Genomic DNA, 108,017 nt, shown 5'->3' on the forward strand with positions numbered 1-108,017 from the left:
ATGTTGCCATCTTCCGCAGAATGGAGTCTTGTAATGGAGAAGAAAACTCAAAAGAGTTGTCAAGAAATTATAAGTTGACTAGTTTTCTAATGAAAATTGAAGTATGGCAGGAAGTCTGTATTCTTTACGGAAATTTATTACCTTTTTATCCCGATGAGTTGAGTTGATGAGTGATTTAGACTATGATCATTTCGGAAATTAATCCATCTTCAGGTCTTCTTGAAACACTATGAAGATTTTATCGCGGCGCGACACGTCACATGGTAAAAAAGAAAAATATATATATATAAATAAATAAATGAATTACGTATAAAAGATTAAAACTATCGAGGCGAGGGATATAAAGGTAATAAATTTCCGTAAACAATGAAACCCGATAAAGATACTACTATCTACTTTAAGTCTGTATTCTGTAACGCCGCAAACAAGGATACGTCAAACGTGGTTTTGCAGTTTGGCCATCGAAGTATTTCTGGAAACTCACAAAATTTTGACGATAAATATGTTTTAAATTGCAGATAAAATCAAAAATCGCCGGTGATATCTTTATAAATAAAACTGTATGGGTCTAAACCTTGTGAATCTTAATTCTGAGGAATCGCCGTGCCGATTTCCTTCATTTTTGTTGCAAACGAAAGCTGTTGATATCCAAATCGCGCAAAAAATCTGAAACTTTCAATATCCGCTCTTAAAAGATCGCCTGTACCTCGCGAAGCGAGTAATCGGGGCCCCTCTGGCTAGGTGCGGAGGGAAGCGAAGCGAGCTGAGGCAGTCATACCTACTGCAAAAATTCCTACCTCGGTTTTCGACGCTGAAGAATTTCTGCCATAAATTATTTTTAAAAGGGAAAATATCCATCGTCAATTCTGGAAAACTTATTCTGATTTTCCTGCTCTGTATGGAGAATATTCTGTGGAAATTTCTAGCAATAGTTGGTCCGTTCTCGAGGGTCGATCCTCCGATTAAATCATATGAAATCGGAGATAATGTAACAACGCAAACGAGATATGTAGTTTCACCATCGATATTTAGACCAGTCCGCCAATGAAGAGGCCTTGGTCCAAAAAGCAAACTTTTCAGACGTACATTTTTAGTCGGCATGATTCGAAAAAATAGATATTGAGATCTCGAGGAAAAATAAACTCTCCCTTTACAGATTCTTTAAAATTTGAAATTTTGAGCGTCATTGGAGACAAAAAGGCGTAGAGTTTTTTGATTTAAGCATCTAACAATATCCCGATTCCCCTTTTTATGATTAGTAATTCGTGAAAAAAATGATATTCTGATTTGACAATTTTACCTTGGAGACTTAAACGCAGAAGAAGAAGATGTAGATCACAGATTACGAGTTACCATGACATAAATGAAATTTTTTTTATCGTTTTCAGAGATTCTGAAGAGAATGAATGCGCACACAGGTTGTCTCGAAAGTAGATACCAGTATCTTGAATACATATTGTCTCAAAGGCAAAATAAGACTTACTGTTTTAAAACATCTTATTGATGGGACGTTAGATTTATATTGGTTAAAAACGTAATTTCCTCAAGAGCGTAAAAATACAACACTTGAACTTCCATTTAGTTGATAATTTTATCGCTACAATTTGAAAGATTTTCAGCAGTCTATAATTGACGTAATAATATGAGGTCATACCAACATTTTTATTCGAAATTTCAGCGTCGGTATACACCAGCTAAAATTTCGTGTCATTTGAGGTGGTGTGTCAACTGCACCACATTAAGGAAGGCAATAATTACGCAATCTAGAAATGTTCAAAATTTTTTTCTCCTCGAATCTTACTTACTTCGCATTGAGAAAAGAATGGGCTTATTGTGTGATGTGCAAGATGTGTAGAAATTATAGGTACTCGCAAGGAGTGCATTTCATTAGGAGGTTTTCATTTTTTTAAAACTAACATCAAAGTTTAAAGTTAAACGCTACTTAATAGATAAAATTAGGTATGCTTCAGTGACCAATTTCAACATTCACTCACATGAGTGCACGTAGCCACAATCAGCTGCATATGATTCGAAAGTTTACGATTTTATCAGGAGTGACGCTCTGAACTATTTGACTTTCTCGTAACTTAGACTTTTCGTATGATGTCCATGATGTATATATTGTTAAGCTTGTGACAACTACTGTAAAATAACTGTGATATATTTATGTTCCGATGAATATGTACTCCGAAGATGGCGTAAACCGAAAGGTGCCTCAGTAATTAATAAATATTCATTACAACACCTTGGTTTTCATTCAAATTTACAAATTATTATTTTTAGCTAATCTACAAAAATAAGCGTCAAAACACGATTCTGTGATCAGCGCAACTGACCCATCACTGAAACACAACACTGAAACTTTTAGTGACATTAGTACAGTTAATTTTTAGACGTATGAGCCCTTTTGATCTCTTGAGAGACCTCTAACATTTTTTTTTCTTTTCAAAGTGATAATTGATTAGGGCACATCCTATTTTCGGCTGTGTTGCTCAAGTAGCCCTTGAAGCACCCCTACAAATGAGACAAACGAAACTAACACAATATGGAAGTAGAGCGAATGGAAAGACGGCGCAGAGATACAACTATTAGTGCTTGATGGGTGTCTGTGTTGCATCTGCAAATTTGAAGGCACGATGCCGCCAGCTGTGAATTCGGAATGTTCCGCAGCTCCGCTTTATGCTGCCAGTGCAGTGTCGTGAGGAAAGTTATGAAACGAGATCCACGATTATTACGGCTCTCCTATTTTTTGGGTGTGTTGCTCATACAGGCAAATACCGCTGAAAATAAAAACAAGACGAACCGAAACAAACACAGTATGGAAAAAGAGCAAAGTAAGGAGGCGCTTTGATAACGGCGCAGAGATACAACTATTCGTACATAATGGATGTCCGTGTTGCATCTGCAAAATTGAAGGCGCGATGGCGTATGCGTGAACTCGCAATGCTCCTCTCTAGGCTGCCAGTGAAATGTCGCTCAGATTCGAGAAAAAAATTTAAAATGCCCGATTACGTCTCGACTCTGTTTTTCCTCAATTTTTTCTTCTTTTTTCAATTTGAGGTTTGATTCTTTTTTGAATGCACGAATATTTACAGGCCTACATCTACGGCTCGTACCTACCGCGGTCCCTCATAACTCGCGTGGCCAGTTTTTTAAACAAGTCTCCCGTCACTTTGACCGGGCTTCAGCATCTAAGGATTAATGAAAATATCATTAAAATATGAGCATTAAGGAGCATTGCGAGTTCACGCATACCGCCATCGCGCCTTCAGTTTTGCAGATGCAACACGGACATCCAGTATGTACGAATAGTTGTATCTCTGCACCTTGTTTGCCAAAAACTCTGGATTCGCGAGGGAAGCCAAGAGAAGCCATTCACAAGCAGTCCGTGAACTTTAATAAAATAGTAATGTTTAATCTTACAAAATTAGACTTCAAATATTCAGTGACGTCCCAAATGACGTCTGGTTCTCTGGATAGAAAACGTATCATCCTTCATCCCCAATAAGCGTCGTTGTAACGCTCTCAATTCGAATGTTGCCATGTGGAGTTTATGCTCCCGGTCCTCCGGCCAACTAAGTAAATTTTTCATTCCTGGAAAATATGATCCAATCAACTTACACATTCCATGATGATTTTTCCTTGAAATTTTCAATCGTCCAAGAAGCCCAACCCCCCGAAGATGCCCCACCCCAAAACATCCCACAACATCCCAAAACATTTTGTGAGTATACCTCTCATAATCTAAGGTATATTCACTGAAAGTTTGCATGCGTTAAGTCGTTAAGTTCTTTGTTGAAAAAATAAAAGATAAGGAAAATTAGGCAACGTGAAATGCACTTACACTGAAAAAAAATTCTCGGCGTTTTTACCAAGGTCCGTTGGTACCTTTACCATCTCACTTTTTTACCAATTATTGATAATTTTACCAAGACAGACGGGTAAGCTTACCTAAAAACCGGTATTTTTACTGTTTTTCTCAGGTAAGAATACCACTTTTATTGGTAATCAATTCCCGGTAATTTTGCCATTTTAGCTCGGTAATTCTACCACAGTCGATAAAAAATATTGGCGTTTTTATCAAGGTCCAGGAAAATTACCGAGAAAGTTCAATAATTTTACCGAGATTTCTCGGTAAAATTACCAATTCCATAAATGGTAATTTTACCAAGAAAAAACTGGGATCAAATAGAACCCTGGATTCTTGGTAGCTTTACCCTTTTCTTAGTAAATACACCGAGATTTTTTTTTCAGTGTAGGTTGATTACGGCTAAATCTATCCATCCCAAGTAGCAGTGGTCGTGACAAATAGCGATTTTATCGGTGGTAATTTATCACAATATTATCGAATAAAAAATTGCGATTTATGACGATTAAATCGCTATGCATCGCAATTTTTTGTTCGATAAAATCGCGATCAATTTTCGTCGATAAAATCGCTATATATCGCAATTTTTGTTTCGATAATATCGCGATAAATTGCCGGGCAATAAAATCGCGATTTCGTTGCAACAAGATCGCGAGGATTGCTCAGATGTTTATCATTGGCGGATCCAGCAAATTGGCAACACTGTTTTTCTCCATTTAAACCTATAGCAATGTATCGATTCTTGGAGGGGCCAGGTGCCTCGAGAAGAATTGATTATTTAACATAGATTTAAATAGAGGGAATCTGTTGTTGCTAGACTGCTGGATCCGTCCCTGATGTTGACGATCCTAGCGATTTTATCGCCGATAAATTGTCATATATTTCGCGATTTTTCCCTTGAAAAATGCCACTTGGGATATAGGATGTGGTAGTATTAGTATATATCGATGGTAAAACTGCGAAAATGCGTATACCTTGGTTGCGGTGTCTCGATTCTCTGCTATTATTTTACTTTTATAAAAGGGGAGTCGAACCAGCACCATGAAGTTTCCACAGAATATTCTTTATATTGAGAAGAAAAATCACGCTCAGTAGTTTTCCATGTAGAAAATAAAGTATGAAAACGCTGCAAACCGAGGTACGCAAATCTGCAGTTTCACCATCGATATAGTTTTTTTTAACTTCGCGCCTTAGTAACTTCGCGGCCATTCACAACTCTGCAAAAAGAAGTACGAAAGAAGTAACCCCGAGAAAGAGACCCCTGTAGAAACGTGAATCTCTAGCCTGTTCTAAAAATTATTATTGAGAAACGACTGCCACTGCATGGCATATGCAGAAGGCGGAATCAGGGCTTGGAGAGGTGGTAGCTGGCTGATGACGACAACGATCATTCGTCCTTTTCAATTACAAAGCCGTGCATACGTCACCGACACCAACCAATCAACGGGCAGTATTCCACGTTAAAGGAAGGTGGAGGGGAGAGAGTAGAGCAAAAGAAAAATGGAGTCATGCAAGGTTTGGCGCGTAATGAGCAGATTGTGCTGTAAGATGAGCATTTTATTCCGTATGACTCGATGCAAAATATGCACATTTATTACACCACCTGGCAACCTAATCTGGTGGAGAATTTGCGAGTCAACCTGTCTGCTAAGCTCTTATTGTTCCTCAGGTTGCAAAATCTATCAGGTTTAATTTTTTAAACGAATAGTAACCCTTAAAATTAGCATGAAAAACTAGTTACGCAGAGGCTGCTTCAGATAACTTGTCATTTTCCGCTGCATGTGCGCGGAATGGGGAACTCATCCTTATGCAAAAGGAAAGATTGGTTATGAATTAGAATATTTTGGATTGGGCCACCCGTCAATAATTCACCTAATGTGACATTTAGGCTAATTTTTTCTCTTCAGCGATCTCTCTGGTGGTTATTTTACGATCCGTTTTCCCGATTAGTGTACATTGCACCAACCCTGGGAGCGGCTCGGGTGAGAATCTCTCTCCTGAAAAAAAATCAAATGCATGGCATCTAGGCATATACGGTCACGCGCACGTACGATTTTAGAACCCGCCATGACATTTACACATGCAAAGACAAGCGCACTCAATAGATTTTACATGAATAATGTATCTAAAGTAGAGGTAGTTTAAATTGTATAATTGAAAACTGTAAATTTGCGAACCTCGGATGTTCCGCTTACGTAAGTGCAAGGCATGCGCATGACGGCTGAGGACTGAACAATTAAAACAGTGCTCATTCGATCGTGATATAAGTTTTGTTTGAAGCAGAGTAAGAAAAAAACGCGTGTCGATGGGTGTGCTGACTGTGCTGTGGACATTCTGAGTGGGACGACTTGCATTCGGCAGGGATCGTACGGGTAATGGAGCAGAGCCCTGGACAGTACCTCCGAAGGCGCGTCCCTTCGACCAAACCACCCTTCACTCTCGGAGAACTCAAGTCTCGTGTGCCGAAACATTGCTTTGAAAGCTCCCTCCTACGGTTGGTCTATCTTTCGCTCGTCTCATTATCTTACCACTCGATTCAATCAAATCCGACGCGTATACTGCCGTGCTAAGGAAGAACGCCGTATGAGCATCCAGATGTCGCCAAGTTTCCTTCGATACAGACTGAATTTACTGGAAAAATTGGGAATATTTGTTTCCAAAAATGTCAGACAGTTTAGTGCGCAATTTAATCTAAAACATCTGAAAATTTCAAAGAAAATTGTGCATGAATGTCGTCAAAAATACATGTTTTATCAAGGGAAATTTGGCAACTCTCGAATGCTCATACGGCGTTCTTCCCTAGCACGGCAGTGACCGTATTCGATAATGGTTCGATGTATCGTTTGGTTCAAAACAATAGAACTTAACCTTAAACCAAACTGTCAGGATTTAAGTTGGAAAAGCTGAAAATGAGAGATTTCCTGACAATTTCACTTTCCATTGGCATTTGGTACTCAAGGGAATAAAAAATCTGTTACAAAAGACCCATTCTCTCAGAATTCTGAATTTACTTTTGAGGCTATGCTTATGTTTTGAACCAATCGATATCGATACAATCTCACCCGTTTGATGTATCGAATACGATCTATATACGCCTCGGATTCGATCGGATCGAGTGGGCCATGTGAATCCGACCCAGTGAATATTAAATTTTATGGTTCACCCAATCCTTCGTTTTCGGAACATGTACGTTTCAAAAACGACAAGGGGGGAGGGGGAGGGAGTCGAAAAATCCAAAACTAAGCCTAACGTATTTTATGACTGGTCCCTAATATGACAAATTACTTGTCTTACTTTTCTAGCCTTGCGTTTAAGTCTCCAGAGAAGAGTTGGCAATGGGTCAAATACGCTGGCCACAGAGTCGTGTTGTGATACTTGATTCTTGAAGATTAGCTGAAAATATGCGTCCAAAAATATGGAGCGTCCAAACTGCAACTTTCTACTTTCAATATTAGCCGAGATATCGCCCTTTGACGTCATCCACCGCGGTAGTGTCACACTGGAAAAAAAAACAAAAAAAAAAACACATGGATCTAGAGTCCAGACTCTTGAAAACATTGACAAGAAAAAGGACTCCTGATTCAATCAGATTTAAGCTTAAATCAAAAGGAAATCCGCTCAAATTAAGAGGCTTGGTTCTTAATTTAAGCTTAAATCTGATTGAATCAAGAGTATTTTTTCTTGTCGATGTTTTAAGAGTCTGGACTCTAGATCCAATGTGTTTTTTTTTCCAGTGCACCCTTGGTTTCTTCCACTTTGCTTTCATCCGGGTTTCACGTTGGAAATCTTGCGCACCCTCACCCCCTCCGGAAAATTCGTAATCGTGTATTGCCACCCTCGTAGTAAATACTCGTGAAGGGTAATTGGGCCCTGGTCCCCCCCCCCCCACATTATGTTTCTAGCTACGCTTATTTTTAAGACTTTTTACTTACTTTTTTTTACTTTTAAGACTTAAATAATAGAATGGAGATGTTGCATGTGCGAGGGATTTGCGATTTGACCATTGTTTCTTATGTGAAAGTTTGCGAAAAACACGATGGTGCCATTGGTTTTCCCCGAAATCAACTCTCAAGCTCAAAAAAAGCTCTCAAGTTGAGGCCAAAATGGAGGGGATATCCCACGCTATCCTGAGAGTCCACCTCTGCATCAAGACAAACTCTCCATGCAAAGATAGGGAGCAAATACATTAGCAGTGAGGCCGTGTTTTCAGTTTTAGAGTCCCCAAATAAAGTGGCAGCCCTGCTACTGTATTTGCTCCCTATCTTTGCATGGAGAGTTTGTTTTGATGTAGAGGTGGACTCTCAGGGTAGGGTGGGATATCCCCTCCATTTTAGCATCACTTTGAGAGCTTCTTTTCAGCTTGGGAGATGATTGCAGAGAAAACCAGTGGAACCATCGTGTTTCTCGCGAACTTTTACATAGGAATCAATGGTCAAATCGCAAATCCCTCTCACATGCAACATCTCTATTGATACCTAGTCATATTTCCTGGTAAAATCTTTGATTTTTCTTCCCAAGATCGAAATCAAAGTCCAACTTCTACGAGGCATTTCTCTGATTCTTGCTGATTGCAATTTGTCAATCCCTGTCCCGCAGGTCTTGCTACTACCTGGCGCGCGACGTGGCCTTATTGTGCGCCCTCTTCCTCTCGGCTGACACGTACATTCCCTCCCTCGCGTGGCCGCTTCAATGGGTGGCGTGGCCTATCTACTGGGCCGCGGCGGGGACCGTGGCCTTCGGACTGTGGTTTCACGGCCACGAGTGCATCCACGACGCCTTCAGCAACCACAAGTGGATCAACGATGCGGTCGGATTCGTCGTTTTCACAGGTCTCCTCGTGCCGTATTTCCCGTGGAAGTGCTCGCACATCAAGCACCACGCCAACACGGGCACTCTCGAGAAAGATGAGGCTGTCGTCCCGAAACAGAGGCCCTCGAAAGCTCGGAGGTAAGAGAATACGTGGGTGGACAACACAGCAGTTAGAAAAAGTAACTGGAATGGAGCTGTTGCATGTGTGAGGAATTTGCGATTTGACCATTGATTCTGATGTAAACGTTCGCGAGAAACACGACGGTGCCACTGGTTTTCTCTGAAATCATCTCCCAAGCTCAAAAAAAGCTCTCAAGTTGGGGCCAAAATGGAGGGGATATCCCACGCTCTCCTGAGAGTCCACCTCTACATCCAGACAAGCTCTCTATGCAAAGATAGGGAGCAAATACATTAGCAGGGCGGTTGCCGTGTTCTCAGTTTTGGAGTCCCCAAATAAAGTGGCAGCCCTGTCAATGTATTTGCTTCCTATCTTTGCATGGAGAGTTTGTCTTGATGTAGAGGTGGACTCTCAGGATAGCTTCTAATATCCCCTTCATTTTGGCTTCAACCTAAGAGCGCTTATTGAGTTTGGGAGTTGATTTCAGAGAAAACCAGTGGCACCATCGTACTTCTCGCGAACTTTTACATTCGAATCAACAGTTAAATCGCAAATTCCTCACAGATGCAACATCTTCATTCTGTGTTAGGGTGTTTCGACGAACGCCATTTTTTGTGCCAGAGCGACGTGCGATACCGCATCGATCCGTTCCATTTTGTCAGCTACTTGTCATTTCCCATGAATTTTGAGATCGCAATTCTGTTGTCAGGAGACCAAAGAATTCACTTCCCAATTTTGACAAACAAAGTCAACGTAATGAAGGCGTGGCTCTTTTTAGAGGAAAAATATCGTACCTGATACTGATATTGAAACTCCACTCGAATGCGACATTTTTCCTTTAAAAAAAACCACGCCTTTATTATACGTTGAATTTGTTTGTGAAAGTTGGTAAGTGAGTTCTTTAGTCTCCTGACAACAGAATTGCGATCTCAAAATTTGAGAAAAATGACGCGTAGCTAAAAAAATTGAACTAATTGATGCGATATATCGCATACCGTTGTGACACAAAATTTGGCGCCCATCGAATTATCTTAATATGGGAAGTAGAACAAAAGGGGGTTGGGTCGCGTAGCGGCCATGGGGCATGGTCCCCACGTACAGACGTACCGACCGTTCGTGACTTAAAGGCCGGAAGTCTCGAGTGCTGGACTGCCGCGGCCGTGCTATAAAGAAGAACGCCGTATGAACATTCGAGAGTTGCCAAATTTCTTTTGATAAGACATGTTTTTTTACACAATTTAAGCATACTTTTCCTTAAAATTTTCAGATATATATTTTAGATCAAGTTGCATACATAATTTTATGAAAGTTTTGGAAAATAATATTCACAAATTTCCCAGTAAATTCGGTTTTTAATATCGGAGGAAACTTGGCAACGTCTGAAGGCTCATACGGCATTTTTCTTTAGCACGGCAGTGGAACCATAAATTCGACTGCTCGGAGTACTACACCTGGAACTTTCGACGTCTGAGTCCCGCACGACGACGATCCCAAATGGTATTTTTCAACGGAAAAATCGCAATATTTTGAAATTAAATTGGGATTTTTTTTTACACTTTTTGGCGATAAAATCGCTAGCACCATCAACATCTGAGAGATGATCCTCGATCTTGTCAAAATTTTATTTTTATAAAATCGCGTTCTAGAAAATCGGAATTTTATCTCAATTTATCACGATTTTTTGTTCGATAATATTTCGATAAATCACCGTCGATTCAATTGGGAGTTTATCACAAATGTATGCGATGAAATCACAATTTATCGCAATTTTTTTATGATGATATTGCAATAATAGACGTCTGTAAAATCGTGATGCATTTTCCGATCAAATCGCAACTTACTGCAACCACCGCTTCTTGGAGTATGCCTCTATACTGCCGTGCTAAGGAAAAATGCCGCATGAGCATTCAAGAGTTGCCAAATTTTCTCCGATAAAATGTCTATTTTCAAGAAAAGTTATGATCTCTTATCTTTGAAATTTTCAGAAGCGTTAGAGGGAATTGCGAACTAAATCATCTGAACAATTGGAAGGAAAAGATTCTTAAGTTCATAAAGAAAATCTTGTTTTAATGAAGGAAATTTGACTACATCTGAAGGTTCATACGGAGTTCTTCCTTACCTTGGTAAAAATTGGCGATAAGACCTACGTTTCAAAATACCATAGGAATTCTTATACGGTCGGGCTATACGAAGCGATAAAAAATTATGCAGGTGGGCTATAGTTCCTATAGTCGGGCTTTATATACTTTCTCGCCTGGCTGTTGCTTTTTCGCCATCGATTATAAAAGGCTATAAGAAATTGTGTAGAAATTCGTGTGCTTTGGAAATCATTAAGTTTGATACGGAACCACCTTAATATATACAAAACACACGTTATATTTTCCTTTATTACATATTTTTTTTCATCAATTAAAACGAGAATAATCCATACAGGATGTGCAAACATTTCAAAATCATGAGTTGAATAACGCTGACTCCGCCAGATTAAATATTAGAGCCTAACACGAAGCGGAGCGGCGACGCACTGGCGCCTACAAACCTAACAGGGATACTTCACGCATTGCGCAACGCGTGAAGTATCCCTGTTAGGTTTGTAGGCGCCAATGCGCGTTTCGCGCTGGCTGCCCGCCTGCCGCACCGCAGCGTGCCACGGCGCTTGAAGCAACTATTTCACATCAGAGGTATTGCACAGTATCATACGAAACGCATCCATCAAAAGTGCGGAGCTTTCCTCGCAAAATAAATCAAGATACTACGGCCCAAAAAGAGAGCAGTGGTCCAAAAACTCACAAAGTCCTAGCATCCGTAATTAGTGACGTTTAGCATACACTTTATCGCCTGGCTGTGAGTTGCTTAATCGCCATCGGCTATAAAAGGCTAAAAGAAATTGTGTAGCCGGCTATAGAAGCTATTGGAAATGTTACAGCCGGCCGTGGGTCTATGGTATTTTGGAACACAGATTCTACTGCCGATTTTTACCAGGGTAGCACGGCAGCATAGTCCGTAAGCACGACTCCCACGGCCGGATTTTTTTTTGTTCGCGTCCAAAATATTGAAAAGCCCCCTTTTTATTTTCAAGGTTCCTGAACAACCGCTTGGGCCGGATTCTCATCATAGGGCTGATGTTGACGATAGGGTACCCGGCATACCTACTGTTCCACATCACAGGACGCCGCTACCCTCAACGGAACAACCACTTCTGGCCGTTCAGCCCTATGATCCCGCGACGCATGCGCCTCTGGGTACTCTTGTCCGACACCGGAGTGCTCGCCGTGCTAGTTGCACTCGCCTGGCTAGTGAACGTGCACGGCGTCGCTTGGTTGGCCATTCGCTATTGGGCCCCGTACATGGTCGTCAACGCTTGGCTAGTTGCCTCCACGCTCAATCATGCTCACCCGGCACTGGCGCACTATGACGAGGTCAGTCTTTATCTAATTAGAAATCCCTCCTCTTCGGCTGCTTTGAGGCCCAACCCCTGACAGTTTCGTCCTCAGATTCGGGAAAAAATTAAAAAAGAGGCCAGATTATGCCCTCCTATCTTTGGCTGTGTTGTTCACGTAGCCTTTGAAGCACTTATATAAATAAGGCAAACGAAAACAAATACAACATGGAGCAAAGAAAATGACGCGCGTTGATGACGGCGCAGAGATACAACTATTCGTGCTTGATGGGTGTCCGTGTTGCATCTGCAAAATTGAAGGCGCGATGGCGTGAGGCGTGAACTCGCGATCGCAATGATACACTCTACATTGCCAGTGAGGTGTCAGTCAGATTCGGGAGATAAGTTAAAAAAGAGGCCAAAATATGTCCCTCCTATCTTCGGTTGCGTTGTTCACGTAGCCTTTGAAGCACTTATATAAATAAGGCAAACGAAAACAAATACAACATGGAGCAAAGAAAATGACGCGCGTTGATGACGGCGCAGAGATACAACTATTCGTGCTTGATGGGTGTCCGTGTTGCATCTGCAAAATTGAAGGCGCGATGGCGTGAGGCGTGAATTCGCAATACTCCGCTCTACGCTGCCAATTCGTCGCTCAGATTCGGGAGAAAAGTTAAAAACGAGGCGCGAGTACGAACCTCCTATCTCCGATTGTGTTGGCACTCGATTTTTCTCTGCTTTTCAATTTGGTGTCTGGTTCTTTTTGACCCAGATCCTAAGCATGCATTTACCGGCCCCATAAAACTCGCGAGACACGTGTTCGTCCTTCTGCCGTGCTAAGGAAAAACGCCGTATAAACATTCGAGAGTTGCCAAGTTACCTTCGGTAAAATGTTTATTTTGGAGGAAAGTTATGAATATTTTTCCTTGAAATTTGCAGGAGCTTCAGGTGAAATTGAAAGCAACATTATTTGAAAAATTGGAAGAAAAATATTGATAACTTTACCAGGAAACTCGTGTTTTATAAATGGAAATTTGGCAACGCCTGAAGATTTATCGGCGTTTTTTCTTGGTACGGCAGAGTTAGCGGCGTATTCCAATTAAGAGGTGCAGGGTTTTTTGCCACTTTTGGATTGTAGGCAAAATCATAATTAGTCGCATTACTTTATTTTTTTCCAAAATTTTGATGGTTTTGACCTAAATTCCAGGACACGTGGGACTGGCTCCTGGGAACGCTGACCTGCACGATGGACCGTGACTTCGGGCCGCTTCTCAACTGGGTGTTTCACGATGGCCTCAATTTCCACATGGTACACCACGTCTTCCCGCGGATCCCGCACTACCACTTGCGCGAGGCGACGGAGGCGCTGAAACCCGTGCTCGGCGAGTACTACCACAGCGACGCCACGCCCCCGCATCGAGCCCTCTACCAGGTCGTCAAGGAGTGCGTCTTCGTCCGCGAGGACGTCGACCAGAGAGGGGTCTACTGGTACGAGGGACTCTTCGACATGTAGTGAGAATTAGAGTGCCTTTATAGTGAGGGTCAAGACAATGTGAATACATTTATGATTGGTTCCCGTATTTTAGGCCTTCACAGTGTCACGAACGGCAATAAAGAATACATTTTCACCGATTGCAAAGATTATAATCTGGAACGGACCAGGGAATGGAGATGTTGCATGTGTGAGGAATTTGCGATTTGACTGTTGATTCTTCTGTACAAGATCGCGAGAAACACGATGGTGCCACTGGTTTTCTCTGAAATCAACTCTAAAGCTCAAAAAAAGCTCTCAAGTTGAGGCCAAAATGGAGGGGATATCCCAAGCTATCCTGAGAGTCCTCCTCTGCATCAAGACAAACTCTCCATGCAAAGACAGGGAGCAAATACATTGACAGGGCTGTTGATTTCAGAGAAAACCAGTGGCACCACCGTGTGTCTCGCGAACTTTTCCATTCAAATCGCAAATTCCTCACTCATGCAACATCTCCATTGCGGGTTTGGCAAGGAGCAAACGGGATGAGAGAAGGAACGGAGAAAGGAATTTGAGAATGTGCCGATCAAAGATTACGAAAAACGTTCAATTTCTGTAATCTTTATTCCCGTTTGTGACTCCATGAGGGGGTGTTGTCTTGACTCTCAGTATACAGGGACTCTAGTGAGAATGTGGCTATAGAGATCATGACCAATCCGACGGAGAGTGGAATAGCCTGTGTCACACTATCAAAGTTAGCCATCAAAATATCAAGGCCGGGTGTTGTGATTGGCTAATTCGATGACTTGGACCAATCACAGCACTTGACCCTGAAATTTTGATGGAGTATTTAGATAGTGTGACACAGGCTGATAAGAATGGTTTTGGAGATTACAAACTAACGTGAGTCAGTGGCGTGGCGTGAATGATCGACTATCGATATCTCTCCGTTTGAAGCTATGGTAAAGAATCGATTATTAAGGTGTTCGTTGCGAACACCCTGTCTATCGATCCTTTTCCATTGGTTTGATCAATTGATACATCGCAAAATACGCCACGCCACTGACGTGAGTTAGGAGGGTGGAGGAAAAACTGCAGCGCAAAACTTTAAAAATGTGCTATCTTTGGACAGTTTTCTCCGTTTTAACCCATTCACCCAAAAAGCAGTGATCGCGATAAGTTGTGATTTAATTGGAGAATGTAACGTGATTTTGGCAACGTCGATTTATTGCTATGATATCGGATAATTGCGATTTCATCGCATAAATTTGCAAAAAAAAACTCGATTTTATCGACGGCGATTTATCGCAATATTGTCGAACAAGAAATTTTGATAAATTCTGATTTCGATTTTATCGAACGCAATTTCTTAGAGATAAAATTGCGACGAGACTGAGGATAATCGCTTGGATGTTGATGATCTTAGCGATTTTTTCGCCAAAAAAAATCGTAAAAAAATCTCAACTTAATTTCCAAATATTGCGATTTTTTCGTTGAAGAATGCTACGTACTTAGGCAACTTTTATGAATTTTACGCCTGTTTTTCATTTCAAATTTATTGTTAAACTATAGTTTACTGTGACGAAATTAGGGAAATAAGGATTTCTGGGAGCAGCAAAAAATGAGAAAAACCAGCGACCATCATCGAGCGGTTTTAGAAAAGAGGGGCGCAAAATGAAATTAAATCTTCCCTCATCTCGATGGATATCGACGGTGAAACTACCAAACCACGTATCTCGGTTTGCGACGTCGCAGACTTCCTGTCATACTTTATTTTTTTAATGAAAAACTACTCAATGTTAAGTCTTGAAAATTTCTGTAATTTTCCCTCTTCGTGCGGAGAAAATTCTGTGAGAATTTCAAGGAACGATATTGATTTGGTTTACTTCAAAAAAAATAAAATGCTTGCGTAGATTTTTAAACACCGCAAACGAGATACGTGGTTTGGTAGTTTCACCGTCGATATGCAGTTTAAGCTACATTATAGTTGAAACATTCGCATCATTCTTTCTGATAGCATTTCATACATATAGAATGTTTGACATTGGAAATTGAGTGCTGCGAAATGCATTAATGTATTTCCTTCCATGATCAAAGGAGTAAGTTAAGGTGTTGATATTATGTCGCTTAAAAATCTGAAAACTAGGTCATTATTGTGTACGCGCCTTACATTTTCTAAAAATTGTTATCAAGTTTCGAATGAAAGAGTAAGAAGGTTATTTGAACAAAATAAAATTGTTAATCCTCCCAATGTTTCGATGTCCTTTTTTTTTCTCAGTCACAGAATATCCTTACCCGCTCATCCTGTATATGGCCGTGGAAATCAATTCTAAACTGTCATTTTTGAAGGAAAGCATAACAATTTCGTTTTCCGAGGATGATTGCCAATAATTCATTCTCACATTACACTTGGAGGACAATTTTACGTTAGAAATAAAGTGAATTTCTAGGTCACTTCAACGAAGCCATGCTTAAATTATTCTGAATTATCTATTAACATCACATAATTTCTCCTGGTCTATTCCACATTACGTTAAAAAAAACCTCTGAACTCCTCGGACACTAAACTCACTAAAAACTAAAGGTTTTTTATTTTACTTTTTAAAAAATTTTTCACCAATCATCTACTTATCAGCGCTATAAAATTATCGGCTTTTTTCAAGTTTTCATAAATATTTCATGAGGATCAAAGCTACTGACTCATCTTTTGAGTTTCTAAAGGGGTATAATCGTAATTCCTCAAAGGATAAAATATCCTTAATATATTAACGTCGAAAAACGGAAAAAGAAAGGAAAAGAAGGAAAGAGAACCAGGAGAGAAATTTAAAATACTTATGCAAAGCTTTGTTGCCAATTTAAGAGGAATTTTCCGAATTTGATATGATAGCTGGTGTAAGACAGAAAAATCGCTCCACACATAATTCCGCGAAATTCTTAAAGCTGTGTTTATGAAAAATACGGAACATTCATTTCAAGGGTCGGGTGATTGCAAGTATGCAGCTCACGCTAATAACATCAAAAATGCTACAATGTTGATTTTCTTTACATTATATTTTCAATTTTACTTTTTATTCTTGTGTGAAACTTACAAGAAAGTACAAGGACGCGAGAAAAAAGGACTGGAGCAAAATGACGTTTCCGAACAAAATTGACAGAATTTCAAACACTCTGTATCGTCGGGCTGATATAATGTGCAATCCGGTTTTCATACTTGTACATTTGAACATCTTTTAGAATGAACCACTATACATGGTACGAATTTAAGCATTCTGATAAATGTTCCCCGCTCAAAATTTCACGTAGAGCACGATTCGCACAACGAAAATTACTCAAACCAATCATAACGGAGATATTAACTTTTTCATTTCACATTGGTTACGAGGAATTTGAACTGCCCGCTCACAAGAAACTCAAAGCTCTACGTGAGTCAAATCGCGCACTACAACGGTTTCAGTAAGTTTCTCAGTCGAGCAATGTTCATGTCTCACCATGTGTTGTTCAAACTATAAGCAATTTGCTATAGCTGAGCCAAAGCGTCAAGGTTGAGGTTGCCAGATTTGTATATCGCAGAGACTGTCATGATAACGTTTAGCGCGCGATGTGAATCACGCGGAATCGCGTTGAGTTTTCATGAGCGTGTGGTTTGAATTCACACATTAAGAATCATTAGATATCTTCGTAAGAAGTAAATTCCGTTATGTGCATCGTGTTCTACGTGAAATTTCGGTTAAGGAACATGTATCAGAGCTGAAATTCGTCCCTTATCTAGTGGCCCATTCTGTACGTGAGATCGCTCGATTTCAAAATTTAATGAGATGTTTTCACCCTAGAGCGCACCCCCTCGATTGCTGACTCCAGGGCCGGATTAAGGGGAGTGGCCACATGGGCCGCGGCCCATGGCGGGAAATCTAAGGGGCGGCAAAAATTTGCAATTTTTTAAGTGTAGGTATAAAAAAAATCGGATTTATAAAAACAAAATTACAAACGAGAAAAGGGGACAAAATCTCTTATTTCCTGAGAGTATAGTAATTTCTACTTTTGTCGTCTCTTAGTGATACAAGAGACGGCACCCTCAATAAGCCGAGTTACGAGAGAAACCAATTTGGCCTGGAACGGCGTGACTTAGAGAGAAATGATACCGAGGACTTGAGATGAAAAGGAGAAGCCCTCGGCGCGGCGATCGGCATGTAACATATATTAGCGCCTACAAGACTGCACGAATACTTCACGCATTGCGTCCAACACAGTGCGGTCAGCGTGAAAGGGATAGCGCCTACAAGAATGTATGAATACTTCACGCATTGCGCCAAACACAGTGTGGTCAGCGTGAAGAGGCATAGCGCCTACAAGACTGCGTGAATACTTCACGCATTGCGTCAAACACAGTGCGGTCTGCGAGGCGCGGCGGCGGAAGTTAAAATCATCAATCCACATTTATGTTTGTTCTTTCATAATTTTTTTTGTTCATTTTTTATGAATGGAAGGCCTTTACGGAACTTAACTTTCGCGCAAAGTTAAGAACTTTTGCTAGTAGTGTTGACAGGGCTTTCCCAAAAAATGTGTTCAACACGAGAAAACGCGTCTTATGCACCCCTCCTCCGCTGGCACGTTCATTTAATGGTTTTTATCGAGTTTCAAAATGAATGAGAAGGGGACGGCAAAATATAGGCGGCCCATGGGCGGCAAGTAGGTGAATCCGGCCCTGGCCGACTCCGCGAAATTTTACACGCGTTAGAAGAATTGGCGACTGAGAAACGACTCCTCAGCTTCATTTTTTCATCAGAATATCTCCAGATACTTCCTTGCGAAATGTTTAGAGAATGTTCTTAAAACGGTAACAAAGAGGCCGTTTATAAATTGCGTAATGCTCTTAAGGGGAGGGGGAGGGGGAGGGGGAGGTAATCGAGGAGAGCACATCCAATCCGAACTCGAAATCGTCCATTTATTAATCACCCGAACAATTTTTGAGCGTCTTTCGGATGATTATTGATGATTTCACGAAAAACGGAGGATTAGTTGACGGAATATTTTAATATTCCGCTCAGGCGCTTGGGTCTATCATTTCCTCAAGACTTCTTTTTTGCATTCGCGGCTCTCCTCTCGCTCTCGGTGAGACAGCATCACGGCATCATTGCGTGAGCTAGCGAAGAGGCCTTGACCGACACCTGTCTAATTTCGAACGGGCGATCTTATTGCTTATTGATTAATGTAAAATAGATTCAAAACCATTTTCACATCGCTCGGATTGAGTTTAACCTGAAGAACAGGCAAAACGACCTATTCGGCGTAGGTTTCCCAGTGTAGGTAAGCGAGTTTACAATTTTGTGCCCGGGCTCCGTTCCTCTCTACTGAACTCGAGCCATGAATGCATCGCAAGTGAAAAACTGGCCACGATTTGATTTATGGAAATGACTGAGTATTCTGCTGTACTGAGGAAGAACGCCGTATAAACATTCGAGAATCGCTAAATTGCCTTATATAAAATTTTCATTTTTTAGGCAAGATATAAATATTTTTCCTTGAAATTTTCAAGAATTATAGGTGAAATTGCCAACAAAATTATATGAAAAATTGGGAGGAAAATATTCATATGTTTACCAGGAAATTCGTGTTTTATGAAAGGATATTTGGCAACGCCTGAAGGTTCATACGGCGTTTTTCCTCAGCACGGCAGCATAGCGCTTAATTTTCGGGCGGTAGAAAAACCCCGGCGAGTCCTATCGCAATTTCTCCCTGATTTATGCGAATTTCGGCCACCGCGCGGTGTGCTAAAAAGTCCCGAAACAGGTCCTTTCTGGTTCCTAATCCAGCGCGCAAAGCCTGAAAAATCCGCAGCTCCACGGGACTCCCCCGGAAAACGTCGAAGAAAATCCGAAATGCTAAAAAAAAAAAAAAAAAAAGGACTTCGAATGAATGTTTCATGTTTTATACCGAAATGTTTTAATGGGTCATTCATCGCGTGCACGTTAGGGAATGGTCCCATGAAATTTCAACGAGAGCCGTTCTCATTTACATGATCGTCAAAAGCGAGGCGAAAAATTGGCGGGAAAAAAAGCGGGGCGGGGCCCGTGGGACCGTTTGATTTCCTCCTGCGGGAATCTATGATTTGTAAACCCCCTCTCTTCCCTCTCATGCTAAGTGAGTGCAAGACACATTTTTCATCTTGGAAATTGAAATTGGATGAATGTTTCATAGGAAAATTTACAACGCTATAGTCAAAAGTATATAAACGTACGGATGTGAAGTTTGGCAGCTGAAGAAACGGACACAGGCTATATGCCAAGAGCAACGGAGATGGATTTCTGGAGGAGGTCAGCAGAAATTTCTAGTAGAGATCGGGTCCGTAATGATAGAGTGCGCCAGATAATGGAAGTCGAGAATGACATCGTGTTCGACGTCATGACCAAACAGCTTGTCTGGTACGGTCATGTCAACAGGATGACTGAAGAAAGGCTGCCAAAAAAGATGGTTGATTGGGTTCCTCCTGGGCGGAGACGAAGGGGAGGGACGCCCGGTGAAAGGTTGGCGATAAGGGGTTATGGATGAGATGAGGGAATGCCAACTCCCTGGTGACTTGTGGGAGGATCGAGTTTTGTGGCGGCTTGGCGTCGTAGAGCGCCGGAGAGCGCTGTGAGAGCGACTCTTATTTGTATCAATAATTCAGTGAGAACAGCTCAAAGCTGCTCCTGAGACAACTCAACTTTTCAAAATTTTCTCCGGACCCCCTTTTAAAACTAGGAGAATTCGTCGAACTCTCCTTTAGAGCCAGGAGAATCCCGCATACTCAGGCAGATCTCCGTTCCTTGGTAAAAATTGGCGATAGGAGCTGCGTTTCAAAATACCATAGGAGTTCTTATAGCCGACAAAAGAAGGCTATTGAAAATCATATAGCTAGCTGTAGAAAGCGGAGCAAATCATATAGCTGGGCTATACGAAGCTATAAAAAAGTATACAGTCGGGCTATAAGTTTGATACGGAACTACCTTAATATTTACAAAACACACATTATATTTTCCTTTAAAACATATTTTTTTTTTTTCATCAATTAAAATGAGAATAATCTATACAGGATGTGCAAACATTTCAAAATCATGAGTTGAATAACGCTGACTCCGCCAGATTAAATATTAGAGCCCCGCACAAAGCGGAGCGGCGACGCACTGGCGCCTACAATCCTAACAGGGATACTTCACGCATTGCGCAATGCGTGAAGTATCCCTGTTAGGTTTGTAGGCGCCAATGCGCGTTTTGCGCTCTCTGCCTGCCCGCCGCGCCGCAGCGTGCCACGGCATCTTGCACAGTATCATAAGAAATTGAAGGTGCTCCAACTGCTCCAACATATTAAGAATGACAGGCATCCCTCAAAAGTACGGTGCTTTCCTCGCAAAATAAATCAAGAAAAACTAACTAAGTCCTAGTATCTGTATTTAGTAACCTTTAGAATAAACTTTATCGTCTGGCTGTTGCATAATCGCCATCGACTATAAAAGACTATAAGAAATTGTACAGCCAGATACAGAAGCTATTGGAAATCTTACAGCCGGCTTTCGGTCCATAGTATTTTGGAACACACATTCTACTGCCAATTTTTACCAGGGTTCGTTGAGTGTCTTTTGTGCCCTCCACACCTACCTTGATGAGGTACACCCCCCCTTCACGAAATGTTCCTATTTTCACCCATTAAGGTGATTCGATGGACGCCATATTTTGTGTCAGAACGACGTGCGATATATCGCATCGATTGGCTCTATTTTTTCAGCAACTAATAATTTTTCTCGAATTTTGAGATCGCAATTCTGTTGTCAGGAGACTAAAGCACTCACTTACCGTAATTTTCACAAACAAATTCAACGTAATAAAGGCGTGGTTTTTTTAGAGAGAAAATATCGCATTCGAGTGCAGTTTCGATATCAGTATCGAATGGGATGTTTTCTCTCTAAAAAAAAACCACGCCTTTATTACGTTGAATTTCTTTGTTAAAATTGGTAAGTGAGTGCTGCTAGTCTCCTGACAACAGAATTGCGATCTCAAAATTTGAGGAAAATGATGAGTAACTGAAAAAAATTGAACCAATTGATGCGATATATCGCATGCCGTTCTGACACAAAATATGGCGTCCATCGAATCACCTTAAAAGCGGGCTCCTTTTGAAACTGATCCCTCGATAGCAGCAAAAACAATGGAAATCGGCCCCGTGGAATGGCAGAACGAACTATGAAAAAAAAAAACAATAATAATAAAATTCAGGGGATCAGAAAATTTACGGTAGGCATTGATGGAGACCCTCCATTGATTTTGTAATCTACTGATGTGAAATTTGCATTCCTCAGTTTTTTCTTTTACCCGAACATACTTTCCATTGAGAGATCACGATACTTACTCTGATAATTTCGAATTTTCCTCGGTAATACGTCAAACCTCTCCAAAATGAACTTTATCATCCACGGAAAGATCTTGGGAATTCAGCTTTTCCGCAAACGCAAGGCGCAAGAACTTCTAGAATTCAACTCTAATCGCCACAATGAGCCGACAGTATTATACTTTCAAATTCAATACTTAATCTGGAGCGACCGTCTTCGAAGCCGCGAACCTGCCTATAAGACGCACGTATTGCTCTGAAAATGAGCACGGGATGTGTAAAAACCTATCGTAACGAGTAGAATATTCTAATAGGGTCGGAAAAAGTAGTTCGGAGAGACAAAGCTTGTATTTTATGCCGCAATACTGAAAATGGTGGCACAGTTTAAATCACGACGGGGATATGAATAATTAAACAAATTGACATTTAGCAATTGTAACGTCATAGCTTTCGAGTTGCCTCTGATTAAAGCTATACTTTCAAGCAGTGCAAATTTTCGCCATTAATTCAAGACGGCAAAGCCACTGTCGTTTCGGATGAGTCAAGCGGATCTACACTGGTTTGGGAATTTATTAAAAATTATCTTAAAATCTTACGGTCAGGTCCCATACCGAACTCTACGGTTGATAATGATTAGTAACAAAAGATATTACCTACTTATGCGGCGCCAACTGCACGCATGTGGATGCAGAGGTGTGTTTATCCTCCCCTCAACCCCCGACACTTGAAAGTTTAGCTAAAATAATATGTGACCCTTCACGGAAAAATCTTCCTTCCGAGTAGATGAGGGCAGAGCCCCCGAAACGTGTTTAAAGGAATGATAATTTATGCAAGTGAGGGTGCGGTTATTTACGCATTACATAATTTTATTTCTTTATCATTTTTTGTTTTGTAAAAAAAATTCGGCTACGGTATTTTTTAATCCCAATGTGTATACATGTAGGTATACACATATCGACGGTGAAACTACCAAACCACGTATCTCGTTTGCGGTGTTTAAAAATCTACGCTCGCATTTTATTTTTTTGAGGTAGACCAAATCAATATCATTCCTTGAAATTTTCACAGAATTTTCTCCGCACGAAGAGGAAAAATCACAGAAATTTTCAAGACTGGACGTTAAGTAGTTTTTCATTTAAAAAATAAAGTATGACAGGAAGTCTGCGACGTCGCAAACCGAGATACGTGGTTTGGTAGTTTCACCGTCGATATGTATACAGGTAGTTTAAGACAGCCACAACCTTTGCTTTGGTCGATTAAAATGCACCCTTTCCCTTTACAGAGCTCTTGAGAAACCCTTAAATATGTTTCTTCCTTTTCAAAATGACTATTTACTTAGACATACCATAGCATATTTCGAGCAACCAAGGATGTCCCTATTGCATTTGAAAAATTTAAGGAGCGATGGCGTGAGTCGTGAACTCTCAATGCTCTGCTCTATGCTGCTAGTTCGATTCGTAAGAAAAGTTAAAAAACGAGGCTCGAATGCACGTTCCTTTTCTTCGGCTGTGTTACTCACGTAGTGCTTCAAGCACCACTACAAATAAGGCAAACGAAAACGAAATCGATATGGAAACGGAGCGAGGGAAAGGATGCGCGTTTACGACGGCGCAGAGATACAACTATTCGTACTTGATGGACGTCCGTGCTGCATCTGAAAAATTGAAGGCGCCATGACGCGATGCGTGAACTCTCAGTGCTCTGCTATATGCTGTCAACGAGGTGTTGCTCAAATTCGGGAGAATAGTTAAAAAGAGGCTTGAATACGTCCCTCCCGCCTTCACCTGTGTTGATACTCAATTCTTTCTTCTTTTTTCTGGTTCACGTCTAATTCTTTTTCAGGATGGATTTACAGACCCACGTCTTCTCAGCTCTTGTAAATCGCAGCACTAGCTCGGTTCTTTTGGAAATAATGGTGCTTGGATGCGTCTAGTGGCTTTAATATTTTATTTTTTCTTTAATTTCAGAAGTCTATCGCTTTCTTCAATACGTTCAATTTTGAAATTTTTACTCTGTACGATTAATAAACTTTGAACCTGAAAATAGCGTGAACTTGTGCTGTTTTGCCAAAATTGTCGGAGCCCCCCTCCTCGTAGGGGATGGCCAACCGGGAAATATCACATTGCACCAGCCAAGGGTCTACGCGAGCCAGTCCGACTCTGGAAGTTTGCGACGTCGGAATCCGAGATACTTGGTTGCCGACTTACACGGTCGAAGTTTCTTGAGGGCCCCTAAGAGTTCAAATTGTAGATTTGTAAAGCTTTAAGACAGGATTTCTAGGGTAATGAGGCCCCTGAAACCTTAAGACCATTCCAACTGATTCGTCAACTACGCACAAGTTTTTTTTTCTTTTTTAAATATTTAAAAATCGACTCCTAACATTCATGTCAGAAGACCCTCTTAAATTCGTTCTTCTTAATCTGTCATTCAAGAGGGACTGCCTACCCGGCGTGAAAAGTGATCGATTTGGGTTGTTGTTGTTTTTTCGGAAGGATTCGAGAGGCTTCTGTTTTTTTCAGATATGTAGTTAATTGTCATGTCATTTAATGACCTTATGAATAACATGGTTAATTCAAGAGTTATTTTAATACTTTTGCTGCCTTCGAATAAAATGATGGGGGTGAGGGGGGGGGGGGGTCAGAGCCGTAAATGAATCCTTCAGTTTTTGGGAACCGTGAACCGCCTTCAATTTAGAGAGTATGCGACCATTGCGACTTGCTAGCATCCCGGGCCTCTGAGTGCTAATCCAGTCCTGAGCCTATCTAAAAATTCAGAAAAAACTTACCTCTTTGATGAAGAACAAAGCTTTAACGCTGCTGAATTGAGTGATACTTTAGTGGAGGGCTGAAGTTGAGCTCGGATATCTTCAAAGAAAATGAATCACCCAGATCCTTTAGGTCCGATATATTTGTCACACGAAATACCGTAATGAAGTATACTCCAACTTTTTTAATGTCATTGCACGAAAACACGAAAGAGTCCGTAGTGCGTATATGTGTAAGCAAATGAGGATTTAAAATTTTTCCATGAGAAACCGCGCGATTTCTGAGCAACACGAGGCCACCATTGAACATTTGTTTTTAAACCTATTTCCTCAAGAAGAATCTCCGCAAAATTATCTCCATCAACACAATTCTTTGCGAGTCCTACGAGTTATTAGGAATGATTGTACCAAACGTAATTTGAAGGTGCAACTAGGAGCTCTGCTATTCAAAGGGGTAATGTAAAATCGAGCTGAGACGAATGAATATCTCCCAGTGTTCTTTCCACGCACTTGTTGATATATAACGCATTCAAACGTATTGATGTCGCAAATTAAATTTAAATCTTTCGATGACAATAGTTTTTCTCGGGGAAGTGGTTCGGAAATTTGTAGTATTTTTACTGGAAAAATCTATTACATCGCAGATTGTTCCTGTAAAAATCTAAAAAGTAACTTAAACTTCTGCGCCTATTTAATGTGAATCACTCCGAAATTCACCGATCATTCGATTGTTCGCAACTGCCTTTCAGAAAGGAACGAGTAACTTTTTAAAAAACGCAATTTCAAAGTAAAATTCATTCTTTCCGTTTTTATGATTCAGGGCTCACATTTATAATAATTTCGAGTTGTTCCATCAGAATATTTTCTACGAAGAACAGAAGCTGCAAGACGCCTTTCATTTCATATTAACATTTTTTCTTTCTTTAAATTAGTCAGTTTTTTGCTGAAAAATCGGTGTGAGATCTGGCGACCTCGCACTGCATATTCAAAAACTGGCATAGCCTCTTCCATGACAACGATTCGGATTTTCAGTGGCTCGCAAGGTCCATCCATCTCTCCAAAGTTGCCGAATTGTTTGATAAAATGCGCATATTTTACTTGGAGTTATACGAGGTGAAATAGGTGCCTTCATCGTGGGTTAATGGTCATTGCGGACTGATAATTGAAATTGATAGACAACGCTATAGACAAAGATGACATAGGGAGTATGGAGCGATCCTATTGATTGAAACAGGTGGTTTTCATAGACTTAGGGGGATACTGATGGACTAACTGTCGGGTCTCTTGTCGGTTGCCGTTAGTAGTCTATTACTTACCTCCTTTGTCCATTGCAACCACCCGCTTCTACCAATAGGATCCCACGATATCTTTTTTGTCTTCATTGTCTATAGCTTTGTCTATCAATTTCAATAACAGGCCCGCAAAGTTGGCTCCACCATCTTAAGATCCATAGAGCTCCTAGGAACCAGAGAAGTGGCGGACGCCGCATGAAGATAATTCAAAATGATAGAAATGGGCCTAATTGATGAATTAAATGGATATGCGTATTAATTCAGTTCTAGAGCCAAATTCGCACATTATTCACGTTTGAAAAACTCGTTCCAACTTAGACCCCTACCATAACAAGATGGGCTACGAGCATGGGAGGTTCTACGGGGGTGCCAGTGGGTGCCGGGCACCCCCAAGCAAAAATTAAGTACGGTTACCGGAACTGTGAAAGAGGCTTTCGGGCAAGTAAAAACGTCGAGAATAAAATCGTATTATGAAATCGAAAATTGAAGTGCACAGATAAATATAATTACCTTCACTTCTATCGTACATTTTCATCTTCTACCTTCACCTCTATTTATTGCTTTTTAACCAGTACAGAATTTAATATAAAAAAGACCTTCTGCTTCTAAAGATTCTGCATTCGCTCACACTGAGAAAAAATCCCAGACATTGATTGAAAATGTTTTAAACAGAATTAATATTGATAGCCGTGTTTTACAAAGATTCTACTGTTTTTTATGGTAAGATTGTAGTTTTGATGGACAGTTTTTCTAAAAATTTTCTACATTGAATTTATAGGTATTTAAGTAGAAATGAAGGAGAGAAAAAGAGAAAGGAGGGTAGGAAAGGGATAAAACTTGAGGGCCGAAACTTAGGCCTCCCCTAAGCGCCCGTCCCCTTCGGGGCCGGTCTCCGACATTTTCCACCTCTGCGCACCCCCAAGCATGAAGGTCTAGAACCGCCTATGGCTACGAGTGCAGCAAGTGATAACAGTGGCGTGGCGTGCTTTGCGATAAATCGATTGTTGTGACATTTATACCTATGGCAAATAATCGATTACAAAGGTGTTCGCTGCAAACTCCCTGTTCATCGATCATTTTCCATAGGTTTAAATGGCGTAACAATCGATATATCGCAAAGCACGCCACGCCACTGAGTGATAACGCCACGGGTTGGCAACAACCCCCTCCAATCAAGAGTCATCACCATTTTTTGGGGTCCTTGAGGGTCTCCATGAGACCAATTCTGCCGTGCTAAGGAAGAACGCCGCATGAGCCCTCAGGCGTTGTCAAATTTTCTTTGATATAACTCGAATTTCCTAGTGAACTTATGCATATTTTTCTTCCGATTTCTCGGATAATATTTTTCACAATTTCACCTAAAGTTCCTGAAAGTTACAAGGAAAAACACGGATGCCTTTTCTCAAAAATAATAATTTAACCAGAGGAAATTTGGCAACTCTCAAATGTTCATACGGCGTTTTTCCTTAGCACGGCAGAATCGTCCATACTCTCCCTGGAAAAATGGATCTCCTCGTGGGAAAATGGATGATTTTCTGCAAAGCTCGGCAACCGCCCATCTCTCTCCTCACCCGAGCCTGTTCGTTAGAGATGGACAAAATCCAGGGCAGGAAAATGATGGATATTCAAATGAGATAGGCCGCGTATCTCGCCTAACGATCATAATTTTACATTACTATTAATTTCTCTATCGATTTGAATACTCAGCTCCGAAAAGGCTCGGGCCACCGGGAGGAGGGGGGGGGGGGGGTGCTGGAAATCCGCCAAGGGGGTGAAACTCGCAAAGTCGCAGTTCAAATATAAGGCCTCAAATTGGAGGACGATCACTCTTGCAACCAACTTCGGTAGTGTGGGTTCGGGCGCAAGGTTCGGGTTTCCGGGTGGATCGAAGGAGTGCCAACGCGACGTTAGGATCGGAAAAGCCAGCCGTGCTTACAGCCGTGATTACAAGGTAAGAGACAAAATTCGGGGTTAATATTGCCCCCTTTAAAATAAATCCACATAGCGATCAGTGCTCTCATTCCCCGGAACTAGTCCCGAATTCCGGAGCTTTTGAGATTTCCCTGAATTTTTAGCGGAACTTTTGAAATGGAAATGTTGCATGCGGGAGGGATTTGCGATTTGACCATTGATTCTCATGTAAAAGTTCGCAAGAAACACGATGGTGCCACTGGGTTTCTCTGAAATCATCTCTCAAGCTCAAAAAAGCTCTCAAAGTGAGGCCAAAATGGAGGAGATATCCCACCCTACCCTGAGAGTCCACCTCTACATCAAGACAAACTCACCATGCAAAGATAGGGAGCAAATACATTGGCAGGGTTGCCACTTTATTTGGGGACTCCAAAACTGAAAACACGGCATCACTGCTAATGTATTTGCTCCCTATCTTTGCATGGAGAGTTTGTTTTGATGTAGAGGTGGACTCTCAGGGTAGGGTGGGATATCCCCTCCATTTTGGCCCCAACTTGAGAGCTTTTTTTGAGCTTGGGAGATGATTTCAGAGAAAACCAGTGGCACCATCGTGTTTCTTGCGAACTTTTACATAAGAATCAATGGTCAGATCGCAAATCCCTCACTTATGCAACATCTCCATTCCCGAAATGTTCCGGATCTTTTGCATTTTCCGGAACTTTTTTGGAACTTGTGAAAAAATCTAAAAGAAATCCCGGAACTGTTGACGGTCATGAAGTGGGAGTCATTGCAACAAAAAGTTCCGAATCCCGGATATATGATAGCGATGGTGAAACTGCAAAAATGAGGTGCTAAAAAAACTGCATCTCGGTTGCGGTGTTTCAAAATCACCGCCCTTATTTTATTTTTTAAAAGGAGTATGAACTAACATCATGGCTCAAAATTTTCATAGAATATTCTTCACAAAGAAGAAAAATAAATCACCGAAAGTTTTCAAGAAATGACATTTAGTGGTTTTCCGTGTAAAAAATAAAGCATGCCGGGAAATCTGTATCGCCGCATACTGATGTACACATTTCTGCAGTTTCACCATCGATTGCAGCCTTGTCCCACGGGACGTTTTATGGGATTTGTCCCAAGTTCGAATCGCTGGAATGAAACTTCTGCGGACTTTTACCCCGTTAAAAAAACGATAAAATTTCTTCGTCCTCTTCTCTCCGAGTCGCTCTTGGGACTCCATGAAGACTCTGCTTGGTACTGAGTTCATCATTGATTAACTTAATATTTTTTCCAACTTTGCAAGTGAGATTTTTCCTTGGAACAAATCCAATGAAACGTTTCGTAGAGACGAGGCAATAGTTAGTGAGCCAACATCGAAATATCGAACACATTTTGCTGAAATACGGGTTTAAAATTTGCCGTAGTGACTGAAAGCATTCACTATACCAAAGAAAAAGAGGTTGAATCCACATTTCTTCAAATAAATACCCTGATAGCACACCTTATAAAAATCTCGAGGAAAAGTGTAAAACCGGTCATTTTTACGAGCTCGGAAGTTGTACGTAAAGAAACATGGAAAGAGGTCGTAAATGTTGGAACTCAAGAATTTTACGTAAAAAATTTGTGATCAATGAGGTAAAGTACGGTAATTCGTACCATTTACGTATTTTTCTCGTAAAAATTAGTACATCGACATTTCGTTTTTGGCGTATTTGATTACTCTTTCCATGTGCTTTTTAATACCTATTTCCTTTCGTAAATTTTAAGTTATGTGCAACTGGAGTGTACTTAAGTTAACTTTGGATCGGAGGAAAACCACACAGTAAATTTTAAAAGATAAAAGAATTGAAAGTTTTCTAAAACGTTTTCAAACTTCAAGAGAACGACAATAGCTTATTTTCTGAAAAAATTGTAATTTTATTTTTCGTAAATTGTACGTTATGGGCAACTAGGGTGTAACTAAGTTAACTTTGGAACGGAGGAAAACTTCACGGTAAATGGAAAAAAAAACAATCGAAAGTTTTCCAAAACGTTTTCAAACTTTAAGAGAACAACGATAGCCAGGCCCACCATAAGGGGGGGGGGGATACTGGGTCCCTGGTACCGGGGCCCGGGCCCCGGAGGGGGCCCGCGTTACCCGTTAAAAACCACTACGAATCCACATGCAACCCTTGTTTCGTAAGAAAAAGTGAAAAATTTACCTTAAAAATTTCGTTAAAGGTGAATAGATTTTCAGAAACACGCTGGGGCACTGTAGAATTCTTCTTAAATTTTCAAAGAGGTATACTTCTTAAAAAATGTCTATCTATTTTCAAGATTTTCAGTATAGAGGGATATTTTTAGTAACTGCGTTTCATTTTCCTCCGTCGTCAGATGCTAAGAGTCTCCAGACTGGGCATCCTCGACTTCAATGGCTCATGGCTCAACTCCCTTGCCATAGACAAACAAAGGGGGAGTCCAGGGGGGCCTGGCCCTCCTAGAACTGAAAAAGGTATCATATGCCCCCTCCAAAAAAAAAATAAAAATTTTCCAGATGTTTTGAATGCAACAATTCGCAAGTATTTTGTGCTGAAAGTAGAAAAAAAAAAAAAAAAAAAAAAAAAAAAAAAAAAAAAAAAAAAAAAAAAAAAAACATAATTATTCCGCAGAAATTGATGGAAAAGTTCTTTATGGAAGCTTCAAAATGCGTCCGATTAGTCGTATAAATTCTAAAATTTCTTGGTGGATGCCCCTCGGACTCCCTCCCCCCTCCGTGCTTGGGGCCCGGACCTTAAAACTGGTACCTCGGCCCGAGATGGGATGTGGCGGGCCTGACGATAGCTTATTGTCTGGAAACATTGTAATTTCATTTTTCGTAAATTTTACGTTATGTTTAACTAGGGTGTAATTACGTTAAATTTGGAACGGAGGAAAACCTCACAGTAAATGGGGGGGGGGGGGGAAAGTTTTCAAAAACGTTTTCAAACTTTAAGAGACCGACGATAGCTTATTGTCTGTAAACATTGTAATTTTATTTTTCGTAAATTTTACGTTATATGCAACTATAGGGTGTAACTAAGTTAACTTTGGAACGGAGGAAAACCTCACAGTAAATTTTAAAAAATAAAAAAATTGAAAGTTTTCCAAAACGTTTTCAAACTTCAAGAGAACAACGATAGCTTATTTTCTGTAAAAAGTATAATTTTATTCTTTCAGATGGGCGTTCAGTCAGACTGCAACGGGAACCACCTGCCGGAGGCGCCGAGACGACGGGCGCCGACCGCGCGGCCTCCGTTCACGCTGGCCGACCTGAAGCGGGCCGTCCCGGCGCACTGCTTCGAGCGCTCCCTCCCGCGCTCGGCCGCCCACGTGCTCGCCGACGTGGGCGCCTACGTCTTGCTGGGCGTCGCCGGGAGCGCCCTCATCCCGGCGCTGCCGTGGTGGGGCGCCCTCCTGGCCTGGCCGCTCCACTGGTTCCTGCAAGGCACCCTCATGATCGGCCTCTGGGTCTTGGCCCACGAGTGCGGGCACCACGCCTTCAGCCGCTACAAGCGCGTCAACGACGCCGTCGGCTTCGCCATCCACACCTCGCTCCTCGTCCCCTACTTCTCGCTCCAGGTCTCGCATGCCCGCCATCACGCCAACACCGGATCCGCTGAACACGATGAGGTTCGTACTTAAGTGTGCATGTACGGGAAGAGCACGGACAAGCCGATAATTTGGAGGTTAGGTTATGGAACCCAAAGGTATGCTCTTCCCATAGAGTGCATAGAGTCGTAATAAATGGGAGAGCTGGCGCCATGTTCTGCTCGACGAGTTCCGAGCCCGGTGTGCGCCAGGTTCGGGTCACTTTTTCGATACATGTTCGATCCAAAATGGCGGTGTGGAATACGTGGTAATTCCTATCTCATTTTTTGTTGTTGTTGTTGTTGTTGTTGTTGTTGTTGTTGTCATCGGATGGCCGGGTACCCGTGTATCGCAAACAATCGATTATGCATCGAAAAAGTGACCCGACGTCACACAGGAGTCTCGGAATTCGGGACATGGAAAATGCTTAAAAGTGGCGCCAGCTCTCCCACTTACATTACGACTCTATGTACTCTATGGCTCTCCCGACCCTTCCGGCTCCCGCCGCTAGAGTTGTGGCGCGAAGTTTAAATTTCAACAGTTTTGCAGTTTTGGCCGAAAACAAACATGACCGCCTGCTGTTGATAAAAATCAGCCAGTTGATAAAAATGCAGCCAAGACTGCAAAATTATTGAAATTCAAACTTCGCGCCACAGCTCTAGCGGCGGGAGCCGAAAGCCGAGTTCTGGCCGGAAGGGTCGGACGGCGGGGTTCGTTTCACTTACCTTGCCGAAAGGGCAGCCAAACTATGAATTGCAACTATCCAAAATGATTCATCATTTCAATTAAGGGGCTTGAAAGACAAGTGGGATAGGTGCAGATTTTGAACTGATTGAGATATTAATAATTTCAACTAAAACTATAGTATAAATTTATAATCTGTGATAAATTCACCTCGAAAATCCAATTTTTAAGCATCAAAAAGTGAGTTCGAACTTTCTTGCCGCCATAAGGCTCCATGCAATTTTGCAATTTTAAACGCGTATTTATTGAAGGGGCAAAAACTTCACTCATGCGCCCTGTCCGCCAAGCCCCTCACTTCTGCCGTGCTAAGGAAGAACGCCGTATGAGCCTTCAGACGTTGCAAAATTTCCTTCGATAAAATATAAATTTTCAGGAAATTCTGTGAACATTTTTCTTTGAATTTTTTAGAGATTTTCATTCACGACCAGATTTAAATCATCTGAAAACTTCAAGAGAAAATATTCATAACTATCCTAAAAAAATTAACATTTTTGAGGAGGAAATGTGGCAACTCTCTAATTTTCATACGGCGTTTTTCCTTAGCACGGCAGAATTGTTACGACCCCTCGTTTGTAAAGCACGGATTTGACCTACTTTTGGCAAACATTTACTAATTTTTACGGGAGAACTCTCATTTACTAGCATTTTTATCCGTCTTGGGTTGATATTGGAATCTGAAGATTGACAGTGGCATTTTTCTAGTCTGTTTAACGTGTTAGCCAGTTGGCTGCCATTTTGGTCCCTAAGAGCTCCATATTTCGACCTGCCCTTACTATTCCCATACAGGTACTCCAGTTCGTAACATAAACTATCATGAAAGCTCCAAAAATTCCAAAATCCATGGTCTCTCTCTCTGCCGAGCTGAGGAAAAATGTCGTATGAACATTCAGGGAGGTGTCAAATTTCCTCCGATCAAATGTTTATTTTTGAAGAAAATTATGAAGATTTTCTCCCAAGAGTCTCAAATCATTTACACCTGATCTAGAATAAAACTATCTGAAAATTTCGAAGAGTAATATTCACAGACTATAGCAATTAATCTCTGCTAAAATCAAAATACTGCTGCTTGCCGCGTGGAGCGCAATCGCAGGCGCTGATATAAGCGCGCTTTAATCCGATGGCAAAACAGTTAGAGCCACCCAGGGGCTGAAAACTTTTTACCATACATATGAATCTATCACTTCACGTTTTGAGCCTGGACAAATTGATTTAAGAACGAGAAATACGTTTCATCATAGAAGTGCTACAAATTGTTTGTGCTCCTCTGGAGACCTAAACGCAAGGCTAGAAAAGTTAGATAAGTGATTTTTGCCATAAGGGACCAATCGTGAAATACGTAACGTTTTTCGAATTTTTCGACCAAAAACACGCATGTTTATGCATGCACGTGCAATACACATTATTAGCACTTCTTCGGAGACTTAAACGCAAAGCCAGAAAAGTTAGGGAAGTAATTTTTGATGTCAGGGGCCGTTCATTAAATACGTAACGCTAAATTTTGGATTTTTCAATCCCCCCTCATCCATCGACGCTTTTATGGCGTAAGTCTTAATCATCCAACACGTAACATCGAAATGGCGTAACGTTATTTTCGACTATCCCTAGAGTGTCACGTATTTCATGAGCGACCCCCAATCTGCCGTGCTAAGGAAAAACGCCGTATGAACCTTCAGGCGCTGCCAAATTTCTGTTGGCAAATCACGAATTAAATATTTTTCCGCCAATTTTTCAGATAATTTTGTTCGCAATTTCACCTGAAGTTCTTGAAAATTTCCCAGAAAAATATTCATAACTTTCCTCATAAATTAACTTTTTATCGAAGGAAATTCGGCAACTCCCGAATGTTCATGGGGCGTTTCACCTTAGCACGGCAGTAATGACGGCACGATTTATGGTATAATATTGGCGTTTCTTATCAATCTCTCCGTGTATTTTCAATTTCACCGTATACTCCTTCTGCACAAGGGACCAATCAAGCTACTGCGCTTAGTTCTCAACTCCTCAAGAAGCGCTCATCCAATATCTTTTCGAGCCAACTTGTATTCTCATTGTCCCAATAGAACTCTTTGTTACGACAACCGTCATACCTACACGGACGTGCTGGGAAAGTTTTCCTCATGCCTTTTCGAACACTGATAATTTAACTCTCCATGCAGTGACACAATGGCTAAATCCTCTTGTTGCCTTCCATCGTATCAGGGTCAGATTAGCGCTCCGATGCCGCGGAGTGCATGTCATCAGGGACCCCGAATTATAAAATTTAAAAGCCGCATTATACCCAAAATTTCAATCTTAGGACCTCTTCAAATCCGTATTTTAAACTTCAGAGACCCTTATCGAGGATCTAGAATAATAATAAAAATCGCTCAGGGGGTCCGTGGGGCAGGGGGCCTGGGGTGCTACAGGACCCCTGCCAGTCCGGCCCTGCATCGCACTGAAAAAAAATTCTCGGCGTTTTTACCACGGTCCGTTGGTACCTTTACCATCTCACTTTTTTACCAACTATTGGTAATTTTACCAAGACAGACTGGTAAGCTTACCTAAAAACCGGTATTTTTACTGTTTTTTTCATGCAAGAATACCACTTTTATTGGTAATCAATTCCCGGTAACTTTGCCATTTTATCTCGGTTCTACCACAGTCGATAAAAAATATTGGCGTTTTTACCAAGATCCAGTAAAATTACCGAGAAAGTTCAATAATTTTACGGAGATTTCTCGGTAAAATTACCGATTCCATAAATGGTAATTTTACCGAGAAAAAACTGGGATCAAATAGAACCCTGAATTCTTGGTAATTTTACCCTTTTCTTAGTAAATACACCGAGATTTTTTTTTCAGTGCGCACATAATACTTCTCTCTGAGTTTGCCGATTATATCAATAACTCTGAGACACCTTCAAATTCTAATCATTTGTATTTTCATTTCCAGTTATTCTGCCCGAAGCAAAGGTCCGGTCTGGGGACGCTGCACAGGCTGACGGAAAACCCTGCCGGTCGGATCCTCAAGTCTGTGCTCTCTATGGCCGCCGGGTGGCCCCTTTACTTGGCCATCAACATCACCGGCCGCAGCTACGAGGGCCTCGCCTCCCACTTCGATCCCTTCAGCCCAATTTTCCGCGACTCCCACCGCCTCAAGGTCCTTCTTTCCGATTTAGGTAAGTACCCGTCTCCACCTCTCCTCCAGAAACAAAGAGACATTGCACTGGCCTTTCGGAGACAGGTGGGATGGAAATCAGGGCCGGATTAAGGGGGTGGCCACATGGGCCGCGGCCCATGGCGGCAAAAGGGGGTGGCAAATTTTGCAATTTTTTTAAATGTAGGTATAAAAAAAGTCGGATTCAGAAAAAAAATTATCAATGAGAAAAGAGGACAAAATCTCTCTTTCCTGAGAGCATAGTAATGTCTAATTTTATCGTTTTTCGGTGATAAAAGAGACAGCATCTTTAATTAGTCGAGTTAAGAGAGGAACTAAACACGCAATTTGGCTTAGTCGGATTAGTCCTCTGATAACCTGCGGAAATCAACAAAATTTTTCACGAGGATGCGGAGTCATACTGCCGTGCTAAGGAAAAACGCCATATGAACATTCGAGAGTTGCCAAATTTCCACCGATAAAATGTTTAATTTGTAAGTAAGTTATACATATAGTGGTACTTGGAATTTTCAGGTATTTTAGAATAAACTGCGAACAATATTGTGTGAAAATCTGCGAGAAAAATATCCATAACTTTCCCGATAAATTCGTATTTTATCAAAGGAAATTTGGCAAAGCCTGAAGGCTCATACGGCGTTCTTCCTTAGTACGGCAGCATATTTCTTTACAAAATTGAATTATTTGAGTAACTTATGCAACCTCGGAATAGGGTTACGTTCCTTCGTCTAGGGAGCGACGACTTATGACGCATGCACCAGGGATTTTCGATCTGAAGCGTCCAATAATTCGTTCAATTTGTTGTGTTTCATTACACATTTGTTCGTTTCAATGCCCAGCGCGCAACATATAATGTAGGTATAAGCATAATATGCTTCGTATAATCCAGTAAAGCGAGCTTTTTTGAGCATTGGAATTGATTATAACAAAAACCCGGTATAGCATCATTGTGGTGTTTGCAGAATTTTTAAAAAAACTTACATCGTTATATCGAGAATTCTTATTGCAGGCAAAATCTACCTTGTATAGCGGAAAATAATCAAACTTCTTCTCGAGCAATAGAATAAAAATTGATTGGAGCATAATAGCTAATTTAATTTAAGATCTGGATACAGCTTTTCTTATGGATTCTGGGTAGAATTCGTGGAGGATTTTCGGTGGTACCAACTTATGAATGAGTATTTGGAGCCATCAACTATACTTTTTTCGGGTCAACCCTGATCGGGACAGGGCTTAAACAAAACACAGCGTCATAAAAGTCGAGACAGAATTTAGATGTTCATTTGTGTTTCATCTTTGAAAACATCCTATGCCTCGTTGTTCGAGGACACGAACGTGCAACGTACTCTGTTCCGCGAAGGGCACTGCCAAAAGCGGCGTACGCAATTATTCGAACTTTGAAGTGTGTTTCTTGCCTACTCTCCATGATTGAAGGCGTTTTGATTGGCTGTTGGAGCCATGCGCACTTTTGAGCACTTTGAGCACATTTTAAACATCATTATATAAAACATTTAGGGAATAAAATGCTTTACAAACTAAGAGGGTGTTTAAACCCTTGAAAAAAGCGTTAACTTCCCGCAGTCTTCCAATAGTTCTCTTAATTTCAGTGGAAGATTATTGAAGAACCTGATGGCAGAATGTGCGACACTGACTGTTCAGTGACATTCAGATGAACAATTTCAATATTTATGAAGGGATTTCTAGTGTATATTTATCTATCTGTGTGTATGTGTATTTATCTATCTGTCAGTGGCGTGGCGTGAATTGCGATGTATCGATTGTTATGCCATTTAAACCTATGGTGAAGAATCGATTATTAAGGTGTTCGCTGCGAACACGCTGTTTATCGATCCTTTTCCATAGGTTTAAATGGCGTAACAATCGATATTTCACAAAGCACGCCACGCCACTGCTATCTGTGTGTATATAATAAATCGACGGTGAAACTACCAAACCACGTATCTCGTTTGCGGTGTTTAAAAATCTACGCTCACATTTTATTTTTTTGAAGTAGACCAAATCAATATCATTCCTTGAAATTTTCACGGAAAATTTCTCCGCACAAAGAGGAAAAATCACAGAAATTTTCAAAACTGGATGTTAAGTAGTTTTTCATTTAAAAAATAAAGTATGACAGGAAGTCTGCGACGTCGCAAACCGAGATACGTGGTTTGGTAGTTTCACCGTCGATATCTATCATTTGAGGGGCTTGGAGGACAAGGCGCATAAGTGCAATTTTTACCATTTCAAGAAATACGTGTTAGAAGCTTCGAAAACAGATAGATCCTTATGGCGGAAAGAAAGTTCAAAATGACTTTTCAATACTTAAAAATTCGAATTCGGGAGCGAATTTTTCACAGAATATGCATTAAGACTAATTTAACTTGAAATCAATAACATTTCAATTTTTTCAAAAACTGCACTCAAAAAAAAAGTATATATGACTCTGAGACCCATAATAAATGGCTCGGAGATCCATAATTTCTAACCAAAGTGACTCACCGTGTACAGTATGGCTTTCTGAACCATACTTTATTGGTCGTGAACCTATAAGCATGGCTCCACGAACTATATCTTATGGCTCCATGATCCATAACTCGGCCGGTAAGTCACTCTTCCCATACTTGTTTTTTGAGTGTGCACCTAGGCCTTGTCTCCACGAGCCGTTTCACGAGATTTGTCCCAGGGAAAAATCCCACTTACGAAGTTGGGAAAAATATCGAGTTAATCAATATTTTTCCCAGTACCAAGTATGGTACTTGTACCCCTAGGACCCACTGAGAGAAGAAGAAGAAGTGAAAACGAATTGAGCGATATTTCATTCATTACTACATTGTTAATGTTTGTTTAGTTAAAATAATGTGTCTAATTGTCAATTGAGTGCAATTATTATTTTAATCCCGGTTAAATACTCGACTTTAACCAATTTATCTTCCCGCGAAAACTAGTCGCAGGACTGCATGAGCCCCGTCCCGTGGAGACGGTGACTGGGAAAAATCCCAGAAGTTTCATTTCTGCGATTCGAACTTGGGACAAATCCCATGAAAACGTCCCGTGGAGACAAGGCCTTATGCGCCTTGTCCTCCAAGCCCCTCATTTATTCATCTTTAAAATTCCATGAAATTTGAATTTCAGGTATCGTGACCATGATCGGGACCCTGTACTACCTGGGCGCGACTTTCGGTCTGTGGTGGTTGACCTGCCACTACCTGATGCCGTTCGTGTTCCTCAACGGGTGGCTGGTGGTGGTGGCCTACCTGAACCACACGCACCCGGCCCTCCCGCGCTACGCCTCCCAGGAGTGGGACTGGCTCCGCGGCGCCCTCTCCACCGTCGACCGCGACTACTGGGTCTTCAACCACCTCCTCCATCACATCACCGACACACACGTCATGCACCACCTCCTCCCCACCATCCCCCACTACCACGCCGTCGAGGCTTCCGAGGCCATCAAACCTATCCTAGGTAAGCTAAATTCGCATGCTGAGATACAATTTAGACTTTGCGCGCAAATTTTTTTATTGCTTCACCTGAAAGTGCTTGAAGAGCTGATTTCCCAGTATTTTTTATAATTTTTTTCTGATATGGGAAACGGTATAAAAATATATTTAAAAGTGAGAAAATGCACCGCCCAGTGACGTCAATTTTTTATTGCTTCGCCTGAAAGTGCTTGAAGAGCTGATTTCCCAGTATTTTTTATAATTTTTTTCTGATATGGGAAACGGTATAAAAATATATTTAAAAGTGAGAAAATGCACCGCCCAGTGACGTCAATTTTTTATTGCTTCACCTGAAAGTGCTTGAAGAGCTGATTTCCCAGTATTTTTTATAGGTTTTTTCTGATATGGGAAACGGTATAAAAATATATTTAAAAGTGAGAAAATGCACCGCCCAGTGACGTCAATTTTTTATTGCTTCACCTGAAAGTGCTTGAAGAGCTGATTTCCCAGTATTTTTTATAGTTTTTTTCTGATATGGGAAACGGTATAAAAATATATTTAAAAGTGAGAAAATGCACCGCCCAGTGACGTCAACTTTTTATTGCTTCACCTGAAAGTGCTTGAAGAGCTGATTTCCCAGTATTTTTTATAATTTTTTCCTGATATGGGAAACGGTATAAAAATATATTTAAAAGTGAAAAAATGCACCGCCCAGTGACGTCATCTGGCGCCATTTCCCATTTAAACGCATGTATTTTAATAGATTAGGTCATTTAGTCATATCTTCTCCAATAATTGTTCAATTCATGAACCAAGGGTATCCTCGTGTTCAGTTCACTCAGTAGTTTCCACTCAAACACGAAATTCATCAAATTTCAGACACCTGCAACTTCTCTATTTTCACCCTCCACGCATGCATTAGGGGTAGCGACTTTCAATCGATTTTGTGCGCGATTAAAACGAATCGATTTTTCGAGGTGATTCAAAATCGGAATCGATTTTGCGAGCCGAAATCGAATTATTATCGGACAAAAATCGAAATTTCCGACGTTGATGTGTCATATAAGGCCTAGGTATAGCTTCACTTCGATTCATTATTTCTGGGCACCAATCCTGTCTAAAGATCTACGTACGTAGAACCCCCTATCAATGCTGTTTTGGAACTCGATTAAGGATTCAATTTTAAATTTTTGTGGATACTTCGATTCCTATTTCTGGGAAGTGTGAAAGCTCGCAAATCCTTAGACTTGGGAATGTTACCCTTTCGTAGCAGTTTTGGATGATTTGATTGACTTTTTGAATACCTACTTTGAATAGCTATCCTTCTATAAGCAAATGTTACTTCCTAAAAGGCTAAGCGACAGAGGCACTGGGCATTGGTAAAAAAGCTTATTTTTATAAATTGAATTTATCATAAATAATCGATTCTGTAACTGCTGAGGCAGTCTACTTTGCCAAGTAAATCGATTTTATTACAAACTTACTTTGAAATAAACGTAAGATAGTATCGTCAATACATCCAGGTATTATACCGAGTATCCCAAGTAGCAGTGATCGTGACAAATAGAGATTTTATCGATGAAAATGGATCGCAATATTATCGAATAAAAAATTGCAATTCATGGCGATTAAATCGCTATGCATCGCAATTTTTTGTTCGGTAAAATCGCGATCAATTTTCATCGATAAAATCTAGATTAAATCGCCATATATCGCAATTTTTGTTACGATAAAATCGCGATTTTATTGCAACAAGATCGAGGATAATCGCTCAGATGTTGATAATCCTACCGATTTTATCGCCGATAAAATCGCAATATATCGCGATTCTTCCGTCGAAAAATTCTACTTGGGATAGGTTTCTTCCCGCGCGTTCAAGTCTCCAAGATAGTGTTAATCAACCGTTGTATGGTTAGGTAGATTTTTCCCCCTTTCGTCCAAAAAAAGAAACGAAGTTAATGAAATACCTAATTAACCTAGTTTAGGTTTCTTACCGCGCGTTTAAGTCCCCACGAGAGTCATTCGTGGGGATCCTAAGGGATGCGAGTAACTCGCCACGTATTGGACTCGACCACCAAAGCACGATCACTTGACGTGCAACTTTAATCCGTTAGGTATCTCATTTTAGGAAACCATCAAGTTTGACCCGAAATCATTCTGATTCCAGGCGCCTACTACAACTACGACTCGACGCCGATCCTGAAGGCCTTCCTCCGGGAGTCCATCGAGTGTCTCTTCATCGAACCCCAGTCGGAAGGCGACGGGGTCCTCTGGTTCAGCGGCCGCTTCCACCACGATGGCTTCTTCACCGAGTTCAAGAACTTCCTCGTCAACCTCACCCGGCCCAGCTTTTACGGCCCTCTAGTTTCACTTCTCGCTACCATCAGCGCCACCGTCGCTCGCGCCCTCGCCAACCTCGTCATCGTCCTCCTCAGCCCCAGCTACTACTTGGAGACCGTCCCGCGCGCCCTTCTCAGCCTAGGAAAAGCCATCGCAGAACTCCTCACTCCCATCGTGGAAAGCATCGCACCCCTAGCTAGTTCCAAATTCTACCGCGAAACGCTCCCCAGCGCTGCCGTCGCACCTTTCACCGCCAGTTTCTACCGCGAGGTCTGGCACATCCTGGCGGCGGTCTGGGACTACTCCTTCATGGCAGCTGAGAACTTCTTATCTATTATGAGCGCGTTTGCGCAAGTTTACCTGCTCGTCGGAGAGACAGTTAAGAATCTCGTTCTAGGGCTTTTGAATACGAGAATCTCGATCAATGTCAGCTATTCCCACGATACCGTTAGGAATTTGCTGGCCAGCCCGTTGAAAGGAAAAGTTATGCCCAATTTCGCCCCGCAGGAAAAACTGACCACGATGCTCTCCAAGGTAGATGCTTTTAGGAGCACGATCGGACCACGAGGTTTTCTCAATCTAAGAGAGAAACTATGCTAGCCTCAGGGGAAAATTAATCAACATTACTGGGGAAAGTTTCTCCTAGAATAGATACTTTGAACTCTGCGAAATGTTGCCTTGGCAAGGTAGCTCCTTGGCTCAAGCTGAGAACTCCTTGGAGGGACGGTAACGCCTCCTTTCTATATGGATTGCAGTGGCGTGGCGTGAATTGCGATGTATCGATTGCTATGCTATTTAAACCTATGGTAAAGAATCGATTATTAAGGTGTTCGCTGCGAACACCCTGTTTTTCGATCTTTTTCCATAGGTTTAAATAGCATAACAATCGATACATCGGAAAGCACGCCACGCCACTGATGGATTCTATATCGTTCCAGGGAGATTTCACATCGCAGCGATTTAGCGGAATTCTTGTAGTTGTTCTTGCACACTCAGTAGGAAGATCGAGTCAAAAGATCCAAGACTCGAGATGCAAAAAAAATCTCCCTCAGAAAATCCTAGGTAAAAATTGACCGTAGGTTTTTGCTCCGAATACCTTAGGAGCCGTCTCTAAATTACGTGACTTTAAATTTGCGGTTTTTCGACCCCCCCCCCCCCACCCCCCACCCCTCCTTTAAGCAAAATGATAATTTGGCTCGCTCAGAAAAGCTTTTATCTACATAGGGAAACCAATGATACATACGTTGTTTCCAAAATATGTCCGATTCATTGCCGTGATACCTACGGTAAAGAGCCATTCCCTGGTAAAAATTGGCAGTAGAATCTGTGTTCCAAAATACCATAGACCTAAAGCCGGCTGTAAGATTTTCAAGAGCTTCTATAGCCGGCTGCATAATTTCTTATAGCCTTTTATAGCCGATAGCGATTGAGCAACAGCCAGGCGATAAAGCGTATGCTACATGTTACTAATTACGGATGCTAGGACTTAGTGAGTTTTTGGACTACCGCTTTACTTTTGGGCCGTAGTATCTTGATTTATTTTGCGAGGAAGGCTCCGTTCTTTTGAAGGATGCCTGCCATTCCTGATATGTTGGAGCGCCTTCAATTTCGTATGATACTGTGCAATACCTCTGGTGTGAAATAGTTGCTTCAAGCGCCGCGGCACGCTGCGGCGCGGCGGGCGGGCAGCCAGCGCGAAAAGCGCCTTAGCGCCTACAAACCTAACAGGGATACTTCACGCATTGCACCATGCGTGAAGTATCCCAGTTAGGTTTGTAGGCGCTGGTGCGCGCTTATCGCTGGCAGCACGCCGCTCCGCTCTGTGTTATGCTCCAATATAATCTTGCGGAGTCAGCGTTTTTCAACTCATGATTTTGAAATGTTTGCACATCCTGTATGGATTATTCTCATTTTAATTGATGAAAAAAAGTATGTATTAAAGGAAAATATAATGTTATTGTTTTGTGAATATTATGTTGGCTCCGTATCAAACTTAATGATTTCCAAAGCACACGAATTTCTACACAATTTCTTATAGTCTTTTATAACCGATGGCGATAAAGTGTAAAGCCCGGCGACAGGAACTATTATAGCCCTTCTGCATAATTTTTTATCGCTTCGTATAGTCCGGCCGTATGATTTTCTCCGCATGCTACAGCCAGCTATATGATTTTCTGTAGCCTCCTTTAGCCGGCTATACGAATTCCTATGGTATTTTGAAATGCAGCTCTTATCGCTAATTTTTACCGGGGTTATTGCCTTCTGGTATGAGCCTTGAGGCAAAGGAGCATGTGCTAACCGTTGCTCATACAGAAATGCTTTTACTGCTCTATTTCACAACCCGGTAGTGCAGTGACTCCTTTTTGGATATCGATGGCTAGAGTGCGAAACCACCTATCTCCGTTTACGACGTCGCAGACTTCCAGTCAAGAAACATAATTTCAGGTCAAGATAAAAAGCGCGCTTTTTCTCTCTTCTTTCCTTGAAAAGAATTGAGCAAAAATCAGATATTTTAAGGTAAGTTCATCTGAATGTGGCAGACATCTAATCGAGAGAATTGGACCGCGTTTAACAGAAAAGGAACCAAGTCACATCAGCTATTGCCAAATTTAACAGGGCAATATAATTTCGTACGTGAGAACGTTTGTGCGGATTCCGTTGAAAGGAATTTGCTTCGCACTGCGGAAAAAATTCACTGAAATTTGCACAAAAATCCGTACAACCGTTTTCACGTATAAATTCAAATTGCCGAATTAAATTTAACAATAGCTGATGTGGCTTGGTTCCTTTCTGTTAAACGCGGTCCAAATCGCGCAGAGGTCGGAACTACCAGCTGAGTCGGCTCACAAAAGTACCAATATCCACACCGGTAGGGATGGTCGAATATTTAGATATTCGAATATTCGATATTCGAATCATCGGCACCGAGATAATCGCATCACATTCGAATATTCGCTTCCGAACACCGAAAAAAATAAATTGCTGTTTTAGCATTTAGGATGTCAAAAATGTGTCTGGTGATCCCAAGATGCTGCCTTTACTGCCCCCGCAGTTGAATTTGCATTCACAGGATGTAAAATTAACTGCGGAGGCAGTAAAGGCAGCATCTTGGGATCACCAGACACATTTTTGACATCCTAGATGCTAAAACAGCATATTATTTTTTTCGGTGAAGTATTCGCATTCGCAAATTCGAATAATTCGTATATTCAAATAATCGCATTCGCATATTCGAATAATCGCATTCAAAAGTGTCATTTTATCTCTCACGGTTCATAAACAATCAAAAATCGAAGCAATAATCGAAAATATTCGAATATTCGCATCCGAACTATTCGCAATCGCAAGATTCGAATTCTCAAATATTCGCAATAATCGCACTCGAAAAGTTTCGAATATTGGCATTCGAATTCGATATTCGTCCATCCCTACACACTGGATACTTATCTCCCATGGCAATTCCGCTTCTTGCACGACACCTGCACAAATATCAGCCCTAAAATCCTAAGTGAGACACTATTACAAATAAATTGTATATTGTTCCAATTTTAAGGCACAATTTTTTTGTATTTTTCATATTTCACTGACTTCAATTTTTATTCTTTTTACTACAACCTAAAAAAAAGGGATAAAAAAGTTATAAATACATACGTGTTGTATAGCTGTGTAGGTACCCAAAAATACATGCTTTGTATGTTACACACTGCTACCGGTTTCATAGGAGGATTGCTTCTGCATAGTGGCCTCAACCAGCCGTTGACCTGAAGAACCGATGGGTTTTAGTAGATGTTTAATTTCAATTTACCTAGTTTAAGCACTTTTTTTCTTTTCTTTTTATTTCTCGTTCCTTTAATGTTTTATGCGCTGTTGCGAAAAATTTTACAGAATGTATAAATTGACCCACCAATAAAATTTTGGATCGACTTGATTTCGTCCTATTCTCCAATTTATTTACAGCCCCCTATCAAAAACTATCGTCTGACCATGAAAATTTCCCAGATTTTTTTTCTCTCGTAGGAGAAATATTCTGCAATAATTCCAGGTCATGATGTCGATTCGTTCTTCTTAAAAAAATAAAATTGGAACGTAGATTATTATTATTAGGCACCGCAAACGGGAACGATACACGCATTTATTGCATGAGAGATTTCAGTCCATATTTTTTCCTCTCTCCTATTTTTATCATTGTCAATAAGAGATTTGTTAGAGCCACAAATTAAGAACGATTAGTGCGCTTAGGTTACCTAATTACTCTCGATTTGTTTGTTAAGACGGAGTGCGTATTAGAGCAGTGGTTTCAGCTTTGACATCCCCCTCCCGCCTTACGTCTTAGTTCCCGCCAAAATTTATATGAGCGCTATCTCTACTGCAATCCTGTGAATTACTTATTCCCGCTTAAATATTGACGAATGAGAGCATAACAAATAAAAAAAAAACAGGGTTCTGATTGGCCAGCGCTCCTTGTTTCCGGCGTTCCATGTTTATTTACACTTTTTTGAGGAATTCTAGCTTCGATAGATAATCACATGCTGCATTGCTACTTTCATGTTTGTTTCCAAGGCTAAAATTAATCAATTTCAAGAAACTCAATCCATTCTTAATACATTTGATCCATTTTAATTTCTGGAAAAATGAATTGTGTTCACTATCTATGCAATTCAGAAAATTTAAATTGGGTTTACTGAGCACCAGACCTCTTGAGCCAATAAGGAATATGAAATTCCGAGGTTTAAGGAGACTGGATAATTTTGTTTATTTCACTCTGCAATCGATGGAACAGGAAATATTTGCATGATGATTGGGTGAAAGAGAACAACTTGAGGCAATAATCTTCATACAGTAGACTGTAGAGAATAGGTGAATTTTTTTTCTTTGCATATTCGTGCACACCCTCAAAAAATTAAACTAAATTGACATTTTATAATACTTACATATTAGGTGCTCAGTATTTATTCAGATTATGATATCACTAATTCGGTTCTCTATAAAATGAAACGCTGGGTGCAGAAAGGACAATTCTCAGTTGCAGTGTCTCAGAATCTTTGCTACCTTTTTATCAATTATGATCAAGGCAAATGTATGTAATTCGTTTCTCAAATATTCTCAATGACTTTAAAATGCTCTTAATTGCTGGGTGAATTTCAGGAAATTTACCTAGTAAATTCCTCTCTGAAATGTAAATTAGCAGTGGTGATTCTGAAACACCTGAACCAAAGAGCCTTTTCTGTGCCCAACGTCTTGATAAACCGATAGCAACATTTGCTAAGATTTTGCCATGTGGAATAGGAGGATTATTGAATGAGAAAATAATGGGGAACAGGTTTTTGATTTATGTAGGTTTTAATTTTTTCAAATTTCGAAAATATTTATTTTCGGTAAATAAGTTCCTTGACATCAAGATGAAAGGTCATTTGAGTTCACGATTACAAACGTTTGGTGAAGGAAACTATTTTTCGAGGTTGAAAACTAACCATCCAAAGGTACTGCTCCGACTTCAGCTTAGAAACTGAAAGTTTCCAAAGCTTCCAAAGATCTATTTCAATGAGATTTTTCTGTTGCTGGATCTCTTTAAATGATGAGCAAATTCCAGGGGTCCCTTACAATGTCATTCACGTTTCATGACTTCCATTTTTTTGTTAGACATGCTGATGCTGATAGTTGAATCCTGAAAGCGGAGGATCGTGCTAAATTTCAGGAGGAAAAAGGTAGTGACAGGTGTTAGTGCACAATGAAATAGAAAAACTTGGGTGTAGGTTAGTTATTTTTTGGACCCAGGTCTTTTTTCAAAACTCTCAAGGTGAATGAGACAGGTTTGCATAACGCTAACCAAGTAACCTTTGGGATGTTAAAAAAATTTAGGATAAAAAGTGTTAGTCGAATGGGTTAAGTCTGACATTTACTCTAGGTCTAAGACCTAAAGGAAAGCACATGTCCCTTGCACAAACTGGGGCTCTGGAACTGACACTGATTCTTCTAGTTCTCAGCTATTTCTGCATAAAATTCCTTGAAAATCTCAAGATCTGATCTATGATGTGTCCTGAAATGATCCATTAACTACAAATATCATCAGGCAGACATTCTATGAAGGGCAACAATCAACTATTCCTACGATGAGTCCTTTAGTTTGTGCAAAGGATGGGTGCATAAGTTTTTAACATTTAAGCCATGACTCTTCTGGCCAATATAATCAGAAAAATTTAACATTTTACATTTATTTTATGATATGATTCTTACATATTTTCAGTGATTAGTTTCATTAATTCTATAAGGCTACACCATTGATAAAGTGATGAAGCTTAACTCCTCTTAGCCACCATGCAAAATTCTATGCTCGGAATGACACAAAAGGCACACCGTTATTAGAAATCAGCTTTAACAGAACACTGAGGCTTCCAGACATTGGCAAGATTGTTTCAAAGTTTCCTCACAAATCTAAACATAAAATTTTGAGGAATGAAATGAAAATGATAAAATTCATGCAGACATTTATATAGTCATAATAAAATAGTTTAAAAAACTAAAATATAAGAGAGAAAAAGGCAAGCTTAAGTTTTCGTGACTTTTTGTACTAAAATAGACTACTAGACAGGGTTAAAACTTCAGCAACGCAACACAGGTTTTCTCAGAAAAAATTTTACCGAGTAAAAAGTAGACACATTGAACATTTAAAAAGCAACTCATAATGGAGAAATTTGCATTTTCTGTGTCCATCTATTAAAACTCCTTGCTCCCCAGCAGCCTGAATGTTGAAATTTTTTGTTTGTCGGGACGACACAGATGACATAGGTTAAAAGGCGGAGCATGATTGGTCGGCTATGTTTTATCGCTGCTTTGTCATGTCTATGTCGGGTTGAACTCACAACAAGATAACAGCATCTCTTAAGTTTCCGACAGTATGTTGTCCACTCCACCAGACAAAGACACGAAAAAACAGCGATAAGACATAGCCGACCAATCACGCTCTGCCTTTTAACCTGTGTCATCTATGTCATCCCGACAAACAAAAAATTTCAACAATCAGGCTGCAGGAAACTAAAGTCTACTGACATCAAACCAAGCGCTAGACTAATTCCGATAAACTTTATTATCAAGCTTTCTTTGTCAGCTAATTTTTGTCGATAAGTTGATGAGTGAATGAAAGCAGGGATGGAAGTTTTCTAAAAATTAAGTACTTAAGTCTTGCATAACTGATTGGATGCACGAATTAATTCTGAAGAGCCAATTTGACTTACAATGATTTTGAACTTATCTCTAAGAAGAGAGTTCTGTAATTCAAATTATAAATGCCATAATCTTTCTCAAGAACTCCTCTTGGAAATTTGTAATGTGATAACACAGAGTTTTATATGGTATTTCAATGAGAAATCAAACCATCTGATGCTGCAGCTCCTACCATGTCTAGAAATCCATTCTTCTACACCGGTAATAAAATCGCTTAGAGCAAAGTGAGACAAAAACTTATTTGCTAGTTGTGGTGAATAATTCCTGCCATAAAATGGATTCAATCCTTCCTAGGTTTGCACTTAGGTTAGTTCTCGAAAACTCAAAAAAATCTTAAATTAGGGTAAGAAAGTTGGGACGTCAAAGGTTCCAAGCGACCTAATCTACACCCTCTGATCTGGGTGATGAGAGACTCTAGGCATCAACCAGCAAGAATGAATATGTAAAATTAGATAAAAGCTTAAGTAAAAATGATGGTGGCAAGATAGTAAAATAAAAAGGGTGATCGTATAAAAAACTTATCTCTATGATTTGAGAAGTTCGACATACATTTTAAAAAGAACTGCAATAAAATAGATACAGTGACATTATTCATTGCAGATTAGATTGCGAATTTATAAAATTAATAGGATTAAGACTTCAAAAAAACTTTCACAAGCAAATTTGAATACAGACAGAGAATGATACCTTTATCTTACATTACAGAAATTTACTTGGTTTCATTTATCTTACCAGACGCCATCTCCAAATTGCACCAAGTCCAGTAGAATAAATTAAAATTTTTGTGTTTCAATAATTTGATGAGATGGTTTTACTATGAAATAAATACTAGAATTCTGTTTTCTATTTATCTTATCAAGATTTTATAGCAAGCTATACAATTAGGGAGCAAAAAGCAAGATTTTAAGAAAAAAAAGTCACAGATGAGACTTTCAGCAAAAGTATGAAACTCCTTTGGCAAGGATCATACACTATAATTTAAGGTGGTAAAATCGTATGTAAATGACCAAAGTGCGGAACAACGTATCTCCGTTTGTGACATCGCAGACTTCCTATCATACTTTATTTTTCCTTTGAGAAACCGGTTGATGTAATTTCTTGAAAACTTTCTTGCTATTCTTCTCTGAAAGGTGAAGATTCTTCATAAATTTCATGCTATAAAGTTAACTTGTTTCTCATCAAAAAAGTAAAATAGGAGCGGAAATGTTTAAACACGGCAGTTGAGATTCATAGTTTTGCTTTTTGGCCATTGATATTTATACTTCAAGCTTCAGTATGAATCTTCAGTGATATAAAAGTGATATTTTTCTCCGTAAAGCAATACAAACATGGAGAGACTCTGAACACATGCTTCTCCAAAATTAAAAGCTAAAAAATCGAACTAACATCAAAAGTTTCATGAATCGCATTACCCCTTTAAACACACCAAAAAATATGAAGAACAATTTGCACTGAAAGAATCATTTATAATATACCTAATAAATGCTGGCAATTTTTCTAGTCGTTGTTGTAATGATTAATATCGACGAGAGAAAAATTACTTTTTCGACACCACTTTAAATGGGTTGCAAAACACTTAACTGAATAGATAAAAAATTACTGCTATTGTGTATAAAAATAAATGCCAGTGTACAGAATACTCAACTTTTCAAGAGAATGACGACAGCCATTGGTAAAATTATGTTTCAATGAAAAATAAATTGCAAAAAATAAACAGGATTCAATCTCTGAGACATGTAAATAAATTGAGATAAGATTATCCTGGAAAGTAAAATAGGTACATTAATAGATCCGATACACAAGTCCAGATCAGATCTGGACTATTCATATAGTCTCAGATAAGCTGTTTGTTTTAAGATGATCCGTCTCTCAGTCCGGTTGTGAGCAAACTACCTTGCATATGATGAATTGCATCAATTTAATGAAAAATGAGGGTAAATTTTTGACTAAAAAAGATGATTGCTTACTCCTATGAGTCTCAGGAATTATAAGCAAAAATTAAGGACGAAAAAAAGAGCAAAATTCACAGCAATAAAAACAAGATTTGTCCACAGTAAAAAAAAGAGAATCTGATAAGTAACTTCGTCTAAGACTTGTGTGTGAAAAGGGCACTTCTTAATTTCAGTATTTCAGAATTTCTTTTTACTTGAACTTAACAGAGAAAAAAGTGCTCAAGGGGGATGAAAATTTGACCGAATATTCATAATATATGACGATATCTTTAGAACTTTTCTCAAGTTTAATAGACTCCTTGCAAAAAAAGAAGTATTGGTGGAGATTCTGTCGCACTGCAATGGGGAAGTGCTTTGTTCGAATCTGAGTTCTCAATTAAGCAAATTTTAATTTGAGCTTTGGGACTATTTTTATGCTCAAACCTTGCAGCTGTCACTTCATTTGAGTTTGGAACTTTAAATAAAATTAGCTTAATGTGCTTTAAAATGTGATTCTATCTTCACAGACAAATCCTGTTTATATTTCTTCCTTTCTTTCTCTTTGTTTTGGGCGAATAATTCTTTAAACTCATATGCAAAAGTTATGTATTTAATAACCTCAACTCCAGTTTGACCACAGCCAGTGACCAAGACGCAGCATCTTGTTTGAAACAGAGTAAAAGTAAATACTAGAATAATACATCGGTAAATGCATGCTGATAAAAATAAAGTTAGATGATTGATTGGTTAGTACAATTTTTTATAGGGATAATTAAATCACATTGATTTTTGTGGACTAGCGACAATTCTGATTTTTTCCATTACGATTAAGAAAGTCAAGTATTCTTCCTTTTTGTATTTTCATAAAATATTGAGCTTTAGAAAAAATAAACCACAAAAACGGCGGTAAAAACTCTGAAATAATTAGGGCATTATTTAAAACAACACTTTCTAAAAAAGACTTTACATCAGTCATCCCACAGTGCAGATAAAATAAAATAATCTAACCAATGACCATACAATGGTACTAAATTGTACCTAAAATTGGAAATTTTCCATTCCGATGATTTAAAAAGCCTCAGAAGAATTAAAAAAACATAGAAGTGTACAAAACAATAAAAACCATTCTGACCAAAATACAAAGATCATCTTGATCAGCGGATATTTGCGACTTTTGAATGAATATTCATCTCCAGTGCACAATCATCATCATTATATTTACTACGATGATGATTCCGCTATTAATTTTCAGTGACAAATAGTTCCATACCATCTAGAGGCACAATTTACTTATCTATTGTCAAACCTCTTGCAGAGGCTTAAAATTGGAGCTAAAATTATCAGAGAGGAAACAGTAGTGCACTTGGATTAGCGAGATTGAACATAGAATTTTTACTTCTATTATTTGCCTAAACTAGGTTATTTCTGGTCAAAATGTGCCGCTAAAGAGAAGGGGTCTTATTTTTCAGAAAATAGCGAGTAAAATCGATATTTTGGGTTTATTTTAATAATTTCATGTGTGTTTATGTTTGCTGACTATCAATGTAAGTTTGCTGTAATTCATAGAGTCTTCAAGAGCGATGGACTGCCACCTTAAGCAGCAGTCACTATTAAATGTTATATTTACAGACGAAAGAGAGAAAGAAAAAAAAGTTCAATGATTAACAACATCTAAAAAAGGTAGTCTTACAAGTAGGCATACAGAATATCACAGACAAGACATTTTGGTCGAATTATTTAGACATGACAGAGGTTATTCCTCAAATTTGTGTAGAGCTTCCTGGAGTTTTACGACAACCTGAAAAAGAAATATGAATTTGAGAGGTAGAAAATTAACACTGATAAGGATGACAAGAGGTGCAAGAAATATCTGACCTTGTGATCCATCGCAGCAAATGTGAGGCAATTTTCAAAATGGATTATTTTTTTTCTTCTTTTCTCCTTTGGTAACCACTTTAACCAGGTGGGGTAAATTGTACATGTTGCCATAAAATTGGACAATGTCCTACCAAACAAGCTAGATCTTTGGCCTTACGGCAAAAACACTTCATCTGGTTTGCGTCCCTGAGGATGATATTTTGAATGAGCAAAACAAAATGAATTTGGCTTCTTTGTCAGCAGAAAACAATACAACATTCTAAAGCCTCCGCATTTTTCGACATTTTCTTCCTTGATGATCTCAACCAACAAGAAAGAGGTAAAAATATTTGCAAAGGAACAAACTCCTGGGTAGGTCATAGCAACGACTGTTGTAAAAATTAAGACTTACACAATTTTGGAGCATAACTGTGCCCATCCAGAGTTGGACTCAGTTGGACAAATCTCACAATAATTGGTGATGCTGGCAATCACGAACACTTGATCCGTGATTTAATTACAACACAGTCGAATAATACAAACTGATGACTTCCCATTGGCGATGACCCAACCTCACCCTGCCACCTCTAAAGAACAAACAGGGAAGGATGAAGACCGTGCCCCTCCTGTATATAGGAGGGACACAGTCTTCATCAATAAAGAATGAGGGTTGTTCAGTATCCTGATGTATCTGTCACCAACAGAGATCAAACCAAGGACCTCAAGGGTGGTAGCAAACTGCCTCGACTACTTAAACCACCGCGACTTTCTTTCCTAAGCTTATCTAGTGGTTCAGTTAAATATCAATTTAAAAATATACTGTCATCAGCAAAAAGTAACCAAGTTCTGTCAAATCCAAGCAGAGAAAAGATGTGGATTGATTTCTCTTTTCCTAAGACTCAACAGCAAAAATTCGCTTTCAGTCCCTTTAGGAACACTACAGAATTTTATAAGCTTTGATCATTTGGCAGAAAAAGTGAGAAACTAGTGACAGTTGTTCCAGAGCAGGATTGATATAATTTAATTTTCTTGAAAATGGGACTTGGTTCCTTTCCGCTGAACTTAGCTCAAAGATAATTAAATGCTTCTAGGAACTTACTTTTTGATAGAATGTGATCTGTTCTGTTAGAAAAGACTTGATGCTTTCATTCAGCTGGGCAGTCTGATCCGCATGAAAGTAATTAATTTCTGCAAGAAGGGCATAAGATACCGTATCTGTTCGGCGTGATACTTCTGCAAGCTGGTCATGATCCATTTTCTGTTCAGAGTAGAGTTTTTCACACTCCTTCTTCTTTTGGATTGCTCCCTGAAATGATGAAGGAAAGTGGTGAGGAATGATAATTTTTTAGCTGGAATAAACTAGAGAGTTGTATTTATCCTGCGGAGAGGACCTTGGTTTTTGGAAACTAACTTTTCAGAAGAGTGATTTTTATTGAATTGGACTGAAAAGTTGGAATTTAAGTTTCAGATACAAAACACTTGCTCAAAACATGATCACAAAGAATGAGTTTTGTTTATGTTATGGTTGAATAATGTAATTTTGTATTTTGTTTTTCTTCCATAAAAGTAGAGAATAACAATGCAATGGACTGTTTCAGATCTCAAGTATGACAATTTTTATTTTAAAATGGATTTTCCCTACGTAGGTTTTCTCATAGGATTCTCACTTCTTGGTTTCATGAGATTCATCATTTAATAAATTCAATTAAGTTAACCATGTGATAGTCAGCCTTTCTATCCTTGTGGTCTATGATTTTTGCAGAGGAGCGAAAAAGGCCCAATTCAAAATAATGATTCATGGATTGCGAAAAACAATAGATAAATTTTCGGTCAAGGGGTAATGTACGAGATATGTAGTCATTTTTTTAATTTTTTTTCTTTGAAAAGAGGAGACATATCAGGGGCTAAGGAACGATACCGCTTAACCGACAATTTTGATGAAAATTACTTTGCAACTTTGCCGTATTCTACAGTATGCTATACACTAACTGATGTTTCCAGTTTTTTCTAATCTTGCATGTAAGCCCTGTATTGGTGCTGTAATGTGTAAGAAAAATTGCAAACCTATCCTCAAAATTACAAAAATGGCGAGATTTCTTCATCCTTAAAAATTGCCGGTTAGCAGATAAGTGGTACACATTGTTCTTCAGCCACCGACATAGTACATTTTGCGATGAAAGCAGTCACTTTTTCGAGCAGTAAAAATACCAGATTACTAGAAACATTCAGCACATTGAAACTAAATACTTCCTTGATATTTGATCTCCTTTCATCTCGATTTAACATTTTTTTATGAAGAATATTCGGCTTGTTTCAATTCTGTTGAAAATGACTTGAATAAAAAGGATACTTGAAATTATTCTGAATACCTCACCTTGTGAACCGTCAACATTTCTGGAAAGGATGCTGTAATACCCTTGAGTATGTGTAACGTGTCCCCTAGAGGCTCCCAATCCAACTTGGCTTGCTCTTCAAACAGCTTCCCTATGTCGTTGTAAGTATCACCAGTTTTCTTGATCGCAGCTGTTATGCTGGATCTATCGTACCCTGATGAGATAAAATAAATGGATAAATTAACCAATGGCGGGTTTTAAAGATCGGGCGTCCGAGTTAGATGTGAAATCATAAAACTGCCAAGGTTGATGAACAATTGGCAAATTTATTTCATTTTTCCTCAGTATTTTATTTCTTTGAGTTCTGACAAAAAAGTCAAAACAAAAAGCTGGGCTAAAAAACAAAATTCTAGCAACAGAATCAGTGTATCCGTTGCTCCATCATTGTTTGGGTAAAGACTGGGAGTTACAATTGGACTATATGAGTTTTTACAGTTTTTGGAGACATTTTCTGATTTCTCTAGGTTAAAAGTATTCAAACATTCTTCTGTTACCCCCCCCCCCCCCTCCCCAGACCTGGGGTCCATTACCACATTTCCAGTAGAAAAATTCCTGACTTTATTGGTCTTACATGACCAAAACGGTAAGTATTTCTACTTTACTTTTGATAAATAATTTACTGTCACGAATCCAAAAAAGAGAAAAATTACTTCTTTAAGAACTTTAAGATCGATTTAAAGGCTCATCATTTGTATTCATAGTAGTGACTTGAAGCCTACTAAATCATGTTTCAAATAAATTCAGAGATTTTTATTTTGAAGATTTCAGGCACATTGGATCTGGGACAGCTAGAAATAGTTTATGGAAGTTTAGAGGGAAAATAGCTGTTCAAACCTCAAGAAATTTGATGTTCATTTTCAATCACATCCAAAAATGGTGAACTCTAGGATTCAATAATGTAGCCAGGAAAATTTCAGCTTCAGGCTTTACAATTCAGACTCTTGTAATAGTGGGAATGACTTCGGCCCAGGATATTTGCATGTTATATTTTTGCAACAGATAAAGTACCAAAAATAAATAAGAAGTTTCTGTCAAACCACATAATGATGATCAGTAAAAAACGGGAAGAAATGAAAACGCATTTACCTGTTCGTTCCTCGGTTCCCAATACTTGGCCGAGAGAATAAAAAGCATGTCCTACTTTTTGGAACTCTCGCTTATACATAGCAACATTCTTCTTAGACTGATCTCCAGCCACGGCAAAAAGATTCTTTGCTGCTCCATCAAGGCTGTGGATATACCTCGAACAGCTCTCAGTGTCCTGATCCCTAAGGTCAAATATAAAATCAAGCTAGCACTAAGAAATGAGCTAAAAATGAACACCTGCTTTTTTACTTATTTTTTAAATGGAAAATCAGACATTCAGTTATACACTGCTATGAGATCCCTCAACATAAAAGCAATAACTTTCCAATAAACATCAGCACCACTTTCTCGAATTAGGGAAAATCACAAAAGTATTGATCAATTTTCTATCAATTTTGCCAAATTTTTCAGCGAATTCAGTATAACTTTCTTTCTTCACAATGTTGTTTGTGTTCACTTAACTGGAAAATAAACAGTTCAATTTGTTTGTGTGCCTAGAGGAGAACATTCAAAAGCACTTCACCAAAATACACTCACTAAACTCACTTATATCGGATCACATCCGCCAAATTTTATGATACAGGCTGCTTCAGATCAAAGCAGTGTTTACTATTTTTGCCTAAATTTGCACACATATTATGCTTGGCTGACTGGATCCTCTCTCCATATGCCATAACATAATACCATAGTGCTCCGTAGTACCATATGCCAGAGGAAGGGGGTCGTGCATACTCAACTTTTCGTGAAACGTCTGCCATGGAGGGGAGTAAAAATTCTGAAATTTTGAGTGCCATTCTTCACAGAGGATACTTTACATGAAATGAGAAGCCAATAAGATTAGGGAGATAGGAAATAACGAGATTTTCATCTTAAAGAAAAAAGCGGCACACAACTCCATATTTTCTTGGAGTCTTATCTTTTTTGTCTTCACAAAATTCCATAAAGCTGCCAGCCCTTGATTTCAATGATCCATTGGTGTTTTAATCCACAAATTTGTTTCATTTCCAAGCACATGCTAAAAAGTCCAATACTTACAAGGTGCCTGGGTTGAGTGCCTTCTCAGGAGCCTTCACTGCAAGGAAATAATTTGCTCCTAAAAGTTTATCTTTTTCTGCTTTTCGTTTACCATCTTTCCACAGTTTCTCGTCAGTGCATGTGATGAAGTGTTCCCACACTTTGCACCGAGACAAAACTGGATGCCGACAAACGCACGAGACAAAAGCCTGCAACTGGTTTTTTCTCCGCTCGATAAACTGCTCATCATAACGCCCTGAAACAAAATTATTGATTCAAGTTTACAGAGAAAAATTAGGAGATCAAAAAGATTTAGTCCTAATAATTTGAACTTCTTCAATTTTAAAAATTGTTTCGCGAATTTTGACACCTGGACTGTGTCCAATGGAAAAAAGACCCTGGGGCACGGAGAAAAGTTTATCAGGTTAGTAAATTTTGAAAAATCGGATAGTGCGATTGGACTTCAGTGTTTTGAACAGAAATTGCTCTCTAATATCCAGAGGAATAAAATGAGAGAGGTTAACTTCGATTCAGTACTGATAGGGAGCATAAATTACACAAGTCTACGAACAATTTATTTTTAAAGTGCTGCGCTTCGGCTACATGATTCTTACAAATTTTTCAGCCCTGATTCTGAAAATAACATAGGATTTTTCTCATCACAAACATATTTTTTTATTTTGAGAGGAGCAAGGCTCAAAGTATTATACTCAAGAAAACTGAGTCGTAATTAAGTTCTACTTTCAAAACCAGTTTTTATTTTTTCGGGTCAGTAAATCCAAGTGATTTTCAACTTGAGACTCGTTTTATTTGAAAAAGCAAAAATTTCACTTAACATCTTCATGACCTCTCTCATGTTCATTTAGGTTTACTTGAAAAAAAAAAAAATAATTAAATCTTACATGTATTTTTTTCAGTATTTACACATTGGACTTTTTAAACTATATTATTCAAACATCATGGAGAAACATACATAAAGTGTAAGGCAAAAACACAAGTAAAATAAAGTTGAAATTTTAAAAAATACTGAAAAACTGAAGCGTTTTGAGCTATCACAGGCTCATTTTCAACTGCAAAAAGCATAAAAAAAAAAAAAAAAAAAACTTTTGCATGATATTCTGCCTCTAAAGGGTTTTTAACATTTCAAGCCTTGCAGTACACAAATTTTTAGCATTTTTTCTTCATAAATTATTATTGTGAGAACAGACTAGGTAATGACAAATTTACAACTAAATACTCGGAAGTATTACCTGAAATTTGCTTATCTGGCAGTGGAGGGATTGGAATAAGGCTGAACTTTTCTTCCAGCCGTTCATGAAGCCAGTCGAAATGTTTGTACCGTCTGGAGACTTGAATATTGTTGAATGTTGGGGTTAGCTGATACGCGATGAAGCTTTTCAAGCCTTTAAACTTGGAATCTTTTTTGGGAGAGGCCACCATGACGGCATAAGGTTTGTCAATAGTTTCCCATACGATCACACTACCGTAGCCTTCGCCATATGAGTTTTCTATGATTCGAACAATTTCTGAATCTGGTACCGGCACTTTCAGAGTGCCCATGATGTAACTGTCTCCACCAGCCTTATGAAAGTTGGTAAATCGGCTGCTTTTCTTATTAATGGTGCCTTTGCCATCACCAGCTGAAAAAGGATGAAACGATGAAGTTTCTATTAGCGTCAATGTTAAGGCTAGGACATCAAGAAAATTTGCACTCAAAAACATTTAGAAGGAATTTCTCTTGATTTGGCACATAGAAAATCTCAATTTAATTTGATTTCTTTTTTACATTCTCATCGCTCATTATGTACCATTGTACCTGCTCCATTGTTGATTTGAGCACATTGGTTTAAATTTTTATTATTCAATTTTGCAATCAGACCAAATTTAGTCGATTTGTCCTGGTATTTACTGGTCCTTAAGCTTTTACCATCAAGGTAGTAATAGATCATTCAGATTACTTCTTAATCTGTTTTGTTTTTGGATATTTCCTGAAGGAGTTATGTATACTTCCCAGTTGGCAATTTTAAATTTCTTTTTTACCAATTTGTTTAATTTTCCTATGATACTTAAGCTACACAATGAATTTGAGTCAATATTACTGTCTATGATAATTGAAACAGAAATTTTCGAGCAGCTCGTCCATGATATTGGAAAGGTTCCACCCCCAAATTGACTCAAAGAGAAATTCTTCACATTTTAATTAGTTCTGCCCTCCACTGAAGCAGGTTCTATCAAGATTTGGAGTTTGCATTCATCCGGTCAAATTCTAACAAGTTGAGATGTGCCTGAAAATCATGTCATGAAATTAAACCAATTTAAAAGTTGCACATCTTCACATGGTTTTGATAAAATGCAATTTGATAACGAGTAATCATGTTTCGATGATTAACTTTTCTCTTAACGTTGCAAACGCATAGGTTCTGGACACAAGAGGGAATACGTAGAAACCAAGTTGTAGCTTTCTGACTGTTCATGTAGCTATTTTTAAATCTTAGGTAAAAATACTTGCATCCTATTGAGCTGAAAAATGTCTTTAAGCTGTTAACTTGGCATCACTCAGAGATAGCTAAATGGGATGGTATAATCATGAGTTTTTTTGTACCTATTGAACTTGCATCACTGATGGATGGTGTATAGTTGCTGATGCCTGTGTTACTCGGCGGCAAAGCTGGTGGCGCTCCACTCTCTGAATCATCGTCCCAGTCATCATCCCAGAAATCTACAGGTTCATATGTCTAAAATAAATGTGTTAAAAAAGTGAATCCGATTAGAAGAAAACTTTCATTTCACGTGGAATGCAAAGAACGCATGTATACTGCATCTCTAACCTTACTTAATTAAAATGATAAATTAAATTAGTGTAAAACTTAATTATGCAAGCTAGAGCCAAAACGGCTAAAGCCAAAGCTTGGCAAAATCAATCAGTTAAAATTCCTGTACCTTGCAAAAGTATGAGTTAAAGGTGTATTGGTATGAGCATGAGTGGTGTATGAGTCAAAGGTAACTGTGGGTAGCAGATATTTCTGTCGGATCGCAAAAGCAATGGTTTTTTTTCCTCGCTCACTACTGCTCCTTTTGAAAAGAAAAATTGTGACTATCTACAGAGAGGGACTCATAGTGCTAAAAAACTCAAACATTTCAGCAAAAAAAAAAAAAGGTCCAGAAATATCATATAGGAATTTGCTGGTTTCAACTTGGTGGGCAAAACGTGCAGTTGTAAAAGAGACCATAGATTTGATTTGACAAGTTCAGAGCTAAAAATTGTTGGATTGTTATACAGCCACTCCAAGTCCTCTATTGAAGAAAATGAACTAAACTACTCACATCATATTCCTTGAGATCTTAGAAGGATTACAACTCATTTGAAGCTAAAAAAAACTCCATCGAAAATCGAAGTTCAATTTTTGTATGCAACTTGCTTCCACTAACTACTATTCCCTTTCAGTGGTAGCACTAGAGCAAGGGAGTGGGAGGAGTCTAGCAGATCTAAACCTTCCTCTCGATTGAAAAATTTTCCCCAAAAAACTTAATTTTTCCTGGTTCTTCAGAATTTTATCTTCAGGATCCCTCCCCATGAGGAATTTTTGACTGTCGACTCCTTCTCCATGAAAACTTTCTGGTTGAGCTGCTGGTTTCTCTATCAGTAAAGCAATCATGTACACACATTTTGAAGAAAAATATCTAATTCCTTTTTGTTTTCCATTTTTACAACCTAGATTGCTCATGGCACATGGCCTGTAACGTGCAAAGTTCAAAGAGTAAATGCATGCTTAAATGACAACATACCTGCTGGGTATTGCAGTAGAGATTATCAGCGTTATTTGAATTGGTTTCCCAGTCTTTCGGTAGAGGTGGGGGAGGAACTGCAGGAGGCACGCTGACTTTGACTTCCTGCACGACAAAAGAAAAATGGGCTTAAATTATGGTATTCAAAATTGATTTTTTTTTTTTGTTTGTTGCAAAGGTGAGCTAAACAAACCAGTATTGCTACACCTCAAAATGATCTGCTCAAACAGAGTTGACAATCGATGGATGCTAAATAAACCAACAAGGAAAAGGTTGAAAAAGATCAGTGAATCTGATGGACACACAAACGACCAGCATCAATGACCAGAGAAAATTGAATTTCTATTCCCGCAGTTTTATCTCAGAATTGTAAGGAAAAAAATTCTGATCCAAAAAAGCCAAATAAAAGAAAATCGACTTTTAGGAGTGAAAAATACTATCCAAATCATTTAAAAAGTCCCTGATTATGTTTGAATCATACAAATACCTACTTACTTACAAGTAACTTAAAATTAAAAAGAAACTATTCCACCAACATGTTTTTTTGAGTGTACCTAGCTCTGCACAACCGAATGGCTAAATGGCTGATATTAGTCGCCAAGTTATATTTTTCTAAGTTTCTGCAATGTTGATAGATTTCAAGGATTTAAAAATTTACTTCATTTCTGGAAAATCCCTGATATTTTACTTTTACTTCATTTCTTGAATATACTTCCCCAGTTGCTCAGTGCACCTCTTTTGTGATTTTTGTTTTACGATACTTTTGATAAACTAAATACCAAGAGTTATAGAATTCTTAAGGGTGTGCTATGCTGTAAATTTTCACATTTTGATCGTAGTCAAGACAAAAAAATACACTAAAAGATAGGTTTCAAACTACAAGATGCAAAAAGAGGCTGCTGCTTGGAATTTGGATAAATTCGTGCGCATGTAGTGAAAAAATCCAACTGACCTCAACATACGCTGCTGGAAACAGCCCAGTTCGGCCAAGGTGGTTGGTCCCCTCCCACCACCCTTCACCGACATCTTGTCTTGTAACCGTTAGGATTTCTCCACTTGTTACTGACAGTTCTGATGAGTTGGGTTCTCCTTGGAAATCATAGACAACTCGAACCTGGAAGAAACAGCCGGAAATGCAATTCATGAGTTTCGGTTTGGAGTGCATTTCTAGGCATGAAAGTTATTCCATGTAAGTTGCGCAGTTATGCATGTATTCATTCAATACAGGGTTACCACAGGATTTAGAAAATGAAATTTCCTGACATTTCCTTGATTTTCTGGACCAATTTTGGTAAATGACGATTGAGTATATTGGATGATTACAAATATATGATTGAAATAATTTTCTGGCAAAATTTGTTGTTAACAACATCAAGCCCATTCAAAAAGAAAATTTTGACTTAACAATCTTACCTGGACACTTCCATCATTCCCTCAGACCTTTCTAGGTTTCCCCGAACTTTTAAAAATTCCCTAACTGTGGCAACCATGTTAATAATCAAAGTTCAAGAATGATTTTCTCATTTAATTGACACTTTGTTGTATAAATTGAAACCTTCTAAATTTTCTGGTTTTCTTAACTAGATCTTAACATTATTGCAATGCTATTAGTTCAAATTCTGTCCAAAATAGCTATAGTCAAAAAACATGCAACTCCATTGCAATGTTTCAAAATCTTCGATTAGGTACGTTAAAATTTTTGGAAAAAACCCCCATCAAAATACCTTCTTGGGATTTTCTGTGAATATTATTGATTAAAGAATAAAATCCACCGACAAAATCGAGAGAGAGAGAGAGAGTGTTAGTTGGTTTCCTCTGAAAATGATAGTATAAGTGAGGGTTCATGACATCAAAATGAAAGGTACACATTATTCAACTCTTACCAACGATGAATTCTTTATTCAAAGAAAGAAACAGAAAAAACGAGATAGACAGGTAAGGTAACAGGGTTTGCAGCAGGTCAGTGATTCAAGTCTACTGACATTTCAGTCGCTGCAGACTAAGGACAATAAGTATTTATGAAGGGACAGAGGAGCTAATGATCAAGTGGTGTCAAATTACCTTCATGATGACATGAACTTATATGACTCGTGGTGAGACAGCAGCAGCTGAGCCTTTCAATTAACCACTTGACTTGGTAGACAGGCCCTCTTAATTACTGGTTCTTGGAGACAAGAAACATTCGATTCACCATATGCTCGTCCCTGGGGGCAATGAGAAAAAAAATGACAGATTAAAATACAGAGAGATTTCGGTAAATTTAAATGAATTTTAAGGCATTCTCACAGATATTTTGAGGCTCCCCCTCCCCCCTTGCAAATTTTGTGTCCCCGTAACCCGTAACGACTCTTGCTCGCTATCTGTTAGATTTGGCTGAAATGACGCCTCTGGGATTACTGTGGAAAGATATGATCTAAAATGAGGAATTTTAGGAAAACTATAGATTTGAAAATTCTGTTAAGAGGCGTGAGGAGATGTTCACCTTTTCCCCCATTGACCGTAGAAACCTATATGTGACTCCAAAGAAAAAAAAAAGAAGAAAAAAAGAAAGGGAGCCGCCCCCCCCCCCCCCCCCCCGATGTGATATCCGTAAGGATGGTTCCGGCGGTAACATTAGTATTTTAAGTAATTTTGATGGAATTTTTTAATCACAATTAGATACAAAGAGTTAAATACAATAGACAAATTATTTTTAATAGTAATAAGAAATCCAACTGTAATGCTAGATTAAGGAGTGCCCTTTACTATTTGTCAAGCACTTCAAAATTTGTATGATACGAATCTTCCCATTTCGGGTGGGGCTGCTGTTGGCCCCATTCCAATTTGTAATAAAAAAAAACAAATAAAATATGTGACTCCAAAAAAAAAAAAAAAAAAAAAAAAAAAAAAAAAAGAAAAGAGCTGTTTGGATGCAACTGACATTCAAAATAAACCATTGAAAGATTACAGATGTGTGAAAAATTAAGATAAACAAAATATGAGCTGTTAAATGGATAATAACAGCTGGTAATTGGGATGATTAATACACACAATGATAAGGAACAATGGAGAGAGAGAGATTAAAAAAAGCTTGATAAGTCTCATTCACTCATGCATGGTTCAAGACTGACATGGATGTGATATCTTTACCATGATGTAATTAGAGTATATTTTTTTCTTCTTTTTTTCTTTTCATAGAAAAATAGCAGATTGGATACTACTTAAATAAGGTTACTGTTTTTCTTTTTCAAAGAATTCCCATTCCTTGGTACTTCATTTCCTTGAGAGACTGCTACCATTATTTTTTTAACCAAATTCTTAGTGGGTATTCTTGAGAAAGCAAAGGATAGTCAACCAAAATTTTGAGTTATGTTATGTTCGGTCATTTTTCAAAAAAAAAAAAAAAAAAAAAAAATGAAATATGGCATCTCGAACCAGGATGCAAGGTTCTGTTGTTTCACCATCCATATACCCTGATATAGGGTCTTGCACAAACGAAAAATTAGGTTTTTGGGGGATTCTATACTCCAGGTAATCCTTTCTTGCTCTTTTAAATAGATATCAAGGATAATAGTTGACAAAGGTGTTCCCAGAAAGAATGCCAATCCAAACCTCTTAGAGATTTTTTGCTGACTAGAATTTCAGTTTTTTTAATGAGCAAGAGCCTGGAATGTGTAGGTTACTTTAAAGATGCAGTTGAAAACATGGAAATTACAGACATGAATTAGATTGAGAGGTCATAGCAAGGAACACTTTTCAATAAACTTTTCAACCAAAAAAAACCCTTTAATTTTAAAGGAGCCATAGGTTCAGAAAAAAGAGGAATGAGATAAATTGCCATAAATGAAGAACATAGAGCACTCTATACAGTATGACATGCTGGCAAGAAACTCTGTTGTACATGAGGAAGAACCATTAGCTGGTGCTTATGACCTTAACTCACAATCTCAAAAAGATAAACAAACAACAAAACAGAATGAACATGAGCTGTGGCCTTACTGTTTCTTCTATGAACAATTTCGAGCAGCTATCACTGAGTATGGGAGGATACAAATGAATTTGGCATTTCTCCTTCCACTACTTTCATTACGTATAAGGGGGGGGGGGGGAATAATTACAACATTGCCAGATATTCTGCTATTAAAATACAAGATTTTCCCCCCTTTAATTTAAACAAATAAATGCAACAGGTTGAAATATTACTTGATCCTTTTTTACAACAATGAATGCTTAAATGCAACCGCATGGCTTTACAGACATTATACAAAAAGATACCTGATAACTGTTTTTGTTGCAAAGAATTAATGTTATTAAAAGTGAAACGGAAGTAAAAACTTTCTCTTTTGGAAAAAAGAAATAAAAAGAAAACTAAGTAAGCAAAGTTAAGAAACGTAAGAATAAAGAAAGTAAAAGAAAAGCAATAAAAAAAAGGAAAATTAACAAAAAAATAAAAGTAGAAACTAAAATAAAAAAATATAAGCTAAAAGAAGAGAAAATTATAAAAACTCATGGATCAAAAATGTTAAAAAACGATGGAAAAGAAATTTAAAAAAGAGAGAGTAGGTACTTAGATAACAAAAACAAGAAAATAAAATTAAAAAAATAAAATAAAAAATGAAAACAAAGAGGAAAAAAAAAAAATTAAAAAAATTAAACACGACGGGTAATTAGGAAGAGAAAACAAGAAATAGAAATAATACCACTTTATGATAACTAGAAGAAACACCTGGGATAAAGCAGTTGACATTACTAACATTTCAAATCTGAAGTCTTAAACTGGCTGTGGATGAGGAGACAGTATGTACTAATAGTAGAATAACATGTACCTGTTTCTTCATTTAAGAAATTTCGAATTTTATGTGCTGCAGTGTGGTTATAAAATCAACACAAAAATAGAAAAAAATCAATGAGAGCAGTGTGTCATTGATTTTATTCATATTTTCTTTTCTTTTTTTGATCTTTACAAAAATTTTCAAATTAATTTCAGAGAGAGACTTGTTAGATTTTGGTTTGAAAAGTTATATTTACAGAACAGCCAAGACTTCTGGGTCATGGTTGCATTCACAAAAGTTACAGATTTATATTTTCAGCCACACGACGTCAATTAACAATGTTTTCCCAGTTCTTTGTCTCCTAAGATTTGGCAACAAATTTAGTTCACGGAATTGACAAAGAAGAAAATGAATATTCATTTCGTGTCTAATTTGCTCAAATTTTGTATTCAATTCAAGATTTCCTCGTTCAATTTTGTTTATCAAAAGTCTGATTTTTCAGAGACTTACAAACTCTCCTAAGGTTAGATTTCGCTTAAGTATTATATGTTGCGACGAGTATCAATCCCTGATTAGTTCCAAAATAGCGCCCCTCCGCAAGTTGCAAAACAGTGCATGCATTGAGGTGGTACCACTGATGAGTCCTAATATAGTAAAGATCTGACGAATGTTACACCACACAATGAGCGAGCTCTAGCATACGTCTCTTGCAAGTGCTGCGAGTGAAACATTTCAGTAAAATTACTAGGAACAGACCAATTACCGGCAAAAGAGACGCTCTCTTCATTGCTTACAGTGATGATGCATCAACCTGGCCACAGGAGGGAAATGTTTGATGGACATGATAATGAGTTTTGGTGAACAAGAATTTGAACTTGTCTTACTTTTAACGCACAATTTGTTAGAATTTGTTAAGTACACAGAAGTAAGCAAGCGATCAATCAGGCAAAATTGCTTGAATACTACATACAGTAACGGCAATTAAAACTCATAAGATCAGCCCAATTGAATCATTAAAACATTTTAATCATCAACCTTCTCCAAGAAGTTTGAATCAACTTGTCGTTCACACCTAACCTAGAATGATGAATTGGCAAATCGCAAAAGTAAGACTGATAGGACAGGTGAATAGTGATACATTAAAGTCGCTGACACCTGCATACAAAAGTTAGAACTTTAAGCACTGAGAATAAGCAGTGTTCCAGAATTGAAGTGGATAGTTCACCGAGCTGAGTAAGAAAGCAAACAAACCTGAATCACTATCACCCAGGAATGTCTCATAGGAAGAAGAACTCTAAAAAGCACATCAGTAAGGATCCATAATATTTCCACACTTTCACTTGATGAAACTATGAACTACAGCACGGAAACAGAGAAAAGCAGCGCAAATAAGAGGAGAAACTGATAATGAGTGAAGTGAAAACCGTAAACCGTAAAAGCTCACAGGGGGACAATGAGGGGGGGATTTTTAAAACTAAACTGAATGAAACCAGGTCTAGCATTTGGTACCCCACGGTCTCATGACGTAGACATTGTACTCACTCCAGTTTTTTCTCAGAATGCAGGAGTGTCGTCAGCATGCCTAATCAGAGAGCCAATCACAGCTGATCATGGCTGTTGTCAATGTTCTTCCTCTACCGTGGTGATAAGGTTAATTCTTTGTTTTTGTCATCTTGTAAAAGTTTAATGAATCGCAATTTCGTGAATTAATGCACTCAACTGGTGAAAAATGTATAGTTTTGAGGGCCAATTTCGGAGACTACCGGAGCAGAATTTAGCTGGAGCCAGTCGGAAACAGGAAAGAGATGAACTCCTCCAGAAAGCTCACTTTGACAGGAAGAAGAGAGAGGTTTGTTTTGCTTTCTTATCTAAGAATCTTCTTGAATCATCCATGCTCATCAAATTATCCTCCAAGTTGCTCTCTCCTTTCATGCTACAATCTTCGGGAATATTTGTCGTCCTCAAAACTCTCCCGACAAAATTATAAAACTGTTCGCATTGAACAAGAACTGCCAGATCTTCTGATGGCTAAGCCCTGTTTGTACTGATGTTCCATCAATTGATACGACGAGCTATGAATGTTTTATTGAGCCTTCAAACAGGGGTCTTGAGTATGAATTCACCTATCCTCTTAAATTTCAAGTTTTAATCAACATTTCTTCCTGGGTTGGATTCAGGTTTCCAGCCTGATATTGAGGATTTTCTCATATGATGTAAGTAGAATTGAAGAACCAATTTAATCAAAGTCCAGTACCTACTAATTGACAAGAGCAATCTTCTCTGGCAAAAGAGATCTGTCAAAATCGAACAGTTAATGCGGTGCAATGTCAGCTTGACCCAACGTCTATCCCTATTTTCAGGATGACAGAAAGCGCTTGGTCTGTGCAGTTCAACTCCAAGCTGCAATTCGAAGTTTCATTGCCCGTCAAAAAGTCAAGGCAATTCTCCGTAGCGAGTTTGACCAAGCTGTGAAGCAGTCGGAGCGCCAGTCAGTTGATCTCAATGCCCTGGGACAGCTATCAACACGGCTTTTGTTTTTCTACAAAGCTGAAGTGGATAACCATCGATTGGTCAGTAAACTTAATCTGTAGATACTATTCTAGAGTACCATATCACATCATCACCATCATCATCATCATTACTATCCATGACTTTGTTGCCACTTTACATAATTATCTCCAATGGAAGAACATTTTTACGAAAAAATGTTTCACCCTTACATACCTCGAAATGTGAAAAGTTACCTATTGAAATGCAGCCTTCCCCACAACTATTTTTCATATGGGCAGATTCATGTCTACCCGGGCAAGTCTAGACCTGCCCATTTTTAGCTGGGCCAGTCTACATCTGCTTAAAAGTCTGGATGTGCTCGTAACACATCAACGATGAAACTCCCAAACCACGGATCCTGGTTTGCGACGTCATTGACTTCCTGTCACACTTTATTTTTCATATGGAAAAGGACTCAATGTCTTGGTCCCAAAATTTCTATGACTTTTCTTCCCGGTGCAAGTAAAATCTGGAAAAAATTTCAAGGTATAATGTTGATTTGTTCTCCTTGTAAACAATATAATAGCAGAGATTTTAAATCACTGCAAACAAGTTACGTTGTTTGGGAGTTTACGTTGATGGGCACTTCTTTCCTTAATCATTAGATTGCTGTAATCTTGATTCTTCAGGTAAGCAGAAATGGTGGAATGGCCAGAACTGGTCAGAATTTTCTTCTAAATACTAAGTACATTGGTTTTGACTTGAAAATTTTTCTTTCAGATTTGGTTGGCGAAACACTTACTAAAATTATCTCCAGCCGTGAATGTTTCTAGTTGTCAAAACAAGTCATCTCCATGGCGTTGGAGACTCAAGCGTCTCCTTTTCCTAAATCTTCAGCTGTTAAAAATTGATATTGAATCAGTTGCAGCTCCCTTGCGAGTTTTAGAAGTATTCACATCAGAAGTGAATGACAGCTCTGTCAGCAAAGAAACATCTACACAACATCTAGTTGAGGTGAGAACTTCAACTTCCTGTTTAAGCTGTTTAAAAATTACAACAAGATTATACTTTCATATTGCAATTTTCATGGGGGGAAAACATTAAAATGAGATATATTGTGACACAAAAAAATCCTAATTTTCTTGTAATACTAAATACTGTAATTTATTGTAGGTAATCTATGTTACTTAGGAAGTAGAAAGCATTTTTTGAAGATTATTCCTTCTAAATGGAGTATGTATGTTACAGCCAATGATAGGAGGTGTACTGATGATGTCATTTGCCAGCTAATGACATCCTGACTGGCAAAATAAGTTTGAAAGCATTATCACAATGCTTTCGCTCTGGTTCTACCAGGCAGCATCATCGCCCAATCTTCACATTTTTCTTGCAAGGCTAACAATGGCAAGAGTGCTGGACGAGTTATGGCCAATGTCAGTTTATATTTTAAAGGCCTTCAAACTGGACGAAATATTTCAGAAATAGTAGAAAGGCAAAATTAGACGGTCAACGTTAAAGTTGCCTCTTCATTTGTTGGTGCTTGCTTCACTCTTGTGACACGTATAATTAATATTTATCATGTAAAATTAATATTCGATTTGGTCTCACAGCATAACTTTTACATCGATTGTTTGAACTTTCTTGCCAGCAATGGTTCACAAGACAGTGTGCAAAATTAAAAAAGACAAAGTAACCAAGTGTTAGGTAGCACCACAACCAACTTAATAAAATAAAATGGAATTCTAAATTTTGATTACGCAGTTTCACTAATAAAATGGCTGTTCGAGAACTAATTTTTTGCTTTGTGTGACTATCAAATTCAATACCTGAAACTTTTCTCTTTTTCAGATCCTTGAGTTTCTAGTATCTCGGGGGTTTTTTGGAAGGCTGAAGGAATTTTTAGATGCCAAAACGCCTCCTTTATTGAATGTCTCTCCATCACCACCAACGCCGCTTGCAGGCTGCCTCTTTGATTTAGTTGTCAAACCCATAGCTTTAAGTTCAAATAGTGTCAATCAAAAATTTAGGTAGGTCACTTGGCATCAATTTCAATTTTATTCAATATTATTTACAATACATGGCTGAAGTTTAGTGCAAAAATTCCTCTTTACCCATGAACTCCTTTTAGAGTTCACGTCAACCAAGTTTGAACACTTTTGTTGTTAGAAAGAAAACCTACTATTTTCACATTGGAACTATGTGCAAAAATGAAGACAACATTCCTCCATTTTGCTGAATTTATTTATATATTATCTTATTTGGCATGGATTCCATGTGTATCTTTACTCGTCTTTACTTGCACAGACTGCAGTTGTTTCCTGGTAAAGCTCTTCTGTCATAGTTTTATTTTACTTACCTCTGATGGTTTAACTAAGCCTAACCCTCAATGGCTACAGAACCAAAGAAGAAGCCTCATCTTCAAAATTTTCAGAATCGGCTCCATCTTGATTTCTATTCTCTCTTATTAAAGCAATATGAGGAAACTAGATTCTTTCAAGCTTGAGTGCTCAAGATTTCACTAGATGCAATTATTAGCCAGGTTAAAAAAGACCTCACCAAAAAATTTTTAATTGAAAAATGCCCCAAAAGGGTTACATTAAACCAGAGTCCTGGCTGCACATATTTTGAAGTTCAGGAAACCTTGTTCTCCAGAATTTACATTTTAAAGATTTAATTTGCCATGATCAGAGCTCAAAACTGTTGAATTTAAGTGTAATTTCGTGCCAACTATTTACACTGTTATAAACTAAACCACCTTCAACTTACTGTTTGGAATGTTATTGAATTTCATGGAGTCTACTTCACAAAAATCTGTTTCATGCAAAAGTTTTCTCCGTCTATCATTCTCTCATTTCTTGAGGATGGTGTAAAATTGGCACTATTTTGGCTCAGATGATGATTTGTACGCATAAACTATGAAGTTTGATTAAAGTGTAACCAGCAATATTTCCAAAATGGTCAAACTAAATAATTTTATTAAAAGATTATTAATTTAGTCTTTTGGTTTGGTCCAGATACAGTAATAGTGCTCCTATTAACCGACGATTTACGGTGAGGGCTGCGTCACATAATCAAAATCACCTAGAAAAGACTGAAAAAATGTCATTTCTATGTAACCAAAAAATACAAGGTTGGCTAATTTTACATTGGATTTGTAAAACATAGTCATTCAATGGGAAAGAAACGCAAAAAACCACTTACACTGTTCGGCCAAAAAATCGGTTTTTGTTGTATCAGCCAACTTGTCATAACCAAAAACTCATTGTCAGTCATGACTACTTCAGATAACTGAAGCGTGGGATAATCAGTGGTTGGGGTATTGGGGTGTTATTTCATCAGTATTTTTCAGAAAAGGCTTTTCTTCTGTATATTTTGTTTTTAAGAAAAACCGCTCTAATAAGTATTTCTTTTTTTTCTTAGTAATTTAGTGTACGAAGAATTCGCAAATAACTTTTTTGTGCACCCATTGTCGGAACCCGTAAAAATGTTCTTCTTACCCGCATTTTCTTCATGGTCTGGTTTCCCTCATCAGCAGTTCTTACAATTTATCCGTACTTCAGAGAACATCAGTTACTCGAGCAATCTACTTTATTCTGTCCTAGCCCTCACAGAACAATGCATGGGTAAGTCATGGCTCGAATAATTTTGGTGGCCGTCTTTTTTTTTTTTTTCATAGGCACAGTTAAACTTATTATTTAAGTGTAAATGTTTATATATCTGACTTGTATCTCAGACCTAGTATTAGAGGCAAAACTTAAAATCAATGGCCAAAGTTTAGAACCTTGTAACTCCGTTTGCAACATTCCAGACTACCTGTCATACTTTATTCTTTCTTTGGAAAACTAGTCAATGTAACTTCTTGAAAATTTCCTCGATTTTTCTTCTATTTTAGCAGTGTACTCTGCATAAATTTCAAGCTAAAAGCTTGGTTTTCTTCGAAAGATAAAAATGGAGCGGAAATTTTGAGACATTGCATTAGAGGTACAAGGCCTTGCACTTTAGCCATTGATATGATGGATGCAAAAACATAATGAAGGCAAGTCTATCTTGGAAGTAGAAATTTTTATCTTATCTCTAAATTTAACATCAATATGATTTTCCCTCATTTAGGGGTGAATTTTAATAATATGCATATTGATATTGCTTTGACTTGAAACCTCCTAAGGTATTCCTTACTTGCATGTAACATATTTGTGGAAATTCCAAAGGACTTCTAATCAAAACATTCTTAAGGAGCGTTTTAAAATTTTTGACCACCTCATCAATTTTGAAAAAAGATATGTGCGTGGCAGTTTAGGACTGAAAACACATGCATGATTGGGATGCAGACAAGATTGGAAAATCTTACAATGCATGGAACGAGTATCATTAGCATAAACCACTCAAGATTCTATTCAATTTCAAGCTCACTTAGGCGTTTAAAACCCTCCTGCAGGTAGATTCCTTCTGCTCATAGCAGTTCTATGTGTAAAGGGCCCCTGTCTTGGTAATTAAAGGTTTCAACTTCGATTTCCACCACGACTGAAGTATAATGATACTTTTAATCCAGCTGCCAAAAGATCAGTACTCAAAACAGAAAAGTACTTTTTAAAAAAGTCCATTGTTGGTAGACCCCTACCATTTGATGACAAATGATCAACTTTCAAATAATTTTGTTTAATTTTAATAATTTCTAAAATATGGACATTTCTCTCTTGTTCAGCAGCTGAAAACGTCAGCTGGGAAATACTGTCAGAGCATCTGCAAGTTTTAGCGTTACTCAGCTGTAACATAACAAAATTGCATGGTTTACGAAAGTCCAACACAGAAGATAATGAAGATAGCTCCTCTGATGAAGAAGCGGACATTGAAAATGCATATAGGAATAAACATGAAGCCCAAGTATGTATTCTCCCTTTTTTCTGCACCATATATAAATTTTGTTCTCTTTAACAATTTTGTGGGAATCTTGATAAATTGGTGAGTAGACGTACACATGTTATAAGTTTAGTTAAGTTAACGTGTTTTCATAGCAAAATTTTTCTTAAAGTCTAATGAATGGGCCAAAAATTGATAATCTTTGAGTAAAAACTAGGTACTCATAGTGAAATGTTGAGTTATAAGCAAAATGCAATCACAAACTTTAAAAGCTTGTAGGTCTGAAAGTCAATAACATTTTTCCAACTTATTTAAGTTGATATTCTAACACTAGTGTTTGATTCTGTGTTTAACTTTATATGCAATTATAAAATGTATCATATAAAGACGTTATGAGATTTGTTTTCTCTGGTTCACTATAAGTTAATCACCTTTATTTTCACCATCCTCATTCTAACCTTTTACTTTTTTTTCAGCTACTGCGTGAATGTAGTGCGCTGATAAACAATCCTAACAGGGTCAACTATTTGCTTCAAGCTGTGGAGCATTGTGATGATAGCCATGTCATGCAGTCTCTTTGTAAATTGTGCCATAACCTCTTGATTTCACAGAAACAAGCAGTTCATCAGTACAAGTAAGCAATTCATTTTTCATGATGTGAAATGATACTCATATCATGAAATTTATTTTTAAAATCAAACTCAAATGGGACTAAAGAGCCTTCAAACGACTGCTTCAGTATATATTCCTTTCTTGAAGCGAAAAAATGGGGGTTGGTGGGGGTTGAATGATATATTCAGGAGTAGAGAGAATAAAACAATTCCATCTGTAAAGAAATTTCAAGATTTTTTAAAACCATGCGATTTTTGGCTAGGCGACCCAAAGATGGTCTCAAATAATAGTTGTTTGGGGCTGGTTGATGATGAGGGACTGCAAGAAGATAGGGCTATAACTGGAAAGCGCAAGATTACCACCTGGGGATTTTTGAAGTGTCCAAAAAGAAAAAAAATATCAGTGTGAGAAAATTTTCGGTAGAAATCATGGGGTCTTTCTAACAACATTATTTCTTCAAAGTAAATTGCAGCAATGTATAGAGAGGGCTTCAAAATCTAGATACAATCTGCTGTATAACAGGTATTGTATGCCTGTAAGGTAACCAGTTGCAATACAACTGAAATTCTTTCAGTTAGTGACTGAAAGAAAAAGACTTTAGAACGCGTTCGTAGGCAAGAAACCCACTAACAAGCTCATCATCTCTTACACAAAGGAACGTATCACTTTTGCCCTATTTCAGTGTTTCAGAGAACATTTTATTTTGTCTCGGTAAAATCATCCTACAAATTAGTTTACGATTGATCAATTGATAATGTTTTTGGTTTCCTTTAACTCTTCGGTCTTTATATATAACAGTATGTTATTGTGTAAATCTGTCCAGCAACCCAATGGGTATTGGCCATGATGCAATAGACTGGTCACTACTTGTCCTCTTTCAGAGCATTTGCGATTTTTGTGTAAAAATAATATTTTTCAATTTCAGAATTTTATATCTGCTTGCTCTGCAGCCAAGTTTCCTAGCCAAACTGTGGAATGCCATCTTGTCTGTAAGGCAAGCAACTTTATTTGGGAACTCCTCATCTCTACTTTCTGATCTTTCTTTTGGAATTATGTTAACTCCTACTGATGCGGACCGTATCGTCCCTCTCCTGGCAACGTTTTGCGCATTATTCTCTCTGCTCAATGCTACTTTGCATGATGGTGAATTCTACAATGATGATCAGCAGCAACCGAGTAAGTTCGGACTCAGTTTTTCATTGTGGAGAAAGTACATTTCTTCTTGTACGAAAGCAGTGGTAATATTTTGAAGTTCCTTGCTTGAAAAAATAACTTTAGTCAATTTGTTTTTATTTCCGGATGCACAGCAACGGCAACTGATAAGATATTGTGCCTCAGAAAATAATATGGGACCAACCAAAGTTGTTTTTTCAATTAAGGAACTTCAAAATAACAGCATTTTTCAATGGTAAAAAAATTTGAACTTTATTGCTTTATAGCTAAAATGATTTTTGAACTCAAGCCAAAACTTTTAGTGGAAGATTATCTCATCATGAGGTTTCGTTTTGGCCACATTTTAACAAAGTCTCTAAGTTCCTCCGAAAAGGGGCAATCTTGTGATGGGCGCTCTCGCAAATAAATCTGGACTGGTTTTGGTGGATTTGGTTCTGAATTGGGTTTCCACGAAAAAGGACAATTTTTTGACAGGCTCTCTCACAAATAACTATGGATTGGCACTGTTGGTCTAACAAGAACAGTTAATTTTCAAAAGATTCTGAAAAATTCACTGTGAGGTTCTTTAACGTCCTCCCGCAATTTTAGAGATGTCCATCAGAGACGTTTTATTCTGTATCATGATGTTTTTGTCATTTTAAGTCAATTCCAAGAACACAAAGCTGTTATTTGTTTTACTGATGTCCCAAAGTATCTTCTCTCCCTAATTCTATTTAGTACAGTCTTCTGAATTTTAAAGTTTCTGTGAATTTGAATTTTTACAGGTGGACTCATGCCTTTCTCTCTTTCGTCACTGGTTCAGATGACATTAATTTTGAGGGATGTAACTTTGGGTCTCGTGGAGCTGGCTTACCCTGAAACACGACCCAGTGTTCGAGACCAGTACAGATTTGAAGGCTTCTCATCTTCCTCCAGTACTTTTGAGTCTGTTGATACTGTTGTATGGGCTCATCTGTTCAAAGTAAGTTTACGACTGCTTTCTATTTTTAGGATCATCAGTAGTCAATTGCCGCCCAATCGCAATTTTATCTAAACTCATCATGATTATTTCAAAGATAATATTGTCAATAATGAGCATTGATAAAGTAGTGATTTTGATTCAGTAAATTGTTTTAAATCGCAATTTTCATTTTCTATAATATATGGAAAAAATGTTCATTGATAAAATTGCAGTAAGCTACCAATTGAATGCAACCAGAGTGATAATCGCTCATTTGGTTTGTCTTCTAAAATCCTTGAGACATTAAAAAAAATAGTCGAAAGATACCGTGATTTTAATTATGAAACCAACTTTTTACTAATCGATGAATTACAAAACATTGTCAAACTTGTAACTGCTTCTCTAAAGAAATGAACTTTACAGGTTTGCGTTGCGCTATTAAGGAATTTGAACGCCCGTGATTTGCGTCGACAGTTCTGTCCAGACAATCATTGGGTAAGCAGTAACATATCTTTGCACCAGTTTGAAAAACCCACGACTCTCTCAATGCATAGAAGAGGCAGGCTGCGAGCTTTGTATCGTCCTTTCATGGAAAGACCCAGTCTAACAAGAGAGGAGCTAGGTAAATTTTTTCTCTCTTTCTCTCTCATTTTTAACACATTGTATGTGAAGTAAGTGCTGAGGTGTGCTTTATCATTCATTTTTTTTTTTTTTATGGTTTTAATGCGTTTTATCGGGTAGATCCTGCGGCCTTGGATGGGGTCTGGAAATATTAAGAGGGTAATTTGTTAGTTTGTTTTAGGTATAGAAGAATAGGAGTGTTAATTAGGTTTAGATTTAGAGATTTGAGATGATTTGTAGGGGATAGAAGATTAGAAGAGCTTTAATCATTCATTTTTAGTAAAACTTTTTCTTCTCAGCAGGGGTGTAACAAATTTCAAAGAGCAAGGTGCCTCTCGTGATCCAGTATTTTTGCTTATCGACTAACTTCTTTTTGTTTCATAGAATGATGTCTAACTTCATAAAAAAGAATGCCGAATTTCACAACAAAATAATAGGTGGTTTGATCTAGTTTTATGATGATGAGTAATAAAGAAAGTCAAATTGTCTTATGGCCCAAGATATACCTCAAATCTAACAAGATCTGCAGACCTCAAGATTGGACATCCTCAGCACCCTTGATTTTTAGTTCTTTTTAGGAGGATACTCATGTTCATATTCATTTGCCAACAAAAGCTTTGCAAGCTTTGCTTTTTGTGCAAGCTTTGTTAGCTTGCACTAAAAATTACACAAGGATGAATTCATGAAACGCAATGAAAAATACTGAAGTGACCAGCATACAGCTGTACAACATTCACTTCAAGCATGAAAAGTTTTGTCTTTTTAACTTTGAAAGCTCTCTGTTAAATTTTCGGTAAACTGTAACCAGTATTATAATCAAGCACCGTTGAAGTTTATTTTATTTCAAATAGGTGCCTATTCAGCAGAGGAAAAGCACACTTGTTTTTTTTCTGTAGATTCCTCTCGAAAAACGTTTCAAGATCATGGAAAAGATCAAATGCGGATGCACACTTGTTCAGTTCAATTTATAGTTGAAAAAAATTATATTATATCTCCACAAAAGGAAAAGAGCTAGTGATATATGAATTTATCAGTTATGCAAAATTAGGAGGTCTCGCAGTTTATAGAATGGAAGTCTGATCATGCCTAAAAAAAGTTTCAAAGCTTCTGTTTTTTCCCCACAGTGGTTCTCAGGGTAAAAAACAATTTTAGCTTTAGTTCAGATTTACTCTGCTCGGTTTATTCATTTCAAATCTGTATTTTTCGTATTTTTCTTCTCCTTTTTTCCCCCTCTCCTAAGAAAAGTCTTGTTCTTTCTCAAGCATGTGACATAAAAACTGAAGATACGAAAGTAACAAATTTTCAAGCCCCTCGCAATGTGGAACGAGAGTTTATCTTGGAGAATTTTAACTGTTAACATGGTAACTGAACACTTCTAGCCTTTTTTTTTGGTTAGGAGCCTTTCAAATTTTTGTCGTATGTTTAAAATTGGTGTTTATCATCACGATTTGCAGAGGAAGGACCTCCACCATCAACGAAAGAAATCAGGGTCATGACGATTCTCAAAGAGCTGCCATTCACAATTCCATTCCAAGAACGTGTGGTAGTGTTTCAAAACATGGTTTACAAGGATAAAATGATCCATCGCGGGCTCTCCTCTCATTTCTTCGATGGCTCGGAAATTAGAATAGGCGTACGTCGGAATTACCTGTATGAGGATGCTTTTGAAAAATTATCCCTAGAAAATGGTGAGTAAAATCTAAACCTACTGCATTTTGGATGTTTTATAAGTTTTTATTTAAGAGCACTTGCACTGAGCACTAACAGGGCGTCGTAAGATCCAGGAATTACCTTGGAAGGAGACATTTCTGACGAAGATTCTTGTGAGAACCGCATTTTCAAGTTTTATAAAGTTCGAAATAGGTATCTGGCTGACCAAAAGAGGCTTAAAGTTGTAACAAAAAGAACGTTCCTCATTAGCTCAAAGCTTATAATGTCTAATGAGGCGGCAACCCATGGTTTCAACCATGTTAAATCCGATGCAACATGGCCATCGTACCATTCAAATCACTAACAAATGATAATATTTCAAATAAGGGATACAAATATTCACTTCAAACAGTAGTATTAGTGCAAGCATGCTCATGAAACATGACTTCCTTTTACAATTGTGACCTAAAAGTAAATAAACAAACAAGGGTTAAATAATAAACGAAGGCCAATCCTTCATGAGATTTGTTGGCACGATGTTTTGCCATTTCAAACAGAGTTGCATTTTTGGCGACTTTAAAAGTCTTTCTCAGCTAAAATTTGAGTAAATATGAAATGAAAAACTTAGGCATTCTCTCTTTTTATGTACTCTCTAATAATAGTAATAATGAATAAATAGATAAATAGAGAAAAAAACTGCAACAGCTTTATTGTACAGGATGATCCAGAAGTTCCGTACCACCAGCACCATGCATTACCCATGTAACTTTCTAACAAATTGGGATAGAGAATTGAAATTTTTCGAGTGTTTTTTTCTTAACTCAAAGAAAATGACCTCTGAGAACCCTCCAACATTTTTAGAGGGACACAATATTTTTGCAGGGATCATTCAGAAAAGAAGCAAGAACCCTAGAGATTAAAGAGGTGGTGCGGGACTTTCGAAACACTCTATATTAAGCTATTGAAGAATAAGCTCAGTCTCATTTCCTTGTTATTGTCATTAGAACCAAGAGTATAACTTACCAAACAATTAAGAGAGTAATTTTTCCTCTATTGCAAAGATTTATACTACAGTAAGTAACCAAAATAACGTCCTGTATTATAACATCAATTCAAAATTCTTTGTTTCAGAACCAGATCTGCGGAACGTCATGCGTGTCCAATTAACAAGTACAATAGGGGTTGATGAAGTGGGCATCGATGGAGGAGGTCTTTTCCGTGAGTTTCTAGCTGAGTTGTTGAAAACAGCATTTGACCCCAACCGAGGGTTCTTCAGACTGACCACCGACAATCTATTGTACCCCAACCCAAACGTTCATCTGCTGCATCAAAACTTTCAACCACATTACTTTTTCATAGGCCGAATGTTGGGAAAGGTATGGCACCTCTTGATTGAGTTCTCATCATTTTTCAAAATCTAAGGAATTTTGCAACAAAAGCTAATTTCAAAATAAATTACTGTAATTATGACCATCCATGGAGAATGGGACCTTTGCCGATAACTTAGAAGGCTAAGACAAATTTTACTCGGTATTTGGACTGCTATCGTTGACCTTGTAAAAGCATCAAAATAAAATTTTATTATCACGCTAAATTGGCACAGCTTGAACAGGCAGGTAACAAATCTTTACTGGATCTGTTAATAAAATTCAACTAAAATAAGTTCCAGGAAAAAAGTGAAAATGATACATTCTTAAAGTATTTTTGAACTCCAAGTCTAAGTTTGTATTCAAGTTTTTCCCTGTCGGATTTTTTTAGGCTATGTATGAAAACTTACTGGTTGAACTTCCCTTGGCTGAGTTTTTCCTATCAAAAATAACAGGACGGAATTGCGATGTCGATTTTCACAATCTAGCGTCTCTAGATCCGGTCATTTACCGAAATCTACTTTATCTTAAAACATACGATGGAGATGTAGCGGATCTTGGTTTGGACTTTACCGTTATGACCAATGATTTTGGAGAGTGCAAGGTAAAACTGACTTTTTTATCTCTCTTTTCAAAAATTTTCACAAGGGTTTTACTGATTGATTTGAAATTAATGTGTATGAGCGTAAATGAACTAACCGCTTTGTAAAAAGTAGGATTTTCTTTAACCCTTTGCCGATCCCTCTGAAGTATATCCGGGCTTCAAAAAGCGTCTTTGTAAGCTCTCTCATAAATATACTCGGATTTTGTCCATTTTTGCATTTCCCACCTTGGCAACTATTTGAATCATCATAGCTGGCTATATAGTCAGGCTACTATTAGCCTGTACATTCATCTTATCAAGGGCGTTGTGAAGAACAGCTTTAGCAACCCATTAAAAGAGTCGGTGCAGTTTAAAACGCTAAACCGATAGAACGGTTGGTGGAATTTTGACTGTCCACCAACCGTCCTATCGGTTCAAAAGTTTACGGTTCAAGTTCCTAATTTACGACCTTTTTTCCTCTTTTTCCCTTTAATATTTGACTATTAACCCTTAAAAAGTTTCCGTCCTTCCAAATTTTTAGGACCTTTCCAAATTTTTACGTCCTGAGGCAGGCAAGTGATGGAACCTCTGCCTCAATTATGCTAAACATTGTCTGTACTTTTTTTTAAACATAGTCGTAAAACTTTGCAGCAGTTCATCCTTTTTCCTCTTTCATTGATTTTGAGTTCTTTCTCTTTTGACAGGTGAATGAATTAAAACCAGGAGGTTCAAACATCCCTGTAACCAACGCCAATAGGATAGAATACATTCATCAAATGGCAGATTACAAACTGAATAAACAGATTAGGGCGCAAGTTTCTGCTTTCAAGCAAGTAAGTTTTGGGTTTATTATAAAATAAAGTTTTCTTTTCAAAATTCTTTATTGGACTGATACTTAGAAACTAGGAGAGAAAGATCTTGAATTTGGAGCGTAGCAAAAATCCATGTTAAATATGATTTTTTCAATACCTGATTATGATGGACCCTTAGACAAGGTCTGAGGTTTAGAAAAAAACGTCTTTCATTTCCTCCTCAAATCTTACGTTGAAAAAAATTCTCAGAAAAGGAAGTTCGGAAATCAACTACTGGATGAGACAAGACACCGAAATAGAGGGTAGATTATGTCAATGATGTAATACGCAGCACTACTTTCTGCTTAAGTTCGAATGAAGGCATGAACTTCAATGGTTTTTTTGGGTAATTCCTATTTATACGGAAAGTCCATTTAAAATGCTGTGTAAAAATTGTTGGCCTTATTTTTGTTCATATGTTCGCTGGTTGATTATTTTTGAACTCAAATTCTGATGATCATGATTCTTTTTTCAGGGATTAGCAAATGTCATTCCGTTAGATTGGTTGTATATGTTCAACAGCAAAGAGCTTCAAGTACTGATTTCTGGCGCTGAGGTTCCTGTAGATTTAGCTGATTTAAAAAGTCACACCTATTATAGTGGTGAGTATTGAAACTTCATTCAGCCTCTTCACACTGAAATCGTTGCTTCTAAAGTCCCTACTCGTGACAAATATTCATTCAATTTTAGTTTTAATTGTTTCCCATTAAAGAAGAGAAAGAAATACCATTAGTGCTTGAAAAAGAGGTTGTTTTTGAGCAGTCAATTAAATTAAGCTTGCAAAAGCTTTTAACTTAGTACTGACTGAAAATTTTTTGCTCTTTATTATTTTCATAGACAGTCGGAAACCCTGCAATGTTGTGTTCATTCGTCAAATATTGTTAGCGAAAATCCTGTTTCATAAGCAAAATATCTTATCACTCCTGAACTAGCATTTTTTGCCCGCCAAACCCAGCAGTATGAGTAATCAGAAGGGCAACAGAATACTTTTGAATGATCTGTAGAGCAATATCCATGGTGCTATCATTGCTATCTATTGAGAAATTGGGCGAACTCGCCTATTAATTGTTTGAGTCAACTCATCTATGCACAGTTGTTTTGAGGTGCCCCTCACGAGTATATATGTTATATGTTGTATTTATATTGCATCGTCTCTGTAGAGCCCCTATACCATATCCAAGAACATCATACCACAAAACGACATCATGTGAAGTTCAAATTGCGAGTCTCAGGATTCGTCACAGTTTTTTCAGTCACAATCATATCATCTGCAAAGAAGATGAACGCATCTGTAACTTCTGCAATTTATCACCTCTCACCGTCAAACACGTGATTATGGACTGCTCTGCCCTCAGGGATCTCCACTCATCGATTTACTCACCAACAGCCAAAAGGAATACAAACCCACTAACCTGCGATGAACCCAATGTCACAACCAAACTATTGAAACTTTTTGCCTACCTTAATTTAAAAATCTGAATATTTGTATATGCGCCCATCTTCCATATTTTTTTTAAACAGGTTTATAGCCTAAGATGCTGAATGTCTAAAAATAAATTAACTAACTAACTCTCTATTAGCAAATGGGTTCATAACTGTCATCTCAGTTAGTCTAAAAAAATTGAGGAACACGGGTTCAGATAATTTTTATTTTGGGTTTTCTGTAGAGCTCCTTCAGAAATTGACATCTAGAGTGAGGACTTAATTATAACTCAGAAAATGCTGTTTTTAATTCTGTTTTAGGTGGTTTCTCTGATAAACATCCCACAATTGACTTATTTTGGAGGGTTATGGAGGATTTTAGTGAGGTGCAGAAGAAGCAAGTGTTGAAATTTGTGACAAGTTGCTCGCGGCCTCCATTACTAGGATTTAAGGTAAGAAAATTTGATACTGTAAGCCAAAAAAATATCTTTGAGAAAAAAAGGCTGCTTGCAATTAAGGCATTTTGGTTGACGATGGAGGTGGATGCCAGTGTTCTTGTCATCAATTCTCTCCAAAGAAGTTATACTTCATTAAGTGCTTCCTGTCAATTTTTGCCATTACAACGGAAATTAGAGTGTGTATTTGCCTCTTTGAATTTCGGATTTTGCAGAAATATTGATGCAACATTGTATCCAGCCCTGTCCTGGTGTAAAAAAATTTTTTAAGGACTTACAGCATTGTAGAAATTTTCCAGTTATTTCCTGCAACAATGACTCTTTTAAATTGTGCACCATCTATTTTCCAAGATGAGAGATGATATGTAGAATAACGGCAGTCTTCATCTCTTTCCAAAAAGTAACAACCGATGGTACTAAAAACACAGGGTTGCCACAGTCAACCCTGGGGCCTGTCACAGGGGAATGTCAAGGAATTTTAAATGTTAGAAATAACCTTGAAATATTAGGAAAAATGACAAAAGTGTCAGGATGAAATTGTTAAGTCACCTTTATTCACTTTCTGAATTAAATTAGATGTTTCGAACAACAACTTTTGCCTGAAAACTATTTCAAATTGTGTCTTTCTGACCATCTGGCATATCTTTGATTGCCAGAGAATTTTACCAAAATGTGTCAGGGAAATTAATTTCCTAAATTCTGTGCCAACCCGCAAATATTCATCTTAAATGTGACAAGTTTTAAATAAAATTTAAATGATTTTTGGGCAGGAACTGGATCCACCATTTTGCATACAACTTGCAGGCTCATCTGTGGATCGGCTCCCAACATCAAGCACGTGTATGAATCTTCTGAAACTACCTGAATTCACAGACTACCAGTCGCTAAAAGATAAACTCCTTTATGCCATTCAATCAGGTGCTGGTTTTGAACTCAGCTAAGCAATACTCGGCAACAATAAGGCATGAAAATATTTTCCTCTAAATCTGTTGGTATGTATGAAGGACAGAAAATTCCGTTCAATTCACTATCGGTGGAGGCGGTACTATTTTGTTAATAAAATTTGCATTTTGCGATGCAGGTGAGCTATCAGTGAGAATACTCTCAATTGTGATTTTATCTGCAATTATTGTACATCAGTTTTTACGAAACGATTGTAATTGTTTGTAAAGTTGGACTATTTCTATGTGTAATTTTTGTAAGTGTAATAAAGTGTGTCGCGAATCATTTTCTTTCAAGTTGTTTTGGCAAAGTCCTGGGCATGTACTTTCAAAAGTTTTATTATATGTTTTAATAAATATTGTTTTTCATATGATCAAGTTTTTTTATGATTTCTCGGGGAGGACGGACCTTTCTCCATGGTGGCTATACCTCAATTGAATCTCTTTGTCCGAAAATGACCTAACTCGGGTATTTTTTACCATGTTAATTTTTTTTTTTGGCAAATATACACTCCTTTTCTGGCTGTTCAGCAGTTTTTATTGTCTCCTGAAAAATTTTATTTTTCCGATAAGGGTCGATTTCGAACTGAGCGATTGAACTGTAGCAATACTTCTCTGAAAATTTCTCTTACAAGTTTCTATCTTAATATAGCAGTTGAACAACATCATGCTAAAGCAACCTTAATACATTTTATTAAGATTGTGGGGTTTTAATGCTATTGCAGTCCTTAACAAGACATTTTTTTACTCATTTACTCATTTAAGGGTCATCCCAAAAAAGGACCTACCTGGACCGCCTGTAGATATGACCAAAGTTTGTATTTTTGTAGAAATACATGCCAAAAATCACTCCTCAAAATTTTAACCTTCCAAAAATTTCTGGAAGAAGGTTACGTTAGTTTAGTGAGGCCTACAAGTTGAAAAATTCAATTAAGTACATGCACAAAATGGTTGAAGATTTTTAAGAACCCTGCTTGGACTGATTCACTAAAAAAAAGTACTTAATTCTCTTTTATTAAAATACTGAGAGATTTTTAAAACCTTGATAAAAAGGAAGGCAGAAGCATTTTTCCAAGAAGAGGGCAATTTTTTCAATAAGTAGCAAATAGGTAATTTGGCAATGAGCACATTTTGTGAATTCACTGTGTAAGCGACTAAAAAATAAGATTTCTTCAGCAATGGCCGGCAGTAAGATGGGGACTTTGAAGTGGATTTACAAATCAAGTTCAGAACACTTGAATTTTCTTGAGATTTAAAGACTAATTTACTATTTATTAATTTTCTTTTAAAAACAACAAAAAAGAACACGAGACAAAAGAGTATTTTCTAAATAGCCGAAGCAAGGAGTCCTTTCTGATATTGATTGAAATAAATTAGACTTATAAAAAATACTAACTTTAATAATAATAGAAAAAATCACGATTTGATGGACACTTTGTTCTTTGCGAAAGCAATAAAAACTTGCTCTAATGTTGTCTCACTAATGGTAAAGTCCTCAACGACTGAGAACCTGTTCTGTATGCTCAGTAACTTTGAATATAATTCTGACAACGGAACCTTAGGATCAGTCACATGATAGTTGAGCAAACACAGGTGCTCATCTTTGAGAACTATTTTTGATACAAACAAACTCTCCATCGCGTCTTTCAACCTACACACTTCGACTTTGCCAAAATGTGGGAGTTTCAGCTTTATCATGACAGTGTAGCCTTGGCCAAACTTCTTCTTCAAGTGCGGAATGCTGCCAATACACTTCATTTTTCCGGAAACCATGATAGTCAGCCGATCACAGATCTCTTCGCACTCGTCCATACTGTGCGAGGTCACAATTATCGACTGACCTTTTCGACGGCATTTCATCAATGCTGACCATAGATTCCGCCGAGAGACAGGATCCACACCACTTGTTGGCTCGTCCAAAACGACCAGTTTAGGATCGCCGATCAGTGCAGCAGCAGTGCTCAGCCTACGTTTGACACCTCCGCTAAAGTAGCCACACCTACGCGACCTCAGCGATTCCAAGTTGAGTTCCGAGAGCCAAAAGTTGACCTCTTTCTCAATTTCTGACTGGCTGATGCCTCGCAAGGTGGCGAAGAGTGTTAGAATTTCCTCAGCAGTTAAAACTTCGTTGAGGGCATCAAACTGAGGACAGTAACCAATGTGAGATTGATACTTCTTGGAATTTAAGCTCATTCGTGTATCTAGAGCTACGCAATCGCCTTGGGTAGGTATTAGGTCTCCTGTTAGCAGTCGAAACGTGGTTGTTTTTCCAGCACCATTAACGCCAAGCACTCCGAAGCATTCACCTGGTTTCACGATGAAATTCACGCCGCGCACAGCGGTGAAGTTTCGTGAAAATTTCTTTTGTAAATTGTCCACCATAAGTACTGAGTCGTGTAATCCTGAAATATGAAATGGAAATCCTGCGTAAAATGGAGCAGACAAAATTGAAATAAATATAACAAAAGAAAAAATGAACTGATTGAAGTTGTAACATGGAGGAAGTATAATTGTATCAGTAGATAAATTAAATTTTTCAAACGACAAAAGAATTTTTTGTATCCAAGAACCTTAGTTTTTGGGTGAATTTCAACTTAGAAAAAGTTCTACTGAATTGAGAATCTAAAAAGTTTGCTTCAAAACTTCCCTTAAACACCTGTAAAAATATACAAGAACAGGGATTTATCAACTAGATATCAATCACTATGGCAACGGAATTTTTATGTTAAATATTAACTTTTGAAGATCTATGAAAAAAGGAGGATCCACTAGACTAAAATATCCAACCCTCAGATTTGGTATACAATCATGGTTAAAAAATCTTCTTCATTGATGACACTATTTTAATCCCAAACTGTATGCAAGCCATCATGTCTTCTTGTCGCTTATTATTATGCCAGTTAATCACATAAAAACCATAACAAGATCGCTCTTTTAATTCAAACCGAATCTGTGAGGAATTCTTGAAAGATATTAGAATTGATATTAGATATTTCTTGATGAAATTAGTGCACATACCATTCTTTTTTCGGAAGTATTCAACGATTTTTTTCTCCTGATGGACATCAAAATCTTCTGCATCGATCTCAATGTTCGGCAGGCGTGATCCAAAAATGAATGTGCTCCAAATATGGTTCAACTTTTTAAATACGTTCATCTCCAAACATATGATGATTAGTATGTAGAAAAATATGTCAAGCACCACTGCAACAAAACCCCCGTTCACTCCGTACTGTTTCTCATCACCATCTCGAAAAACCCAGTAGTCTCTTTCTGCAAAAAAAAAAAATTTGGGTAAAGTTAGGCTGTACCTATGTTTCTCTGTCTTATGTGGCTGTCAAAAAAGTAAATAGGTATTTGCAGTTAAAAGTCAACGAATTGTCAGATATTTTTGGAAAACCGGGGTTATTTGCATTTTGCACAGGCTTTGGAAGAGTTACAAATGGGTAAAAAATGTCATGCAAAAAATACAGAATTCCAAAAATTGAGAATTCCATAGGAGCAATGGATGACTGGGAGTCTTCTCCTTTTACCCAATTGGTGAACATGTACTTAGTTATTGTTCTTTACTTCTTAACTACAATTATGAAAAGGACCTGAAAGAAAAAGTCAGCATGAGACAGTATTTCAAATATTTTTTCCTAGGAACCAGAATTTTTAAAAGTTAAGTTCCGATTTTTGCACTAAAATATTAAGTTGAGGGCTGTGAATGAAATAAGTAGTGCTTTTGGAAGAAGGAGAGGGTCTGAGCCTACCATATGGTGGGAAGACTTCAGAACTGTGTTACATAATACTAGAATGGATGCGTAGATAGCGACCGTTTGTCAAAAATTTAAGATGCAAGTCAGTAATTTTTCATTCGAAACTCATCACAAAACGCTTCTTTGTAGTAGGGGGAGTCAAACAAAGCATTTCATCATAATATTTATTAGGGAAGGTAGACCTATGGTACAATTGGTACAGGTGAGTTTCAAGGAGGAAGGGGGTCAGGGGGTAAAAAAATCTAACTTTCAGCATGATATATTTTACAAACTGCCCATTGTCTAAGTTTTCATATACTGAACATTTGACGAAGTTTCATGACTTCAAGTTGCAAGACTACCAAATTACTTGTACTAACCGATGCATGGATCTTCAGTCTCAATCAACCGAAAGCGACATTTATTGTTCCAGGCCACAAAAATATAGTTGAACAATATCATGGAGATGGAGTAGTGAGGGAGTAATAGGAGAATGTAGTGTGCAATGGTCATCTTGAGTGAACTTTTCCGGAAATAATAGTCCAGCTCTTGGAAATTGAATATGACACAGGCACAGATACTTCCTAAGAAAACACATCAGAAAAATCAGTCAATACAAAACGAAAATTTTGGAGTGCACTTGGTCTGAAATTAAATGATCTATAAGAAATGAGTCAAAAGGTTATAATTCAACATTGATCCTCTAGAAAACTCAAGAAACACAAACATTAAAGAGTAACAGGTTTCATTAGACGTTGCGAGGTGGGCAAGTTAAGAGAAACATAATTTCCATCGAAGAGACTTTTCACCCGAGAGATCCTCAAATTTATACAAAGCTCATTATAGAACTAATATATGCAACAAAATAAATATGTAAGTACACCTGCAATTTCTTCATGATCTTACTGTGGAATTAAATGAAAGGGAATTGAAGTACCTACTCTTTATGGATCAAATATGGGAATACAATAGAGAACTATGATTATCAATAATAAAACTAAGGGAAAGTTTTTAAAAAATTTTAAAGAATTTTGCGGAGAGACCCTGATCTTCACATTTGAAATAGCTAAAATGAAAATAATTACCTAGGACAGTACTGATGACAAAATAGGTGAAGAATGCTGTAGCAAACTTTGTTTGAAAGTAAGAGCAGACATAAGCAAACAATACCGCGACAAAGCCATATAAAAATACTGCTACTACCAAAAGATCTGGAACAATAAAACCGAAAATTTGTGAAATTCTAATTAGGAGACTACAAAAGTATTTTTATAATAAAAGAAATGCAGTGAGCAATTTGAGTTATTCCACTAAATGGAACTGCATTTAAAGTTGTAAGTAGTTTATATTTTGAATGAGAGAGCTTTAAGGCGCTCTTAGTACATGCATTGAGAGATTCAAAACCTATTCTTACTTGATGCGAAGTTGAATGAGGTCATTTTACAAAAATATATTGGTAATGGACTGGTAAAATTTTTCGCCAGAAAAACAAGTGCATTGCTAAAACGCAATGAGCCTCAAATAAGCTTCACTTTTGACTCTTATAGAGGAATTTGTATAGACAAAAGCGTGAAATCTGATCTTTCATTTCTCAATGGAGGCTCGATTATCGAAACTCCAGCTCTACTCATTTATTCTAATGTAAAATTTCTTATGCAAAGAACCTGCTAACTTAAAAACCCGTCAATCATGGCATTAATTGGGTCTTGATATTTTGGACACTTTGTTTGCAGTTGGTTTTCCAAGTGTATCAGGATTTTTCTTAGTTTTGACTTTCAGCAACATTGCGCTTTTTAAAAAAATGTGATTTCCCCAAAAGATTCCAGGACGCAACCATCTATTTTTACGCTAGACTCAACAAAATTTCCTGTAAATACACAGTTTTCATCTAGAGCAATGACTCTACCTAATTTTTTTGAACGAATTAATTTCTCCTAGATTTCTGCAGGTAGGTAAAAATTGTATTGTAAAGTAAAAATTGATTCCTCTGAACTAATTGAGAAATCTCCTGTCTATAGAGTGCACTGACCGAATTCTGGAGAGTGGCTTAAAATTCCGTACTGGTCAAACAGGTAAATACTGGCCAAAGTAACAGCTAGCACACTTGCAGTGTAACAGTAGTCTACGATAAAAGAAGAAAGCCAGTATGTGAAAGGTGATGCTCCAGTCATCATCTGAAGCTGTTTTGAAAAATTCACGCGCTCGGTGTGAGGAAACAGTATAAAACATCCAGCAAATGTCATGATTGACGATGCAAATACCACAACCCACATGAACAACAACGTCAACTTCCGTTTTTGCTCTTCAAAAGCTTTTTGAAATGGATCCTGAAACAGTAAACCAGTGCATGTTTTAAACTGACATTGAACTGGGTTAAATTTTAGGTGACAATTTGTCAAAAGTACGCTTAAAAGACCAAAAATTATTAACGTGATAAATAAATGGAAATAATTTTACAGTTCTATAGATATTAGAATAGCAAAAATTTTGGAATTATAGCTTATGTAATTTCTTAATTTCATCTGATATTACGAGCATAAAATCTAACATCCCTCATAAACTTGATGGAGACAGAAATTGAACTCTTTTTCTTTGACCGGAGGACCATTCCTGCAAGAATGGTACTATTTCCTTTAAATTATTTGATAGGTAAAATGACAGAGAATAAAATTTGCTGAAAGTGACTCCATGAAATCCAAAGACTCACCGTTCTGAAGATGGGTTGTACAGATGTTGTTATCTGAAACCTCTCCAACTTGGTCTGTGACACAGAGTTATACACCAAATTTAAGAGAATAGGCAGAGAATGTATCATGTGCTGATTGAAGATGACAATCGTTTTATTTTCCCTGAACTCAACTGCACCGACATGCTCATTGAAATATTTTATCATGTCGCTTTCACCGATGTTCAGTAAATCTAAGTCAGAAAAAAAAAGTACATGTATCATCATTTCAGTACAAAAAAAGGCAAAAAGGTGCTGCTACTTTCACTTAAGTTTGCGTCTGAATCTAAGTATTTTGGCGTGAAAAGTACCGATTCGCTTTGGTGGTGACCAAAGACAATGAAAAATATACAATTTTGCTTCCTGTGACATTGTAGACAAAATTAGAACAGACAAAAAAAAAAACCGCTCCTCTCATAATTTCATGAAATGCGGTACTACGCCCATTGCCACTTGCTCAACCGTCAATGAGTCTGAAGATCTAAATTAAAAATTTTCATTTTTCTATTTTTTAACTTATCTACTTTCTTTTTTAAATTTTACTGAGCTGTAAAGTTTTAACAAATCGATGAAAGTTGACAATTCTTGCAGGCAGTGATTTTGGAAATGTTTACAATAACTAGATCATTCTGATATTGTTTCAAAGCTTTTGAAATTCACTTTTATTCTTATTTATAGGTACTATCTTTTTAACTTACAGACACATTACTCACTTAACTCCCAATGTTTTTTTGAATTGAGACTTGCCTTAAAGTCAAACTGTATTGTGATAATGTGAAAATATGTTTGAAGAGCATCTAATCAGTATCAGTATCAGTCCATAATTGAGAAAGTAGGTGGACGACATTGTTGAAAATAAAAACAGATCCGATTGATTACTTACATCGAAAAACATTCTTTTCTGTTGGTATCTCCTTAGTTGTCAGAGGTGGTTTTACAAGGTTCTTGAACATTATGGCAGTGTTTGGTGTGTCAAGATATGAGCGATAATGAATAAACCCTCCGTAAACCTTCCCATTCAATGATAGAGTCAACGCATCGAAGTGCTTGATTTGCTCTGACATATAGGCGTTCATATTAACACAAGCTGCAAAACCCATGAGAATTGGTAGAGCTCCCTGCATGAATACGGTATGGAATAAAAGACAAAATTGTGAAACTCAGAAGTTAAAAATGAAATGACAAGAAGAAACAATGATGGAAAAAGAGTGCTATTTAACATTCTTAAGACTTTGCTTCTCCTTCTCCATCCAACAGGAAAAAACCTCAGTGCCAGAAAAATTACCAAGGGAGGGAGGGGGGTTTACATAATATGCGCAATGCCGTATTTTTGTTGCGATAATATCGCGATAAATTGCCGGGCGATAAAATCGCGATTTTATTGCAACAAGATCGAGGATAATCGCTCAGATGTTGATGATCTTAGTGATTTTATTGCCGACAAAATCGCAACAAATAGCAATTTTTCTGTTAAAAAATGCTACTTGGGTACCGTGCTTTTCCTAATATCTCTGTTACTGATCTTTTCACTTTTTCTCACTCCGCATTTGTCCTTGACATTATAGGCAATTTTTCATAAAATGTTCAGGGACAGTGGTTGTTTTTGCCGGATATTGGACAGATGGAGGCATAATTAAAAAAGGCAAGATGCAACAGATGTAATTGATACTTACGAAAAAAAGGTAAAAGAGACACTTCCGACGAGTAAATTTCCATTTTTTGACAAGGAAAGCCATAAAGTGTTGCCTGAATAAAGAAAATTGACTCATTTTTCTCAATTCAATCTCTGTAACATATGAAGGTAACATCGTCATTTTAAAACATACATAGTTTTCTTGAGTTATCTTCAAGAGGAATGTTTGTGTACAAACTAGAATTCATCAAACAAAAATTGATTATTTAAAGTTGTCACAGGGAAAATTCTGTTGGTCTGATCATCTTCAATCTTAGAATTCACTAAAAATCTAAACGTCATCAAAAAATTTTAAACAAACTTATTTCATTTCAATTTTGAAAATGAGTGCAACTATGCCATTGTGGTACTAAGTCTTCTTCAATGAGACCATATAACAAGGAAAATGGTTACCTACACTAAAACTTCTGCTTCCTGTTAACAAGTTGTTTTGAGTTTATACAAAAATTGGAACTGATTCAAAAGAAGGAATTTCACCATGAAATTGCCGTCTTATTTTTTAATTTCAATATCTTACACGGCGCCCTTCTCTGACAAGTTAATACAGAAAAAAAATTTTTTTTGGGGGGGGGCACAGATTTTACAATGAGACTTGAAGAACTTACCTCTTTTATAATGACCGTTAGATGTGTGCATTGAGAAATTCTTCGAGTCCTCCACAGCAGCGCTGATCTGATTTTCGTTTTCTTCGCCAACTCTGCACAAAAAATATCTTTCCGTGAATAAAAAAACTTTAATTAGTTGAGATGATTTTTTTCTTCCTAAATGATGATTTAAAAACAAAAGCCTTAAACCGATTTGAGTTGTCAGTTTTATTACAATGATGATACAACAAGATGATATTTTGAGAATAAACTCTTATACAATGACTCTGAGAAGGGGCAGCACCAATGCTATCCATGAGGAGCTCGTGAGGTTTCTCTGGTTGACAAGAGTGAAGAGGAGACTGACAGTGAGGCATGTATGTAGCTGCGATCCATGGCCATGGGCATTTGTGATAGGCCACATTTTAAAAGGTGCTCAACTTTAAAATAAGATTAGAGGCAAAGACTTTTTATAAGACAAACTTACTTAATGAAAACTTCTTCAAGAGATGCGGAAGAAATACTAAAATTGGAGATCCCTGTACAGCCTTGATTATGTTCCAGTTTTGCCAACATGTCGGGGAATTGCTCGATAGACTCAATGGGCAGCTTATAAATTAGTTGTGAGCTGTTTTCAGAGTGTAAAATAGCATTGGAGATGGACTGCTGTATGAGTGAGGTCAAAGCATTTGTATCAAAGTTCAAATTCTCTCTGTTGACTTTTAGATAGAAGCATGCTCCTGAAAAGTAAAAGTTTTGGTTAAATAAACAGGATACAAGGGATAAATTCCAAGATGCTGGGTAAATATGAAAATGGAAAACCATATTCTGACAGTTAAATTCCCACACCACATACCTCGTTTGCAATATTTCAAAATCTTTGCTCCCGTTTAAATTTTTTTTAAAGGGGAATGACTCAACATGATTGCTTGAAATTTTCACAGAGTGTACTGTACACAGAGAGAAAAAATCACTGGAGATTTTAAGAGTTGATGTTGAGCATTCTTACATTTAAAGAAATAAGCATAACAGGAGGTCTGACACAGCAATCAAGTTTTACCGTTGATTTGCCCTCTTACCTACTGATTGTTGAGAAAAAACCAACAGATCTAGATTTGTTAGGAACAAGGTGGAGAAATGGTGCTGGGTCCACACCATTTCACGGGGAAAACAAAGCCAAGAAGTTTCAAAAATTTAATTTTGACTCTAATTATAATTTTTGGAACTTCTTGGCTTTTTTCCCCCCGCGAAATGGTGTGGACTCAGCATCATTTCTCCACCTTGTTACATACAGTTCGGGCCACTTCTTAGTGTTTTTTCTTCAATTGTTGGGAACTTAGTATTCTATAAAATCGACAAATACGAGGAAATATAGATGTGTAAAAAAATGAGATGTAAAGAAAATTGAAAATCTGATGGAGTTTGATCAGAATTAAAAAAAGTTGGGAATAAATTTTGAAAAAGCTTGAGGGCAATCATGAAATATGAGCTATGTTACTTTTTACACTTTATTAGGTAAGTAATTTCTGATGATGATTTATCAAGAGATAAATAATTTAATGTTACTAGGTCCTTACAGCGATGCTTCACATATACTCGTGTAGCATTTTTCAGCAGGGAAGTTGCAATTTGTAACAATAAAGGTGCACATTTTTGCCACCTTATAGAAATAAAAGTGCAGCAATCATCAGCATTTGAAAAATTTAAGCCAATTTCACCACAATAAGGATGACATTTTTTCTTGTTAATAAAATTGACATTTGATCACTATATAATTGCACTTACATCAAAGTTTTTTAACCCATAACAAACCCATTGTTGATAAAATTGCGATACATTATGTAATACTTATCATATTACAAAAATTGTAAAACGTAACAAATTTTTTCTGACGATTTTACGATAGGTTGGAGTACATTTAGCAATTGAGCATTATTATTTCTGGCTCATCCACAAAAGTAGGTACCAATCTGCATAGAAAAACTAGGTAATCGCACATGTGTCATTAGTGAAATGAGCCAGAAATAGTAGTTCCCAGTTGCAAAATGTAGTCCTTGCTGTCAATAAAATTGCAGTAATCTACAGATCAAATGGCAAGGTATCGCCATCAGTGCTTCTCAGGTACTTATAAAGGAATCAAAAGTGAGGAGATGAACAGATATAACAAATTTCTAAGACTGTACAAAAGAAATTTACCAAATTTTTTCTTAAGGAACATTAGACTTCCATAGCATTTGACACTGCCTTTTGACATGATGGCTATTTGATCACCTAGGGCTTCCGCTTCCTCCAAGTGATGTGTCGTAATTAAAATAGTGCGGTTTTCTCGTAAGGTCTGAAACAAAATAAACCCCTGAAACTTATTTACGATATAATTTGGAGAAAACTTCAGTTGAAAAATCTAATTCAGAGATGAAAAATCTCTTTAAGTCTCTTAGAAAAAGAAAATTTTTGAATTTGATAAAAAAAATTGTTTGGGGAATTTTTTGCCTATCCATCTGCACAATGTGTCCATTCTAAAATCATATCTTAGTGTAAGTCAATAGCTTTAATATCTGTGTCTGCACTCATGAGTTACAAAAACGCACTTTTTTTAAAAATAATTGCAATGTTGTGGCCACTTTCTTTAAGGAGGTAGGCAGTACTATCTGATTCCATAGTGATATTATTGAGCTCGGAAAGGTGCTGATAGAAAAATACACTTCCCATAATTTCTGGAAAAGGTAAAATTAAAGTGACCAGAGTCCACATCAAATAAAATTACTCCCTCTAGAGTGAGAGAGAGGATCATCAATCTTCAATACATTCAATACATCTTCTATCAAACTCTGAGAGAGCGTAAATTCAATTGGAGTAGATTTAACCTTTTAACTCTTACCTCTCATCTATTAAAATATATCTATATATATTATACTATAATTTATTATCATGGAGCTTTTTTTAAAAGGAGACTTTCACAAGAGCTTTTCCACCAATGTAGGTATAGATATTTACCAATGTATTTTTTAAGCACACAGTCAATTTTAATATTAATATATTTTCATTTAGATTCTTATTTAAATTTTGAGAACTTAATCAAACTTCGAGATCATGAGTTTGTCTTTCTGCTTTTCAGTCATTCCTAATACGAAAAGTATAAACTTTATCTATCTCTGTTATTAGACAAACAAATTTCCGTTCATACAAATTATGAACTAAAATTCTTCGAAGAAATGGTGCTTCAGTAGTAAAAAGTGATTTCATCATGAGTCCGTAAAAATACAATTATGATAGATTTCATTCTGTTATCCTTGATGAAAATAAGGAACTCATCAAAATAATTCTACGACTTTATAACTAATTAATATGCATGCATTCAGTTGACCATTTTAAAATTTAAACTAATTAATTAAATGTCAATGTTTTAGTTAATATGATAAAATTGTTCTGTACTGACCAGGAGCAAATCCCACATTTCTCGCCGAGATTCAGGGTCCATCCCTGAGGTAGGCTCATCTAACATCAAAATCTAAAAAAAATAGCAAAAGGAAAAATAGGAGCGAATGTGCAAAATTGGAATAATTGGTTAAAAACTGAGATGCTGAGTGCGCTAAGGGCACTTCTAGGTTGTGGTGTTTCAGAATCTACAAAGCTAATTTATGTGTTACAGAAGATTTCAATAGGTTCTTTTTCAAGAATTCTTCCTATGAAACACTGTAGAATCATGAAGAATAATCAGTAAAATTTCATTGAAATTCATGCATTCATTTTCCTCCCAATAAATGAAAGATTAGTAGAGAATTGGAAATACCAAAACCAAGAAGAGCCCACCTTGCACACAGCGTCTCATATATTGTATGAAAAAAATAAAAAAAAACTTTCGAACTGAGGAGAGTAAAGAATTAAACTTGACTTTTGACCTCGAACCACCAATTTTTTCTCAAACGAAACAGAATGGTAACAAAAATAATAAGCAATTTAAAATTTGAAAGATGAGTTTTAGAGCTCAAAAAAGGTCAAGCACTTGAAATTCAAAACAACAAATGGAAATAACCAATTCATTATTTGATTACGAAGATTATGCAGGCACTGCAGGCTCATGTAATTTTAAGACTTTCTGGGACTGAAAAAGAGAACTGATTAACGTAATTACTCAAATAAATAATATTGACGAGAAGACAAGAAAATTTAGTCATTATAATACCTTCGGAGAGCCCATCAGCGCTATTGCTAAAGAAAGTTTGCGTTTCATGCCACCAGAGAGATGAGTCGGCCTTGCATCCTTTTTGCTCTCCATCAGTAAAAATTTCAATAACTGCATACCTTGCACAGTTGCTTCACTTTTCGATAATTTTTTCATCTGTGGAAAAAAGTGAAATACTAACTCAGTTTTATTTGAAACTTTGTTGTGAGTTAGATGTTGTTTTTATCCTCTGTTTATTTTACATGTTTATTTACAATTCCTAACTTGAAAAAGTGTGTTACCGATGAGTAAGTGGCTTCCATTTTTATTTGCCATTCATATTCTAAAAATACGCAAAGAACTTAGCCTCTAGAATTTTTTTTAGGTTTTTTTAACCCTAAGTGGCAAAGAAACCCCATTTTTTGCATTACGAAAATGCCAAAAATGGGGCTCGTTTGAAATGATACTTTTGGCGGACTTTGATAACGTAGCCAGACAGGAGAAACAGCGTTTCTGATAGGCTAAACTCAGCTTAAGGCATGGTTTGCTACACCAACTTCACTATCAGCTTTTGATTAGATTCTTCTCCCCTTGGAAATTTTTTTGAACTTTTAAATGAGCTTTATAGTTTTTTCACAAACTTTTACGATACAATAGCTATATGACAACCCTGCAAAAATTCCTTTCGACTGTACCATTATTTTTCGAGATCAATGTAAAATTTCTAATAAAAAATTAAATTTCACAGCAACAATTTCTACATTTCTTTCCAATAAAGTCAAATTTTGTAGCAAATGAGAGAATCTACAAGATGAGGGGTGCGCTTACCATGCCAAAGAAAATTAGATGCTCCAGAACTGTCAAATAACTAAAAAGTAGATTATGTTGAGGGCACAAGCCAAGATTCTCTCGAAAGAGACAGGGACTCTTTAAAATATCAACGTCATTCACGATGACCTCTCCTGAGGATGGAGAAAGCATGCCTGAAAAAATTCAAAGTTTGAGGATAAAATACCTTAATTTATTAATTGAATTTTTCCAAGTCAAAATAAATAGAATCCTGGACCTTACTTTTCGTACATCATGAATAGGGAAGATTGAAACTTTGAGCAATGGAGGAACGGGAAATCTGTTCCTCGTCTGTACTTACTACAATTTAGCCTTCTTAATTGGAAAGTATTTATTCACCTTCTGGCCAACGTATTACAAGCACCTTTATGCTTAAACACTATGTTGCCAAAATTCTCAAAGCCTAATATTTTACAGAGTATCGAATGAGCAAAATCTCAAGCAAATACCTGGTATTTCTTTTGTCATAAAGATTAATCCTTGAAATTTTCATGAAAATCCGTACAAAATTTTGAAAGAAAAATTAAAGCTGTAATAAGGTGTACGGCAACATAGCGTCCAAGTGTGAATGGCACTTGTGATACTTCGGCCAAACGTGACGATTTACTGAGGGCATAAAATAAGATTCTTAAGGTGAGAACAATAACTGAAACACTTGTATTGTCATTGGAAACTGAAACTTACGAATTTAATAGACATTGACATCTTCATGGCAAGACTGCTTCTGAATGATTAATACTAAGAAAAAAAATATTGATTCCAAAGTTTCCAATTGCAAGAGCAATGATTTCCAAAAATTGAATTCCAAAATCCACACAATCTATCTATATTGAAAGTGAGCAGAGAGTAAAAAGAGAGAAGGAAATGAAAATGAATATGTTCAAACCAAATAGAGCCTCACCTGTGAGCATAGACATGACTGTTGTTTTTCCAGCACCATTATGACCTAGCAAGACAGTGATTTGATCTTTGTACAAGTCCAGATTTAAATTTTCTACCGCACTGACTCCGCAAAATGCCTTCTGAAGGTTTCTCACTTGTAATCCCACTTGCAACTTTTTTGAGGGTAGCTCAAAGGCTTCGTTCCATCCATATTTTGTCTCATGCAGCCCCATGTGCAGTGATTTTAATGATGAGGTTCGCCAAAAAGAACACTGATGAAAACATAAGGAGATAAATTTTCAAACTGTCATATTAGTGCATGCAGCTTGTAACTAGTAGAAATGAGATACTACAAAACATGAGATAATGACTTATAGGAAACTTATCGGGTACTTACACCACAAATTTCGGATTACGAGAAAGAATTGCTCATCAAATGATCTCAATTGCATTGGGCATGAGTAGTTCTTTTAATAAAAAGCAATTCAGTTTCAAAATTAATAATTTTGATATTGATGGTGAAACTGCAGAAATGCAAGTCTTGGTTGCGCTACTGTAAAAAACCTTGGTGATTTTTCTCCTTCAATCAAATAATGTTCTGTGAAAATTACAAGCCAAGATGTTAGTTTGGCTTTTTTTTCAACAATGAAATAGGATCAGAGATTCTGAAACACCGCAACCAAGATACACATTTTCGCAGTTCCGCCGTCAATTTGTGAAAAAATGTTTCTACAAAATTTGTCAAGAAATTATTTGCAAATAGAATGAAGAATTCCAAGGGAGTGGCCTATTTAAATATGTACTATAGAAAAGGCCTGGTAAAAAGATGGACAGCATTTGATTGTATTGTGCATCTTATTCAGAAATCTAGGCCTCTCATTGGCTTCAGGATTTTCCTGTATTGTGGCAGAAAATAATACCCTCAGAGAGCTAAATTGCTGATAGCTCATTCAAGATTTATAATTTACCTTCAAAAAAAAGTTCCAAGGTTTGGAGGCTCCAAATGGACCAGGACAAATAGAATCGAGGTACCAGGCTGCTATGCACAACACTAAACAATGTAGACCAAAGATGTAAAAAATGGTAATCAAGGAGTATGTTTTTCCATCGGATGGCTCCAGAAAAATGGTATCCCATGTGACGCCATAGCCTGAATTAAAGCAGATGATGACATTGAATTCTCATAAAATTTGATTTTACAAAAAGTAATCGATATGAATAGATGACATTTATTTCAGTTATAATATTTGAGGGAAGAAATGTCCCGAAAGATATCCTTTAGGATAATCATTGAAATTTGTAAATGAATGATAGGTTACAATAAGCAAAGATGGGATGGACTGATATTAATTGGTTGGATTAAATAATTCCCTTTATTTATTTCATTTTAATCCTGAAACCAACCGTTGATGTTTTTAATTTTAACTCAGTCTTATATTAACCTCATGTTCAGCCATTCATCTATATCTTCAGTAGAAACTCAGTGGTTTATTTGATTCTAACATTTCATCAGTAATTTTTGGTGTTCAATGGTTCAAATGAGTTCCTCTGAAAAAATATGTTTTCCCGGCAAAAAATTTTGTGCAAGTCGTCATTAAGTTAAAAAGCTGTAACAACTGAAGCCACTGAAAAATTAAAAAAATAAAATACAAAAAAAAAAACCGACATATTTTGAGTTAGTTACAATCTCAATTTCAAGCGGAAATCAGGAACTTTTTAGCCCACACCAAACGCTCCTCGACCTAGCTTCTCCAAAGACAGCAGGCTTTTCAAGAAAACTTGATGATATCTGGATCAAGTTGAAAATATTGGTCAAACAATATATAGTACAGCCATAAGATCACTTTACTCTCGGTTAGGAAAACAGAAAACAAAATGAGTCGTCGCTTCGCTATCATTGCGAGTCCGAGACAATAATATGAATCAGCGACTTATTTTTACCTTCTTTTTTTCCAATTGAAAATGAGGTTGTAACAAACCCAAAACGTCCTGGCTTTTTCTTTATTTGAGCTTTTATATTTTACAGCACCTTTACCCTGTATTAAGTTGTTACAGAGATGAATAAGCCCATTGAAATTTGATTATTTTGCCAGAAAAATAGCACAACTACAATCAAAGATACAAAACCCTCTGTACTTTGAGAAGTGCAACCTTTGCCTTCTTTTGAGATGAAATTCCCTGTAAACTGGAGTTTTTTACGCAAAATCTTTGAAAACGCCTTCATAAAGGATCTTTTGAGTTTAATTTTTGCAAGTGAATTACGTTCACTTCTTAAAACATTGCTGTCATTTGTTATAATAAAGTAAAAATGTCTCCTCTTTCAATGGGGCGACTTCAAAAATTCAGTTTCCCTTCTGGAAACAATGATAACCACATTAAAAAAAATGGACCCATCGATAAAGACACTGGCCAGAGATCATCGGCAACTGTGTTAATTCATTGAATGCTTTCCTTCCAAAGTTGTAAACCTGTCCGTTGTGTTAAAAAGTTGAGCTAGATCCACTTGGAAAAATTTGACTACAAAGAAACTGAGACCCTCGCTAAGAAAAGCTCAAGAAGCAAGGCTGAGAAAAAATAAAAAACTGCAATACCTTTTCGTTCTAAATAAATTATCGACTGCCAGCCTTTGATGAGCACTGCGTTTGGTAAGAAAAGGTGAGCGAAAGAAATTAAATTTTTATACGAACTTCTTTTGAACATGAGCTCTGGGACTCCACATGTGACGGTCCAAACGATGATCCCCCAAAACATCGCCTTGACAGCTGTTCACAAGAGACATCGGATCAGTGACAAATCGATTTTCAAAGAGTAATACAACAAAAGCCCTCAGGAGGCAGTAGCTCTCATCTCGTGAGGACTCATTCTCAAACAATATTTGCACCTGTAGGATAAAAAATACAGATTAGCTACTTTCAGAGTTGCAACCACTAATCCATTTATCAAATAATTGTAATCAAGTGTGACACCAACAATGTATAGAACAAAAAAGAGTGTAGACAGTGACTAGAGTCCACGACGATTGAGTTTACACACTTCCAGTGTGCAACAAAAGATCAGCTATTCTCAGTTTAGCATTAAAAGTAAATAAAAGTATCCAGATGGCGGATTTTTTCACACTCTAAAAGTGCATGAGCTTATTTGACGTGGACTCTAACTTATGCTAAGGTTAACTGTGCATATTGTAGAATGCATTACAGAGTCAATGCTTGGGGAAAGTATAAAAATCCATTTTTTCAAAAAATGGAAAAGATGAAAATTGCATATAAAAACAACTTATGATTCAATTTGAGAGAGAAAAAATCATGTCGGCTTCTTTTGGCAATGGATGCTCTGATTTATTTTTTGACGGAATGTTCTTCTATGAGAATAGTCAGATTTAGAAGGTTTTTGTCGACGCACAAATTTTATTTTCCTAGGAGGGAAACGATAAGAAAATGCTGTTCTCATGTAAGTGGTCTATTCTCTTAGAAAATTAGGAAATTCAAAAAATGTTTTTCTTCATAGAAAATGAAGGTGTGAGAGATCTTAATGCATATTACTGATTTTAAAACTGCTATTTGTAATTGCTTCAAGGTGAAATTAGAAGAAAATGTTGAGAGAAAATTTTTTCAAGCATTTTGTCTGTTGCGGTGAAAAACCAATCCTTCAGACCTCTCAAAACTTCGTGTAATTTTCTTTGTCCAACAGACCACATGTTCTCAAAATTTTTCAAAACATTTTTGATTTATCTACTTTTGAAATCAAGTTAGTTCTATTGTCATAGAGCATGTTATAATGATTGATACACATTAACTAGCTGAAACTAATTATATTGGCTGAAACATCAAAATATACTTTGAAAATTACCTGAGAAAAAACCAATAATATAAACTGCTAAGTTTATATGCGCAAGCGTTCTTTCATTTTAGTGTCATTAATAAATGATGTAAGCATCTAATTTAGTCCTCTTGGAAGTAAACAACAGTCCATTCTACCATGATGAGTGCCATCATGCAAGGTTTTTAACAAAGGACAATAACTTTGTTAATTTGCAAAATTGGTAGAAATTCAGTGTTCTGACAACAACTCTGAACGGAAAAGTGTAGCTTTCCTGGCTCTATCCTGTCACAGCTGGCAATAACCATGGCCAACAGGCACGTAAACTTCACTTTTCTGGTCGCAGAATAAGTGTTGGTGGGCATATTAGCACTCACTCCGCTCTTGTCTACCGGTGTGTCTACCAAATTCTACATGGACATTATTGCTGCCGGCCTGGCATGGATTTTATTGCCAGTGTGCTGTGATAAAATTGCTTAAATCATCAAAATTTGAGAAATTTCACTTTATATTGCTTGCATTCAAAGCAGTTTTTTTACTTATAATAATTTGTAGCTCCGATAATATTATGATAAATGCTGAAAATAAAATTACGATAATCCACAGATTAACCTATTTGAGGCATAGTGATTTATTCTATTTTTCGCCTACATTACTTCATATCCTTACCATTGAAACATGATTCTATGACAATTGAAAAAACCAATGGAAACACTTTTCATCTAGTCTCACCTCTCATTTAATTTGAAGTTGGCCATGAATTATACTTACATGTTGAGAAAATGGGACTCAGAGCAAAGCAAAAGAAAATGATGACCAGACAGTATAAGAGCAGGAACACAAAGAGAACTGATCCGTCAAGCATTTGAAATATGGGCCCTGAGCAGAAAGCATCCGTCACCATAAGGAATGAGATCATTGCAGCTGAAAAACAACAGACTGTCAATGTATTCAACAACCAACCGAACCATAGCATCCAGTTTCGATATCCCATCATTCTCATCAATTCCTGAAAAATTCAATGCAACAAGACGACAGACTAGATAAACAGCTTTCACCATATATGTTACACTAGCATTCCTCCTTTAAATCATACACAGGCTGCACTTTCCTTTTGAAAATTAGCAGACGCATACATGCAATGATATACCTCAACTTTTGCATCTTTGTGGGCTCAAAAACATTGAACAAGTGGTTCTAGAATAAGATGGGTTGAGTAATGATATTCCATAGTCATTGCTGTTCAAAACTACGGAGCATTGGACTGCATCAAACGGAAAGGAGCCACATATAATAAAAGTTTCACCATCAATAAAAGAATTAGTTGGTCTGCGATGTGTTTTTTTTTTCTAACTCACAATCAGAGCAATTAAGTAATCTTTTACTATTCCAAAAGGGTTTTGTCTCAATAAATGATTAGAAATGAGCGATTCCTGCTTCACTGTAATTCTATTCACTGTTTTCTCCGAGGCATCTCTTGCAAGTTTGAAACAGCCTGTATAATTTATTTTCACTTTTAAATGATTTCTGTTTATGTGAATCATGAAATTTACTGTTACCTACATACTTGATTATTCAACATACAACTCGATTTCGATGGAATTCCAGAACAGAAATCAATTATGGTAGGAAGAACAAACTTACTTTTCCTCCTGTTTCTTTTTCTAGGACGATATTTTTGATTAAGAGAGGAATTAAAATTAAAAAGCTCCCAATAGTAACAGCAGGGAGGAAGAAAGTAGATGACATCATAGGTATTGACCGTGTGTTGATACGATGGCAATGGAAGAGGTCCCCAAATAAAACTGAAAGATAAGAATTAAGCATAACATATTAAATGCCAGAAATGGAATGTCAACCAGGAGGAAATCGATTTGTGACCTTTGCGTTTGGGAAAAGGGACCTTTTTTCAAGGAGGCAGAAATTTTGGTAGCCGAGTCCAAAAAATCAGATTTTGAGATTTCAATGGAAAAGTCTCTACCATGTCCAAAGGAATTGGTTGCAAGAAGTTTGGTTAATGCTCATGGGCGGAAATAGGGGGGGGGGGGCGCTCCCTCCCCACAATTCTGCTTGGCCCTTTCCAAAATATATCTAGAGCCAAAAGCTACCAAGCTACTAATTAGTTCTGAGGTAAAAGGCAAAGGCAATGTAATAAATATGAGCTTAATTCTAATATAATCGAACAAAGATGTCAGAAGATGAAAATTTTTCGCAAAGAGAGGAGCTTCCTCTGGTTAAGGGGCGTGGAATGTAGTTTGACTCTATCAGGTTGTGGTTTTCAAAACCCACAGTAAGATATGAGATTTTTAAAAACAAGTCAGCAAAATTTCTGTCATCTGTAATATTTAATTCCATTTTATTGTCATTGAAAATGGCTTAAAATTGCACTAGAGACGTTCCAATTTTCAAAAATTTTCCCCAAACAATGCTGGGGAGTCCCCCCAGACCTCCCTTCGTCCAAGTTCTATATCTTTCTATGCCCCCCCCCCCCCACAGAAAATTCCCAGTTCCGCCCATGTTTATGCTCGTGTTAATACGGTTTAAAGCTAGCTAAAAAATACAACATTGTGAAGTGATGAGGTTTAGTATATCAATAAACTTACCGAGGAAAAATTGAAAAATGTAAAAATTCGTTCGAGGTAATACTTGAGATAATTATGAGAATCAGATTTTAGCGATAGTCGGAAAAGTTTATTGCGACTCGCCGGAGTCCGTGGTGGCATTTGGCAAGAGCGCTCAGTCGGGACACTGCCGTCAATTTGAATTTCGCGCCGTGCGTGAGGCGGAGCTTCTCTTCGCGCCAAAAATTGTGATTGGTCGTTTGCACCCAGCGCAACGGCGCGAAATTGAAATTGACGGCAGTGTTTCGACTGATGAGAGCGCTGCCTACCGTATACCACCGCGGACTTCAGCGCGTCGCAATGAACTTTTCGGACTTACGCTCTATTTAAGTCCTACTACACTACTACAAAGTTATCTACGCCAAGACATTGATTGACATTGAGATTCAAGAGGATCTTACTCTTGGCATGAAGGCGCCAGTTTTTTGATAGATGTAGGCGAAATTCAGCGCCAAGTAGACGGGCAAAAAACTGTTCCTCACGTACGGAGCTGTAATTACATACAAAAAAAATTGTAAAAATTAGGACATGCAGTTGCACAGTTGCCAAAATTGTCGTAAAATTCATAAGTCGGAGGAGAAAAATCAATTTTGCACACGCTCTATTTGAAAACTGGCACGGATAGCCGCCAAAAACCAAGAGCTGTAAAAATTTTGGATGGAACAGGGAGTACTGCCTATCTAATCGTTTCCTTTCCGTTTCACGAGCATTGGCGGTTTTCCCGCGAGAAGAAAACCAGACGCAAACGGGCTTCCGATTGGTGGAAAAGCACACTCTACCCCGATCGACAAGAAGTCTCAAAAGTCACGTGACAAATAAGACGACGTCAGAGAGGAAAAAACCACGGGCGTGGCGTGCTTTGCTATTTATCGATATCTCTCCCATTTAAAGCTATGTTAAATAATCGATAATCAAGGTGTCTGCTGCGAACATCCTGTTCATCGATTCTTTACCATAGGTCTAAATGACCGATCAATCGATACATCGCAAAGCACGCCACACCACTGGAAAAAAAGTTCTCAATCCACACGACGCTGCAGGATTCACAACACGTTTTTTCTCGTTTGTTGATTTTTATCGCCTTCGTTAACTCATGTAACCTACCTGACTTATGTTCTCTGACATTCTAAAATTTAGTTTTCTATTTCCTTTTACTCCCAGAAATGTATCGTTTTCTTGACACCTTTAAATTGTACGTTCAAACTCACGTCAGGTGCCTTCAAAGGCCATTAGATGCTTTGGAGCCTGATATATTTCATATGCGAGCTGCGGGTGAAGCGACTGGTGTCTGGAGACTCAAAACGCCTTCACACCTGTGTGTATGCAACACGAACATCCGTACAGCCCGAATAGTTGCATCTAGACGTTGAAATAAAATTCGTGTAATGTTCTGCCGTGCTAAGGGAGAGCGCCGTATGAGCCCTCAGACGTTGGCAAGTATCCTTCGATAAAAACCGAATTTGGAGAAATCGTGAATATTTCCCCCCAAAATTTTCAGACAGTTTTGTACGCAATTTAATCTAAAATATCTGAAAATTTCAGAGGAAAAATTTGCATGAATGCCGTCAAAAATACATAGTTTTATTTAAGGAAATTTGGCAACTCTCGAATGTTCATACGGCGCTCTTCCGTAGCATGGCAGTGTTCGTCGCATGAGATTTTAACTGTGAGGACGCTTTGCCTGTTCTCTTACACCGTAGTACGACAGAAAGTTACAACACCTCTAGCTCAGATGCGTGGTTTGGAAATTTCACCATCGATACTTTGACTCCTTCTCAAAAAGCCTTGCAAAGACATGGGCAACTTTATTCAAGGATCGAATCATCGCTGAGGAACCAATTGTCTTCAGACGGTGCACCCATGCAGTCATGTAGTCTCCGATGAGGTTGGCGTTTTTCGTAGAATATTACGTGCACATGCACACAAATTGCGGCAATCAACGGCAGCGATGATCTTGAACACTTCCTGATCTCATGCGTACAGGTACCATGCGTGACTTCAGCGACACAAGGCTTTCCCTGGCAATATTTCAATTTTTACCGACGACAACTTTTAAAGAAGAAAAAAAAATGGACTTAAAATCGAGTGTATAATAAATTTCTGACTGTCAAAGAGGGGCTTTTGGTACAGCAAAGAAAATATTGCGACTGGAAATGAAAACTTTGAAAACGTGCTTCGTACTATGCAGAAAATTCACTAAAATTTGCACGAGAGTCCGCACAACCGTGTTCATGTAAAAAAGTAAATTGCCCGAGTAACAGGATTGCCAGATTTTAGAAACTTAATTTCCCTGACACTTCTCTGATTTTCATGACACATTTTAATGAAATTTCTGGACAGTTAAAGATATGCCAGATGCTTAAAGAGACATGAAATTAAATAATTGTCAGGTAAAATTTGTTGCTCGAAACGTTAAACCTATTCTAGATAGCGAGGAGAGGCGATTCAACAATTTTTCCCTGGCGTTTTTGTCATTTTCCCTGACTTTTCCAGGTTTTCCCCGACTGTGGCAACCCTGAATTAAATTTGGCAGTAGCTGATGTGGCTTTGTTCCTTTCTGCTAAACGCGATCCAATTATTTTAAAAATCCACGAGGAAAATCGGTGAGAAGCGGATGAAAAAGGGGACGGAAGTGAGAACTCACAGTTTTGTTCGGCAGGGATCTCGGACTCCTGGAAGAGCTCCTCGGTGTTGAACTGGTTGGAGGCGGGCCTGATCTTGTAGTTGAGGTGGAGGGGCTCGCACCCGTCGAAGGGCAGGTCCTGGAACACGATGCCCAGGCCGCTGGGGAGGCTGGCGTTGGGGTTGGTCGCCAGCTCTCGGCTCTTGTTATGGTACAGCTTGAAAAACCGCGACTCCATCTCTGACTCGTCCGCCACCCCGACCACCGAAACAGAAACCTCTGTAGAAGAAAAATAGCACGCAATTAACCCAAAGGTTGCCACCAAATCTAGGAAATGAAATTCCCTGATTTCCCTGACCAGAGCCGGATTTAGGGGGATTTTAGGGGGGGGGGGGCGGCCCATGGCGGCACACTGGTAAAAAAAACCTCTTGGACCAATGCCGCGGTGCATTGACTTAAGAGTGCAGTTTCTTGTCGCCGGATTTAAGAGTCTTGAACTTTTGTTTCAAGCGGATTTTGCATTGAAACAAGAGTCAAGACTCTTAAATCCGGCGAAAAGAAACTGCACTCTTGAACCAAGAGGTTTTTTTTTACCAGTGCAAATTTTGCAATGTTTTTGGAATGTGGTATGAAAGAAGATCGGATTCAGAAAAAAAATTACAAACGAGAAAAGGCGACAAAATTTCTCATTTCCTGAGAGCATAGTAATTTCTAATTTTGTCGTCTTTCGGGTGATACAAAGGACAGCACCTTCAATTAGTCGAGTTAAGAGAGAAACCAAACACGCAATTTGGCCTGGAGCGGCGCGGTGCAGAGAGCGATGATGACGAGGACTTGAGATGAAAAGGAGAAGCCCTCGACGCGGCGGTCGGCATGAAACACATATTAGCGCCTACAAGACTGCGTGAATACTTCACGCATTGCGTCAAACACAGTGCGGTCAGCAGCGGTCGGCGTGAAACGCATAGCGCCTACAAGACTTAAGGAATACTTCACGCATTGCGCCAAACACAGTGCGGTCAGCGCGGCGCTGCTGCGGAGGAAGTTAAAATTATTAAACCACA

At 37.8% G+C, this 108,017-nt stretch overlaps 5 protein-coding genes across 9 annotated transcripts; 3 read left to right on the forward strand and 2 right to left on the reverse strand.

Moving 5' to 3' along the window:
* The first annotated feature begins 6,202 nt into the window (after positions 1-6,202).
* Positions 6,203-15,333, forward strand: LOC109038610 (uncharacterized). Its single transcript, XM_072305778.1, has 4 exons — positions 6,203-6,362; positions 8,465-8,815; positions 11,875-12,214; positions 13,385-15,333. Exons 1-4 carry the CDS (start codon positions 6,244-6,246, stop codon positions 13,688-13,690), a joined length of 1,116 nt encoding a protein of 371 aa, XP_072161879.1. The 5' UTR covers positions 6,203-6,243; the 3' UTR covers positions 13,691-15,333.
* Positions 15,334-31,169: 15,836 nt separating this feature from the next.
* On the forward strand, positions 31,170-41,860 carry LOC140225833 (uncharacterized). The gene is made up of 4 exons (XM_072305789.1): positions 31,170-31,622; positions 35,256-35,481; positions 38,613-38,942; positions 41,085-41,860. Exons 1-4 carry the CDS (start codon positions 31,170-31,172, stop codon positions 41,855-41,857), a joined length of 1,782 nt encoding a protein of 593 aa, XP_072161890.1. The 3' UTR covers positions 41,858-41,860.
* Positions 41,861-46,578: 4,718 nt separating this feature from the next.
* Positions 46,579-66,748, reverse strand: LOC140225832 (sorting nexin lst-4-like). The gene is made up of 11 exons (XM_072305788.1): positions 66,548-66,748; positions 62,607-62,749; positions 61,498-61,659; positions 60,546-60,650; positions 59,362-59,494; positions 58,010-58,399; positions 56,781-57,015; positions 55,746-55,927; positions 54,641-54,813; positions 53,366-53,572; positions 46,579-52,207 (listed from the first exon to the last, which is right to left on the reverse strand). Exons 2-11 carry the CDS (start codon positions 62,610-62,612, stop codon positions 52,163-52,165), a joined length of 1,638 nt encoding a protein of 545 aa, XP_072161889.1. The 5' UTR covers positions 62,613-62,749; positions 66,548-66,748; the 3' UTR covers positions 46,579-52,162.
* Positions 66,749-66,897: 149 nt separating this feature from the next.
* LOC140225831 (ubiquitin-protein ligase E3C-like) lies at positions 66,898-83,632 on the forward strand. Of its 2 annotated transcripts, none has more exons than XM_072305786.1 (17): positions 66,898-67,145; positions 67,657-67,866; positions 68,567-68,800; positions 69,635-69,813; positions 71,207-71,409; positions 72,489-72,667; positions 73,120-73,277; positions 74,181-74,431; positions 75,193-75,389; positions 75,792-75,990; positions 77,444-77,677; positions 78,771-79,015; positions 79,398-79,610; positions 80,294-80,422; positions 80,916-81,042; positions 82,184-82,314; positions 83,088-83,632. In XM_072305786.1, exons 1-17 carry the CDS (start codon positions 67,026-67,028, stop codon positions 83,256-83,258), a joined length of 3,180 nt encoding a protein of 1,059 aa, XP_072161887.1. In that variant the 5' UTR covers positions 66,898-67,025; the 3' UTR covers positions 83,259-83,632. The 2 variants fall into 2 exon arrangements, with proteins under 2 accessions (XP_072161887.1, XP_072161888.1); XM_072305787.1 differs by having other exon boundaries at positions 72,492-72,667.
* Positions 83,633-84,637: 1,005 nt separating this feature from the next.
* On the reverse strand, positions 84,638-103,510 carry LOC140225830 (phospholipid-transporting ATPase ABCA3-like). 4 transcript variants are annotated; one of them, XM_072305783.1, is made up of 19 exons: positions 103,354-103,510; positions 102,481-102,718; positions 100,581-100,655; positions 98,862-99,043; positions 97,913-98,165; positions 96,991-97,145; positions 96,184-96,339; positions 95,437-95,508; positions 94,197-94,335; positions 92,488-92,740; positions 92,022-92,113; positions 91,397-91,509; positions 90,607-90,841; positions 89,706-89,917; positions 89,028-89,325; positions 88,084-88,209; positions 87,379-87,582; positions 86,277-86,531; positions 84,638-85,660 (listed from the first exon to the last, which is right to left on the reverse strand). In XM_072305783.1, exons 1-19 carry the CDS (start codon positions 103,459-103,461, stop codon positions 84,675-84,677), a joined length of 4,152 nt encoding a protein of 1,383 aa, XP_072161884.1. In that variant the 5' UTR covers positions 103,462-103,510; the 3' UTR covers positions 84,638-84,674. The 4 variants fall into 4 exon arrangements, with proteins under 4 accessions (XP_072161884.1, XP_072161883.1, XP_072161886.1 ...); XM_072305782.1 differs by having other exon boundaries at positions 100,485-100,655; XM_072305785.1 differs by lacking the exon at positions 103,354-103,510 and having other exon boundaries at positions 100,581-100,774; positions 102,481-102,618.
* Between the last annotated feature and the right edge of the window lie 4,507 nt (positions 103,511-108,017).

Source organism: Bemisia tabaci, unplaced genomic scaffold (assembly GCF_918797505.1).
Source record: "Bemisia tabaci unplaced genomic scaffold, PGI_BMITA_v3".
NCBI lineage: Eukaryota > Metazoa > Arthropoda > Insecta > Hemiptera > Aleyrodidae > Bemisia > Bemisia tabaci.

What these genes read in the sequence shown, in the direction of transcription:
- LOC140225831 (XM_072305786.1), top strand. Translation starts at nt 67,026, where the DNA reads ATGTATAGTTTTGAGGGCCAATTTCGGAGACTACCGGAGCAGAATTTA. An exon ending in CTACACAACATCTAGTTGAG is followed by an intron (nt 68,801 to 69,634) that starts GTGAGAACTTCA and finishes TCTCTTTTTCAG; the next exon opens with ATCCTTGAGTTTCTAGTATC. An exon ending in ATGATTTTGGAGAGTGCAAG is followed by an intron (nt 79,611 to 80,293) that starts GTAAAACTGACT and finishes CTCTTTTGACAG; the next exon opens with GTGAATGAATTAAAACCAGG.
- LOC140225830 (XM_072305782.1), bottom strand. Translation starts at nt 103,461, where the DNA reads ATGATGTCATCTACTTTCTTCCTCCCTGCTGTTACTATTGGGAGCTTT. An exon ending in CGCTGATGGGCTCTCCGAAG is followed by an intron (nt 95,509 to 96,183) that starts GTATTATAATGA and finishes TATTTTTTTTAG; the next exon opens with ATTTTGATGTTAGATGAGCC. An exon ending in GACTGAAGATCCATGCATCG is followed by an intron (nt 86,532 to 87,378) that starts GTTAGTACAAGT and finishes TTTTTTTTGCAG; the next exon opens with AAAGAGACTACTGGGTTTTT.
- LOC109038610 (XM_072305778.1), top strand. Translation starts at nt 6,244, where the DNA reads ATGGAGCAGAGCCCTGGACAGTACCTCCGAAGGCGCGTCCCTTCGACC. An exon ending in TTTGAAAGCTCCCTCCTACG is followed by an intron (nt 6,363 to 8,464) that starts GTTGGTCTATCT and finishes CCTGTCCCGCAG; the next exon opens with GTCTTGCTACTACCTGGCGC. An exon ending in CACTGGCGCACTATGACGAG is followed by an intron (nt 12,215 to 13,384) that starts GTCAGTCTTTAT and finishes CCTAAATTCCAG; the next exon opens with GACACGTGGGACTGGCTCCT.
- LOC140225833 (XM_072305789.1), top strand. Translation starts at nt 31,170, where the DNA reads ATGGGCGTTCAGTCAGACTGCAACGGGAACCACCTGCCGGAGGCGCCG. An exon ending in GATCCGCTGAACACGATGAG is followed by an intron (nt 31,623 to 35,255) that starts GTTCGTACTTAA and finishes TTTCATTTCCAG; the next exon opens with TTATTCTGCCCGAAGCAAAG. An exon ending in GGCCATCAAACCTATCCTAG is followed by an intron (nt 38,943 to 41,084) that starts GTAAGCTAAATT and finishes TTCTGATTCCAG; the next exon opens with GCGCCTACTACAACTACGAC.
- LOC140225832 (XM_072305788.1), bottom strand. An exon ending in TCTACTGCAATACCCAGCAG is followed by an intron (nt 59,495 to 60,545) that starts GTATGTTGTCAT and finishes CATTTATTTTAG; the next exon opens with ACATATGAACCTGTAGATTT. An exon ending in GGGAACCGAGGAACGAACAG is followed by an intron (nt 54,814 to 55,745) that starts GTAAATGCGTTT and finishes TTATCTCATCAG; the next exon opens with GGTACGATAGATCCAGCATA.